This window comes from Peromyscus eremicus, chromosome 11 (assembly GCF_949786415.1).
Source record: "Peromyscus eremicus chromosome 11, PerEre_H2_v1, whole genome shotgun sequence".
NCBI classification, from domain to species: domain Eukaryota; kingdom Metazoa; phylum Chordata; class Mammalia; order Rodentia; family Cricetidae; genus Peromyscus; species Peromyscus eremicus.
Genome location: NC_081427.1, coordinates 209,995 through 333,219, shown reverse-complemented (window position 1 = coordinate 333,219; position 123,225 = coordinate 209,995). Strand labels below are relative to the sequence as shown.

General features: G+C 42.0%; 2 protein-coding genes and 1 non-coding gene across 3 annotated transcripts; 1 reads left to right on the top strand and 2 right to left on the bottom strand.

Moving 5' to 3' along the window:
* Positions 1-5,440: 5,440 nt before the first annotated feature.
* Exoc3 (exocyst complex component 3) lies at positions 5,441-38,089 on the bottom strand. Its single transcript, XM_059276182.1, has 13 exons — positions 37,985-38,089; positions 36,190-36,380; positions 23,718-23,937; positions 19,333-20,014; positions 17,240-17,357; positions 16,343-16,468; positions 13,313-13,413; positions 12,096-12,206; positions 11,863-12,013; positions 11,524-11,646; positions 9,449-9,610; positions 8,695-8,822; positions 5,441-7,501 (listed from the first exon to the last, which is right to left on the bottom strand). The coding sequence occupies exons 2-13, from the start codon at positions 36,361-36,363 to the stop codon at positions 7,330-7,332; spliced, it is 2,268 nt and encodes a 755-aa protein (XP_059132165.1). The 5' UTR covers positions 36,364-36,380; positions 37,985-38,089; the 3' UTR covers positions 5,441-7,329.
* A 2,460-nt stretch (positions 38,090-40,549) lies between these two features.
* On the bottom strand, positions 40,550-63,858 carry Ahrr (aryl hydrocarbon receptor repressor). Its single transcript, XM_059276359.1, has 7 exons — positions 63,770-63,858; positions 56,624-56,753; positions 54,824-54,957; positions 52,548-52,744; positions 45,141-45,202; positions 44,769-44,910; positions 40,550-44,033 (listed from the first exon to the last, which is right to left on the bottom strand). The coding sequence occupies exons 1-7, from the start codon at positions 63,818-63,820 to the stop codon at positions 43,025-43,027; spliced, it is 1,725 nt and encodes a 574-aa protein (XP_059132342.1). The 5' UTR covers positions 63,821-63,858; the 3' UTR covers positions 40,550-43,024.
* Positions 63,859-88,631: 24,773 nt separating this feature from the next.
* Positions 88,632-88,761, top strand: LOC131922090 (small nucleolar RNA SNORA31). The gene has a single exon (XR_009382201.1). It is a non-coding gene; the product is annotated as a small nucleolar RNA SNORA31 (small nucleolar RNA).
* The last annotated feature ends 34,464 nt before the right edge of the window (positions 88,762-123,225 follow it).

The window sequence follows — 123,225 nt, the reverse complement described above, 5'->3', positions numbered from 1 at the left end:
TTTGAGGCCTGGCAGGGTGGTGTATGCCTGTAACTCCAGCATTTACAAGGGATAGGTAAGGGTTTGAGGCCAGCCTAGGCAACACAGAAGTATCCTGTGGTCAGGTCTCATGCTCATTTCAGATGAAAATGAAAAATTTTTTTTCCGTCTGGTAGACATTTGTAGAAGCTTTTTATTAGTCTAGTGGGAAATGAAATGAAGCACACTCCTTCACAATTGGAGATTCTGGCCAGCACTGCTGGCCAGGCCTGATAGCACTTTACATGGGTGTATATATAAACAGTGGCTCTTTCCTAAGAAAATCCAATTTTGAAATGATGTAGCAGGGACAGGAAACCTGCATGGCCCCAGTGCTCTTCCACTTGCTCCTTGTTTCTATCTCTGAGCACCCTCCACCCCCCTTTGAGACAGGGTTTCCCTGTGTAGCCTTGGCTGTCCTGTAACTAGCTTTATAGATCAGGCAGGTCTGGCACTCAGAAATCTGCCTGCCTCTGCCTCCTGAGTGCTGGGATTAAAGCCCTGGCTTTTTTCATCATTCTTAAACCCTACTGTTTTGAAGAAGAGCCTTGTGTGCCTAGAAGCTTGTGATAGGTTTCTGGGGTAGAGCAGTAGTACCCAGGGGGTGGGTATGGCACTGATGCCCCTGTAGAGGGGGTTGCTATCAAGGGCAGGGTTTGAAAGTGTCAGAAAATCGGGAGTAATCCAGATCTGCTGGCTGCATGGTGCACAGGTGCACAGCTGCCTAGGAAGGTTCATTGACACTGGCTAGAACTTCCTGTAACTCTGCAGTAGTGTACAGCAGAAAATGCCCCATATGGTGTGGAAGGTCAGGGGTCCCTCCTCACACTTGAGCCAGCACCTAGTTTTGGGCATGCCACAGGGGAACAGCAAAATCAGGAGGAAGGGAATCCTGGGCTGAGTACAGGTTTCCGTAGGTCAGTATTCCTCTGGACTGGGGGCTACTCACACCCTGTCTTCCCGCAGGTGACACGGGCTCGGACACACCGCTTACTGGAAGCTTGTCCCCACGTTGGCCATCCGCTGCGGCCCAGCAGCTCGTCCTCCCCTCACGGCTCGCTAGCCCACGTGCCCCGAGCCCCGCCCCACCTGAGCGCATCTCACCTGCCAATTTTGCTTCTGGTGAACCCGGGACGGGTCCAGAACAGCGGGCCCTGCCCAGCGCGCATGCTCGGTCTGCGGCTGCGCGCCGTGTACACAGTCGGCGCTCCTTCCAGAGGCCTCGCCCACGCCGCCGCCCTGCTCTGCTTAAGCTCGCTTCTCTTCCGGGCTCTACAGAACTGCCGCCACACGCTCTGGAGCAAGAAGAGACGCCATTGTGATCGTTGCTTGGCCGGCGGCCAGCTCCGAGGGTCTCCTTAGTGGTCCCTCCCCAACCAGTTAAGGTTTCTTAAGGTTCACTGCTCTCTGGGAGTCTTATGACCTAGGAAGAACTTTTCATCCACCGGGCATCCCTAGGATACCACACTGCCTCCGACGTTTTCTTGCCCTGGTTCAGTCCCTACTGCTCCGAGGTGCTGTGCCCCCAACTACACACACACACACACACACACACACACACACACACACACACACACACACACCCTGGTTCAGTCCCTACTGCTCCGAGGTGCTGTGCCCCCAACTCCACACACACACACACACACACTGGGCCCAGGTGAGCACTTGTTAGTGTTTGTAATTCTTACTCAGAGAGGAGGAAGACCCCTGAGAGGCCTGTGGCGGACCTCTTATCATTGCTGGTACAAAGGTCTAAAAATTAAGACTTGTGGAAGTTGCACCGCCCAGATCATCCGCACCCTAAATGGACAGCAGGTTCTTGTGCATCCCCAGAGATACATGCTCCTGAGGCCCCCCCTCTCTGACTCCTTCCAAATTAGTTCTCCAGACTGCCCCACCACCTTGTGGCTTGTAGGATCAACTGCAGAAATATTTGTTCCAATTTTGGCTCCTCTAGCTCAAGACTTTCTCTGTTCAGCCCCTCCCAGCCTGAGCCTTGCCCGCACAAACAAGGTTTCTCGCCTGAGCTGTCCCTAAGTTGGGAACACTGCAGATGGCCCGGCTGGCTGAGCTACAGGACTACAGGGTGTCCACAGGAAACCTTGGTCAGAACTATAGCTAGCTCTCTGGCTTCATCTACTGATGGCAGGGGAGAGCTGGGGACATAGAAGGGCTCTACATCACCCAGGAGGGGGCATACAGGAACCCACTGTCTGGGCATTTTCCCCCTGCCTCCAGGACTTCAGGGCCTCAGTCTTAGAGCACTGTCCCTGTGGAGTGGTACGAGGGCGGGCCCTCATCCCTCATTACCTTTCCTCAGAAGTCCAATCTTGAAGAGTCACCTGAGTTTTGCTTCCAGGTCACTTGGCCTGCACCACAGGATCTCACTTGAGGGAGACTGAGATGGGGCTAAAGGTGGACTTAGGGACCTCCTGGAGACTTCTGAAACAAACCACACAGCTTTCTGCTCAGGAAACTAAATACTGTGTCTCAGGAACAAGGCTGACAGTTCCGTTCACAGGAGTCACAGGAAGGTCCGTCAATTTGTATTAATGCTGCAGTTGAATCATGGCTAGGAAGAGTGGACAATTTCCTGTTCACAAATTGAGAAGTGAATGAAAACAAAGCAAGTTTGCTCAACATACTGCATTCTGCTTCAGAGTGTCGTTCCCTAACTGAACCTGTCAGTACACTGTTGCCTGGCTAGCTCAGACTCAGCCATTAGATGCTCAGCATCTGATTTCCACAGCCCTTCTCCCTTGCAGCATGTTGACTACTTCTGAAATGAAGTCCAGCCATTGTAAAATGAATGCTGTGGCCAGTAATTCCACCAGACTGCTCTGGAGCTGCCACTTGAATACCTCCGAGGTAGGCTGTGCCTGGCTACTGTACCAGGGGTGTTCTGAGAGGCATCTGCCAGCCCCTGCTTTGAAGACAAGTTCCTCATGCCTGTCTGTGCCAGGACACTGCCTTAACACACCACCTGATCTGTTGGACCTGGGGTCTAATTCCTACTGCAGAATTAGAAGCCTGGTCTGACTAGACAGTACCTCAGTGGCTGTCACCTTGCAACAGATACCCACAGATACCAAAGCTAGCAGCCAGGTGGTGAATCTTTGGACACTCTGTCCCTTTGTTTGAGCTGTGCTCAGGCCATGTCCTTTGAGCTTGTGAACCACACCTGGGCATAGCCACATGGAATCAGTTTTGACAAGAAAGCCTCATTCACAAAAACCCGTTTCCTGTGCTTAGATGACACAGTGGCTCCATTTCATAGTTGAAGACCCCCCTGTTCCTGTCATTGTTGTACAATAGAATGTAAAATCCTATGAATGTATTTCCTTAGGAAAACTGTTGTAAAAGTTTTTTATTAGGAGAGAATATATATTTATTTAATACTGAACTTTCACCTACTTTGTGGTACTACAAAGTATACAAATTTAGGAAATTTGTATTTCCACATCTGTATTTTCTTGAAAATAATTTTATTACAGTGTTCAATATACTATGTATTACTGATCTTTTTGTGAAAGGAAATTTAAAGAATTTCATCAAAACTAGAAATATATTTTGAGTGGTTAAAAATGTGTATTAATGTTGTGAACATAACCATCGTTTAACTTTGTTTAATTCTGATCACGGAATAATGTGCCTTAAGATGCCCCTCCTGTGCACTGGCTACAGGGGGTCCTGTACAGGGAGTCCATCAGCAGAACTGCAGTGACTGCTTGTCTAAGTCTATTAAAAACATTTCAAGGCATTCTGGGTGCAAACTTTATTTATAAATGAAAATAATATCCAGGATAATTTAGGAACAGTTTGTTATGCATTATTAAGATCAACAGTTGGTGTTTCTGAGGCCACCCTATTAGGGGTGGGAAGCTGTTGAACACATCTATGGAAAGCCCCCAATTTAGCATCTTGCAGATATAAAATAGATCAGAGACTTCTGATATTTTGAATCCCCAGTAGTAGGTTTCTCTGCCAACACAATAAGCCAGATCAAGCTGAATTAAAAGTCTAGGTTTAATGAGCAAAGCACTCTCTGGTGACTCTCAAGTCCCCCAGAAGTGAGGTGAGGGAGGGAGGAGGAGAAATCCCATGGCAGTTCTATGGACTGGAGTTTAAATACCCTGCTTGGTGGGCTTTCTGAGGGGCAGGGTTTGGAGAGGAAGGAGGGGGACTGAGGTGGAGCTTCCAACGGAACAACTTCCTGTGGCCGAATGGGCAGTGGGTGGTGGAAACAGCACCTACTATGGCTAAGGTGGTGGCTGAGGTGCTAGAGACATCAAAGTGGGTGAGTGGGAAGGAATGGTGAGAAAGGGCACCAAGCCTGGTGGCCAAGGAGGGTCTCTGTGGGTTGAGACAAGACAGTACAAGGCAGAGATGAGTGGTGGAGCCTGTTAAACATTAGGTCTAGAGGTCCTGCAACACATTTTTATTTTAATTTAAAGATACTATTTAAAAAATTGCATATCAAAGCAGAATCCCAATATTGGCTATCTACAAGAGGAGTCTCAACTGTTAAGTTTACAGTTATCTAAAGTGGATATAATGGGTAAACTAGCAAAGAACACAGATTGGGCAACTCATAGAGTCTGTTTCATGCCATAGAGGCAGAAATCTGAAGTCCAGGGGTTGGAAAAAGACTTGTCTTGGTTTTAAGGGCTGCTGGCATCTCCACTTAAGTACATACACTATTCTCATGTGACTTTATAATACCTTGATATACATCACACTTGTAATGATTCTACTTTCAACCCAAGTCTGACTCAAGGTTCTAAGGTTAAGACCTAATTTTTTTCTTCTTAGGGATCATAATTCATTCCATTGAAGTAAGAAAGGAAGTGAGCCAAGGTGGCTCTGCTTGTTCAGCTTTTCCTGCACTCTAGATTAAAGGCCTGCTGAGGTGGCCTGGTTCTGGCAACTTGCACCCAACTACCCAGGATGCCCATCCTTTCTTTCTTTAGAGGAACCTCACCCACCAACCTGAACTGTACATCAACAGATATGAGGAAAGGAGGATGAAATAGCATCTGGTAGCTGTTTCTCCACCTCACTGGTTACCCAGCATGACCTGGGACATCTACTCATTCTGGAATCCACTAAATAAAATAAATGTGGTGGTTTGAATAAGAACGGCCTCCATGAGCTCATATATTTGAATGCTTAGTCACCAGGGAGTGAAACTATTTGAAAGAATTAGGTGTGGCCTTGTTGGAGGAAGTGTATCATGGGGTGAAGTTCCAAAAACCCATGTCAAGCTCAGAGTCTCTCTTTCTCTCTGCCTACAGACCAGGACATAGCTCTCAGTAACTCAGAGCACCTGACTGCATGCACCCACCATGATAACTGGATATAATGGGTAAACTAGCAAAGAACACAGACTGGGCAACTCATAAAGTCTGAAACTGTAAGCAAGTCCCCATTTAAGTGCTTTATTTTATAATAGTTGCCTTGGATCATGGTGTCTCTTCACAGCAAAGGAATCAGTGACTAAGACAGTCAACAATCAAGGGACTCTGCTAATTTGGAAGACATTCTTTCATGGGGTAACAGCTCATTTCATGGAGGATGAAACCAATACCTGGTGAGTGTTCTCAAAACACTTCCCTGTTAGCAGATGGCAGCCCTACATCCCTGTTCAGGAAGCAGACATCATAAACTTTGGTATATGTAGCCACAACCCACTCACTGGAATAGCCTATCCAATCCTGTACATCCGTGTCCTCTAAAAAGGTTCTCGGTCCCTGCCTTCCCCTGGTATCACAATGGACACTGTCTACCCACTGATACATAGCCTGGTACCACCCTTTGACTTCTAACAATCCCTATCCTGTCTCCATGATCCTACTACCCACTGTTCAGGAACATGATTTCCTCTGTCCTCTGTTGACCTCCAGGGCCAGACAGACAAATGGGCTTAACCACATGGGCATTCAATGGTCATCTTAATGTCTACCCTAGACAGCAGCATCAGCCTGCAGTGAGAAATCTGTCACTACAAGGGTCACTGCTATTGGTCAATACTTCTCAGTGCACAATTAATGAGCACTGCCCAGTTGTCATTCACATTGAGCAGATTGTTCAACAGGCCCTGGATCCACACAATACCAGCCAGACCCTCAGGAAATCCATGTTTCTTCTGAGTTCCAGAGGAATTTTTACTTATTTCCACTTAGAAAAAGGGTTATTTGTGAATTTTTCATACCTTGTAAGAATTAAATAAAAAAGAATATTAACATTGCCATCAAGAGTAGAAAGAAAATACAGCATTAGTCCACACATTCAAGGGTGGCCATGTAGTGCAAGGCCCGGGAGATAGACAGGCCCTTCCAGGCCTTCCACCAGTGTTTAATTTAGGTAGTCCCTGGAGCTCTGGAACAAGGAGGAAAGGACAACCATCTATGTACACGGAGAGCTGTGGACAAGGGAACTCAGGCATTACCTTTCCCAGGTAACAAGTAAGCAGACCACCCTCTGCAGACCATGTCCACAAAACATGGGGCCTAAATATAGAATTATATTTATTCTGAATATAATCCTATTAATTAGCTTAAAGTTAATGTGCAAAATAATGCCACCACTGAAGGCCAAAACTTGCTGGCTAAATTAGGGAGAGGACTGTAGTGACCTTGGCTCACTAAGCATGCTATATAGATCTTAACACATATTTTAAATACTCATTTTCATATATACCTTGACCAAAATTTTTACTTATGACAATTCTCATTCTCCTGGTATAACTGACCCAGATGGCACTCAACCCATATGAGGTTGTGCTTACCTGGGTAGGGATCACTGGTTCAGCATGTAAGGTTTTTGTTTTGTTTTCCTCCGCCAAGAGGACTGAGCAGCTGGTCTAGGGACAGCCAGAAAGGCAGAAAGGCCAGGGTAGATCTTGGCCCCAGAGACTGCTCAGGACTACTCACAAGTCAGCTGAGATCTGATGACCTGTAGCTTCTAGACATGGCAGCATCACAACCAGTCAGAACAACCTACAACTAGAAATGAGAAGCTCTCTGGCTTTCCTTTCCTTTAATTAAGTGGCAGAGGTTCAAAGTGTGTTGACTAAGCAGAGCAAGACCTCAGCAGGGAAGAGCAAGTGACTTCCATTACACATCTTTTCACAATGACAAGTCACCAAGAAGGTTTCATAGTAGAGAACAGTATGATGCCACAGAAGACAGGCACATGACACTGATGTTATACTGAGCACCCAGAGAAGGACTTTTGTTTTAATACATTTGCTTCTTAGGGTGGCAACAGGAAGACACACAGCGAAGACACATGAGGCAGTGGAGGACAGGGCTACTTAAGGAGTTTTGCCACATTCAGACTTGGCACAACGATCTCCTTGAAGATGGGCACATAGTTGGGGCTTGCTTGCATGGGGCCCTGTTCCAGTGTCTCCATGATAGTCTGTTTCATGTCCCGGCTGGCATCTCCTCGAACTGCCAACAGTGCACCAATGTGGTCATCTCTGTGGGAGAGAAATCAGCATGAGCCTCCATTTTCTCTCAGCTCCTTCAGTTTCCACAGGTGACACTCACAGAGTGGGAAACTGACAGCCACAAAAGGCCTCTCTTCTTTTACAGAAGAGAGAGATCCAAAATTTCATCTTACTTTCTCTCTGCAAAATGCAAAGGACATTTTAAATTCTGCTTTTCTAACTATTTGTGTCAAGAATGCCTAACCAGGGAAGGATGACTCTGGAGGGTTTAGGACTCTTGCTCTTCTAATAGTGTCAATGAGACAATTTAGCCATGCTCACCCTTAAAGGAAATGGCAGGTTCCTGGAATGGAGATCACAAAGGCATGGCCTGAAGCCAGCACAGCATGTAGAGGGACATGGAGCAGACACCTCTTCCCTCAGCCCGATACTGAGTACACATATATTTGAGGAAGTCCTGGCCACACACAACATGTCACCTTCTTTCTTTAGATCATAGGGTTTAAGATCACCTTTCAGACCACTCCAGTGATCACAACCTTCCCCACTCCACTCATCAAAGATGCAATACTCAATCCTTCCTGCTGTGGTTGGAAAGAAAATGGCCCCCATGGGGAGTGGCACTATTAGGAGGTGTGGCCTTGTTGGAGTAGTTGTGGCCTCATTGGAGGAAATGTGTCACTGTGGAGGTGGGCTTTGAGGTCTCCTATGCTCAAGCTACACCACCCAGTGACATAGTTGCTTCTGCTGCCTGTGGATCAAGATGCAGAACTCTTAGCTCCTTCTCCAGCACCATGTCTGCCTGCATGCCACCATGTTCCACCATGATAATGGACTAAACCTCTGAAACTGTAAGCTAGCCCCAATTAAATGTTTTCCTTTTAATAACGTGGTCCTGGTGTCTCTTCACAGCAATACAATCCTAACTAAGACACTTGCCAACAGTACCTAACTTATACCATTAGGCTTGCCTTCTGACCTCCACTCATTCAGACACAAAAGCTTGGCTACAAGGCTACAAACCTCAGCCAGATTCTGCTAACATTAGGTAGGGCTGGTGGAAGGCTGCACAGACCTCACCACCACAGCCCTGACAACCTTTCTCTTCATATCTAGTTGGCATGCATGTACTGTCTAACTCCTGATGCTCACAGCTTATCTCCCTGAGGGCAGTAGGAATAGCCTGTTGTGCTACTTGCTGATGGAAGATGCTCAGCCTTTACCTGATGTCTGGATATTTGCTGACCAGAGTCGAGACTTCTAGATAAAGCAGAGAAGGGTCTGTGAGCTTAATAACCTCTGCCACAGCAACTATTGTATCACAGTGTCCATCCGCATCTTCACCAAATCCCTGGAAAACAGCACCAGTGTGAGGGACAGCCCTAAACACAATCTTTTGCAGTAGTCCCAACTTGATCTTGACATCTCCAAACTCCTTTTCAGGCTGGGCACCTTGCTCTTCTATGTAAACACCCCAAGATTCATTCTGACCAAGGATCAGGGGCCAATCTCACAAGGTGATTTGGTCAGTCACTACTTGGTCTCTAGCCAGGAAAAAGGCCTGGTGGAGTAGTATCTAGTCATGGCCACTCGAGCCAAGGAGTTATGTTATTAGTTAGGTTACTGAGTTAGGAGTTAGGCAACCAGAATCTTAGAGAGCAAACAGGTGAGGGCAGACGGACAGGAAGAGATGAGTATGAAGTACATATGGGCTGCCACCAGAAAAGTCTTGAGAGTTGCCTTAAAGTGTCAGCTTCTGTAGAAATTTATTTATCAGTTGTGAAGCTGGGCAGGCTCTGGACAAGACTCTCCTCTTCACAGACACAACTAACTGTCCACTGGTTCTTGATGCTGCTAGATCCCATAAACTGGCCTAAACAGTCCAGGCATAGAAACCAAAAGCAAGCTATTGGACAACACAACTCTGTAACCTGACATCTACCAACCTGGAGCTTAGCCCATGGCTTCAATACTCACAGATGCCAGCTTCCGGAACAGGAAGCGGAGCTGTTCAGCCTCTCTGACCATCTTCTCAGCACCCTCCTTGCGCTCTTCAGCACTTCGAAAGGAGATACGCTTCTGCATGACAGCCCGAAGGTATTCCACCACCACACGCCTGTGTGCCTCAGCTGTCATCCTCTGTAGAGAAACGTGTAGTCAGTTGCAGATTCCACGGTGCTAAGACACACATATGTTCTCATCAAACCTAAGATGACCTGCAAACAGGCTGGTCCTGTTCAACAACTTACTTGGATTTTTTTTTTTTTTCTGTTGAGACATGGTTTAGCTATATAGTCCAGGCTAGCCTCAAACTCACAACAACCCTCCTGTCTTAGCCTCCAGAGTACCACACCTGGCCATATTTTTGGTGGGATTTTAAAGTAAGTATATTAAGCCAACTAAGCATACCTGAATTTCACCATAAAGTTTTGGACTCTCCTGGCTGCACATGGTGACAGGAGTTATGATAGGCCAACTGTCAGCACAGCATGTGCACAGGTGTTTTGGGATATTTGTACACTGTGTGAAGATATACTGATGTGGTTGGTTTAATAAAGAGCTGAATGGCCAATAGCTAGGCAGGAAGAGGTTAAGTGGGACTTCCAGGGTCAGAAGAGAGGCAGAGAAGCCAGCCAGACGCAGAATGAGTCAGACACACAGAATGAGACAGAGGTAAAAGCCACATGGTAGAAGATAGATTAATAAAAATATAGGTTAATTTAAGTTATAAGAGCTAGTTAGGAACAAGCCTAAGCTATAGGCTGAGATTTCATAATTAATAAGAAGTTTCTGTGCCATTATTTGGGAGCTGACTGGCAGGACAGAAAAAGACTCGTTACACACAGGAGCAAGAAAGGACTCACACATGGCCTGTGCATTCTTGATGCTTACATTCCATCTAAAAATCAGACGGATTTTGGAGAACTTGCCTCCAGCATCATTATTCTAGGGACATCCTATCATGGACAAAGTGACCCTCGTTAACAGACACCAGGCTAGTAGTTGCTTGATGTGTGCCCTAGCCTCAGGGCCAACTCCTTTGGAGGCTCCAACTCTGCCTGCCCCTGAGACACTCAACCCAATACAGAGTAGAGCTGGAATTGAGGAACTACCGGAGCCTAACAAACTTTGGATTCATGGGCTGACAGGCTGGCTTTAGCAGGAGGAGCTTAGCTCCTTAGTGGTACCTCATCCATAGGCAGCCTCATATTAGTAGAAAAACCAAAACAACATGTACCTCTGCTAAAACAAAACAAAACAACCACAGAATATCTTATGAATCTTTAGGAAAGACTCAAAGGAGAAAAGAAACCTCTGGAGCATTACAAAGCAAAGGAAAAGTCTAGAACCAACATGGGTAGAAGTACAGGAAAGCTGGCTTGTTGAAGAGATCAGACTCTCTACACGGAGGTGATGGAGCCTTACTGAAGGAGATACTTAAGTCAGTCAGATCCCTTAACTGTACAACCACTGATGTGATGGTTGGTGGCTGTAGCTTTTGTACTGGAGTCTGCTCTCCACGAATGGGGTGGGCTATTGTCCCTGATTCAAAATGGAGAATCACACATAACCATTAGACCCACAGGCTTGCTATCACACCGCGGAAGAGCCGCACAAGTCTCTAAAGAAGACAAAGGAACATACATCATCAACTAAATCAAACTGTAAGGAGGCCAAGACTGGAGCTAAGACATGCCTGGGAAGTGCATATAATTTCCCCAGATAATAGCCTTTTCCCTTAACACCCATCATCTACACATAAAATAAAAATCAGAGATCACAAACATACCAGGAGGTAAAGACGACTGGCAAAGACAACAAGCTCTAACATTTGTAGAAACAAACCAACATGCCCAAAGACTTTAGACCAAGACTGTCAGACACCACTATGTTCCTCAAAAGAACATTCCAGTCTTTACCCAAGCCCATCACCACACCTTCTTTAGATCACACGAACATTGGCGTGTTATCGTAAGCAGAGAGCTATTTTGACACTGAATTATAAACCAGATGGGAGGCAGGCTCCAGTGTGCTACAACCCATTTGTTTACCTTTTTATATGGCTTTTTAATTTTGGCAAAGTCATTGAAATAGTCTTCTACAGTGACACAGATGATGTCCACAGCATTTGACCCCAACAGCCACTTCTTTGTCATCAGCTCATTCAGATGTTGCTGAAAGGCACAAAGTGATCATATAAATCTTCATCCGGCACAATGCCCGGGATCATCCCTACCTGAGAGTGGCCCTCCCACTGTAGCTTAGTATAGATGCAAGGGAACATCTCAGCTCACACACGGCTTCTACATGAGGCAGGCTACAGTGTAGCCCGAAGAAGAGCATGAGACCACCCCATGCTCTAGCTCCAGGAGTGGAGGAGCCAAGCCCACCTCTAAATCCAGGAAGACTTCCTCTAGTAGACTGCTGCAGCCTTCCTTAGCAATAGCGTCTAGAATCCCATCCATGCTTGGCTGACTCAGACATGGGCCCTCCTCTGCCTCCATTTTTAGGTACTTCCTTTTCAGACTGACGATGGATTCTCTGCAAGGAAATATCAAGGGCTCAGGAAAGTAGCTACATGCTTACATGCTCTCTGTCCCACTCTGTTCCATACACCACTTACTTGAAGGTCTGGCAGTTGTTGATGATGGCAATCATGTACTGCACGTAACAGTGTGGGTGTTGCCGATTTCTCAGGTGTTCTTCTTTGTAAAGCTGGGCTTCATCTTTGTATCTGAAATCACATTGGGGAACCCCAAGCTGTCTCTAGTGACAGGTAGACATCATGTGTGTCAGGGAACTCATATCACCACTTTTGGACCAGAGGAGTCTTTAAACATCAACATACTTTTAGATGGTCCATATTAATGGTAGAGTAGAGAGTCAATCATGTTAAATGAATTTAAAAAATAATTTTGTAGCAGGCTTTGAAATAGGGTTTGGTATTCTGACATGAAGATATTCTGAAACATGTAACTAACTAGGAAAGTATCACCTTACTTTATCTCATGAACAATTCACTCCACAAGTTACGTAACAGGACTAGAGGATGACTCAGTAGGTAAAGGTCCCTGTCACAAAAGCCTGTCCATCTGGTAGATCCCTGGAACTCACATAAAGGTAGAAGGAGAGAACCAACCCACACAGGTGTCCTCTGACTTCCACATGTACACCATAGTACAATGCTCCCACTCCACTCCTCCACAAAACCCTCAATGGTGTGAGAAACACTATCACACACTTGATAAGATTTCCCTTTTCAAAACTCTATAAAGAAATGAAACAAAAAAAAATAATAACTGGATTCCTGGAATAGCTGGAAAACAAACACCTAGGATGCCACTCTTTCATTTTTTAAGGAAAGTCTTGAATACACAGTGGAACTCTAATACAAGATGTCAGATACCCACTGTATGATTGATGCTGTTGTGGTTATAGCAGAGAATTTGGGACATGGATGGCAACATCTGGGAATTGGAGTCGTAGAAGGGAGTCACAAAAAGGGGACAATAGGATAACAGAACAGGGTGGCTTAGAAGAACTTGGGCCAATAGGATGGGAGAACAGATTTCATGGTATTCTGTCTAGGCTTGAAAATCTTTATGTGAACAATTTACAGGGAAAGGCCCACTGGGACACAGTATGTCACATGTCCCATCTGTTTAGGATGTTTTCATTTTAGCATTCTTTTCTTTTTCCTCTTCTTTTTAATATTTTTTTTTATTTTTGGACAACAAAAGGGGGTTAATCTTTTAATAACAGCATACTAGAATTAACAAATTTTGCTCTCAATTTTAAAACACATAATTTGTAAGATAGATCAATGGCAAAAATACATACCTACTTAGGAAAGAATTCATTTGCTGAAGACACAAAACCAGTACCTTTGTTTTCAAATCTTCACTTATTTGAGCAGCAACCTGAAGATTCTGTTCAAACATCTAAAAATTGAAAAATTTAAGAATCTGAAATAGTCTTACAAGAGTACAGAAAAATGTTCACCATTAATAAAATTCTACCTGGGACATCCTTCTCCAAGGTCTACCTTGGTGAATCTGCCTGACTCTTCCTGCTCAACACACCCAACCTGCTGAATCTAGCCTGGATCCCTCATCCAGGGCCCTGGCCTAGTCTAGCCAACCCTACCTCACCTCAACCCACCTCTAGCCTTCTCCTATGACCCACCCGGCCTGTTCCTGACCCACTGGTCCCTACCATACCACATCCAACCTCTCCTCTCAGCCAGATCTACTCCTGCACTCCAGGCTTGGACCAAGACACACATCCTGCACACAGCCCAGTCTCCTTTGTCCGCCAGCTTTCATTCCTCCCTAGCAATTCCAACCTCCAGGCCTAACCCACCCGCATATTCTCTCTTCCTTCCCCCCCCAACCTGCTTTGTCACGTCAGACACAGAACTAACAAAGAAGTCCATACGTCACAAAAATACAAACAATATGAAAGACCAAGCCTTTATCTCTCCTCCAAAAATCTACCAAACCTTATAAAAATGTCTGCCACTGAGGATTACCTAGATGAACCTCAAGAAACAGAATTCAAAAGAACACATAAAATTCATCAAAGAATTCAAGGAATTTAAAGAAGACACAAAGAAGCAGCTGAATGAAATTAAGGAAAAAGAATTTAAGTCTGAATAATGCCCAGGAAAATACCAATATAAGGTTGATGGAAATACTGAAGATAACCCAGAACTTGAAAAACAGAATTCAATAAAAATTTTAAAAAAATAAAAGAAAGAGAAGATCCAAATGAACAGAATCAGAAATGAACAAGGAAACATTACAACAGACACTAAAGATATTTAGAATATTATAAAGGAGTACTTCAAAAATCTGTACCCCATTAGGTTGGTAAACTTAAAAGAAATGGATGAATTTCTAGATTTAGGAAACTACCAAAATTAAATCATAACAAATGAGGATATTGAAATAGTAATAAAAATTTTCCAGCTTAAAAAAAAAAGGCCAGGACCAGATGGAGTCACAGAAGAATTATACCAGACTTTCAATGAAGCTCTACAGCCAATCATTCTTAAATGGTGTGTGTGTGTGTGTGTGTGTGTGTGTGTGTGTGTGTGTGTGAGAGAGAGAGAGAGAGAGAGAGAGAGAGAGAGAGAGAGAGAGAGAGAGAGACCCCGAGACCCTTCAATCAAGCCAGTATCACTCTGAGACCAAAACCAGGAAATGACAACAACATAAAAAATAAAACTAAAGGCCAATATATCTGATGAACACAGATTCAAAATGCTCAATAAAATACTTACTTAAGAAACCACATAAATGGATTTAAAGACAAACATCATATGGTCATCTCAAAAGAAACAGAAAGAGCCTTTGATAAAATCCAACATGCCTTCACGATAAAAGTCCTAAAGAATGGGGGATAGAGGGAACATAACAACATAATAAAAGCTATATATAAGAAAACCACAGCCAACTTCATCCTAAATACAGAAAAAAATGAAGCAATCTCACTGAAGTTGGGAATGAGATAGGGCTGTCCATTATTCCCACTTTTTTCAATACTATGCTTGAAGCAGTAGCTGGAGTAACAAGGCGAGAGAAGAAATTAAAGATATACAAATAGGAAAAGGAGTTAAACCATCTCATTTGCAGATGACATGGTATTATATATTAGCGATCCAAAAATTCTACTAGAAAATGTCCAGAAACAATAAATTCATACAGAATCAACCTGAACAAACCAAGAGTTTTTCTATACACCAACAACAAATACACAAAGAAAGAGATCATGGACACATTCCCATTCACAATAGCCTCCAAAAAATAAAGTATCTAGGAATAAACCTAACCACAGAAATGAAGACCTCTACAGTGTGACAGGAGGGCTGACAAAGAGCTGGGGCCTATGAGGATGGTTATGTCTACTTATGTGTGAAGACTCTAGGCAGCCTGAGCATGGCAAACATGGCTCTGACAGGCCTTGCCCTTCTCCCCCATTCCCTCTGCCTTGCTAAAAACTGTTAGATTATATTTCTAAAGCTAGCCATCAAGGTCTGTTCCCTTATTTGGCCACTTCCTCCTGCTGAGGCTAACTCCCAAGGTCCAGCTATCCAAGTATTGAAGTCCAGCAATCAAAAGCCCCCTAGTGGCTGCCCAAATTAACCTGTCCAATCAAAATTAAACACCTCATTCTAATACTGGGTTTCCCCTTTCACCTTTATAAACTGCTATTTGTCCAGAGACCATGTCTGTCTCCTCTGTAAGCAGAGGCAGTCCTTTGTGCCCCTGGGACAAATACTCCTCCCCACCCCCTTATTCACATCCCCTCTTCCCTAGTCCTTTATCTCCTGCCCTTGTTTCTTATTCCCTACCCCTTGTATCTCTGGGGCAAATAAATCTTTGGGCCAAGAACTTGGTCTTAGGGTGTCTTGGGCCAATACAGGTCCCTTCAATACAAACATGGACCTAATATCCAGTACAGTCTAGTGATAAGAAAGTATCTTTAAAATGCTATACACTTCCCTGGGTTTCACCAGATTAAACTCAACTGTGGCATTCTGAAGACAAGACTTGACCTCTTACCAACACGGAATGTAAATAAGCACAGAAATGGGAGCACTGCGCACAACCAACACATAATTAGCTTCCAGTTCAGACCCAAAAAGATCTTCTGGAAAATCTCCAGTGATCCTGGGTAACACGACTTGGTGAGTACAATCCTGAGCCTCAGTTTCTTTAGCTCCAGAAAGCAGAGACAGAGACGTCAGGGAGAGGGTGTTCTTGACATCTTTGCTGCATTGTGAAGACTGAGGTATTCTCTGCCTATGAAACCAACAGATCCTATTAACCACATGGGAAACGGGACTTTCAAATTCAGGGCCTGTACCTGGAACACAATGGCAGGCAGTGTAGTCTGATAGTAGCCATCCTGGTCTGCTTCTGGCTCTGTCTCTTTGCTCCAGTCTTTCTTGTCTGTTTCCAGTGCCTTCCGAAGCCAGGCAATGATGTTGGACTAGGAGTTGGATATCATGGAAAAGGAAAGAACAGGCTCTGAGTTATATCTAACACTTTTCTACACAGCACTTACAGTTGTCCAGACCAGATGCAGCTTTTTACAGCAACCCTTGTTCCCAAGCATAGAGCCTGCTAGAGCAGGCTCCTCACATGCAATTCACTGGTGTGTGGTACTCATACTGGTCTCTGCATATGTGGACCACCAAAACCCTAACTGTAGATAAAGAGGGGAAAGGATCAAGAAGGCTATGGATGAACATTATGCTGGAGGACAAAACCAGATGTCCAGCATCTGATGGTTAGGCCCAAGCCATTAGAGAACAGACTTGGCAGCCCAGTCATATCAGGCCACAGCAAAACACAGGTCTCCAGACCCCAGGGACCCTCAGTAGTGGCTTAGATGCCATCTTGTTGCACCTTCCATCTTACTAAGACCATCTATTGGTTGTGAAACTGATGTCAGACTGGCCCCATGGTCCCCAAATTGCCACCCCTCATTGGAACACAGTGCTGAGGTGGCTCATGTTACCTTAGACATAAGCCTTGCCAGCCAAGTGGGTGGCACAGGTTGGCTCCTCCAGCAGAAGAGACTCGCACATTTGTGAAACGCATTCAAATGAGCTCCAGAACCAGAGTCGGGTGTCCCTTCTTTAACAGAAAATGGACATGACAAGACCCAGAGGAACAGCTAGTCTATTGAGGGGAGTTAGCTCAGATGTCTCACCACATTTCAGATAGACAACCACTAAGCACCTTCTGCTCTACTCACCGTGAGTGTTGACATGTATGTGTCAAGCAACTCAGAGACCACATTTGAAGAGAGTAGAGGCTCCAGGGCACTAACGTCCACTTCTGGGGCTAGTTCCACATTCCCCATCATCTCTGCACTGCAGTGAAAACCAGATGTAAAGGACAAACTACAACAGAACACTCTCAAGTAAGTCTACATGTCTGGCTTGACATATAAATGCACTATCCTAGAGATCTGGATGCTAACACTTCTACAACTCCACAAATCAGGAAGAGCAGAGGTCTCATGGAGAGCACAGAGTGAAATGCCAAGGATTTGGAGGTCCCTCCATGATGTCACCATGCAGGCTATATAGACACTTATATAATCTCAATATGGCCTCAGCATACTGTGCCAGATGCACAGGGAACTTTCACTCAAATGCAGGGAAGAGTCCACAAAGGTTTGTCTGTCTTAACTCACTGTCTCCAGAGCTGAGACCAGGACCAGACAAATAGGAATTGTCATTGTCACACTCATTAAGTAAGAAGATAATGGACAAGTACTGTTATTTGGAACACTAAGCATTGTCATAAAAATCACTAATCTCTATATGAAGGTGAGACTAAGGCAAAGAATAAATGTTACTGAAGGAAACATGTCTTCAAGGAAAGAAAGACAACATTCATTTTACTGTCCAGAAGGCAGGGAAACAAATACTAAGCTTCAGAGAAAATGTATTTGTTCATGCAACTGGGTTCAGAAAAGTCTAGGACACCTGACATACTATGGTCTAAGCTATGCAAGGTGAAAGACTACAGAATGGAATAATGGAGACTACTTGGACCTCCCAACAGTGGTTAAAAACTAAGGTCCAGGACTGTACATGTAAAAGTTATAAAATAATGGGGCCGGAGAGATGGCTCAGTGGTTAAGAGCACTTGCTATTCTTTCAGAGGATCTGAGTTCATTTCTCAGCACCCATGTCAGGCAGCTCACAACCATCTGTAAGTCCAGTTCCAGCAGATCCAACACCTCTGGCATCTAAAGGCACCTGCACTCACATGTACATAACCATATGCACACACATTCATAACTTCATATAATTAAAAGTATTAAAAAATAAATCTTTTAAAAAGGGTATCAAATAATGATCATCATCCATGCCTGACAATTTCATTCTGTTCACATTTTTCCATATTGAGGTAAAGAAACACACTACTCTAAGTAGTTAAAAACCACATACAAAACAAACCTCACTGTTAAAAGCATACTTTCTTTCTCCACAGTAACAAGATGGGCAAAAACAAAAAAATTTCAGTATATTACTCAATATTGTTTTCTACCCATAAAACCAAGCAAAGTTAAAATTAATAACCATTTTAATTACCTAATCTTAAAGCATCTCATAATAGCTTCCCAGTGACATTTTTTCAAAGTCCACCTTCAACTACTTCATGCATAAAGTGGCTCATGTTCTTTCACATAAAGTAATAGTCTCAAGCTGCAATACAAAAGGAATAACTGATTTTTTTATATATAGTTTACATATTTTTCTATATATTCTTGTTGCTATTTCTTTATTTTTGAGATAGGTCTTGCTATTCTGCCCGGGTTATGCTCAAACCATCTTTCCACTCAACTCTCTTGAGTTCAGGAACTACAGGTATGGACTACTAAGTTAGTGTACAACTGCTTATATTTGGATGATTAACTGTTGCAGTGGACTAGTAAGGAAAACTAAACTTGGTGATTTCTTCACCAGCCTGGTGACTCTGAACAAGTCACTGAATTTCCTAGGGCCACATGCTCCTAATCTATAAAATGTTCCAATACTATACCTGTGTCAGGGAATCACTGTGAAGAAGCAAGAATGCACACAGTGAGCACAGAAAATAATGCCATGGCACACAACAGAGTGCTCAAAGCAGACAGCAGAGACCATGTAGAAACAACTGTAACCACACGTGGTTCATCCTCAAGGGTAATCCCCAACAGGCAGAACAGAAAGACTTTCACAAACCAGAAAAAGGCACCAGTTCAAAATGCGTGAGACTGTTTGTAAACTGTTGGCCAGTGTGCTTTTAGAAGTTCTAGATAAAAGAATACATAAGGCATGAAATCAGTTCTACCTGGTATAGGTATTTAGGACCCATGTCAAGAGGCTCACGATCTCATTGGCCTCAAGGTCCTCTGACGCGAGGTCCTGCATCCGAGTGCTCAAGGCCTGGTGGTACATGCTCAGGAGGTTCTTAAAGATCTCATAGTGGGGAGGGAAGCACTGGACCATCAGGTTCTTAGCAATGATGAGATCATCCAGGACATACTTCCTGATGATCTCCAGGTGGCGCACAAGCCACATCTTGTCAGACTCTCTGGTGTCTGCCTGTGTACCTTCAATTCTAGTTGTCACAGTTCTGTCCAAGATGGCAAACATTTTTTCCTTCCAGTTTTTGGGCCTCCCAGGAGGAACAAACCCAGTTTGCTTTTTTCGATCAAGTATCCTCCTGTCAATTTTTTCTTCCCTTTCAATGATTCTGACAACAGAAACGAGCAAGGTGGGATCGCGGCGGACAGTGACCAGTGATCTTTGCAGCACCATCCATAGCTGCTTAGCCAGCTCATCAGAGAGCACCTGTGTGCTACCAAAGTAGCCATGAATGAGGGTCATGTCCCGTTTATTCCCACTGTCCATGCGGTACTGCTCACACATTAGCCCATCCCGTGAGCACTCCAAGTCCATTAGCTTCCGGTGGGCCTGCAGGAGAGCCCCTTGCTCGATGAGATCTTGGGTCTCCCTCACAATCTCAGGCACTAGAGAAAGGTACAAGTTGACTCAGTTAAAACGCATAAAAGCTGTGTGTACACATAGAGATGACAGCAGGTAAAGCAGGAGGCACCTGACATCCATCTCTCTACTTGTAGAGCTGCCCAACAGACCCTAATGGTTCTGAACTCTAGAGTCTATGAAAGGCTAGTAACTCCCAGAAGACCTAGATGAAAATTAAATAATTATGGTCAAGTCCAGCTACATGTGTTTTTTTCTAAGCCAGTGAATGTCATCTTTCCCAAGCTAAGGCGGGCTTCAGAAAAAAATCCCATGCTTTAAGTATGGTGATCCATGTTCTCATTATTGAAGGCTGCTTCTAACTATTTTATAGCTACTATTTCTGATGTGAATTCCAGAAAATAAAGAGGATGACTACCTTCCTTTATCTCTTTGGAAGTCTATCAGATAAGGGCATTCAAAAGCGCGCACACACAAACACACACACACACACTATATATACAGGACATGTCAGAAAAATCACTATGCATGCTCAGGCATAGGAAAAGGCTCAGAAAAGACATAATGGATCATGTGTAAAACAATCCAAAACCAGAATTCTGGCAGATCCCAATATCCAGGTTTATCATGTTAGAATCAAATGCCTGAAACAGAACACACAGCATACTACCAGCATGCCCCATTCAAAGGTTTAAAAAAAAAAAAAATCAATACACAGTGCTTCAAAAAAGACCAGATTGCAGGTCTACCAGACATAAAAATTAAAACAACTGTTTTATTAAAATAGGTGCAAGCTGAATTTGAGCAGGCAGGAGATGGGGTCAGAAAATGTTAAGAGAGGATAATGGAAATTATCAGGAACAGACAGAAAAAGGCTAAAGGAAGTAGACAGAGCCCAGATGAGCTCATGGACCCATAAGTCAGACCATCATATATATTGTAGTAACCTCAAAAGAAGAAGAGAGAAGAGGGGAGAGACCCTTTAGAGAAATAATGGCTAGGAGCTTCCAAAGTATGATAGAAGACATTAATGTAAATATTTTAGAAGCTCAATGACCTGTAAGAGGGGCAAACCAAGAGATCCATACTAAGATGCAATACAATCAATAAAATCAATCAACAAATGAGGGAACCATGAAAGCAGTAAGAGAAGAAACTTATCACATAAAAGGACTCCTAAAAAATATCATTAGCAAATTTCTCATCAGAAATTTTGGACACCAGATGTATTTGGGGATTACATACTGAAAGCACAAAAAAACCCAAAACCAACCAACCAAACAAACAAAAACAACCTAGCAATGGTTTTTCTTTTTCCTCTTTCTTTCTTTTTTTTTTTTTAAAGATAGGGTCTCAATCCATAGCCCATACTGACCTCAAACTTGCAACAATCTTCCTGCCTTAGCCTTCAAGTGCTAGGACTACAGTGGTGAGCCATCAAGCCCAGCTTTTACCAAGAATCTTTTATCTTTTATAGCAAAACAATCATTCAGAAGTGAGAGAGAAATTAGAATTCCAAAATTAAAAAAAGCTGAAAAACCTTTACAATTAGACCTGTCTGTAGGACATGCTAGAGGGAATCCTATGAGAGAAATAGAAAGACAGACAATAACTTGTAAAAAGACAATAACGGAGAGTCATGAAGACATTTCAGCTAGAAATGGTGACACACACCTGTAATTCCAGCACTTAGGGGATAGAGGCAGGAGGATCAAGAATTCAAGCTATATTTAGCTACATAGCAAGTTCAAGACCAGCCTAAGTTACGTGAGACCACCTAAAAATCAATAAAAAAAAATCAATATAAATACATAAAATAAAACCCAAACAAATAAAAAATGAAGTAGGGAAAATCTCAACAAAAGTAAAAACAAGAGCAAGCATTTAACACAATTTTTTTGTTTTCTATATGATCTGAAAAACAAATACAGTGTCAGTTTTGTTTTGGACATATTCAAGGTATAAAGAAGAAACCGAAGAAGGGTGGAATGAAGTTATGCAGAAATAAAGTTTTTAATGTTAGTGAACTTAAGATCTGAAGATGGAACAGCATGCATATTCTTCTTAACTGCACAGGAACAGACTCCAGGTAGACTGCATTTAGGTAACAAATTGAGTCTCAGTAGATTTTTAAACATATAGCTGTACAAAGTATCTTCTTCAAATAAAACAGATAAAGTTAGAAATCAGTAACAGAAGGAAAACTGAAAGATTTACAAATTCTGTCAAATTAAACAACGCTTTTAATCAACAGAGAAAAGAAGAAACCCTAAGGGAAACTGAAAGGTATGTAGAAAAGAATGAAAATGAAAATATAACAAAACTTAGAGGATGCAGCACAGCAGTAGATACAATGAAAAACGTATTTCTAGAGCAGCTTCCATTAAGAAGAAAGATCTCAAACCAACAGCCTAACTTTACAACTTAAGGAGCTGAAGAAGAAGATGAGTTAGAGAGATGGTTCAGTGGTTAAGAGTACTTGCTGTTGTTACAAAGAACCTGATTCAGTTCCCAGCACCCACACAGAGGCCCACAATCACCTACAACTCCAGTTACAGGAATATAATGCCTTTTTCTGACTTCTGTAGGCCCTAAGCATGCATGTGGTACACAAACATAAATGCAGGCAAACACTCATATACATAAAATAAGTAAATCTTATAAAAAGAATAACTAACCCCAAAGCTAAAAGGAAGGAAATAATAGAGATCAGAATAGATGAACAAAATAGAGAATACAAAAACAGAAAATAAAAATCAATAGAGACAACTTGGTCCTTTGAAAAGATCAAGGAAACTGGCAAACCTTTAGCTCAAATGGTCTAAGAAAAAGGATTCTAATTAAGATAAGAAAGTAGGAATATTTTTACTCATTTTTCAGAAATTGATAAAAAAGACTGTAAGAGAGAACAATGAAAAACTGAATACCAAAAAACTGGGCAACCCAGATCAAACAAATTCCTGGAAACAAAACCCTACCAGACTGAGAAACAAAACAGTAAAAAATCTGAACAGATCTCTCTACAAAGAAAAGCCCTAATCCAGTCATATCACTAGCGAACTGGCCAATGTTTCTCAAGATTTTCTAGATACTGAAAAGAGTTCATGACTGGAGACAGCTGACATGGATGAGCTGTGAAGCATTCTACATTCCCTAACACAGGTAGCAAAGAGATAACTCCGGCCAGTCAGTCAGTCAGTCTGCCTCTTTCTCGGGATTCTCCCAGTTCTGGCTGTTACACTGAGACTCCTACCCTGCTCTCTTCTACCCACCTGGCTCCCATCCCACCTGCTCGCTGGCCTGTGCACTTACTTGCCCTAGCTTAAGAACTGCTGTTCTCACAGGTCCTCTCTTTCAGGGCCTGTCTCTCATCCTACCCAGTCAGCTACCCCTCTACTCTTGTACAGACCACTCCTAGACACTCGTCCACAGCCAAAAGCACTGGCTGTGCACTGTACCACCACCTGACACAGAATAGTGTGCTCTCTACTGGTCCTTATTTACCTTTGCTCAACTGACCCTTTCCAATCATGTTCAGAAAAGTTATCTGAGCAGGCAGAATCGAGCTTAGTGTGCACTCGAGGATAGGCCTAAAAAGTACATTGCAAAGAAGTGCTGGTGTGCCTCTGCATGTCTCACAGAGCTCCCAGTGCGTGAAGGAAAAGCAGGTATGTGTTCTAGCAGCCACCCCAATCCTCCCCCAACTCCCCTCTACTATCTGCCACTCACCAGAGAATATATTCTTGAGGTTCTCCACAGCTGCGGCCAGCTGGCTGTGCTGCACCACTGCATCCTTTACGTCTCTGAGGCTCTCAATGGTGTTGATGCTCTGCCTCCAGTCCTTGCTGACATCCGCCAGTGATTGCTGGATATCCTTGACATCGTTCAGGGCACTGTGGAGCTGGCTCAGGCCTGTGCGTACCCCATCTAGCTGTGACTGGATTGCAGCCTAAGGGAGACACCATGCAGGTAAGCAGAGCCAATGACAGCCATATATGATTTCCTAAGGAATAAATTTTCCCAGGGAGACTCAAGTTCAGAAAGAATCATTTAAGGAGAACAAAAACCACCCAATTCAAAAAAAAAAAAAAAAAGAGTAATTTAATGGACTCACACAGGAACTTTTTTTTTCAATACTGCCTGGGAACAGAACAATGTTACATTTTAAATGATACTTTACACTTCAATGATACTTAAAAGAATCATGGGAGGAGGAATGTTTCATTCAGGAGAGTACAGTAAAGAATAAATTTTAAAAGTAATAGATTAACAAAGGAGAACAAAGATTCTATCATATCCAACTCAGTAAATCAGCAAAACTCTATCTGGCTAGGGAGAGAGCAAAGACCAAACATTAGTCCAACTGCTCTCAATAACTAAATATAAAATGGCCTTAATTTTCCAATTAAAAGATGCAAACTAGCTGACTGGATTGAGAAAAGAGAATCCAAGTATCTATTATCTACAAGAATCACGCCTTACTGGCAAGGATATGCACAACGAGAATGACAAGATAGAGGTTGATTTACCAAACAAATGAAAGCTGAAAAGGTGGCGTAGCTTTTCTGAAACAGGATAAAGTAGACTTCAAACAAAAATTAGATCACTATTCTGAGATTTGATAAAGTAGTCTTAAAAGCACAATTAGTCAGAAGATATAAATACAGATGCATATTAATTAAGGGAACAATCCACCAAGAAGGTATAACAAGGCCAGTCAGAGAAAAGAGGCCCGCCTGCCCTCGAGAACCCTCCTACACCCTTGGTTCCGAATCCTAACGACCCACCCCACTTACACCCATCCCACACCACCACCCACTGCTATGCTCCCACCTGCACAGGCATATATTAGCTGCTCAGGCACAGGCCACACCATTCAGAAGAACAGATAAGCTAACTCAAGCAGAGATTCACTACCGGACCAGAGACCATGTGGGCTGCCAAACCCCAGATAGGTGGGCCCACCCGCAGAACTACCACTCTCTCAGTGCCCCTGCCTACTACCCCCAATCCCCACTCTCCTTCTCATTACCATGTCTCATCCCCTAACTCAGGCAGAGACTTCCTGCTGAACCAAAGACCAAGCTAGCCACCAGAATTTCAGCCCCCAACTCAGATGGTGATTCCCTGATAGACCAGAGGTCATGCCAGTCATCAGAAATCTATGCCACAAAGACTAGAAGACCAAAGAAAACAGAAACCAAAGAACAAAACACCTATTCAACAAAGACAAACACAGAAATCAGCACCTAGATCTATAATCATCCCAAATCCAGATGCCTAGACAACAATGTAAGAACACAATCAACAACAGCCAGGGCACTATACCACCACCAAAGCCCAGCTGTCCTACGACAGCAAGGCTGGAATATTCCAACACAGTGGAAGCGCAAGAAAACTACCTTAAAACCAACTTTATCAAGATGGTAGAGGAAATGAATACCCTTAATCCCAACACTTGGGAGACAGAGACAGGTGGATCTCTGTGAGTTCAGAGCCAGCCTGGTCTACAAAGTGAGTTCCAGGACACCCAGGGCTGTTAAACAGAGAAACCCTGTCTCAAAAAATAAAAAAATAAACAAAACAACAACAAAAAAGAGGAAATTAATAAATCCCTTAAAGAAATCTATAATGAGTTCTGGTACTCTCTTTTGACGTGCAGGCATACATGTAGGCAGAACACTGTACACATAATAAATAAATACATCTTAAAAAAAAGAAATCCAGGAAAACACAAACAATTGGAAGAAATGAATAAATCAAAACAGGTGAAGGAAATGAATAAAACTGTTCAAGACCTGCAAACAGAAATAGAAGAAATAAAGAAAACGCAAACTGAATGAATTCTGGAAATGGAAAATCTAGATAAGCGAACAGGAACTACAGACACAAGCATCAGCAACAGAATATAAGAGATAGAAGAGATAATCTCAAGCACTGAAGATATGATAGAAGAGATAGATACATTGATCAAAGAAAATGTTAAATCTAAAAAATTCCTGACACAAAACATCCAGGAAATCTAGGACACTATGAAAAGACCAAACCTAAGAATAACAGGAACAGAAGAAGAAGAATCACAGCTCAAAGGCCCAGAAAATATTTTTAACAAAATCACAGAAGAAAATTTTCCTAACCTAAAGAAGGACATGCCTATAAAAGTACAAGAAGCTTACAGAACACCAAATAGATTGTACCAGAAAAGAAAGTTCCTTTGCCACATGATAATCAAAACATTAAACATAAAGAACAAAGAAAGAATATTAAAAGCTGCAAGGGAAAAAGGCCAAGTAACATATAAAGGTAGACCTATTAGAATTACATCTGACTTCTCAATGGAGACTCTAAAAGCTGGAAGGGCCTGGAGAGATGTCTTGGAGACTCTAAGAGACCACAGATGCCTGTCCAGATTACTATACCCACTAAAACTTTCAATCACCATAGATGGAGAAGACAAGACATTGCATGACAAAGTCAAATTTAAACAGTATCTACCCACAAATTCAGCCCTACAGTAGGTACTGGAAGGAAAACTCCAAATCAAGGAAGTTAACTACACCCATGAAAACATGGGAAATAAATAATCTCGCACCAGCAAAACAAAAAGAGGAACACACACACACACACACACACACACACACACACACACACGTACTACTACCACCACCACCAACAACAACAACAACAAAATAACAGGAATTAATAATCATTGGTCATTAATATCTCTCAATATCAATGGACTCAATTCCCCCAATAAAAAGACACAGACTAACAGAATGGATATGAAAACAGGATCCATCCTTTTGCTGTATACAAGAAACACACCTCAACATCAAAGATAGTATTACCTCAGAGTAAAGGGTTGGGAAAAAATTTTCCAAGCAAATGGACCTAAGCAGCAAGCTGGTTTAGCTATTCTAGTATCTAACAAATAGACATCAAATCAAAATTTATCAAAAGAGATGAGGAAGGACATTTCATACTCATCAAAGGAAAAATCCACTAAGATTATGTTTCAATTCTTAACATCTGTACCCCAAATGCAATGGTACCACGTTTGTAAAAGAAACATTACTAAAGCTTAAATCACACATCAAACCTCACACATTATTAGTAGGAGACTTCAATACCCCACTCTCACCAATGGACATGTCATCCAGACAAAAACTTAACAGAGAAATAAGGGAGCTAACAGACATTATGAACTAAATGGACCTAACATATCTACAGAATATTTCACCCAAACACAAAAGAATATACCTTCTTCTCAGCACCTCACAGAACTTTCTCCAAAACTGACCACATATTCTGTCACAAAGCAAGTCTCAACAGATACAAAAAACCTGAAATAACCCCCTATAGCCTATCAGACCACCATAGATTAAAGCTGGATTTCAACAACAACAGAAACCACAGAAAGCTTACAAACTCATAGAAACTGAACAACTCTCTACTGAATGACTACTGGGTCAAGGCAAAAAGAAAGAAAGAAAGACTTCCTAGAATTCAATGAAAATTAATGTACAACATACCCAAACTTATGGGACACAATGAAAATAGTGCTAAGAGGAAAGTTCACAGCACTAAGTGCCTTCATAAAGAAATTGGGAAGATCTCATACTAGCAACTTAACAGCACATCTAAAAGCTCTAGAACAAAAAGAAGCAAACCTACCCAAGAGGAGTAGATGGCAGTAAATAATTAAATTGAGGGCTAAAATCAATAAAATTGAAACAAAGAGAGCAATACAAAGAATCAATGAAACAAAGAGTTGGTTCTTTGAGAAAATCAACAAGATAGACAAACACTTATCCAAACTAACTAAAAGGCAGAGAGAGAATATCCAAATTAACAAAATCATAAATGAAAAGAGGGATATAACAACAGACACTGCGGAAATCCAGAGAATCATTAGGTCAAACTTCAAAACCTGTACTCCACAAAATTAGAAAACCTAAAAGAAATGGACAGATTTCTTGATTGATACCACATACCCAAATGAAATCAAGACCAGAAAAACAATTCAAATAGACCTATAACCCCTAAGGAAATAGAAGGAGTCACTAAAAGTCTCCCAATCAAAAAAGTCCAAGGCAAGATGGTTTCAGTGCAGAATTCTACCAGACTTTCAAAGAAGAGCAAATACCAATACTCCTCAAATTATTCCACACAATAGAAAGAGAAGGAACATGGTCAAACTCTTTCTATGAGGCTACAATTACCCTGATACCCAAACCACACAAAGATTCAACAAAAAAAAGATAATTATAGACCAATTTCCCTCATGAACATTGATGTAAAAAATACTCTCAAAATAAATCCAAGAACACATCAAAAAGATCATCTACCAGAGATGCAGGGATAGTTCAACATACAAAAATCTAACAATGTAATTCATCATATAAACAAACTGAAAGAAAAAAAAACCCCACATCTCATTAGATGCTGGAAAAAGTCTTTGACAAAATCCAACATTCCTTTATGATAAAAGTCTTGAAGAGATCAGGGACACAAGGGACATACCTAAACATAATAAAGGCAATTTACACCAAACCTATAGCCAACATCAAATTAAATGGAGAGAAACTCAAAGCAATTCCTCTAAAATCACAAACAAGACAAGGCTGTCCACTCCCTCCATATCTATTCAATGTAGTATTTGAAGTTCTAGCTAGAGCAATAAGACAACTAAAGAAGATCAAGGGGATATAAATTGGAAAGCAAGAAGTCAAAGTCTTGTTATTTACAGATAGTATGATAGTATACATAAGTGACCCCCAAAATTCTACCAAGGAACTCCTACAGTTGATAAATATCTTCAGTGAAATGGCTAGATACAAGATTAACTAAAAACAAAAAAAAACAAACAAACAAACAAAAAAAACCAACTCTCCTATATACAAATAGCAAACGGGCTGAGAGAGAAATCAGGAAAATAACACCCTTCACAATATCCACAAATGATATAAAATATCTTGGGGTAACCCTAATCAATCAAACTAGACCTGTATGACAATACTTCAAGTCTTTGAAGAAAGAAATTGAAGAAAATCAGAAGATGGAAAGATCACTGATGCTCATAAATTGGCAGGATTAACATAATAAAAATAACCATCTTACCAAAAGCTGTTGTGGAATATTAGTTTAAGACGTGTCAGGTGGTGCACGCTTTTAATCCCAGCACTCAGGAGGCAGAGTCAGGCAGATCTCTGTGAATTTGAGGCCAGCCTGGTCTACAGAGTGAGACCCAGGAAAGGCACAAAGCTACACAGAGAAACACTGTCTCGAAAAACAAAAAAATAATAAATAAATAAATAAATAAATAAATAAATAAATAAATAATAAAAATAAAAAAGATGTGTCACATTTGTGTATGCTGTGGAATATTTGTTTAATGATGCAAGGATATGTTGCATTTGTTTAACTCTGTGAAGCTGTGTTACTTTCCCTAATTAAAGCACCTGATTGGTCTAATAAAGAGCTGAACGGCCAATACCTAGTCAGGAGAGAGATAGACAGGGCTACCAGGCAGAGAGAATAAATAGGAGAAAAAGAGAAGAGGGAGGAGCGAAAAAAGGAGGAGGCCAGGGGCTAGCCACCCAGCCATACAACCAGTCACAAAGTAAGAAGGAAAGAAAGGTATATAGAATAGAAGAAGGTAAATGCTCAGGGGCAAAAGGTAGACAGGATAATTTAAGTGAAGAAAAATTGGCAAGAAATAAGCCAAGCTAAGGCCAGGAATTCATAAGTAAGAATAAGTCTCCATGTATTTATTTGGGAACTGGGTGGTAGGCCCCCAAAGAGTAAATAAAACCAACTACAAAAAGCAATCTACAGATTCAATGCAATCCCCATCAAAATTTCAACACAATCCGTTACAGACCTTGAAAGAATAATTTCTTTCTTTGAAATAATAATTCAATTTCATATGGAAAAACAAAAAACCCAGGATAGCTAAAATGATCCTATACAATAAGAGAACTTCTGGAGTTCCTTGATTTTAAGCTGTATCACCATCCCTTATTTTAAGCTGTCCTGCAGAGCTATAGTAATAAAAACTGTATGGTATTGGCATAAAAAACAGACAGGTTGATCAATGGAATCAAATCGAAGACCTAGACATCAATCCACACACCTATGGACACCTGATCTTTCACAAAGAAGCCAGAAATAAACAACAGAAAAAAATAAAGCATCTTCAACAAATGGTGCTGGTCTGACTGGATGTCTGCATGTAGAAGAATGCAAACAAATCCATATCTATCACCCTGCACAAAACTCAAGTCCAAGTGGATCAAAGACCTCAACATAAAACCAGATACATCGAACCTGATAGAAGAGAAAGTAGGGAATAGCCTTGAATGCACTGAACAGGAGACAACTTCCTGATTAGAACATCAATAGCGCAGGCACTAAGATTGACAATAAATGGGACCTCATAAACTGAAAAGCTTCTATAAAGCCAAGGACATCATCATTAGAACAAAATGGCAGCCTACAGAATGGGAAAGATTTTCACCAAACCCATATCTGACAAAGGGCTGATCTCTTTGAAAGAGTTAGAAGAGCCTTTTCCTTTAAGAATTAAACCCAAATTCTAACATAAATAGATCCAGAAAGAATTGTGAAGAGCAACATTCTACAAGTGTCTTTTTAGGACCCAATTAAAAAATAAAGTCAATGAAATGATTCCTAATGCTGTTCTGCTATACTCATAGACTAGAGCCTGGCACAATCGCCGTCAGTTCATCTAGCAACTGATAGGAGCAGATGCAGAGATCCACAGCCAAACATTAGGTGGAGCGTGGGGAATCCTGCAGAAGAGGGTGAGGAAGGATTGTAGAAGCCAGAGGAGTCAAGGACACAACAAGAAAACAGCCAACAGAATCAACTAACCAGGGCTCCTAGGGGCTCACAGAGACTGGAACAACAGTCCCGGAGCCTATATGGGTCTGACCTAGGTCCTCTGCATATATGCTGTGGTTGTGTAGCTTGATGTTCTTGTGAGACTCCTAACAGTGGGAGCAGGGAATGTCTCTGACTTTTTGCTTGCTTTTGGAACCCTTTCCTCTTGCTGAGTTGCCTTGTCCAGCTTTTATATGAAGATATATGCCTAGTCTTATTGTAACTTGATATGCTATGTTTGGTTGATATCCCTGGGAGGCCTGCTTTTTTCTGAAGGGAAATAGGAGGAGGAGGGGAGCTGTGGGAGAGGAGATGTGGTGGGGAAGGGGCTGGAAGGAGAAGAGGAAAGGGAAACTATGGTCAGGATATAATATATGAAGAAGAATAAAAAAGAAAAAATTTAAAGTGAGGCATAATAACAACATAATTCAAGATAAATGAATAAAAATGAATAAAAAAGATATGAAGATATAACAATTGTAAATATATACACACCAAATATGGGTCTCATAATTTCATAAAATACTACTGGACATAAAGAGGCAGACAGGTCCTAATACTTTAATAATGGTTTAATCAAAAATCCCACTATTATCAATAGATCATCTAGACTAAAAAACAATAAACAAACTTCAGTGTTAAACTATACTACAGATCAAATGGACTTAAGAGGTTTTCTATACACAAGCATGTCTAACCTATTGATACTGCAACATGATATTGTTACCTACAAAGTTTGTGGTCAACAACTGCACAATAGGATTTTTTTTAAATCTCATGTTTTAAGTAAGCTTATAATTTTATGTTGGGCTGCATTCATAACTACTCATTATAACAGTTCAGACACACCTGGTTCTATAGAGTATCCTATCCAACATTTGAATAATAAATATTTTTCTCATTAAGCAATGGAACTTTCTTCAACATAGATCACATTTTAGTCCATACAGTAAGTTTTAACAAAAACAAAAATTTCAAATAATTTCTTTGATCTTATCAGATCACAATGGAATAAAACTAAAAATCAACAGCAAGAGAAACCACAGAAACTATAAAAATAATTGGAAGACTGAAAAAATTCTCTTGAATGATCAGTAGGTCATTAAAAACATCTGGATAGAAATGTAAAAATTCTTAGTAAGTAAAAATGAAGGCACAATTTATCAGAACCTTTAGGATATAGTTAAGGCTATCTTGAGAAAAGCTTTGAAAGATTACCTGAAAAAAATCAGAGATCTCAAACCAATTAGCTAAGGACCTACCTCAAGGTCTTAGAAAAACAAGAAAAATTAAAGAACAGTAGACATCAAAAAATAATAAAGATTAGGACAGAAATTAATGAAATCAAAATTAAAAGGATAATACATAGAGTCAATTATTTAAAGAATTAGTTCTTTGAAAAAAAACAAAAAACAATAAAACAAACAAACAAACAAAACCAAGATGGGAAAAAAAGGCCCAAACTAATAAAACTAGAGATGACAAGGGGGACAATAAACACCAATGAAATCCAGAAGCTCTGAAAGCTTATGTCCCCAAACTGAGTAATCATCAATCATACTCAGCCGTAAACTCAGTGAGCTACAACAATGATTGGCCTGTGAAGACATGTCTACTGGTGCAGTCATTGCACAAACACCATGGAAGTAACCAACTACTTTCTGCTTGGATTTAAACCCAGCTCCACAAGATGAAACCTATACCTGGCATCATTACTGGGCCAAGAACCTATGGTTAAACAGTTCATAGGACTTAGAAGAGAACCTACTATTATTTTGCTAAAGGGACACAGTATTAAATTGATTCCTAATGATTTATCATTTTACAGATAGATCAATGCATCACTCAATCTTCATCTGAGAAGCTTCTATTTTCAGTAGATGGTCTTTAACACAGAAACTCATGACTGGCCAAGGTGCAGAGAATAAGAAACTGCTGAGCTGGGCGGTGGTGGTGCACACCTTTAATCCCAGCACTCGGAAGGCAGAGCCAGACCGATCTCTGTGAGTTTGAGGCCAGCCTGGGCTACAGAGTGAGTTCCAGGAAAGGCGCAAAGCTACACAGAGAAACCCTGTTTCGAAAAACCAATTTAAAAAAAAAAAAGAAAAGAAAAGAAAAAGAGAAAGAAAAAAGAGAATAAGAAACTGTAAAACGCTCAGCCCTAAAGGGAACATATCTACTATACACTGCTCCTTCTTCCCCACAATGTTCAATCAAGGACCATTGTGGAAGAGGTGACAAAAGTATGTAAGAGGCAGAGGGAGTGGATGACCACATGGAAACATCTTTTGGATATAGTAGGGCAGCTGCACATTTGAACTCATAGTGGTTTTGACAGCCTACACAAAACCTGTGCAAGCCCAAACCACACCAAATTCCAGCATAGTGAGGGAAGTTGGGCACACAATCCCACCCCTAGCAGTGGAACAGTTGGCAATTGGTAGCTGCTGGGAAAGGAAGGGTCAGTTTTCTCTAACAGCATTGCTCTTGGTAAGTTGACCACACTCCAGCGGAAGACCACACATCTAAGAATATCTGGGCAGCACAAATTGGTCTTGGAAAGTTGTTGCTTGTTTGTTTTTGTTTTTTTTTTTCTTTTTTCTTTTTCTTTTTTTTTTTTTTTTAGAAAGACACAAAGTTGGTTGGACAGAGAAATGAGGATGGATCTGGGAAGAATTGGAGGTATGAATATTATCAAAACACATTATGTGAAACTCAAAACTTTCAAAGAATTAAGAGATATGTAAAAACAAAACAACAATAATAAAAAGCAATCCTAAAATTGTTACAGAAGCACAAGACTTCAAAACAGTCAAAGCAATTCTAATCAGGAAGAACAAAGTTTGAGGCATTATAATCCTGGATTTCTTTTTTTTTTTTTTTTTTTGGTTTTTCGAGACAGGGTTTCTCTGTAGTTTTGCACCTTTCCTGGAACCCACCTTGTAGACCAGGCTGGCCTCGAATTCACAGAGATCCGCCTGCCTCTGCCTCCCGAGTGCTGGGATTAAAGGCGTGCGCTGGGATTAAAGGCGTGCGCCACCACCGCCCGGCTAATTCTGGATTTCAAATGATACTACAAAGTGAAAGAAATATAAACAGCATGGTGCTGACACAAAAACAGACCCACAAACCAATGGAATAAGCTAATAATGATACAGGAAAGAAAATAAATGCATTATAACTACAACCATTTAGTTTTTGATAAAGGTATCAAAATCACAATTGGAAAAGGCAGTCTCATTACAAACAGTGTGGGGAAAATGCAGTATTTACATGCAGAAGAATAAAACTAGATCCCTACCACTCACCTTGCACAAAAATCAATTCAAAATGGATCAAAGATGTATGTAAAATATAAGACCTGAAACTTTGAAAATGCTAGAGGAAAACAGAGAAACACTGTAAGATATAAGCGTAGGCAAACATACACTAAAAAGAACTCAAACAGGCTCAAGAAGTAATAATTAAGAATTGACAAATAGGACAGCCAGAAATTAAAAAGCTTCTAAACAACAAAGAAAACAATCAAAAAAGTCAAGGGACAGCCTACAGAACAGGAGATTTTTTGCCTTCTCTATATCTAACAGGGGATTAATACCGACCATCCATAAAGAACTCAAAAATTCAACACCAAAAACCCCAAATTATCCATTAACAAACAAATTAAACAGACAGCTCTCAAAAGAAGAAATACAAATGGCAAAAAACAAAAACAAAAACAAACAACAACAACAAAAAGTTCAACATCAGCCTTCAGGAAAATGCAATTAAAACTATACTCAATGTGGATGTGATGACTGACACACAACTGTAAAGTCAGCAGTCAAGGCCCAAAGCAAAAGAACTACTGTGACATTGAGGCCAGTCTAGTCTACATAGGGAGTACAAAGCCAGCCAGAAGTACATGTCCAAAAACATTACACACAAAAAAACAACAAACAAAAATAGCCAAATAAAAGATATAAGTGCACTAATATTCTATCTCATTCTGATCACAATGGCTATTATTTTTTTAAAAAATTGCTGGGAGCTGGAGAGATGATGGCTCAGTGATTAAGAGCACTTCTTGCCCCTGCAGTCCTGGTTTCAGTCCTTGGCACCCACATGGGGGCTCACAACCATTCATAACTCTAGTTCCTGAGGACCCAATGCCCTCTTATGACCTCTGCAGGCATCAGGCAAGCATATGGTACATATACATACTTGCAGAAAAAACACTCATACACATAAAATGAAATAAATGAATCTAAGAAGAAACGTTTTTCTTTTTTAAACTGAAACAAATGATAGCAATGGTAGGGGTGGGGAAGGAACCTTCTTTATACATTGCTGGTTGTTCTATAAACTGGTATAGTCACTGAAATCAGTATGGAGGTATCTTCAAAACATAAAACTACCATACAATCCAGCTGTATCACTCACAGGTATATATCCAAGAGTCTAAGTCACATACCAAAGAGATAACCATGAGCACATCAGTGTTTATTGCTGTACTATTCACAAGAGCCAAGACATGGAACTGTCTTAGATGTCCATAACAGATGAATGGATAAAGTACACAACAGAATTTTATTCAACTGCAAAGAAGGATGAAACTATGTCATTTGCAGGAAAATAGATGACAGAAACTAGAGATCATTTTACATTAAATAAGTCAGATTCAGAAAGACAAATATTGCATGTTTTCTTTCAGAAGTGCAGAAACTAGATATAAGTACACACACAAAGATAAACACACCATGAAATTTAAAGGAGATTAGGAGGTGTGAAGAAAGAGTCTGAAGCAGCAGTTTTCAACCTTCCTAACGCTTCAACCCTTTAATACAGTTCCTCATGTTGAGGTGACCCCAAACCACAAAATTATTTTTGTTGCTACTTCATAACTGTAACATTGCTACTGTCATGAATCGTAATGTAAATATCTGTGTTTTGCAATGGTCTTAGTTAACCCCTGTGAAAGGGTCATTCAACCCCCAAAGGGGTTGTGACCCCCAGTTTGAGAACTGTTGGTCTAAATGAAAGGAACTAGAGAAAACAGTGAGAAAGAAGAAAGACAAAAATATCATGTTTTCTCTCATATACATAATCTAGATTTAAATATATATACACATAATATATATTATATTGTGTTGACTAACTTTCATGTTAACTTGACACAAGATGGAGTCATCTGAGAGGAGGGAACCTCAACTGAGACAAATATCTCCATAAAATAGGGGGCTGTAGGCAAGCAGGATAGGGAAGAGCAGAAACCTAAGACAAATGACTCTGTCCCGTGATTTCTATGTTGCCCTACCTTTAGCCTAGCCTCCACAGAAGCCTTCTTCCGAGCCTCTCTTCTGCGATACTGCTCCACTTTGTCCAGCTGGTCTGGGCGCTGAAGCATCCCAGCTACCCTTTGGACTGCTGTTGCAACAGCCTCCAGGTCTGTCTCCTTCATGGTCAAAAAGCAGGCAGAGTCTTTGCACATATCATACCACAGGTACACTATGGACACAAAGGAGAGGGTATGTTAAAAAGCGTGAAGTGGTGGTACCAAACTGACCATGCAAAGGTCATGTGATCACAGTGCAACTAAAGGAGAATTTCTATGACATTTAAATCAATACACAGAAATAAAGGCTGAACTTGGGTCCTAAACTTAACAAAACCACAAATCTTTGGAATTCAAGTGCTGGGAAGATTTTACCTTAACAGAGAGAAGCAGGGATATCTCACAGGCATGAGAGAGGCACACACACAGGATACTTATACAGGGACTTAAGACTATGTCAAAGGCATCTCTATCACAATTATTCGTCCTATAAAAGACCAACTTTTCATTTCTGGAGCTGTCACCCCATTGCTGGCCATGCCCATTGAGTAGTCACTGGAAGACAACGACTATTACATACACCTCAGCAGCCCAGTGGGCAACATGAGTCCTATGACTCCCCCTTAGCACTGCTCTGGGTACCCAAGATTCCATTTCTTACTTTTTAACACCTTTAAAATAAAGTTAAGACAGCAAAAGGTACATACTCTCCTTACTCAAGTAGTTTGTTCCCCTAAGCACTGATGTTCAGCTAGTAGGTCAATCAGCCTTCAATCTGAGATCCAATCCTACCCTAGTCATGGATCAACACAGGCTATGTGCTGAGTATCTAGCAAATGAGGGAAATTAATAACATTGTTTCCTTTGATTTCAGCTACTCAATATTCACAGATGTGATTTTAAAAAAAACAAAACCCTCCTCCTGGAGCTTTTCACTCTCCATTCCCATGTAGTCTCAGAAAACCACTAAAATCCATTGTAGATTTTCAGTCATGTAACTTCTCCCTGTGTATCTCTTTGCATTTCTCATTCAAGTGGAACAGCATTGCAAATACTATCTTCATCTTCTGATTATAAAATTATATATACTCAAATAGAAAATCTGAGCAGGCAATAGACATAGGATTCTAGAGGCAACCACTTCTAACAAGACTATTTTAATTGTTTCTTCTCTATTTCTTTAAAAGTTGAGGTTCCATTGTAAACATAATTGCAATTGCAGGTTTTGCTTCTTGCTTTGACATGTTATTCTCAGCATTCCCAACGACATTAAAGCCTATATTCTACTTTAAATAATTTTATTTACAGGGCTAGGTGTTAAACTCAACATCCAACCACTCCTGCTGGCACAGTGTTACCCACTCAAGCTGACAGGTGAAAGGCAGTCCAGTGGCAGTGGTACAGGATGCTTAGGGAAAGCTGACAAAACCTTTGCAAGAAAGAATACACTTATAACCCTGAACACAGAGAATCAGACGGTAAGAAATTACACGGGATCTCCATCAAACCTGGTTCCAATGGCAGCCTGAGAACGGTCAGATTTGGGGTCACAGGGGCAAAAGGGAACTAACTCAAGGGTTGAAACAGCTCCGCCCAAGGGGGGACGCTCATCGAGGACAGACCCAAACCCGCCCAGGGCGCCTCACCAAAGGCCGCCAGAATCGTCGGACAGTGGGGCCCCCGCCGAAGTACAAACCCGCGAAGGGACCCACTGTGCCAGCCCAGAGCCCCGCCCACAGCTCAACGACCCGAGGCCGTCAGAACTGAGGTTCCTCACCGTCCGCGAAGTTGCTTCCACCTCCCGGAGCCCGACCGGAAGTGTGCAGCGAGGTCACTTCCGTTTCCGAGGTTGGGTCGGAAGGACGGGACCAGGGTAGCTTTGAAGGCTGTTGCTGTGCGGGCAGTTCTTCAGGAGTCTCCTTGGAGGCATGTCCTGCCCCTTGTGACAGACTCAAAATGACCAGGGATTGCGGATCCTGGCCTGGCTCAGCCTTCTGACGTTTGGCCCTTTCCCGGCCCTCTCTACTGATGTAGCACCTGCTGTACCCATCCCTTTTCTCTGGATTCACCTCTCACGTCTGCCCTTGCTGGGTTCCTCTCCTTAGCCACCTCGGTCTCTCCACACCTCTCTATCTCTTTACTGTGTCATGTGTTCAAAGTTGCACTACTTACACTTCGTATATTTGTTTTTTCTTGCTGACCTTGCCTTCACTTGTCCTCCAGAGGTTTCTGACAGCTGGTAGATTCAGGCGTTCAAAACGATGGAGGCACAGAGAGTAGAGTGCTGCGGAGTTAACATAGCCCATAGCAGCTACAAAGAAAGCAAAAACACAGCTGGTGGAATTCCTCCAGCTGAAGGAAGCAAGGAAGCATCAGGTTGCTTTGGTAACTAGGAACAGCCAGAAACTTTTTACGAGTTTCCCTACCTCTGCAGCCACAGAGACTTTCATGGGAAAGTCTGAACTGGTATGAACTTTTAGTAAATTTTGGCGGGTTTAAGTTCTTCCACTAACGCATCAGGTCTGACAACTATGCCCTGACAGGTCTTATTTTTTCACCTTTTCTGCATACATTCTTATTGAGTAGCACACCTACCCATAGCACCACTACAAAGTCTGGATCTCCTAAACCAATGGATGTCAGGGCAGATCTTCAGTAAAGGAAGGACCAATGTGGGTAACCTGTCATAACTACAATGCTAATGATATGATGAAGTCAGTCTTTTGAAGATGCAGACCCTCCTTTAGTGCATAAGTTGAGATTGGGAAAGTGCTCTGGCCTCTTAGTTTATGATATATCAGGAAGAACTTCAGCTTCATGGATGTTTAATGCAAAGTCAGAAGGCACAGCTACCAAGACAAAGCTGTAGTTTTTCTTGGCTACCTTATATCTAACTCCTAATCCACTGCTGCCTATTATGTGGTGGAGAGTTTAGTCATGGTGCTCCCTAACAAATTCAATTAACTAGCCTAATTAGAAGCGAACTGTTTCAGTAAAGGATTCAACTCCTGTTTCCTTACAACTAAAAAAAAAAATTAAGAATCTTTCTTGATTTCTGTTTTTGGCCAGCCACACAGTGACAGAGCTCAGGAAACACTTGGGGTCACTGGATGAATGTACTAAGCATACTTTCTAATGTAGAGGTGGATTCATAGGCAAGCATAGGAGTAACCAGGGCCAAGGTAGGGAAAGAAACAATGAAGCGGTGACTGAAGGTCTGCTTCCCTGAAGCAGGAAGATGAGTGCCCCAAACGCACTTTACACCCACCCAGAGCAAGGGAGGAGGCACAGATTCCAAGTAGGTGGAGAGCAGATGGAGATTCCTTCTGGAAACCCAGATAATCAGTTCAGAGATTCCTTGGTGAAAGAGTGGGGATTGCTAGAAGGCTGCATAGCTGCGTAGGGCAGGCTGCTAAAGACACTTCACTTGGAACAAATTCCTCCTTCTCAGCCTGAAGAGTAGTACTGAGGCTCAGTCACTGGCAAAGAAAATCCAGAGGGGTTCTTCGGGCCCCCTCAGTCTCAACAGAAACAATTTCTGATATGGCCAAGATCTGTTCGTGTTCTCAGAGAACAGAGCTTTTACTTAGTTGCAGATTAGGTGTTATCAAATATGCAACAAGGATATAGAATTATAACTTCCAGACAAATAGAAAGGAGAAAAGGAAGAGAGAGTACAGAGTATCCCAGCAAGCAGAGAAAGTGGGGAAAGGGAGGCTTGATCATACATAATTGAAAACAGAATGGAAAGTAGAAATGTGCTCAAATGAGCACAAATAGATAGATTAAACATGGTGAAACTGTAATAAGAGAAAATTTAAAACATAAGAAAACAAAAGGGTTAGTAGTGGAGGAAGTTTCTCACAATGGCCAGTTAAGCCTGAGAAAATGTGTGGGTGGTGACATCAGCATCAAATTGCCTAGGTTTTGTCAAAAGCCACAGACAGAGACTGTTGTGAACATACAAAATGCATAAGATGTAAAGAAAAAGGGTTAAAATGTGGTAACTATTGTAGGATAAAAATATCTCTGGATGAAAAGATCCCTCTGCCATGACTTCCTCACTCTTCACAGGCAGTGTGAGTGTGGTGTGACCTGAGGGCACGTGAGGGTACCAACCTTCAGTGAGAGCAGAGGAGGGCCCAACCCCAGCCCTCAACTCCAACTTTTCTACTTTTACATTTATTCCCTTCTGTTGTCCTAAAATGTAAATCCAAAACACACTCTGAAGAAAAAGGCACACAATCTTACACTAAATACATGGAACCATGAGGTTTATTTTACACAAGTTTTGCAAATTTAGTACAAACCACAGTATGAGAAATGAATTTGGATTCGCTGTTAAAACAGAGCACCGAGCAAACAGCACAGAAAGCTTCACTGTAGTATGTCTGTTTAAAGCTCATTGGGCCAGTCTAAATCTTGAGGACTTTCTTCTAGTAGAAACTGCAAATATAAAGGACACTTTGTATGTATTCCTTCTTAGCCCATCTCTCATTATATTTGATTATGATTTTTTAGCCGTATGGGCAAAAGCTAAATATCACCAAAAGTGTGAGCCTATAGTTAGTGTGGATGGTGAAATCCTAAAGCAGGAGTAACCTCTGTGCACCTCCCATGCAAGTTGACTGGGGATTTGTGATGAATGAGCAACAAAGGTGCAGTGTAGGAGATTTGAGCTTCCTTGGACAGTGTTGGCACCAGGTATCCAAGCTTGGATACAATGTGATGTGGCATCCCTCCAACACACAAAATCTGCAGAACTGACATCCAAGTGCAGAACTCAGTGTCCACAAAGCCTGACCTGCACGGAAGCCTAGGTACCAGTTGAGCTGACCACACTCCACATTTGGTAACTCATCCCAGCAGCAGTCCAGCAGGTACATCTGAAAGTTCAGAGTACGTGAACAGAGACAACTGGGCTTTGGGGGAAGGGGGGCACAGCTCTTCTTTGGTTATGTAGCAAGGGGATGGGGATTTAGCGAAAATTAGTAAATATGTAATAATGCATTTTATTTTATTTTATTTGAGAGGGATCTCGTGTAGGCTTAAACTGCTGACCTCTTGAGTGCTGGAATATACATCACCATGCCTAAATATGTCTCTGAATTCCCTCTTCTTGGCCTCTTTTCCCAGGTTTCTTCCACTGGCTCCAAAATGCTTGAGAAATGTTGTATACATTGGAGCATAACAGTCTACTGTGTTCTCTGCTCCTTGTTTAAGAAGCATATTGGATCCTGAGTCTGTATGAGGATAGGAACACAGCTAATCATGTTCAGAGAGAAATACTAGAATTTCAGACACTTGAGTGGTTTGAGCATGTCCTGTCCTTGGGAACTGGGCATTGGTTAGAACAAGAAGTGATGAGGAAGACTCAAACTCTACCTGTTGTTATTCATTAATAACCACAGGGTAAGCTATGCTTGGCAGAAATGTGTAAAGTGGGACTAAGACAGTTTAAGTAAAGGAGGGAGACAGGTGGCTGGGCACAGGGTGCAGAGCTGGGACACCATCCTGACTTCAGGCTTCAGGTAATGGAGAAGCTGGAGTGAAGGTATGAGCATGCCTCATATGTCCTGTCTTGCCCTTTGAAAAGCCTCTGTGGACTGAGGGACAAAGAGAACACAAGTCCCTAGGCTCTATAGTGGGTATTCTCAGTTCTAGATCTTCAGTCATATCCCTGTCCCACAGTGAGTCCTCTTGAGAGCCAGACAGGTCAAAAGCTGGGCAGAGGACCTGGTCCTGCCCACCCAACTTGCTTCTAACAAGGTGATAGGCATTTTCCAGACAGCTTCTTCACAAAGCCAATAGCTGAGCAATGGTATTCTGGAGCCATAGGTAAAGGAGAGGAAGTCTGTATTGAAGAGAATACCTAGTAGAATTAGCCATGAGCTCCAGCAAGCATTCTAAGACCTCAGGGGAAGTAACGTCAGAGGTGGATGATCATCACCGAGGAAGACTATCTGTACCATACAGGCGAGCAGAGCACAGCAGGTTTTTTTTTTCCTGTTCAGTGGACCCTGTGCTAATAGAGCAGGACTTCTGGTCTGAGCCCTTTCCTAGAACACTCACCTTCACCATCAGCCATAAGTCAATTGCCAATGGTTTGTGGCAACCCATCCTTTCTGTTTTTTATTTGATATCCACATTTCCTACAATCAGAGTGCATTGCCTTTACAATTCAAAACAAATACTAGCTACCTTCCTTTTCCCTAAGTCTCCCTGGGCTAGGAACTGTTGCCCTTACTTGAAAGCCCTATAGACAACAGTCAGGGACAATGCCTCCTCATCAGTGTGGCTCACCCTTTTCTGTATGTTGTGCTTCTCTGGTTCCTGGCCTGGACACTATGACCTCTACCATGTGATATGCGCAGGGACACAGGTACATAAACCATACTCAGAAATCCACAGAAAACACCAAATGGGATGGGATGTTTCCCCGACCACCACTATGCAAAATGTGGCTTCAGATTTGACTCAGAGCCTCAGAACTTCTGCTACATACAGGCAGGAGATGTAGCAAGATTGGGCACCAGGGGCACATCACTTTGACACATCAGTTAGGGGTTGCCCAGCATAAAATACTATTGGCTACTTTCTTAAACACTTTAATTTCTCAAAGAGAAATGCTTTCCACTTGAACAGACAGGTTTATGCATGAGAATCCTCTAATGCTCTATATGATTCAGGTGCTTTACTTCTCAACTACACATAGGGAATCAGCCTCACTCGTTGAGTTCTGTAAAGAGCATCACTAGAAGAATCTCTGATCATATTGTATCATCCATTGACTGAGATTTCCACCAGAGCAGCAGCTCTAGGGTAGGAAAATCCCATCAGAGCATTTGGGTGGGATCACAGTTATAGAGGCACTCTTAGGAAATATCCTGGGCATAGCCACTTGGCCAGGAGCAGCCAATGATTGTGAGTCCAGGGGCTCACGCTTAACAATAGGAGCTCTGCAGTCTTGGCCCAAAGAGGGGTGCTGGCTTTCACTGTGGCCCCGCATGAAGAGGTGGTGAGGAGGCTCTGGATCCAGGCATGTGCAATGTGCAGGAAGGAAAGGAGCCTGCTCCCTGCAGGATCCAAAAGTATCTCTGCTGTGGGGATTAGTTTCCAGCATACCATGACCAAGGTGTGGGGTACAGACCTGCTGCCTATAGTCAGGCTCTGTTTTTAGGTGCATCCTGGCAGGGAAACTGACCAGATGTCTCCTGGCCATGTCGCTAGCTCCCAGCCACACCCGGCTAGTTGTGCTGGCATCAACTATATCCTGGGACCCAGATTCATTTTCCATCTTGATCGGTACTTCCAGTGACAATACTGGATTATATGGAGTGTCTATGGTCACTGGCAGACTGGGCAACTTTGCATCCTCTGTAGAAAAGCCCCTGGCTGTGAAGCGCTGCATTCCAGGCAGAGGGATCCTGGATCCCAGGCTTCCCTGGGGGATATGACAGGTGGAAGGATGTACCTGGCCCTGGTGGATATCTTGCAAGGGTCTGTTCATTTGGCTGCAGTAGGCACCAGTAGGATGGTCTGGTGAATTTTTGAAAGAAGCCACATTGCTGGCACTGAACATGCCCTGACTTCCAGGGTAAGGCAAACAGGAACCATGGGGCACTGGACATGTGGATGGCTCATTCTTACTAGGCTGCCGAGTCAGCTTGGTAGTGACCTCCTGACTTCTCTGTTCTGTGTTCCAGTTCAGGTGCCTCAAGTGTACTGGTGTTTCCAAGCCATAATTGTACTTGTGCATCTCCCTCTGCCCCCGGACACCAGTGGACCTTCTTGGTGCATGCTTCTGGTTCTCTTCTTCTCTGTCCCTTCAGAGAAAAGATAGCCATTTAACATAACAACAGAAGTGATGTTCTTACCTCCTTAGGGGCCTCGGCCTTTCTATGAGAGGGTAGCAATGTAGTATGTACCCAATTAAATCCCAAGGGCAGCTTCAAGTCTTCCCAGACCACATTGGCTTTTACAACTACCTATTGTCAATCCAAGGGAACAGTGAAGAGCCTTCCTTGTTCTACCTTGCCTGCCTTGGCCCCTAAGTTCCCAGGCAGCATGCTGCTTTCCTTGCTCCAGGGAAGCAGCATGCTGCTTTCCTTGCTCCAGGGAAGCACTACTGTGGCACAGGTGAGTATCCTCCATCAGCTGTATGATCATGACTAATAAAATACTGTAGGGACCATCAAATTAAAAGAACAGTCCTGTGGCTGACTCCAGGACACTTTGTGGCTTCAGGACTAGCACCTATGTGATGAGAGATAAGGAGGGTTCTACCTAGTAGCCAATTTGATAGAGACCCCTGGTTAGGATGGGGTGAGAGGGTGGGCAGTGGCAGGTGGCAAGTGAGAGAAGGGCTGTGACCTGAAAGGATTTCTGAGCCAAACACCTCCTCCCTGACGCCTTGCTGCGCAGGCTGAGAGGATGTCTACAGGCATATAGGTGTCAGGGCTACAGCCACTATTTCTTACCCATGCCTATCCCATCCTTTCACTCTGATAACCACAGTGACTTAACCAGGGGCTGGGACTGTGAAGCCTGGTACCACTTACCCTGAAGCCCCCTTGGGGTCTGGGAGGAGATCAGGACCACCCCTGAGGCACAGACATGAAGGCCTGGCTAAAGCCCGGGCCCAGTGGCTCCTATCTGTTTGTCCCCTGAATAGTGAAATGCCATTTTCTCCATTACTCCTTCCTGTTAGAATTTAGAGAGAAAGATGTCACAATGAGGGCTAATGGGAAAGTTTTTTTCTCAGCAGTGACCAGGACCTGAGTGACAGCAGCAGGCAATTATCTCAGTGGTACTCCCTGCTGGCCCTGGCATCTCCAGGGAACACACAGAGTTCTGCAGGCATGGGGAACTCTCTCAGGGACAAAAGCATCTTGCCATAGAGAAAAGATGAAAACATGAAGTTTTAGAAGTACCTGCTAAGTAATTGTGTTTGGGATGCAATTCTGATTCACACAGACTTGTAACAGCTTTTGCCCTGTGAAGACCAGATAACAGCATTAATGTATGTTAACAATATGACAATGAAAGGGATTAGCAACACAGATATTACTGCTTTCTCAAGAGATGATAGAAATAACTTACACCTTTTAATCTTTATATTGCAGAGACTAATATAAATGTTAATTATATAAATATAATATAATTAATTACTTTAGGATGGCACATAGGTGGCTTTAGAGATTGCACCTTCCTCCCCTCCAGAAGGCAAATACAATTGACTCCTGTGATTCAAGGAAATTATGTTCTATACCATCATTTTAACAATGAACTAGTGATCACAAAGCCACTATCCTCAGGGTAAATATGGGGTGTAGAGTTGGGGTGAGAGTTATAACAGGCACTTGGAAGCTGTTTTTATTAAAAACCAAATTCCTCACTTGGGCTCAAAAATTATCTAAAAGCAGGATGAAAGTCTGGCATCTCTACCTTCACTTTGCATCTGTGTCCTTCACTTTAGGTCACCTGCTTACCTATGTATATAGGTACACTAATCATTTACGGAGCATCTAAGTTCAGGTTATTATTGCTGTGATGAAGTATCATGACCAAAAGCAACTTGGGGAGGGAAGGGTTTATTTCACTCACAGTTCCATTTAATAGTTCATCATCAAAAGCAGTGAGGGCAGGAACTCAAGCAGGGCAGGAACTTCTAGGCAGGAGCTGATGCAGAGGCCATAAAGGAGTTTTGTTTACTGGCTTGCTCATCCTGTTTTCTTATAGAACCCAAAGATCGACCACCAGCCCAGGGATGGGGAGGACCCACAATAGGCTGGGCCCTCCCCTATCAATCACTAATTAAGAAAAGGCCCTACAGTTGGATCTTATGGAGGTATTTTCTCCATTGAGGTTCCCTCCTTTTCAGATAACTTTAGCTTGTGGTTGACATAAAACCATCCAATACACTATCTCATTTGTCTTCAAGGATTAAGACACAAAGATAAAAATAATGGAGGCATCTTATTGTCAGCTTTTTACTGCATCCTGTTTCATATTCTCAAAGGGTGACTAAAGGTCTTAGTCATTTCCCCAAACCTGAAGACACCTTAGATTTCAGCAACAGGAGGGCCTCATAAGACAGACTGTCCATGGTGGTAGGGCTGTAGTTTGAAGAAACACTAACCATCTCCTGAGACCCAGTTTATCTCCTCAAGCAATAAAGACTTCTTCAGACCACTTTGCAAAACCAGAAATGAAACAATGATTAACAAGATTACCATGCCTTGACCGGAACTGCTTAATTAAGCATACTTCTTACTCTTACCCCAATTCTGCCTCTATTCTAGCCAGATGCTCATGTAAATGCTCCAAAGATGGGGCCCTTTCATATGTTCCTGTCTCCAAAGTACTACCATCAGTGTCTCCCTTCTCCACTTTCAGCACTACTGGTCTCTTTAGTGGACATATTTGGATGGGTGGCCAAGCTGACCTGCTAGGGCTACTGGAGTCATGAATTTTTCCCTTAAATTCTATTTAGAATAATTTTGAGTCATCCTGATAGAGAGCCATTTTGCTCTTGGGAGGAGAAATTTAGGTGGTTTGCCTGATGATGCCTCTTTGCTGAGTGCCAGTGCTGGACTTCAAACTCTATCTATTGAACTCACCCCAGAGTGCTCTGTGCTCTTTGTACCTGGGGTCTGTAAGGAGCTGAGACTGAGAGAGAAGGAAACCTGGCCTGCTGGGGCACTGCTGGGAATGTGTACTCTCTGAGAATCCTATTTTTCCCACTGTGTATCTATGGACAATGACAAAACTGTGGCAAGGGTTGATTTGGGGATTTGAAATAAATTTTAGGAGGTAGGTAAAAGAACATAGCAAGTTGAAGAAACAAAGAGGAACAGCCAACACAACCCTTGTTAAGAAAGCTGTGAGGGACAGCAGCTGCTGTCAGAGCCAGCTCTCGGGGCCTGGTACCACCATCTCTGGCCCCACAGAGAATGAATTGTGATGTGCTTGCTGAAAGCAGTTCTGATTTTAGGTCAAAGCAGAGGGGACAAGAGTCCTCAACACCAGGTTCTCCCTAAGAGTCTGAATAGTTTACATGGTATGGCACCTACTTAAAGGGCTACTGTCTTCAGAAATCCTACAAATCCACCTAGGTATCTCCCTGAAGGGGGGTGGCCTATGTACCCAATCTTGTGCCCATCATACCTAGAAAACAGAGTGAAATGGCACCAGAAATTGCATTTTCCTACTTGGGTTCAAGGGTGCACTAGAGGTCTCTCTCCAGGCCTAGCTTTGAGCACAGCATTAGTGTTCCCAGAGCTTTGTTTGGGGGCTAGAAAAGCATTCAGGAAAGAGAAAGCTTGTGGGAATCTCTGATGAAAACAAGCCAAATTACCCTTTAAAAACAGGAAACTCAAACAGTGAACAAAGGCAGCGTACTCCTTTAGACTGATAGACACTGATCTTCCCTGACCCTGCACAGGTGGGTCTACCCCTGCAAACCAGTGGGCCCTGCAGACCACTGGGCTCTGGCTGGCCAGGTCATGGCATTTAAGTATTTTCCCCAATGGCCTTGCTTTTCTGCCCTTATATTTTATACATTATTTCTTTAATTTAAAAAAATGAGGAAGGCTGGGCAGTGGTGGCGCACACCTTTAATCCCAGCACTCGGGAGGCAGAGGCAGGCGGATCTTTGTGAGTTCGAGGCCAGCCTGGTCTACGGAGTGAGTTCCAGGAAAGGCACAAAGCTACACAGAGAAACCCTGTCTTGAAAAAAAAAAAAATGAGGAAGTACACAAACTTATTTTTAGAATGTTCTAGAAGTCTGATGTTATCATCAGTTTGCCGGCTCAGGTTGGGAACCTTCTAGGCTAACTCAGTTTCATCCCTGGAGGCTAGTTCCATATGCCCTGCACCCAGGAGACAATGGGGGTGCAACTCTGGCTTCAGTGCTAGGTAGGCACTGGACAGAAGTAAGAATAACAAATCTAGGAAATCAAAGCACAGAAAGGAAAACTTTATGTGACTGTTGTTGTGCACATATCATTTACAGAAGGTGGAGATGAGTTACAGATGTGGTGGCAGGGTGAAGCCAAACCCAACAGGAGAGAGGCAGGCTTCAGGTGCTTGCCTTAAATGCAACCACTGGCATTGTCTGGTAAACAAGCCAGGCTCTTCACACTGGCTCTCACAAGAGTATAGACACTCAGTAGCTGGACATCAGGGAATGTCTAGGCACTACACCCCACCATCTGGGATATAGCAGGTAACTAAGGGCTAAGCTGCAAGACTCTGGTGACTTTGAAGTTGCCACAATGACAAGGCAAGTAGGTCAAACAAGCTGATAGTGAAGGTGCAAATGGCGGTATGCAATGTGGAGTCCTTGAGCCTTCCAGGATGGGTACTCAGGGCCATTCCAGGTTCAAATCTGAAGAACAAGATTTAATGCTGATGAAAGAAGAAAAGCACGTCGGACCAAAAGACAAACTTGAAAGCAGAGAGTGCTTCACATATCTATATAAGCAAGCAACAGAGACCACCACTGAAAATAGCAGGACAAGCTTGCCACTGGTGATAGTATTCCTAAAGGCAGATGGCTCAGCTAAGGTATGTGACTACCTGCATTCCACTTGTATTTCTGAGTCTGTTGTGAATGTCCTTTATTACTGTATACATCCATAGGAAAGTTGTCATGGTTGGGAAATATACAGAAAGCGTGATCCAGGAGTGTGGTGGTCTGAGTGTAATTGGCTCATAATCTTACGGGGAGTGGTACTATCAGGAGGTGTGGCTTTGTTGAATGGGTATGGCCTTGTTGGATGAAGTGTGTTACTGTGGGGGTGGACTTTGAGGTTTCTTATGCTCAGGATACCACCCACTGAGTCAGTTGATTTCCTATTGCCTGCAAGATGTAGGATTCTCAGCTCCAGCACCACATCTGCCTACATGCAGTCATGCTCCCCATCATGATGATAATGGACTGAACCTCTGAAACTGTAATGAGCCACCCCAATTAAATGTTTTCTTTATAAGAGTTGTTGTGGTCATGGTGTCTCTTCACGGCAATAGAAACCTAACTAAGACAAGGAGCAAGATGAACAGACAAAGGCACCCAGCTAAGGAAGAAAGGCAGAAACAACGGGGGCCAGATTTCCACCATTGGCTGAAACATTTGCTAACTGCATCTTCTAAGTGTACATACTGTATATGGTGGTGAGCGCTGTGTCTGTGGGTTTGTGCAGACTTGACAAATTACTCCTGAGGGTCAGTTAACAGACCTGTATTCATGTGCTGAATTGGTAACCTGCTGAGGTTTTCTTCCCACCTGGTGTTTATTGTCCTGCAAAATGGGAAGGCAACAGACACTTAGGTCAAACAAACGGCTTCTCCAAGAGCAATTACAGGGGACCAAGGCCATGGGCTAGGACTAAGCCACAGAGTGGTCACTCAGCCTTGGCTGCAGCAGAGAGGCCAGGAAGGGTGAGAGAAGGGATCTGGTGCAGCAGAGCAAACAGGATCCCTTCCTTTTCAGCCAGTATCCCAAGAGAGATCACAGAGTAGCTCATGGATGAGGAAGGGCTCATTAGTGGCACTGTCCCAGGATGCTTGCTTGGGGCATAACATCCTCAGGTCAGGATGGGGAGGCCAGTAGAATGGGCAGTGCCTCCAGAAGTGGCCTGATAAGGCATTTAACTGCCCTCATGGAGGCTGTACTGTGGAGGGAACAAGATTGATGAGGAAATGGTGGTCCCAGAGGCCCCCTCCCCAGCACTCTTCCAACAACCAAGGCCATAGAAGAGCTCACAACTGCCTCTGTGAGAAGAACACCATGGCTCAGGTTAGGGCCAGGGTCAGGGTTACAGCTGAAACTCCTAGTTCAATTTTAAATAAATGGAGAGCCCATCTCAGCTTTCACTATTTATTCCAAGCCTTGCTGTCTTGGCTAATGCAACCATAGCCTGAGACCTAACTATGCTCTGGAGAGGGTGATGGGCAGCTTGGTTCTGCTTTAGTCACCAAAGGACATACAAGTGTCTGGGAATTAGGGTTGTTTTGACTACTAATATTATAATAGAATAAGAGAAAGTGTTGCCTACAATCTAGTGGAAAATTGTTGTGTAGCAGCTTCCTCCTAGATTAGAACTTTTCATTTCAGAGGAAAATGCCTTAAGACATAGGATGCAAAAGAAATAGTTAATGTCAGGATGTTTACAGGGAAGTAAAACAAAACAACAGGATGTCCTAAGGAAGGCAAAGCATTCAATCATGCATGGAAGATCATTAAGACAGGAAGTAAATAACTCAAAATAGCTTCAGGAAGTCCCTGAAACTGAATAGATTCACTAGGTATCTCCCAAAAGTGTATAAGCAGCAAAAACTGCTGAGAGTCTCGTCAAACTGCCTAGAAGACCCTCAGAGGGGCTGAGGTGCCTAGAAAAGGCTCAGACCAACAGAGCCACCAGAAAAGGCCACTCTCCAACCTATTGAGCGGCCTGAAGGATAGGCAGTATGCTCCAAATTTCCAGCTTTTGTGATCTGTCACTCATGCTGGAGTGGGTTTTAGATGTAGCTGTCTTTGAGTCATTTCTGTTCCTGTAAGTAACCCCTCATCCACATTCCTATAAGTAACCCTAATAAAAGTCATTAGTTTATCAAGTTGGACTTTGTGATATCCATGCTTTGATCTGTCTTTGAAAGGACCAAGCAGATGCCATAACAGGCTGCTCAGTCTTCTCTTAGAGATCAGGCCTCAATTTCAGTTTCCTGAGACTTGAACAAGCAGTTTCTGGGAAGGCCATGAACAAAAGACTTAGTCCTTGCAGTAGCTTCCTTTCTGCATGTGTTCTGACAGACCAAGGTTCAGCCAATTGTTTACTGTCTGGGACCTCTCACCAACTTAGAGCTACCGCGCATGGGTCAATGTGAGAGTCCAGGCAACTGAGCCAGTCCCCACAGTCAGTACGCGCTAGGCCAGCCAGCCTTCATGGCAGCTCAAGGACAAAGCCTGGGACTTTTCCAGGCCTGCCCCAAAATGATAACTGTAACCACCAACTAACCCTAGTGCTGTGGAATGTTCTGTATGGCAAATGTGTTGCTGATTGGTCAATAAAACACTGATTGGCCATTGGCTAGGCAGGAAGTATAAGCGGGACAAGGAGGAGAATAAAGCTGGGAAGTGGAAGGCTGAGTCAGAGAGACACTGCCACCCTCCACGATGACAAACAGCATGTGAAGATGCCGGTAAGCCATGAGCCACGTGGCAAGGTATAGATTTATAGAAATGGATTAATTTAAGCTGTAAGAACAGTTAGTAAGAAGCCTGCCACGGCCATATAGTTTGTAACCAATATAAGTCTCTGTGTTTACTTGGTCGGGTCTGAGCGACTATGGGACTGGCAGGTGAGAGAGATTTGTCCTGACTGTGGGCCAGGCAGGAAAACTAGCTACACCCTAGCCAATTAAAAATTACTAACATGATTGCCACTCACATAAACCAATCCTGAGTCTGTTCCTATGAAGTCTGTAGACCCCAAGCCCCCTTTGCTTTAAAATCCTGCCCCATTGCTACTTGGGGTCTCTTCTGCTCTGGTGCTGCATCAGACCGATGGAGAGTCCCAAGTTAACTCGCAATACAAAGATTCTTTGCTTTTGCATCAGATTCAGTCTCTTGGTGGTCTTTGGGGGGTCTCTGGGTACAACATCTTCAGTTCAGTATCTCGGGTGAGTAGACATTGGTTTATGTCTCTCCAGGAATAGTGTCACACAACAGAAACCAATTCAGAACTGAGGCATCCCTGTCTCCCAACTCCCTCTGACCTCATACTCCCATGTCACTATACCAGGTAGAAAATAGCTTTATATGCATAGCATTTTAAATCTCTCCTGGAAATGGATCCATGAATCAATCATAGACATGGCCCAGAAAACTAGGAGTGTTCTCTACTCTTGAAAGTTGAGAAAATGTCATAGGACTGGCCAGATGAGGGCCTAGAGAGCTGGCACAGTCCTGACACTAACCTTTGATATGCCTGTGTTTGCTAAATATCTATCTGTGTTGTACCCAACACCAACAAACTGAGGAGGAGGCAGGGCCCGTAGAGTGACAGGCCCACTTTGGCCTCTCTCTGGGGGCTTGCTTACTCTGAGCCTAGAGGTTAAGGGCAGCTTTAGTGTAGCTGCAATGAAAGTGTGTGATGCTACAGTTTGCACCAATTTTGAAAAGATGCTTTTCCCTAAGAGTAGTCAGGTGCATTGTGTAAGGGTTTTAAAATGTCAGACTTCATGTTTATTATTTGCTAGGAAAAATTAAATAGAAATTACATGTAGGACATTTTGCTATCATAGTTTAATGTTGTGATATGATAATTCACGCTCACCTTGAGTCCACTGTAACTACAAAGTCTGTCCTGTGCTTCGCCCTCAAGAATGCACTTTTCATTTTCATCTCAGCCATGGAAGGCAGGACTGGTACCACAATGCAAAACAACGAGAGTCGAGGGGGAAGGGCTGTTCCTGATGGTGCCTTCTTCTTCTGTCCAAACAGGAATTTTAATTTTCCTTGGAACTGCATAGTCTGGTGTTTTTAAGACAGAAGAACAGTTGTTCACAGAGTTGTGAAGGTAACTTTGTAGCAATACCATCATTCTCACACTTTATGAAACCCCTGCTTCCCCTACCCTAGTGACTCTCAGCCTCCTGGATAACAGCTCTGCCCTAGGGCTACAGTTCCTTCACTGGCAGTCTGGAGACCATTTATGGATAGCATAATCTCACCCGTGCACATGTTGACACCTCCCCCGCCCCCATGTGTGTATACAGAGAAAGATATAAGTACACATCTACCCGAGTTGTCACAGACCTATACCCAACTATCAGCCATCTTTTGCAGGAGTTCCCTGAGAGCTGACCTACCTAGCTTTAACTTTCCATTTCCAAATTAGTATTTCTCACTTTTAATGATTAGACAGGGACAGCTTAATTTTATTAATCTAGAATATACAGGGGCCAGGCATTGGTGGTATATGCCTTTAATCCCAGCACTCAGGAGGCAGAGGCAGGCGGATCTCTGTGAGTTCAAGGCCAGCCTGGACTACAGAGTTCCAGGAAAGGCGCAAAGCTACACAGAGAAACCCTGTCTCGAAAAACCAATATATATATTCATATAGGGAAAGCTGCTATATCACTGAATTAGTTCCCAAGTTCCTTCAGGGTTCTCCTGCCTTCAGATGTCCTAGCAGCATGGACCCATACCCTCTCTATCCCTTTATGCATCCATCTTCTCTTCTTCCATCACTCTTCCCTTCTTCCCAGCTCATCCATGTCTGAGTACATCCATGGGTTGTGGAATGAACAAATACTTGGAAGGATTCACTTAGTGTCAATCACATACATGGTGTGGGCAATTTTAGGCAGTGGTGTACTGGGAAACATTCAATGCCCAGCTCCAAGGAAAACAATTCTAGATTTTCAGTGTTTGCCAGTTTCTTTGATATAAATATTCCCACTATGGCTGATTTAGAATTATTGACACAAAGTCAATCAGATCTCAATGTTCTAACAATTGATCCTGGGCAGGCAGCACCCTCTCCACCCCTGCCTAGACTTTAGGATGAAGTGGAAAGGGCTTGTGAAGTGCCTATGGATTAACCCAATGTCAGTGGTTCTTTGTGAATTGGTATGAGATAATAGATTTGAATGGAGGCATAAATAACACCTTTTTCTTTTTTAGTTATGGGCAGGCCCACATGCAGGGAGATTCAGGGCACAGGAGATTCAGTATCATCAAAATACGTTTTATATATGTTTTAAATTCTCAAATAATAAGCTAAAAATATAGCTAAAAAAGTACATGGTGGGTGGAGGGAGGGAAAGTTCCTAAGTAACATAAGCTGTGATCTTCTATCCTGTGTCCTTTTCCAACTTACCACAGCTTGTGGGTAGCTCACAGAACCATGGATGCAGAGCTGGGTAAAGCTGGTGTGAATTGGAAAAATCTTCACAAATTATGATAGAACAAGAGGGTTTACTGAGGCTCTAGGCAGAACCCATACAGATTTCCTTAGGGCTCTTGCCCAGGTGTGCAGTAAGCCTGCTAGGAATTGTCAGCTCAGCCTTTGGTGGATGCTCTGTAAGGATCTGCAGCCCCCAGGCTTGACTTCTGGGGCTCCATAGTCCAGGTGAGGGAGATAACTCCTTCTCCTGGAAACTCAGTCCAGTTGGAGGAGATGGGACCTTCCCATGATCCTTAGTCCAGGTTGTGGAGATGGGAATCCCTTGAGAACCTTTGTCCAGGTTAGATATATGGGGCATATATGCCAGGTTTGTTCTAGGTGGACCAGAAAGACAACATGCAGTGGTCACAGGATCTTATGGCCCTGAGTCCACAAATCAATCTAGGAAGCTGAGCTCATTAGGAAGCTGGCCAGTGGAAGCTGAGGTCAGTCAGAGGACTCAGAGATGAATACTTGCTAAGACAAGGTAGGGTGTCCAGGGACTCTCAGACAGCTGTGACTGACTGGAGAGGGAGGGTACAGGGACCAGGGGCTCTGCCAGCTTACTTACTTAGAGCCTCCATACAGTGTCCACTCTGTCCCCACCTTTTCTTCAGCAGGGTAGAATGTATCCCACATGTACCTGGCATCCACCCACTCACCAGAAAGCCAGAGGTGCTGTCCAGCAAGCAGCGAACACGACAGATGAAACAACGTGTCAAGAAGGCTGAGTACTCTGACGGCAAGCCCTTGCCCCGTTCCTGGGCCCTGAGCAACTTCCCGAGGATGGTACTGTCTGATAAGATAATTCAAATAACGCAAAATAAAATATGATGATTAGGCTGGGAAACAACAGACTAGACCTATGAAGACAGTGGGTAAACACACAGGAGAAATGTAAGTAGCTGCCATGAAGCTTGTAACAAACATGCCACTCTGTTTAAAATGCACATCTCTCCACAATTCCCCAAGCCTTTGTCACCCCAAGAGACAGTGCTTTGATGGTTTTTGCTTTCATTGGCGCTACCCTTAATGACGTTGATTTTTAGCACTGATGCATGTGTGACTAAGGTCACTTGCTTAGTGTCATTGGAGCTGCATAAATGATATGACATGAAGGCACCTTAAGTCTAAGGTGAATTATTCTGTTGGATGTTAAGGTTGGGTGGAAATTTTTCTTTGAATTATTTAAAGTTTCTGTAGGAAACCATCATCTGAATGAACTCCTGGATGAAGTCCAGGACCCACATGCATCTGTCTCCTTCAACCTCATGGTTACCTACTACTTATGGAAATATTCTATGCACAGCTCATCTTTATCAATTGTGTACAATTAATTTGTTGGGGAATGATTTACAGGGTTCTAGTGCACAAAGCATAACTACTACTGTGGAAGGTTTTGTTTTTGTTTTTCAGTTAAATGTAAATAGATCCAAAGAAGCTGCCTAGAAGGTAAGGGGCTTGAGAGAGTTTATGAAACAAGTGACAAGTTCTTAGGTTCTTAGGTAGTGTTGAAAATACCAAATATGGCAGAGCCTGGAGTTTGGATCTTGGGTATCCTCCAAAGGCCCATGAACCCCAGCCTATGGTGGTGGAACTTATGAGGCAGTGAGAGGTGTTTAGGGCTTTAGGGCATGTTCTTGAGAGGTATTATGGGACCCAGTTACAATTTAAAGTGATATGTTTGGGTGTTAACATGACAAGGGGTAGATCTGTGATTATTAATCTTGATTATCAACTTGATAGGCTCTAGAATAGCTCAATAAACAAACCTTTGGACATGTTTGAGGGAGTTTCTAGATTGGATTAATTGTAGTGGGAAGATCCACCTGAAACGTGGTGACACCATTCCATGACCTGGAGTCCTAGGCTGAATGAAAAGGAGAGCTGAGTACTAGCATCCATCTCCGTTTCCTGACCGTGGGTGCAATGTGACCAGCTGCCTCATGCCCTGCAGCCATGGCTTTTCTGTTATGGTGGGCTCTATCTTCCAACAATGTACAGAAATAAACCTTCCTTCCTTAAGCTGCTTTTGTCAAGTTTTTGTTGCAGCAACAGCTAAAGTAACTAATATGGACCCAATTCCCTTCTTTCTCCTCTTTGAGTTGGATGGCAGATAAGGATTTTGCCTCAACAGACACTCATACTATAATATGCTGCCCCTCACTAAATGCCTAAAAGCAAAGGATCCACAGTTAATGCATTGAAGCCTTCCAAACTATGAAACAAAATAACCTTTTTCTCTCTATGAGCTGAGTATCTCAAGTATCTACCGAAATGAAAAGCAGAAGAGACTGGAGCAAGTGCCATGATGCAAAGGTCCCCAGTAGCCACACAGAGCCTAGGATGGACCAACTGCTGGCTGGAGGAGTATGGAGAGGAGGGCTCAAGAGAAAGTAGAACCTGAAGGAAAATCCATGTAGATATAGAGGAAAATGTGGACGTCATTGAAATTGGCCTACCTGTGTCGGCATGTGGGGACTGTCCAAACACCACCTGTGGAGGGTCCATGGCCCAGTGCAGCTGTCTGCAGAAGTCCTGTCGGTCATCCACATGGATGTAGTCATAAATGTTTTGGTGCATTACATCAGTCTGAAATACAGAAGCAGTTGCTTTAGCCTCATCCTGAATTTATGTGTTCTGGTGGTTAAGAATCACATGATCCCCACATCAATCATTCAAAGGCAAGTCACATGTGAAAAAAACAAACAAACAAACAAACAAACAAAGCTTTGAGAAAAAGACAGACCTTTAATCTTGAGGCTCCAATAACACTTCCTGGAAGGATGTGCCTCCATGGTCTTGTCACCCCAGGGCATCTTCACTCTGTGACCCCTAGGATCTGGCCTGCATGGTGGTATCATTATGCTTTCAAGCAATGGGCACTCAGTTGTCCCCTTTCCTAATTCAACTCTGGTCCTTCAGGCCAATTGTGTCATATACTTCCACCTACCCAGGCCCATGAAATGCCTAGGACCCACCAGATCATGACCCTCTCTCTGGTTCTCTTTCCTCTAACCTCCTTAAAGAAAATCAGACTTTAGAGGAAGCCAGTTTTTCAGTTATTGGAATTCTCTGGTATCTGCAGAAACTTTGACCTATAAAGCTGACATTAAGGTTTTGACTATGCCAATGTATAGATAACCCATGAACTTGGAGAGGTTTTCTATGACCCTTACCATCCTCATAATGAAGAATTTGGCTTATTCTTTGCACTGGGAACCCAGCCTATTAATGCCATCGGGTCCTGCAGCATCTCTATAGGGCCTCTTGGGACACCCCTAAATTATGGTTTACGTTACACACACAGGTTGAATTCCATACCAAAGGAACACTGAATTCTTTGGAATCTATCTTTCTGCCCAGTATCACAACTGTAAGACTGGTCTTTGTGTGACAGCATCATCTTCATATGGTGGCATTTTATTATGTACCCAATCTTTCCTCCTATCTTTGTCTTGCTTTCTCTAAAAATGTCTGTGATACAAAACAGGAGATAAGAGTTTTCTCTGGCTTGGATGACTGCAGGAGTGGATGTTTTCATTGGTCCAGGCCATTTGTCTCTGAGCAGTGCTGTGGGATGGTCTTTCTGTACGCTGAGAATATGTGTTGCTCTCATTGGTCAGGAAAAGGCTGTTTTGACCAATGGACAGGAAGAATAAGGTTAGGTGGTACATTCAAACTAAAGACAGGGAGAAGAAGGGTGGACAGACACTGCAAGACGCCCAAGAAGCAAGATGTGAAAGAACTGGTAAGCCACGGGTCACATAAGGATACATAGATTAATAGAAATGAGTTTATTTAAATGTAAGAGCTAGGTAGTAATAAGCCTGAGCCATTGGCCAAACATTTATAATTAATATAAGCCTCTGGGTGGTTATTTAGGAAACGGCAGGTGGGAGAGAACCGTCAGATTACAGAGCAGTGCTGTTTGTGGGCCTGCCTGACTTTCACTATCCCACTTAGCCCTCTATGCCTAGTCTCTGAGAAACCTATTCCTTGCCATCTGGTAATCCCCTCCTCTCCTAAGAATGTTATTATATTGACACATGCATGTCAATGAAGATTCTAGAATTAGAGTGCCAATGTTCACTCAAAGTGTCTCTGCTTACACTGTAATCCCACAAATTATATAGTTTTATGTGGAAAAGGCTGACATCTCCATGATAGTAATGAGTCTTCTGGGTATGGTATATCTCACCATGTATTTAGACCAACCTTAGTTTAATTGAAAACACTGTTTTTTCATTTTCTGTGTGGGTGTTCTGTAAGTCATTGAGTGCATTCATCCTTAGTATTTGATGTTTTTGTTGTTGTTTTTACCATATTGCAGGCAGTGCTATTTCCTTATGTGGTTTTAACTAGAGAAACTTGTGGTGGTACTGTGTCCCCCAATATATTGTGCACCCTAATAAACTTATCTGGGGTCAGAGAACAAACAGCCACTAGATAGACATAGAGGCCAGAAAACAGTGTCACATCTGTGAGTTCAAGGACATTGGAAACAGCCAGGCATGGTGACACACACCTTTAATCCTAGGAAGTGATGGCAGGAAGCAGAAAGGTATATAAGGCATGAGGACCAGGAACTAGAGGCTTTTAAGCTTTTAGGCTTTTAGCAGTGGTTCAACTGAGATCCATTTGGATGAGGACTCAGAGGCTTCCAGTCTGAGGAAACAGGATTGGCTGAGAAGTTGGCAAGGTGAGGTTAGCTGTGGCTTGTTCTGCTTCTCTGATCTTTCAGAATTCACCCCAACACCTGGCTCCATGTTTTTTATTTAATAAGATCTTTTAAGATTCACGTTACAGAAACTGCTGATCTGGGCACAGTGGGCTCCCATGATTCTCAGAGTGAGGGTACAAGTAGGTGCTGTAGGATGGATTCTTTTTACCTGTTTTTGGGGTGACCCTGAGCTTTATAGATCCATCAGAGAGCATGGTTTCCAATGTCCACTGGCCTCCCAAGACTCTCATCTATCATCTCTACATGCCTTAGTTAGTGAAGGGGTATATCTAGGTTGATGTGAGCTGTGGGCCTGCAGGTAACCAGGGCAAAGGGCAGACAAGACAGTGGAAGAGACAGCAAAGCCAGAAGGGAGAACAAAATAAAGCCATATATTTCTATGACAAATTTGAAGAAAGCATGAAATAGTTTTAGATTTAAGAAACAAATTCCTGTTTTAATAACTAATGCCACAGGTTTAATTCTTGTTTTAATAACTAATGCCTTTAAGATTTCCTAGAGCAGATGCCACAAAGGAAAATCAAGAGAAGTAATGAGAAGAAATGTAAGAAGGGGTGAAGAGGACACAAAAACTAGACACTGCTACCACCAGGGAAGTAGTCTTTACTTCAGCTCCAAGCCACTATCCATGCAATGAGACACAAAGGCAAGCCTGTCTTTTACAAGCTACGTGTCTGGCAACTGTCATTTTTAATTCTTGGGCAAAGAGTATATGCATCTACTAACTGGACATAGATAGGTGTCCTTGCTCAGACCATAGAGCTGTGATGTTCTGGTTCACTTGGTAACAGCTGCCACAAGTCACTGTGAGGGACGATACAGTTTCCTGAATGAATAAGCTTCATAGGCCTAAATTTTACAGCTGTGCTGATCTGAAGAAGCTGAACGGTATACTCAGGCAGCCTCAGGAAGGAATTGGCTCTTGACCTTTGTGAAACATTTGATACAAGATGCTAATGAGATCACAAAGCTATTGTAATACTTTGTGAAATATTTTGAATAAAGTAAAGACAATGGAAACATTTTCTATGACGAAGGAAAAACTGACTTATACTCCTAACAGTTAAGGAGAAATAGCAGAGCTCTAATAAGTAAAATCCCAGCAAGGAAATTCTACCTTGAATATAAGCCATTCTGTACTTCAGAGCCTCTGTCCTTAACACTCAGCTATGTAGTGAGACCATCAGTTGTGGATAAAGGGAGAAGATCTAGGTGTAGCTAAGGAGTTTATAGTCTACTCACAGAAAAGGATTAAATTAAAGTAATTCTGAACATGTAGAAGGTGGCAGGTGTCTCTTTCTAGCTTTGAATCCTACATATACAAGCAAGAGAGACTACTGGGGACTATTTTAATATAAGAATCATACCAGCGTGCCATGTCCTTATCTGCCTCCATGCCCAAATTCTGCACTATCAAGGGCACTGGGAACCGACACAGAGGAACATGAATTCTGGCAAATGGACAATATCTCTATGCTGCACACAAAGTCAAAGTTGATAGAGTCTGCTTTAGGAAATGTAATAGCTCAAGCAGACTTCAGTCTTCTCTGGGGGCTGTTGACATTTCAGAGAGGAGAGACTGACTCAGTGCTCTAATGTGAGGTCCCCTCAAGACCAGGCTGTCCTGAGCACTGAGATTTAAAACATGCACTGTTACACTTGGTCCCTTGCTATTTTAAATATGTTTATTTCCTGTCTTTTCTCAGGTGGGGTTGTTTTTCTTATGTTCTTCTAGTAAGGACTATATTCATTTATTGTCTACTGGCTCATGCTTGCCATCATGGCTTGGCTTCCTGTGTGCTTAGGACTTTGTTGTGAACTCATCTTCAGAGGTGTTGTATGGTATTTTGTTTGTGTTCTGACAAATAAAGCTTGCCTGGATATCAAAGGGCAGAGCTAGCCACTAGTTAACCATAGGGGCCAGGCAGTGGTGGCACACACCTTTAATCCCAGCACTTGGGAAGAGGAAGTAGGAGGAACAAAAGTTCAAGGCTGCCCTGGGCTATATGAGATTGAACCATTTTAAAAGAGAAACAGAGCCAGGTGGTGGTAGTGCAGGCCTTTAATCCTAGGACTAGGGAGGTAGAAACAGGAATGTGAAGACAGAATCTTGGCCTCCCATTCGGTCTGAGGATTCATAGAGGTAAGAAGTAGCTGCTGCTCTGCTTCTCTGATCTTTCAGCTTTTACCCTTGATATCTGACTCTGGGTTTTTAATTGTTAAGACTAATTAGGTTCACACATAACAGAGGGGATGTTTTTGTGGCATGGCCTGTTGAATGAAGCTGATGTACACACCAACCACACCCTGCCACTGCCAATTTTGATTTACTGGTGAGCCCATGTTAGTTTCCAGATTGGAAGCCCTACTGTGCAGTAGTTGTTATGAATGTGCCATGCAGGAAACATAAACATGCATGTTTGTGTCTTTTCACATGTCAGAATTGATTGAATAATAAATTTATGAGCTGTATTGGCTTTGTTGGCTGCTATTTTCCAAATTGTTCCAATTTCTCTTGAAAATTGGCAAATGGAAAACATAGGCTCTTTTATTTCTATCTTAATTACTAACACTAATTCTCAGGTCAAACATTATGCATTACTCAGTAAATGTTTCTATCATCTATCATCTGTCTGTTCAATTGTCTGTCACCTATTACTAATACTAACTCTTAAATCAATATTATACATCATACAGTAAATCTGCTTATCATCTATCTATATGTCTATCATCTATCTATCTATCTATCTATCTATCTATCTGTATGTATGTATGTATATAGGCTACAGAGTAGATACAAAAGTGTAAGAGAGGCCACAGAAAAATTCAAGGAATTTAATAAGGCCTTACTAGAGGCAGAGGCAAACAACTGATACAGATAGAAAGAAAATTTCTTCAGTGCATAGATAAAATATTAATAACCCAACTGGAGAGCTGTTGAAGGTGTGTAGAACCAGGCAGGGTGACAAGACTGAGCTGGACCTAAAAGTTGAGTTGAATTGCACAGGCAAAGCAGAGGACCCTGGAGAACTTAGAGATGAGGTACAAGACCAGGTCCATGTGGATAGATGGATGGATGGACAAATAGAAAGGGATGGGCAGATAGTCAATTTGAGTCAGCAGTGAGGGCCAAGTTGAAATGAAGCTCTGAGGATAACTAGGAGTCTTTGTTAGTCCCTAGATGCACACACCAGGTAAATGAAGGGTCATCACCTTTATAACATTAGATGTCCTTTTTATGGAGACCAGGTGTATCATTTACTTTTCTGTTGCCATGATAAAACAGCATGACCAAAAGTGACTGAATTATGGAAGAAATAATTTATTTTGGCTTATAGTTCAGAGGGATAAGAGTCCTTCATGGCAAGAAGGCATGGCAGCATGTAGTAGGCATAACAGGAAGCTGATAGATCACATCCTCAACCAAAAATATGAGGCAGAGAAAATCAAACTAGAAGAGTGGTGTGGTGGTTTGAGAGAAAATGGCCCCCAAAGGGAGTGGCACTATTAGGGGGTGTGGCCTTGTTGAAGTAGGTGTGGCCTTCTTAGAGGAAGTATGTCACTGTAGGGGCAGGTTTTGAGGTCTCTTTTGCTCAAGCTTCACTCATTGTGACACTCAGCCCACTTCCTTTTACCTTCTGATCAAGATGTAGCCAGCACTATGTCTGCCTGCACGCTGCCATGTTCCTCACCACGATGATAATGGACTGAGCCTCTAAACTGTAAGCTGCCACGACAATTAAATGTTTTACTTTATAAAAGTTGCTGTGGTCATGGTGTCTCTTCACAGCAACAGAAACCCTAACTAAGACATGAGGTGAAGCTTATGAACTCTCAAACTCCCAGTGACACACTTCCTCTAGCAAGGTTATGTCTCCCATAACCTTCTCTAACAGCACTGCCAAATAGGGACCAGATGTTCAAACATATGAGCCTATAGATGATATTTCTCATTTAAACCACTTCATCAGGTGAGGGAATTGCACCCTTCTTTCGTCTGATGTGTTAAGTTCTTGAGCCTAGGTTTTCTGATAATGGCTTTTATATACCCATATGTTCATATGCTCCTAGTCTATTTTGATGTTTATAGGTAGTACATTTTTACATTTAATATTAAGTTATTTACCAGTTCATGCCTTGTGGGTAGGGCTGGCTAAATGGTGATGTCTACATGCACAGTGAGGAGCACAGATATCCCGCCTTTGCATTTGCCCCCAAATCGGAGCCAAACACTGCTTGTAAAATGGAGTCATCCAGGGAGAGGCACAGCCTGAAAGCTAATATAAATTTTTTTAAATAATTTTTTTACATAATATAAAGTAATTTAAAGCAGAACACAGCCTTATTCCCACAGTAATGCAGATCTGGATTCTCGTTTGACCTGGTTTCCTCTTGAGGCTTCTTTCTTCCTGAGGTCAAACAGGAAACACTTCCTTATTCCTTTCTGTGCCTTGAGTAAAATGTCTTCTTGTACCTGTTTGTTGATAAGTCAGTTTCCAGGGTCTGGTATTTGAGGCATCTGGGCCCCAATCCTTTGCCTCATGGGCTAGAATCACATAGCCTGGGGGACTAAGTCATTGTTCCGAAATTATGTCTGGAACACACTAACTATCTTGAGTCTAAGATATGGAATTATCACATGAGATGGTGCTCTGAATATGAGAAGCTAAAGAGTAGAGTCTCAGCCCCTCAGGGTCTCCAAGCACCACAATGCTCCACTGAAGCTGACATGTTGCCCTAGACAAAGCTGGGTCATATGATATAAAGATCTTGATCTTAGATAGTCTGAAGCTTTGAAGACAATTGACAAAGGTAATAGAACCCAACATTTAATATATCAAAAGGCTGTTTTCACTTCATTTACCTGATGGAAGCCCAGATAGTCCACAATTGTTGCCGATGCATAAAAGATCATTCCTTCTGCACTCACCACCAGAGCAAAGCCATTGAGAGACTAAGAAGAAAAAACAATGAAATTGAGTTGGCTCACCCAAAATGAAAAGAACAAGAGGTGGTTAGGTCTGCATAAATTTCTCAACATTTCTCCTGTTTTGTATAACCTCTAGCAATGCCCATATCAACTTTCTATCACCTTTTTGTGACAGCTCCCGTTAACAGGAGACCAAGGAAGTTGGCCATGGTTTGTGAGTTTGAAGATTTGGATCTCTCTCCAGGGGATACAATATGCATGTTTAATGAAATAAAAGCAGCATCAGACTGACATAATGAGGCATCATCGCAGGAGGAAGCAAAATGGGGACATTTCACTTTATTGTTGAACCTTCTGTACACTATTTGGGAATTTTTTTCAGCTTTTCTAAGAATTTGTGTACATATTCTCTCCTAATTTTGGTTGTCTATTTAAAAAAAACAATCTGGGCCCTTCCCCATCATCTTGACTTACTTATTTATGACAAGAGCAATATATTCCTTGAAAGTCTGGTTTACCTTAGAAATTATCCAACTTGGGCACATTTTGGGAGATGATAGGCACAAAGAGCTAGATTTTAATGTTTATCAATGCAACTGTTATTATTATATTCAAGTTTTAAACATTTTCTTAAACATTCATGGATGCATAATTCTCTCTTGTTTATAATCATGGAATTTCAGTTATATCCACAATTGTAGGTTCTTCGAAGCATATGGCTATGTTGTGTTTGACTCAGTCTCCTTTTGTTTGAAAAGCAAATCTTCTATGTTCTACCACAGTAGCTCTCAGAATTATCACCAACAAAGGTGTGCAACATATCCAGTCACTTACTGTCACAATCAGTGAGTATTCTGTGTGTCTGCCATCTATCATTTATTTATCCACCCATCAATCATCTATCTATCCACCTGTCATCCGTTCAATATAACATCTTCCATCTGTTACCTCTCTGCCTATTATGTATCTATCAATCAGTTGTCTGTATCTATCTACCTATCTACCTCTGTCATCATGAAAAAAGATAGCAGGAAAGAGGTTCTCATGAGCATCAAGCACGCTAAGTAAAATATCATATTCAATCTCACTGTACCTTGTGAAATCAAGAGTCTATTTCACCTGGGAGGTACAGAATCTGGAGACTGGGGATCAGTCTCCTAGATGGTGTTATTCATAAATGTAACTTTGAAACATAGATACTTAGAGATCATCTCATTGTAACACTTATTTCCCTTAATTCTTAATATTATAGGTACTCCCCACTCTTTTCAAGTCATTGTCAGTTTGTTAGGTGATAAATTATTTTGCCTTTGTAGTTTTCATTTATTTGATTACTAATAAAATTGAAAACATTTCATGCATTCATTGATAACATGTTTTCTCCTTGACAAATGGCTTTTGCATGTCATGTACCAATTTCTCTGTTAGTGTTTATACATGTTAGTAGATGTGATAAGTTTCACAACATGTAATTGCAGAAAGATCAGCAAAATGGTTGTTACAAAAGAAAGAAGGATAATCACACTTCAGGAAACTGATGAAAAGCCAGCTGTGCTTCATGGAAGCAGAAGAAGAAACAAATAAAAATGAGTGAAATGTCAAGTAACCAAGGCTACCCACAACATCAAAATTTCATTTTTTTTCACAATTTTTATGTAGAGTGAAAATGCCCAACAAGAGTCTTCAAGTAAAATGCAAATTTCTTACATCAGAAATTTACAGACCCTACAACTTTTTTGTTGATATGTTTCATATTTCATTCATTTTCGCATATGAATTTCTTTTTTTCTTTTCTTTTTTTTATTTAAAAGTTTTTGTTTTTCATTTTTCATACCAACCACAGTTCTCCCTCCCTCTCCTCCTCCCACTCACCCCCACCTTCCTCCTCCTCCCCCAATCCACTCCTCAGAGAGAGGAAGGCCTCCCATGGGGAGTCAACACAGTCTGGCAGATCAAGTTGAGGCAAGACCAAGCCCCGAGCCCCTGTATCAAGACTGAGCAAGGTGTCCCTCCACAGGGAATGGGCTCCAAAAAGCCAGTTCATGTACTAGGGATAAATCCTGGTTCCACTGTCAGGCGCCCCACAAACTGCCCAAGCCACACAACTGTCACCCACATTCAGAGGACCCTACAATTTTTAAAAAGATTATATAGGGAGATATTAAGTGTGACACTTAGAAAATTAAAAATTTAAATAAAACAGGTGGTTTTTTTTGAAACATATAACTTAACAAAAGTGATAAAAGAACTAAAAAAATCTAACTACCACAGTATGTACTTTTTGTTTGATTTTGGGTGCTAGGGATGGAACACGGCAGGCAAGTATCACTACTGAGTTTCATTTCCACTGCTAAATATCAATTAAACAAATTAACTTTCTAATCAAAAATTTCCCACAAAAATATTCACAGCACACTGACAAAGAACTTTCCTGAATATATAAATAGCTTTTCCAAAGCAACAATAAAAAGATAAAAAATAAATTAAAAAATATGAGCCCAGGGTTCCCTTGCCCAGCCTTAACACAAAGGGAGGAGCTTAGTCCTACCTTAATTTGTGCCATGCTTTGTTGACACCCATGGGAGGCCTGCCTCTTTCTGAATAGAAACAGAGGAGGAGTGGATTGGGGTTGGGAAGGGAGGGAAAGGGAATGAGAGAAGAGGAGAGAGGGGAAACTGCAGTCAGGATGTAAAATAAATGAATAAATTTAATTAATAATAATAATAAATAGGAGCCCAAACCCAATTTTTTTAAATGGGAATAATATTTAAGCTAATGCTTTACTGAAGAGAAAGAGTAAGGTCCACAATACACAGTAAAATATGTTCAGGATTACTATCCATCAGAGAAATACAAACCAGAATCACATGAAGATGCCTTTCACACTGGGAGGATAGTTTCAAAGAGACTGAGCACAAAGACACAGGAACATGTAGGAGACAATTCAGTGAGAATGGAGCCACACACACACTGCAGCAAACACTTTCTGTTCTGTGGAGTCATTCACTCTTGGTACTTTTCACACTTAATAATTTTCTGTTTTATTAAAATGAACATTTAAAATGGTGTGACTAGCTTTCTTTTTGTTTTAAAATATCTGTTTACTTTCTTTAGGAAGGGGAAGTTTTCTTGTAATGGCAGAATGGTCCAGACATTATTGTAGACTTTTTGATCAGACCTCAGAAGCACAGGCAAAATGAAAATTTTAAAAAAGGTGGAATTCTATCAAACCAAGAAGCTTCTGCTCAGCAAAAGAAATAATCAACAGAAGCAGAAGACACAATGGAAAAGTCATGCAGACTACATTTGACAAAGGATTAGTATCTACAATATATAAAGAACTCATACAACTCAATAATGGAAAAATAATCTGATTTAAACATGTACAAAGGATCTAATAGACAAGAAGATATACAAATGGCCAACAGGTATACATAAAGTGTTTGGCATCACTGATCATTGGGGAAGACAAATCAAACTACAGTGTGGTTTTATTTCATCTTAGCTGGAACAGCTATGATTAAAAAGATTAAATATTCCAGGTATGGTAGCCTACACCTTGAATCCCATCGCTTGGGAGGGAGGCAGAGACTGGTAAAGTCCAAGGTTAAATCTTGTCTGTATAGTGAGTTCCAGACCACATAGTGGGACCCTGTCTCAAAAAAGACTAAAGATAACAAGTACTGGCAAGATGCACCACAGTTGACGAACTTCCTCTTCCACCAAGCCTGATAATCTGAATCCGACCCCTGAGACTCACATGGTGGAAGTATTTGGGGGTCTTAACTGAGGGATAATCATCTAGGAGTACAGTCAAGTACTGTCCATGGAATGGACAAAGAATTGTATGTCCTGGAAAGAAGATCCACTCAGACAGGAAAATGGAGTGAAGGGAGTGTGTTACTAAAGAGTTGAGCAGGAATGTGAAAGCAGAGATCCTGAGGGTGTGGACATAAAGTAATGGTTTCAGATGGGAAGGTAGCAGACAGAGCATAAGCAACAGTTACAGATTAAGGTGGAACTGAGAAGCCCCAACTACAGAGAGCAAATAAAAGAACAAAAACGACAAAGTGTATTAGAACAGGCAGGAGTCTGCCTGGAGGCTCTCGGTCCTATTTTTATAGACTTCAGTCCCAGACACCCCCCTCCCTGATTTCTCCTGCCCAGGGGGTCCTCCCTCTGATAGGCTCTTTCCTCACCGCTGCCATTAACAGTTTTTAATATCTCAAGAATGGGAGTGGGGTGGAGGCCTCAGTATAAAGAAACAACTCTTCTTAAAGGGACCCATCCCTATTACTCAGGTCAGCCCAAGCTGCATTGATACCACTTCAGGAGGAGAGAATTGATTCCTGAATGTTGTCTTCTGACCTCCATGTGTGCACTACAGGAACATAAATGCCCACACATGCATGTACATACACAAAATAAATGAATAATGCATCTAAAGTAGAGTTTATTAAGAAAGACTGGCGATAAGAGGTGCTGTCACTCTTGGTAGGAATGTAAATTAGTGTAGTCATTATGGAAAACATTATGGCGTTTCTTCAAAAAATAGAACGATCAAATCTATAGCAACCACTCAATAATCTAAAAGAAGCAAAATCAATGTGTCAAAAGACACCTGCATTCCTATGTTCATTGCAGCACTATTTACAGTAGCTTCAAGATGGAAACAGTGACCACCAGCAGACTAAATGGATGAATGTGACACACAGATATGGTGGAATACCACTGACTTACAAAAAGCAATGAAATACTGTCCCTAATTGGGTATCAGCTTGACTAGATCTGGAATCAATTAAGACATAAGCCTCTGGAATACCCTGAGAGGGATTATCTAGATCAAAGTTAGCCTCTGAGAATGTTTGTGAGGGATTTGGTTGATTGCATTAATTAAAGTAGGAAGATATTTCCTAAATGTGAGCTGTAACTTCCAGCTGCAGCCCAGATATAAGGAGGTTGGAAAGAAAGGGGCTTTTACTTCTTGCCTGCTTGCTTTCATATCATACAATGACATTTGCAGCAACCTAGAAGAAACTGGAGATGTTATGTCAAGTAAAGTAAGCTGACTTTACTTGAACACTGTATGTTTTTGCTAGTGTGGAAAATTTTAAAAGTTAACTTTATTCAAGTAGAGAGTGAAATAGAGGTCACTACAAATCAGGAAGGGAAGGGGATAGAGTAAGGATGGATCTAACTAGATACAACTGTATACTTTATAAGGAACTAGCAGAGAAGGCTTGGAAGATTCTCAACACAGAGAAATGATAAATATTTAAATGGTGAAAAAGGTGTTACTCCAACTTCATCGTTACATACTGTTTACGTGTATCAAATGATCACACTGTATCCCATAAATATGTGTGTAACTGTTAGGTATCAACAAAACACATGATTTTGTTTTTAGTATTTACCCCAGTGAAATGGGTACAGACATTCACAAACATATCTGAATAAGGATGTTTATAGCAGCCCTATTCATATTCAAAAGATGGAAACAACTCAATGTCTATGAATTGGAGAATGGGAAACACATTTATGAATAAACATAGACTGGGATATTTTTACACATAAAAAAATCAATAAAAAATCTTATTGATCACATAAAAACATGGTGAAACTTAAAAGCATTTCAAATAAAAGCAATCTAACTCAAAAGAATATGCACTTTATTCATGTAACATCTATGAATAGACCAAACATCTACAGTGATAGATAGCAGAAAGTAATTCCCTGGGGGCAGCAGAAAGTAACTGAATTAAAGTGGGAGCAGACCTCTACATAAACAAATTTGATAGACTAATAATGTAAACACTTTTCTAGAGAAAGGTAACTTATAAAAACTGAACCCATTAGTAATAAAAAGCTTAAAATAAGAACTTATGTAGAAAGAATACAGGAAATGATCAAGAACTACTTCCCTAGGTCTGGAGAGATGGCTCAGTGATTAAGAGCACTGGCTGATCTTTCAGAGGTCTTGAGTTCAATTCTCAGCACCCACATGGCAGCTCATAACCATCTATAACTTTGTCCCATGTGATCTGATGCCCTCTTCTGGTGTGCAGACATACTTGAAAACAAAACTAACTAACTAAATATTTAAAAAATAAAATAAAAAAAGAAATACTTCCCCCAAATGCACCAGAGTACAGATAGTTTTAAGATGGAATTCCACCCAAATATTCAAAGATCAGAAAATAACAATGCTCATGAATTTATCTGGAAATAGAACATAAAGAAAAATTTTAATCCTTTTAAACAAGTATGACTTCAACAACTTAACTTTGATATGAAAGTACCACAAAAAAAGAAAGTTACAAATCAATATTATTTTTGAGGGCTGGTGTAAATGTGCTAAACAAGATAGTGAATTTCACATTAGGAAACAATGACCAATTTGATCAATGATCAACAGTGATCCCAAGTATATTTGCTTCAGTAATGTAAGGTTGATAAATCCATTAATATACATTATAGATCTAAGGAGAAATACCTGAGTATCCTCTATAGAAGTAAAGAAGTCTTCAATAAAATTCAACACTCATTTCTAAATTTAAAAAAAAAAGGAATTTCTTAACATGGAGGCAGTTATGGAGGTATTACTCTTAAGGCTGCAACTTACTTAAAGGGGGAAATTCCAAGTGTCTTTAGTAAGACCAAGAAACAAAGCAAGGATGACTGCTACCACCCATATCAGGGCAGAGACTGGCTCAAGTGTGTCTGCCTCTTGGTTTCATATATAAAGTTTCAAAGACACCATGAAGCTTACTCTGTCTACAGCCTTCTTTGCACTGTGACAGTGGAACTTGGTAATCAATCCACAAATTGGGGGGATGGAGAGAGGGAGGGAGGGAGAGAGGAAGGGAAGGAGGGAGGGAGGGAGGGAGGGAGAGAGGGAGAGAGAGAGAGAAAAACACTAACTGGGAATGGCCTAGGCTTTTGAAACCTCAAGGCTGGCTCCCAGTGACACACCTCATCTAACAAGGTCACACTTCCTAATCTTTCCCCAAACAGTTCAACCAAGTAGGAAACTAGCATTCAAATATATGAGCCTCTGGGGGCCATTCTCACTCAAACTACCACAGTATCTGATAAAATGGAAAGGTATCCATCCATGACTCTAAAGAAGACTCAGCTTTCTAAGTGACAAGTTTTAGGCTTCCTGAAGACCTCTCCAACGTCATAACCAAATTGACAGAATCAGGAAAAGCCCGGGTTTAATGGGTAAAGCGCTCCCAGGCGATCCCCCTCCCCGCCTCAAGCAGAGAGGAGAAGGGGAGGAGTCCAGAAGTCTGTTTTCCTAGATGGTGCTTATATATCCCCTGTGGGAGTCCTCCTGAGCCTCTCTGGGGGAGGAGCTGTGTTTGGTGGGCTTTGAAGAGGCAGGTTTAGGGAGAGGAGCTGTGTTTGGCGGGCTCTGAAGGGGCAGGTTTGGGGAGGAGCCCTGTGAGGTGGAGCTCCCACCCAAACATTCCAGACTCTTTGGGTATAGGGATCCAGGATGCCAGGGTGCCAGGGGTTGAGGTGGAGCTCCCATCCAAACACTAAGGATACCCTTTCCATAGGGGAACTCAAACATGCCACAGTACTGATAGCTTCCATGTAATGAGCACTTAACACCATAAAAACAGAACCAAAAGAAGGGGTTGCATCACTCAGTATGAAAACATACCACACAGGCTCTTTCAGGTTGGTTTTGTAGCTTGAACAGACAACAAATCAATGAACCAGACAGGAAATCCTGACACACACCCAAGTTCACAATAGACAACAAATGCCTAAAGAAGATGCCATCCCAAGCCATAGGACAAAGCCAGGCTTAATAAACAGTGCTTTGAGAGGATTAAATTTATGTATTAAATAATTTAAAAGGACAAATGATCAGAGTTGGATAATTTCCCAGTGTTTCCTCCTTATGTGTACTCACTAGCTGAGTTAAGGAGAAACAGACTTCTCTTTAGATGGCCTGCCATCTTCTCCTGAGACTGTACATTACTTGCTCACTGAATAGGTGGCTTGATTTACATTAGTTTATTTGGAATGTTTTGCTATTTGTCACAAGGGAGGGTGAGCTAAATTTTTCCTTGAAGTTGTATATATCAGCTTTGGCTTTCAGGGCTCTCTATACCTTATGGAACTAGCTGGCTGGCTTCACATACTTTTCCCTGCTTGGGATGGCTGAACTGTGTCTCAAAAGTTTCCCAAAATTTTAAAAAAAAAAAAAAAAAAAAAAAAGCGGGGCCTGGAGAAATGGCTCAGAGGTTAAGAACACTGGTTGTTCTTCCAGAGGTCCTGAGTTCAGTTCCCAGCACCCACATGGTGGCTCACAATCATCTGTAATGAGACCTGGCTCCCTCTTCTGTCCTGCAGGGATACGTGCAAACAGAACACTATATACATAATAAATAAATAAATCTTAAAAAAAAAAAAAAAAGCAGGCAAAGCCTGGTCTACAGAGAGAGATCCAGAACAGGCACCAAAACTACACAGAGAAACCCTGTTTCGAAAAACAAACAAACAAACAAAAACAAAAACAAAAAAAGCAGGCAAGATACCTGCATTTCCCCAATTAGATGCACTACTTCCTTACCAATGCCATAGTCACTTTATTCAGACAATATCAAATGTCATAAGTCTTAAAAAAATTTCACTTCTAGACTCCCACACAGAACTATTTGGCCACTCAGGTAGAGGTGGAGGCAGAGCTTCCTGGGAAACCTTGCATCCTAATACAGGAGCCAACCTGTGTTGCATTCTTCTACCTTCATGCAAGAAATGCAGAAAGAGGATGCTCACGGAGAAACTGAGTCCAAGGATGAGCCATGGAGCCAACAGGGGAAGGAGTCTGAGACCCTGACCCTAGCAAGTACCCCTGGTATCTCCCTAAGCTACCATCCCTACACTGTAGCCTGTTTCTGTCCCTAAGAGCCAGGAAGAGCTGGTCCACACTGCAGAGGCTTTCTTCCATCCTGGCTTTATCTTTGTTGTTTTCTCTCTTTATTTTTCAGCTAACTTTGCAGTAGACTGTCTGTCTCCAGTTGAATGGCAGAGGAAACACTCAGATCTGTATTTCCATTGCAATCATAGTTGTGGGAGCTACAATACAACAGGGTCCAGTTCAACCCACAGTTTTTGTGTTCTATCTAGAGAGGGAATGACTTTGCACCAAAATCAGGAGAGAAAACCACACATGCCGACACAGACTTTGAGCTCAAATTTAGTCTTGTTCTCCTGCAAAGGTGTACTTTGAAAAGTTACAATTCAAGCTGGCAAGATGGCTTAGCTGGTAAAAGTGCTTGGCATACCTGACAACCCAAGTTCACTTCCTAAACCTATGTAAAGATGGAAATAGCAGATTCCACAAAGTTGTCTTCTAACACACATCACCATGGCATGTGTATACCCACACATCATATACACACAATAAATACATTTCTTAACATTAGAACTCTCATGGACATATAAACACTTGCCAATTATAAATAAATTTATTTTAAAACAATTATTTGGTATATATGTAATTTTACTATTTAAATAAGACTAAAGGGAATTTTCATACTAATGAGACAGATGTATTTATTTATTTTTATATAAAGAACTGACTTAGGTTGACATGTCATATTTTTGTTGATATTCCTGGAAGACCTGCCTTTTCTATACAGAAACAGAGGGGAAGTGGATTGGAAGGTGGAAACAGAGAGGTAGAGTTGGGGAGGGAGGGACTGGAAGGAGAGGAGAGAGGAAAAACAGCTGCCAGGATGTAAAATAATTAATAAATAATTAATAAAAATACATTAATTAATTAAAAAAAGAATTGACTTGGGTGAAGATTTGAAACTGCAGAACATAAGAGTATCTTCACTGTTTTTCAGAGTTGATTAACATTGTGATGTTATAATTATAGATAGATACTGAGAACACTGCTTCACATATACATGTTTTATAAAATGGCAGAATTGTGTTTAGAGTCATTTTAGAAATTCTGTCCTGATCTGATCCCAAATCAAAATGCATCTAACTTAAACATTTTTCTTATCTTACACACACACACACACAGAGAGAGAGAGAGAGAGAGAGAGAGAGAGAGAGAGAGAGAGAGAGAGAGAGAAACATGTGCAGAGGCCAGAGAAGAATGTTGGATGTCTTCTTGATAACTCTCCATTTATTTATTTATTTATTTATTTATTTATTTATTTATTTATTTATTTATTTATTTATTTATTTTTGAGGCAGGTTCTCTCACTGAGATTTGCAGCTGAAGCTCACTTTACTGGCAGGTTTTGTGTAAACTCGACACAAAATCATTAAAGAGGAAGGAGCCTCAATTGAGGAAATGCCACCATGATATCCAGCTGTAAGGCATTTTCCTAATTAGTGATCAATGGGAGTGAGCCCAGCCCATGTGGGTGGTGTCATCTTTGGGTTGGTGGTCTTGGGTTCTATAAGAAAGCAGGTTGAGCAAGCCAGGGGAAGCAAGCCTGCTGTGGGATGGTCTGTATGTCAAATGCTCTGATTGGTCAATAAATAAAACACTGATTGGCCAGTGGCCAGGCAGGAAGTATAGGCGGGACTAACAGAGAGGAGAATTGAGAGAACAGGAAGGTGGGAGGAGACACTGCCAGCCGCCACAATGATAAGCATCATGTGAAGATGCCGGTAAGCCACGAGCCACGTGGCAAGGTATAGATTTATAGAAATGGATTAATTTAAGATAGAAGAACAGCTAGCAAGAAGCCTGCCACGGTCATACAGTTTGTAACCAATATAAGTCTCTATGTTTACTTAGTTGGGTCTGAGCAGCTGCGGGACTGGTGGGTGAGAGAGATTTGTCCTGACTGTGGGCCAGGCAGGAAAACTCTAGCTACACAAGCCAATAAGCAGTACCCCTCCATGTCCTCTGCATCAGCTCCTGCCTCTAGGTTTCTGCCCTGTTTGAGTTCCTCCCTGATTTCCTTCAATGATGAACAGCAATATGGAAGTGTAAGCCAACTAAACCCCTTTCTCCCCAACTTGCTTTTTGGTCATGGTGTTTCATTGCAGCAATAGAAACCCTAACACTCACCATTTTGACTAGGCTAATTGGCCAGCAAGCTCCCAGGACCTGACTATCTCCACATTCTTAATATTGGGATTAGAGGCACACACATGTTAATATGTAATGGCTTTTACATGGGTGATAGAGATTTGAAGTCAGGATCTCTTGCTTTCACAGCAAGAACTCTTACCCACTGAAGCATCTTTTAAAACTCTCATTTAATGACTTTTTGTGCAAGTTAAGTCAGCAACTAAACAGCAATTTTAAAAATCAAACATTATAACACAATACAATCCACAATACTAATTTTATACTTATATGCTGAGAAATGACGTAGGAAAATACTAAAAGATTTTGTTTTCTGTAAATAAACATCACATTCTGTAAGGCAGAAAACTCTATGTATAATAAAAACACTGCAATTCATAACATACAATAGTCTGAATAGGAGCAGAGGTGTTTGAGGCAGTTTGTTGGTGTTGTGCAGCATAACAGCATGTGCAATGAAAAGTGTAAATATGTGTATTCAGAATTAAGGCTGCAGTGGAGTTGTGAGATTCAGGAGAAGACAGTGCTATCAGAAATAGCTCAAATTCATTACATGTCTGCTTTTGAATTAATTTTTGGTCACTGAGCAAACATTTTATTCAGAAACTTCTTACTGTAAAATTTTCAAGACTTCTACATCCAGTTACATGATTCCAATGTGGAGTTACAACCCATAGTAAAATTCTGGATATTTCCACTTGTATGTATTTATTTTATATGTACACCATGGTACTTACGTGGAAGTCAGAGGACAAATTTCAAGAGTCAATTCTCTCCTTCTACCCTGTGGTTCTGGGTATTGAATTCAGGTCATCAGGCTTGCTGGCAAGTGCCTTTACCGACTGAGCCATTTCACTGGCCTCATAAACCAGATTCTTTAAGAGGACAGTCTATTGTTTTTAACTGTATCTTTCTGTGTGTTTGATGCTGGTAAATAACCCAGAGCCTCACATGAGCTGGATAAATTGTCCACTACTAAGCTGTATTGCCAAGCCTATATTTTTAAATTTCAAAAATGTCTTTTAATGTTATGACAAAATACACAAAACTCAACATTTTAACCATTTTTATTTTTTTCATCTGTTGTGTTTTGTTTTTTGAGACAGGGTTTTTCTGTGTAGCCTTGGCCATCCTGGAACTCACTCTGTAGACCAGGCTGGTCTCCAACTCAGAGATCCCCCTGCTTCTGCCTCCCGAGTGCTGGGATTAAAGTCATGCACCACCACCACCCAGCCATTTTAGCCATTTTTAAGAACACAGCACAGCACAGCACAATGGCATTCATCACAATTCACATTGTTGTGTGATCACCATCATTCATCTGAAGTACTTTCTGCCCCCAGCCTTAGCACCCCCACCTAATCTGCCTGTACTGATTTAATCCTTCTAGAGACACGTAAGTGAACCCACATGGCATTTGCCCTTCTGTGACTGGGTTATTTCCCATGGCATAACAATCTCAACATTCATCTACCTTGCAGTATATGTCATACATTCCTTTCTTGCTCCCTGGCATTCTACTCTCTCCTTCTATTGATTCCACTTTTTCAGATTCCACAGAAAAATGAATTCATGAAATGATTTTCTTTTTTTTTAAGTGTGGATTATTTTACTGGGAAGTGTTTCAGTTTCACTCATATTATTGAAAATGGCAAAAATATCTTTTTTAAAGCTGAATTAATATTCTATTGCATATATGCGCCACATTTTAGAGTCTGCTCATCTGTTGATGGAAATGTGGGTTGTTTCCATTACTTGGCTATTGTGAATAGTGCTGTAGCAAACACAGGAGTAGAGTATTTCCTCAACATAATGATTTCATTTCCTTTGGATACACACTCTTTAGGAGGATTGCTGGGTCATATGGTAGCTCCATTTTTAGTTTTTGGAGGAACATTCATACTCCCCCCACTCCCCCCCCCCCCCGCCCCGCAATGGCTGAACTCACATTTTCATCACTTGGGTGAAGTAACATCTCAGAAGTGGATTTGATCCGCACCTCCCTGATGACTAGTGACTAAGCTCTCATGTCTGTTAACTTTTGTATATCTTCTTCTGAGAAATGTCTATCTAGGTCGTTTACATATTTTAATTTTTTTATTTTTTGATTTTTCAAGACAAGGTTTCTTTGTGTAGCCCTGGCTGTGTAGACCATGCTGGCCTCAAACTCAAAGATCTGCCTCCCTTTGCCTCCTGAGTGCTGTGATTAAAAGTGTGCCCCACCACTGCCCAGCTTCCTTTGCATGTTTTAATCATTTTTTGATAGTTGAATCTCATATATTTTAAACATTAACCCCTCACTGAATGTATGTTTTGCAGATGCTTTCTTTCATTCTGTGATCTGTCTCTGTTTTCTTCACTGTGCAGAGGATTTTACATTGATACAGTCCTGTTTCTCCATTTTTCCATTCATTTGTTGATAGACACTTGGTGGCTCCTCTTTCTGACTTGGTGAAGAGGGAGTCTGTGAATGTGGGTGTGAGTTGTGCAGGCCTGTTGGAGAAGGAAGGTATGGAGGGTGAGGGTCCATTTGACACTTTGCTCTTCCTGCAACCCAGTGGGATGAAAGAAGGTTTAGAAACTTGCAGTGAGGCTTGAATGTCACTCTACTGTCTTCACAGCTGGCAGGCTCTTCACAAAGGGGCATCTAGTACTTTTGATCCACATCTCTTGTGTGCTGGCTTCAAGTTTTTGCCCAGAGTTTTTGCTCTGCCTACATCTGATCTCGGTGGGGAATATGTCCAAGTTTGGAAGCCCCTATATCCCTCTGGCTACTGCCTTGCAGGGTCTGGGCACAGCTTGGGTGGGTGAGACCAGAGCTGAGGCTATGGAAGGGTAGAAAGCTGATGCCAGCATAGTTAGGGCTTGGTAACCTCAGCCTAGCCTAGTGCTCAGGCCCTAGAGCTATTATCTCCACCCAGCCCATGCCTTAGGAACAGTCAGTTCTGTCCAGAACGGAGAGACCCAAATCACTACAACTTTCACTGTTGGCTATTGTCCATCACCCAACTAACAGGCCACTGCAGGCCCCTATCCAAACAGAGATGAGAGTAATACTGGGTTGCACTTAGGAGTGGTTAGTGAATAAGGTATCACCACTGCATGAGAACTTAGGCTATTATGTGAGAACAAAACCAATAGGGCAGTAAGTAGTTAAAATGTGGAAGGGAATGACCTCAACTCTGATATAATGGCCATTTCAGGTAGCAATTGTGGTGTTCGGGGCATCTCTTCTCTCTCAGGTGAGTGGCAGATGTGCAGCAGGCTAAGCCAGAGCATATGTCCTTAGTATTGAGCTCACTGGGCAGACATAGCTCAGTTGTGCTTTCCAGATCCTGCAACAGCTTTTCCCAGCTCAGTGCTTGCCACGTACTCATGATGTCCTACTAATAATAGTTCAAAGACCAAAGAAATTTTCAAGACTTGAGTATATAAAATGTCTTCTTAAAAAAGATTTTATGAGATTAGTCACAAGCAAAAACAATCTTAATTTTAACTCACAAGGCAGAATTTTTTTTAAAGACCATAAAATGCTTTTGTGGGATCATATGGATTCAATATCAGATTGACTTTCTAGTCCAGAATTGTCATGCCAAATTCTTTTACACATGTGGAACCATCTTTCAAATATGCATCATGAATTTTTTTCTTTTCTCTTTTTATTCCTACAAGTTTTTTTCTTAAAAAAACAAAACAAAACAAAAAACCCATGGTACATGGAAAATGAGATCACTTTTCCAAGTGGAAAAAGGATTTAGCCCTAAGGTTAAAGACTACATTTTTTAAGGAAAAAACTACATCTATGTTTAATTAGTAAAAGTCACAGTATGAAGCACCTGCCACTGAGGATGGTGATCAGTACAGCAAGGGTCAGTGGCCTGATGGCCCCTCAGCTCTGCCCTGGCATTCCTCCCCACCCTCTGCACACAGGGAGGCCAGCACTTTGAGAAGTCGTACTTCCTTTGGCGAACCCTGACTATCTTGATTTCTTCCAGTCCCATGGCAGGAAAATAGCCAGCATGTACTTCAAAGATTATTTTTGTCAAGGTCACAGCAGAGGGAAAAAGAAAAAAAAAGAGAGAGAAAAGGGAACAATTCTCAACAACTCCTCTCATCTCTCCCCCTTGGCATTAGGGGAAGTTGGAGCAAGTCGCTCCCCCTGGGAGTTGCTGCCATGGTTACTGCACAGCAACAGGCTCCTAGTCACGCGAGCAGCGCTGGGCAGGCATTGGGGCAGCTGGCTGGGCTTCCTGGAGCCAGATCACTCGCAGGGGCTGTGGCATGGAACTTGCGTGCGTGCAAGCACTGTTCTAGCCGGGGGAGTGGAATAAATGGCTGTTTATAGATGCCACAAATAGTAAACTCAGCCTTGAATTTCTTCCATGAAGCAGCTAGAGCACTCAAAGCAGTTCCTGAGAGACCATGCTAACCATGGCTGCAGAGACAGCAGGTGTGGACAGCCCTGGGAACATCACACCCACTCCACTAACTCTGTCAGAAATCCCTTGCTGTGTTCTGTCCTACTGGTGAAAGAGTCTACAGCTAACCTACAGAAAGTTAGAAACTGAGTGGGCAGTGTGCCCATCTCAGACTGTGTATGGTTAGAGGAATATGCTGGACAGTGCGGGTGAATGGTATAGAATCCTGAGCATCAGAAAAGCAACTGAAAAGAGGTGAAGCCTAGCCCTAGATATCTGAACCACCCTCTGGGTTAGGGACGAAAGCCACATATCTCAATCAACAGGGATGCTGCTGGATGACATAATGTAATGCCTGACTGGCATGTGGAAGATATCCCAACTGGGAAGGTGAGTTTTTGAAGTCTTTCTTTGGAAGAACAACTCCCAAATATTTTGTCTCCAACTTACTGCAGCTAGAGTGCTGGAGGTACTTGAATTTTATGAACTTTCTTCCAGGACTCTGAGGGGTCTGTATAAGTTTTCCAAAAGTTACAAAACATAGTAAAAGACATGGCCCCAGCCGAAGGGAACTACTCTGAAGTGGGCATCCCTGGGATCATCTGTTTCCATGGCACAGCGTTCCCATCCATATCTATGTACAGGCTAGCCACAGAGGCAGGTTGCTCCTTCTTAGTGAAAACACTACCTTCACATTCATAATGCTATGTATATGTTGAATTCCTAAGAGAAAAAGTACTTCAAAGGCATTGGGGACCAATAGACCCAACAGTTATAAATCTTGGTAATGAAATGTAGGCTTCTCTGTCAGAAAGGCCTAAAAGGAGGCAAGAAGCTCTGGACCATGAGATGAAATTAGCACATTCTGTAACCTGTTTGTTGAGGGTCCCATGAATCAAGGAGGGGCATCAGGGGAGTCCAGAAACCCCCAAAATTCAGACCCCAGTCACATTCAGAGATCTGCCCTGGATTCCTGAACTATCTACTTCATTGCCCACCATTTTAAAAGCCACAGACAGAAAAGGATAGATCTTCTCTATCCAGTGGTTACCAAAGGTAGGTAGCACAGACCATCACCTTCATCTACCAGGCCCTCACACTCAAGCATGGCTCCTCCAGACCTGGCAGGTCTGCTCCGCTCTCCTGGTGCATTTCCCAGTGTGTTCCCTTTTTCTGTACCTTGGGAGTTCCTGAGGGTTGGTTGTGAGTCTCTGGGATTTTTATACCTTTTCTTTTTAGTCATGGCCTCCTGAGTACAAAGAAGAAGTGGGTAGGAGAAAGGGGAGTCTTATCCTTTCGGCTCCATCTCCTATCCCTAACCCTCAGTCTTCTTCCCAGTGACCAGTACATGGTCACACACACAGAACGCAAGTCGAGTGTCAGTCCAGCACATGGGGCCCCAGGAAGATATCCCAGCTGGGAAGGTGAGTTTTTGAAGTATTTGGAGGAACAACTTGAAAGTATTTTGTCTCAAACTTACTACACTTGTAGTATTGGAGGGACTTGAATTCTATAAACCTCCTTCCAGGAGTCTGAAGGGTCTGTGGTAGCTTTTCCAAAATTTACAAAACATAGCAGTGAAGCTCAGAGAACTGCCTGGCACATGGCTGTGGCTTCCTGACATATAAGGTTATCCCACAGCTGTTTCTGTAAAGCATTGCAAGGCAGACTGGACAGAGGGCAGCTAAAAACTGGCAGGCAGCCCTGTGTTCTGCAGGAGTTGCACTGTCCTCCAGAGCTGGGTGTGCTCCTTTCAGGAACTTATGAGATTCCCTTCATCTGAGCACATGATTCAGTGAATCTTTTGTTTGCAAGCCACTTATAACCAGAGGACTTTTGCTATCTCAGTTTGAGGACCCACAGCAGCTTTAGGCTCAACATACAAAGTTATCTACCCAGAAAGTCTCCCAGACTGCTGTTTATTACCTTCATTCATGGCAATCTCCTTTGTTCCATTAAACACAAAAATATAACACACACCTTCAGTTCAGTCACACCAGGGGAAGCTGGATACCCATAAAGGCCAAGGGAGCCCGGGCACCTAAGGTTGTCTGGAGTTGGGGTGTGGGGGGCAATCGCCTAAGCTGGGAATTTGACAGTGAACAGCCTGGGAATGGTTATGTTCCTGCCCCTTGCCAGGGTCTTTAGGACCATCCCTGACTGGCGGGGCCTGCCCACAGAAGCAAAATTCAAAGATGGGAAAGTTCATACCACAGAGCTGCTACCCTGGTACATACTATACAAATAGTTCACAGAGTGGCCCTCTGCAGTGAAGGGCTATCTTATAAGCCCCTTTCTACAGGTAATACCCTCACTCAGGAAGCTGGCTGCCCTGACCATACTTTCTTCTACCTCTCCAGTGGACCAGGGGTGACCAGTGTCCCCAGGCCTAAATCCCTTGTCTGGTATTCCAGGAGCACAAGCGAAGAAACCTATGAGACATCTATGGATCAAGCTAAGGAGTTGATGTAAGTGTGACTATCAGTAGCACCTAAAGAGACAAGGAAGATATTAGCAAAGGAAACAAATGATACAATTATTGAGAATGAAAATACTAGGTATGAAATGTGATAATGTACAGTGTGCATGAACATGGTGTGAAGATGAGCAGCAAGTTCTTGTGCCTGTGGGCACAGGGAAGGGCAGCTGTACAAAAAATAGAAATGGTAGGTGACTAGCATAGGGACAGTCTTTGAGTAATGCCAACTCCTAAAAATAAAACATGGAACAGGGAATGAAGGAATAAAACTTCCAGAACTGAAGATGATAGAGGGCACAGTCAGGGGAAGTAAGGCAAAAGGTGCATCATAGTGAAACTTAAGGATGCCACAGGCAAAGGAAAATGTTACAAAACTTTCAAAGAGCAAGTGCACCAGGGTGGAGCAATCAGGCCACCAGGCACTACACTCCTGGAAGATTTCATATCAAGACTTACAGTAGCAACACCCTGAAGAAGCCCTCTGGAGAGAGGCAGATCTGGGCAAGAAGATGACCAAAGGCTCTGGTTAGTTTCACAGTGGTCCTGTCAACACAGAAAAAGAAGACAGCAACAAAGACAAGAACCTGTGGTCTACATGAAATCAACACGAGGCCTGGGACACAGTAAGTCTGGGAGCTCTCGAAGGGTACCTGAGAGGGCTCCTGTAGAAGGCCTGGTAGGAGGCTAGTAAGAACAATAGCACATGGAAGACATGTGAAGGCTCCGTAGTCAACTGGAGTGTTAGAGGAGACACCAAAAAAGTGCAGAGAGAAGCAAATACAAATATAACGGCAGAAACCAGCCCAACAAGTAAGAACAAACTAGAGTATAGTCACCCCTAAAAGTAAAGCTCACTTAGGGAAGAGAGTCCATTGGTATACTGTCTGTAAGAAGCTAACATAGAAAATGATATACAGGAGGGACAGAAAGATACCCTGTGAAGTGAGGAGTCAAAATAAACCTGGAGCACAATTTTATCATCTGAAAAACTGAACCAAATGTCAAATGCACAAGCCCTTAAAAGATATGTGGAACCGGGTGGTGGTGGCTCACATCTTTAATCCCAGCACTCGGGAGGCAGAGGCAGGTGGATCTCTGAGTTCAAGGCCAGCCTAGTCTACAAAGCAAGTTCCAGGACAGCCAGGGCAATTGCACAGAGAAACCTTGTCTCAAAAAAAAAAAAAAAAGAAAGAAAGAAAGAAAGAAAGAAAGAAAGAAAGAAAGAAAGAAAGAAAGAAAGAAAGAAAGAAAGAAAGAAAAAGAAAAGAAAAGATAAGTGGAGCCCAAAGATTTCAACGAAGATGAGTAATCACCATGGAGATGGACCTCATAGTTTCCTGCCCTACAGAGAATGGTTTTGTGCTCTTCTCATGTCCTTGTTCTAATTCATTATGTGCTCACATAGCAGGCAGCTGCTGGCTCCTTCAGTTCAGTCGGTCACTGCATCACTGAGATCCCAGGCTTGCCTGACACCACAACACGCTTCCTTCTGAGCCTCTCAATGTCCTCAGTATACTTGTAGAACAGCACAGACTTCTCAGAAGAGCCAGGCCCAGCAGACTCAGAACCCTTCAGTGCCCTGGGCAACCTCTCTGCATAGAGTTAACGAATGTCCCTGTCTACTTCATTTTCTTTTCACTTATCCTTTCACTAATTGTGCCAAGTTTGGGTGTGCCCCCATATCAAGTTAAACCTAATCCTACTTTGTGCTGTTGAAGTGGGACCAGGTGAGGCTAATAGGAGGTGATGATGGACCCCAAAGCCTTTTATCTCAGTGGTGGATCAATCGCCCACCACATAATAATACTTTGAACCTCCTCAAATATCTGCATGGTTCCCACTAGCAAGAAGGCTCTTGCCAGATGTGATTTTTTGACCTATGACCCCCCCAGCCTACAGAACCATGAGCTATATAAGTATCATTCATAAACCACTTGGTCTATGAGGTTTGGTTACAACAAGAGAGAACAGAAAGAGACATCTCCTTACCTTTTGAGTTGAATCAACCTTGTGGTTGCATCCTTAGACAAGCATCCTGTCTATTCCAACCTTTCTTGGTGCCTCTATCTCCTGAGTCAGTTGCCTACTGGCAGCCCCAATGTCTCTGCCTCTGGTGAGACATTATGATCTAGGTCCCATACCTGCCTCTGGTGAATTTCTGAACAACATCATAGACAAAGTAACATAGAACTCCAGAATGTTTGGAAATGCCTTTCTTCCCTGGGGAAGAAGGTAATATCATGGTTTCCCCCCATATTCCGTGGTACCTTGCCTAAATTGTAAGACCCTTGCACTAAACCATATGACAATGATGAAGGAAAAAAAGTCTAAAAGAAACATCATCTTTCTAGTCAGGACCAGGAAAACAAGAAGGCAGCAGGTAGAAGGATCTTGAAGAGGAGGCTGTAGGTGACGGCAAACTTCACCTTCTGTGTATGAACTATACTAACTCAGGTCAAGCTATGTGTGAAGCATATGGAAGAAGGAGAGGGATGACTGAGAGATGGATGTGGCAGGAACCATGTTAGGACCCACGCAGTGCTGTGGGAGGTAGATCCATGTAACACAAATCCAAACAGCTGATCAAGCCTGGATCCGGTCCTCACAGAGGACCTGGATGTGCTGATTGTTGCTAATTCTAACTAAATAAAAAATACTCAGCATTCCCTTGAGGGTCTCACGGACCTAGAGTCTCATAGCACATAACAAAACAAATCCAGGATACAGCCTGATTTGGTTGCATCAAAACACTTTCCGCCTACTCAGTATATTACTGAATATACTAAGAACTAGAATTTAGTATTTAAGGACAATAAAATAATAATTCTCAAATTATGCAAATGGTATGATTGTCAGATAAGATTCTGAAACAGAAACTATCACTACACTACACATGATAAAGATTAACACTGGGGAGCAGAATTTTTTTTCATCATGCCAGGGCTTTATTATATAAAATATTTGTCTATTATTAATAGACTGTTTGCAAGTACAACATAGACTTCTCAAGAGTGTCTCAAATGGATAGCTTTTAGAACACTCTGTTAACATTGTCAGTACATATATTTAGATTTTAGGCTAAAAGAGAAATTGTCTTGGTTTACCACTTTCTTTTTTTTAATTAAGAAATTTTCTATTCACTTTACATACCAACCACAAATCCCCCTCCTCCCTCTTCCACCCCCCAGCCCTCCCCCTCAACTCACCCCATCCCCACATTTTCAAATCAAGTTCTCCCATGGGGAGTCAGCAGAGCCTGGCACACTTGGCAGCACCAAGGTGTCACACCCTAGGCACTGGGCTCCAAAACTCCCACCCATGCACCAGGGATGGATCCTGGGGAGAGGAATTTAAAGTCAACAGAGAAATACATCTTATAAAATGGAACTTGAGATTTTGGAACTGAGAAATATAGAACATAAATATATCACTGAATGAGCTTAACAGCATATGTAGGTGACAGAGAAAAGAATTAATAAATTTAAAGACAATTCAACATAAATTATCTAATCTGAGAGAGGAAAATATCAGGAAAAACAAATGTGCAGATCCTCAGGGACCCATGGGACAATATAAAAAAGGTTAGTACCTGTATAGCTGTTTCAACTGAATCTCAGAAATAGAAGTCATAGAAATAATCTCATACAAATTTTTTCAAGAAAAAAGAATGGTTAAAAATACCCAAATTCAGTGAAACAAATAAATGTACAGGTTCAAGATCAGTGAAATAAAAACTGACAGTCCCTAGGATCCAAGCCCAGAAACATCATTACTAAGGATCAAAATGAAGAAATCCGTCCTAAATGTAAAGCATTCAGGAACTATTAGAAAGTAAAAAAAGATTGGGGAGAAGCATAATAGGGGCTGTCCAGGTTACTCAAAAGCAAATATGACAAGATTTTTGTTAAGCCAGAGGTGTGTGCATATGGGGGTGGGGTGGGGAGATTAAAAGTCATTTGCTGTGCTGTGAATCTCTGGAAAGCTTTAAAGTCCATCAAATGGGTGAAAAGAAGGAATGAAAGACAGGGTAGAACAGATTTTAAAAAAATATTGAAATAGTCCTAGGAGTGGGAAGTTATCTTCCCAAAGTATGCTGTATAAATTTATTCCTTGCAAGATCTATGACTTCACCTAACCTAAGGCACTCCCATCAGCTTCTGGAGAGGCAGGTATGGCTAATGAGAAAGCAGTGGCTGCAGCACTGACCCAGAGGTTGTCGGATTTGAGAAGCCTGATCCAACATAGCAGGCAAGAGTGGGTCCTGCTTCTGTTTGTTAGGCTTAGCAGTCAGAACCAGCCCACATGAGTAAGTACATCAGGAGCAGGGCATGAGATATGTGTCTGTCCACAATAGTGCACCAAGATGAGGAAGTAGGGTGTTTCATAAGGAATGAATTATAGAGATACATAGTTATGAATTATAGAGAGCTAAATACAGTAGTGCCTCCTGTCCATGCTAGTGCACACCACATTGCTCTGTTTTGTTGAGACAGGGTTTCATGCAACACAGCCTCAAACTCACAGTGTAGCTGAGACTGGGCCTTGAACTCTGTGTTCTCCAGCCTCAGCCTCCTAAATGCTAAGATTAAAATCATGAATCACCATATCCAGCTTACATTGTTCTTTTTTAATAAAAGAGTTATGAACTTTATTATAAAAAGTGCAAATTTTAAAATACTGAAATTAACCCATCCAAAGTCTATAAATCTCAATAAACTTCTATACAGTTAAAATAGCCACTTTATGGAACAATTAATGTTAAGTGATAAAATCTTTTTATGTTGTTTTAAGACTTTCTATTCCCCTGCTGCTGCCGCCCCCGCCACCGCCTCTTCCTTTCTTTCTTTAGCTGTGGAATCCCAACATCACTTGGTACTTGATTGTAATGGATGACAGTGGACCCCCAAAGATACTGTCCAACCTTGGTTCAATTAGTTCCCAATTCAAAACCTCCAGGCCCCTTGAACAAAATATTCTAATCTCTCCACTCAGCCAGATTCTGCACCTACTTCACCAGGGTGTACTGGAAGAGTCTAATCCTCCCCTTCATCAATTTTCATGAAACTCCCAGATCAGCTCAGGTTCCACATTCAGTGTCTCAGCCTAGTCTAGCCACACCTGCTTGTGCAGTCCCTAACCTCCAGGCACTGGTCAGAACAAGCCTCACTTCTCCTTAACCTCTAAGCCCTTCAAGTGTCATAGTCCAACATATTTTCCCAACCAGAGAGAATCCAACTGATCCTTCTCTCCATGAACCTTCCCCAACCCTGAATCAATCCCCAGACTCTAGGCTTAGACCAAGATGTACATCCTGCATGCTAGCCAAGTACCCTGTGTTTACAGGATTTTATTCCACCTAATCCATATCCAACCTCTAGGTCCAACCTATCCCACAAATCCTGTGTTCTGCCACAGCCTGCTCTGTCCATATCAGACTCAGAGCAAACAAAAGAAGTCCACATGCCCAGATCTCATCACAAAAATACAAACCATATGAAAGATCAAGCCAGTATCTTCACCCCTAAACCCAATGAGAATTACCTGGATAAACCCCAGAGCATAGTTTAAAAGAACAATAATAATCTTTATTAAAGAATTCAAGAAGTTTAAGGAAGACACAAAGAAATGGCTCAATGAACTTAAATGTAATAAATGGCTGATTGATGTTCAAGAAAACACAAACATAGGCTGATGATAACAACTAAAACAATCCAGGATTTGAAAATGGAATTCAACAAGGAGATAGAAACACTGGGTAGAACTCAAACTGGGATGAAGAAGGAACTGAAAAGCCAAAACCAAAAAGCATAACTAGAAAACCTGAAGGAAAGCCTTACAAGTAGAATTAATCAAGAAAAAGTTAGAAATCAGGACTTGAAGATAAAATAGAGGATCTACACAAAATAATCAAAGAATATGAATATTTTTAAATACAGGAAATGAACATGTAGGAAATATGGGACAGCATGAAAAGATCAAGCCACTGAATTATAGAAATAGATGAGGCAGAACAGTCCTAGGTCCATAGCAGAGAGCAGATTTTCAACAAAATCACAGAAGAAAACTTCCACAAATTAAGACATACACATAGAGATGATAAAAAAAAAAAAAGCACACAGAACACCAAATAGAAAAGACCAGAAAAGAAGCTCCCCACTGCATATCATAGTTAAAACACAAAGCGTACAAAACATAGAAGAAGCACTGAAAGTTGCAATAGAAAAAGACAAGTCACATATAAAAGGAAAACCCACCAGTATAACAGCTGATTTCTCAAGGGAAATGTTGAAAGCTAGAAGGGTCTGAAGCAATGCATTCCAAGGCCTAAAGTATTATGACTGCCAACCTACCCTAATGTACCTAGCAAAACTATCTGACATAGGTGAAGGAGAAAGAAAATTTTTCCATGATATAAAAAGACTTAAAACATTATATTCAGCCGGGCAGTGGTGGCGCACACCTTTAATCCCTGCACTCGGGAGGCAGAGGCAGGCGGATCTCTGTGAGTTCGAGGCCAGCCTGGTCTACAGAGCGAGATCCAGGAAAGGCGCAAAGCTACACAGAGAAACTCTGTCTCAAAAAAACCAAAAAACAAAAAAACCAAAAAACAAAAAAAACCCCATTATATTCAACAGACCAAACGTAAAGAAATTAGAGGACACAGGGCAGTAGTGGTGCACACCTTTAATCCCAGCACTTGGGAGGCAGAGACAGGCAGATCTCTGTGAGTTCGAAGCCAGCCTGGTCTACAGAGCGAGATCCAGGACAGGCTCCAAAGCTACACAGAAAAACCCTGTCTTGAAAAAAAAATGTATTCTGCATCCACTGATAGACCTAGAACAGTTTGTGGTTGTTCTTCTGGTTTGCACTAGGATGCAAAAGAAAATGCTCCCTGCACTTCCTGCCTGTCTTTGTGGCAGTCCATATTGAATTGGGGAGTACATGTATATGGGGGGAAAAAAGAAAATAGAGGACACACTATTTCAGGCTGAAGAGAGGAATGAGCAGCCAAGAGACTGTAGAAAGAAAACAAACAAAGCTATAGCTACTGAAACATAAAGACTACTGAGAACACAACACCAAAAATCAACACTATTACTGCAATTAACACACCTTTCAATAATAAGTTTAAATATTAATGGCCTCAATCTTCCAATGAAAAGATACAGACTGGCTGAATCCATTTGTCTGTTGTTTGCAAGAAACACATCTTGAAAGACAGGCACTGGTTTAGAGTGAAATAATGGACAAAAGTATTCTAATTAAATGGAAACAGAAAGCCAGCAGACATCACTATTCTAATATCTGACTAAATAGATTTCAAACTAAAATTAATCAGAAGAGATAAAGGACACTTCGTTCTAATCATGGGAACAATTAACCAAGAAAACATTACTATCCTAAACATATATGGACCAAACTCTGGTGCACCAAATTTCATAAAATTATCCTCTTGGATTATAGACAAAGATTAATATTGACCCAGTAATAATAACCCAGTAGGTTATTTCAATACCAGATTTTCTCCAATAGACAAATTCATCTGGACAAAAAATAGGCAGAGAAACATCAGAATTAAATTACATCATACATTAATTGGACTTAACAAGTGTCTACAGAATATTCCACCTAAAGACCAAAAAATACACATTTCTTACTCAGCAGTATATGAAACCTTCCATGAAACAGACCACATCCTGGGACACAAAACGAATCTTTACTAATTCAGAAAGACTGAAATAACTCCATGTATACTATCTGACCACAATGCAACAAAACTTAAAATAGACACAAACAAATCTCCAGTAAATATACAAACTGTTGGAGATCAAACAACTCATTACTGAATGGTAAATGGGTCAAAGAAGAAATAAAAAAATTTAAAATGTCCTGAAACTAAATGAAAATGAAACATAACAAAACCTTTGGGAAACATTGAAAGCAGTCCTTCATGGGAAATTCATAGCTCTCATGCCTACATTAAAAATGATTAAAAATTAGAAAAGACATAAATGATTTAATGATGCAACCAAAAATTTGTAAAACCAAGAGCAAACCAAATCCAAATTCACTAGATGGCAAGAAATAATAAAAATCAGAGCTTAAATTAATGAAACAGAAACAAAGAAAACAATACAGAGAATCAACAACTCTAAGAGCTGAGTTTTTTGAGAAGATAAATGGGATTGATAGACCCTTGGACAAACTAACCAAAAGAAAGAAAGAGCAGACCCAAATTAACAGCATCTGAAATGAATAAAGAAACATTATAAAGTACCCCAAAGAAATCCATAATACTATAGGGGAATACTTAAAAAACCTGTGCTCTACTAAGTTGAAAAATCTAAAAGAAATGGATGAACTTCTAGACTCAGCCAAACCACCAAAATTAAACCGAGATCAGGATCTAAACAGACCCATAATAAACAAGATAATTGAAATAGCAATTTAAAAAACTTCCAGCTAAAAGGAGTGCAGAGCCGAATGGATCACAGAATTCTGCAAATTTTAAAGAAGACCTACAACCAATAATTCTTAAACTAGTCAAAAGACAGAAACAGAAGGAACACTCCCAAATTTCTAGGAAGCCAATATCACTGTAATATCAAAGTCAGGTAAAGACACAACAAAAAATGGGAAACTACCGACCAATATCCTTGATGAACACAGATTTAAAATTTTTCAATAAAATACTTACAGACTGAACACATCAAAAAGACTATCCACCATGACCAAGTTGGATTTATCTTGGACATGCAGAGATGGTCCAACATATGCAAGTCAATAAATACAGTAAATCAGATAAGCGTTCTTGAAGACAAAAATCACATGATCATCTCAATAGATGCAGAAAAGCCTTTGAAAAAAGCCAATTTGCATTCATGATAAAAAAAATAAAAATAGACCCATCTATATCTTTTACCTTGTACAACTTCAAATGAATCAAATGCCTCAGTGTAAAACCTGAAATCCTGAAACTGCTAGAAGAAAACATAGACAATACCCTACAGGATATTGGTATAAGAAAGAACTTTCTGAATAGGAACCCATTTGCCAGGAATTGAGACCAACAATTTACAAGTAGGACTTTATAAAACTAAAAAGCTTCTGCACAGCTGAAGAAATATTCAATTGAGTGAACAGGGAATTCACAGAATAAGAGAGAATTTTTCTAGCTATACATCTGATAAAGGATTAATATCCAGAATATATAAAGAATGAAAATAAAGCAAAAAGTAAATATATATATATATATCCCATTAAAAATGAGCTGGAATATGAACAGGGAGTTCTCAAAAGAAAAAACATGGCTAAGAAATGGCTAAAAAAAGTCTCATTGTCCATAAAAATTAAGAAAATGCAAATCAAAACAAAATTTGATACTTCATCTTACTCCAGTCAGAACGGCAAACATCCACAAAACAACGGGCAGTAAGTGCTGGAGAGGATGTGGGAAAAAGAAAGTCCCCATTCACTGTTGGTGGGATTGCAATCTAGTACAACCACTTTGGAAATCAGTGTGGAGAACTCTCAAAAACCTAAAAGTGTATCTGCCATACAACCCAGATGTATCATTCTTTGGCATATGCCCAAAGAACTAGACATCCTACTCCACAGATACTTGCTCAGCCATGTTCCTTGCTGCTCTATTCACAATAACTAGGAAATAGAAACAACCTAAATGTCCTTCAACTGAAGAATGGATAATGAAAATGTGGCATATATACATTATATAATACTATTCAGCTTTAAAGAAAAGTGAACTCATGAAATTTGCAGGTAAATGGATGTAACTAAAAAAGATCCTAATGAGTAAGGTAATCTAGACTCAGAGGGACAAACGTTAAATGTTCTCTCTCATCTGTGGCTCCTAGCTCCAAATCTTCAGATACGAATACATAACCTTGAGTAATTTCAAAACCCATGAAATTAAAAAAGGACCATAGTGGTGGGGAGCAATAGAGAGGGGAATAGCAGGGTACAAGTGATTTGAAAGGGAAAATGAGAAAAACAGGGAGGGGACTTTTAAGTAGGGAAGCAAAAGGGAGGTAAATACAGAAGGATGGAGTAGCTAAAATAATAGTAAGAATGTCTGAAAAAGTCATAAGGAATCATATTATCTATCTAAAATTGTGTATTATATATAAGGCTGTGTATAAATATAAACATAGTTTAAATGAAATTTTCCCATCTAGGCTGACAATGCTCCCCTAGGAGCCATAGACTAACAAAAACCCTAACACAAGGTCTCTTAGTTAGGGTTGTTATTATTGTGATGAAACACTATGACAAATGCAACTTGGGGCGGAAAGGATAACAGTTCCTTATCAAAGGGAGTGAAGGCAGGAACTCAAGCAGGTCAGGAACCTGCAGGCAAGAGCTGATGCAGAAGCCATGGAGGAGTTCTTACTGGGTTATCATGGTTTTCTCAGCCTGCTTTCTTATAGAACCCAGGACCACAAACACAGGGATGGCACCAGACATGAACTGGGTCTTTCCCTATCAGTCACTAATTAAGAAAATGTCTTACAGGCCTGCCTACAACCAAATCTTATGGAGGCATTTTCTTAATTAAGGTTCCCACCTCTCAGATGACTTTAGCTTGTGTCAGGTTGACATAAAACTATCCAGCATACCAGGCATGTGAAGCCTTCTTTTGAATTGTTTTTCCAGGTTGTTCAAGATACTCCCAAAACATTATACACTACTGTTATTATCCTTAGTCACTTCCCAGAGGTTAAAGTTGAGTCCCTATTCCTGAAGATACCGTGTACTTTGGACATAGGGCCTAGAGGCTCAGTCTGGTTCTGACCTGAAAACTTCCTCCATGCAGACTAGCATTCATGGTTCCAGAAGGTGCCATACAAGTTTTGAAGGAAAGAAACCAATCAATAGTCCTACCTAACTGTGTTGTCTATGAACTAAATCAATGACCAGCATGGCACAATATCCCTAAGAGTGTACTAGTGGCATGGATACCCTAGTGGTAACCAACAGTTCCCTAATTGGATTTAAGGCCTGTTCAACAAGAGGAAAATCTTGCCTGGTACTGGCAACTACCTGGGATTAGTGAAGTCCTGGGTCTTAGAGGAGAATATATGTAGCATGAATTGTTAGAAGGTCTTATCAATAAAAACAAACCCAGAGCCAAGTATTGGGGTGAATGCTGGAAGATCAGAGAAACAGAACAAGCCACAGCCACCTCATCTCCCCAATTCCTCAGCTTATCCTTTTCCCGCAGACTGGATGCCTCTGTGTCCTCATCCGAATGAGTCTCAGCTGAACTGCTGCTCAAAAGCCTAAAAGCTTAACCAGGCTAGTTCCTGGTCCTCACGCCTTATATACCTTTCTGCTTGCTGCCATCACTTCCTGGGATTAAAGGCTCACTTCCTGGAATTAAAGACGTGAGTCACCATGTCTAGCTATTTCCAGTGTGGCCTTGAACTCACAGAGATCCAGGCGGATCTCTGCCTCTGGAATGCTAGAATTAAAGGAGTGTGTGCCACTATTTTCTGGCCTCTATATCTAGTGGCTGTTCTGTTCTCTGACCCCAGATAAGTTTATTAGAGTGCACAATATTTTGGGGAACACAATACCACCACAAACATACACTTGCCACTTTACTAAACCAACATAATTCTTAACTACATTCTAAATATTTATCCTTACACCCAGAGATAAGTGTAGCTCTTACCCCTCCCTCATCAAGAAACCTCTCCTTGCAGCCTGAACCAGCCATCTTCTGTAACCAGGCAAGGCTTTCCAGTGGAGGGACTGGGATACCAACTCAGCCACAAAACCTTCAACCTACAATTTATCCTGCCTGCAAGATGTGCTGGGGTAAAGGTGGTGCATTACTTGTGGGAGTGGCCAACCAATGACTAGTCCAACTTGAGACCCATGCCATGAGAAGGAGCCCATGTCTGATGCTGTCTGGAGGGCCAGGAACCAGAGTAGGGATAGCCCAGAGACCTAGGATAGAATCAAACACAACTGGCAAAAAAAAAAAGTCAATGAAATGATTCCTAATGCTACTCTGCTATACTCATAGACTGGAACCTGGTTCAATCGTCATCAGAGAAGTTTCATCCAGCAACTGAAGGGGGCAAATGCAGAGATCCACACATTAGGCGGAGCTTGGGGAATCCTGCAGAAGAGGGTGAGGAAGGATTGTAGAGGCCAGAGGAGTCAAGGATACAACAAGAAAACAGCCCACAGAATCAACTAACCAGGGCTCCTAGGGGCTCACAGAGACTAGAACAACAGTCCTGGAGCCTATATGGTTCTGACCTAGGTCCTCTGCATATATGTTGTGGTTGTGTAGCTTGATGTTTTTGTGGGACTACTGGCAGTGGGAGTCGGGGGTGTCTCTGACTCTTTTGCCTGCTTTTGGATCTTTTCCTCCTGCTGGGTTACCTTGTCCAGCCTTAATATGAGGGTTTGTGCATAGTCTTATTACAACTTGATATGCCATGTTTGGTTCATATCCCTGGGAAGCCTGTTCTTTTCTGAAGGGAAAGGAGGAGGAGGGGAGCTGGGTGAGACAGGAGGTAAGGGGGCATACTGGGAGGAGAGGATGGAGGAGAAACTGCAGTCAGTATGAATATATGAGAGAAGAATAAAGAAGAAAAGAAACAGATGGAGATGATTCCAGAAACCCACAACCAATCAAAATGCAGAGAAAAGTGATCATGTGCTGACTGGCTCCAAGTAATGCATCTACAACACAACTCTTGCACCTAACGTTCAGTGAATAGAGGAGGGGGCAGAAAGACTGTAAAAGCCAAGGAACAGGAAGTTGGCTGTGAGGTTGCATCACTTAGAATGTCACAGAAGCTGCACCCATGAAGTCTCATCAACATGGCTATCTAAACAAGACCTGAACAAGGACAACACCAACTGACATGCTAACATGGAAGGGGGCCTCAACCCTAGACAAAGAACTATAGGCAACTATAGTCTGAGAGTGGGAGAAATAGTCTTCCCTAAGCAAGAGCCCTCAAATTGATATCATGTGACCAGCCCTAAAATCATATTCATACAAGTAAAATATGTACTAGGCAGGTTGCATTTATCTATTTAGGAGAGTGTGTGTCTGTCTATCTATCTATCTATCTATCTATCTATCTATCTATCTATCTATCTATCGAATAGCAAAGAAACAGAGGCCATAAATTTGAGAGAGAGTCAGGGGACAGATACATAGGAAAGATTGGAGGAGAAAAATATAATTTTTTAAGAGGGAAATAATATAATTATATTTTAATTTTAAAAAAATATTTGAAATATTTTAAAGGTTTAATGCTAACCCTTTGTAAACTAGACAGCAACATATAGGTGTGATTTATGCTGGTAATGCAAAGTTGTTTCAGCAGTTGAAAAACCAAGTACATTGATATTGTTGATACCAATTCATAGTATCAACAGACTAAAGACAAGAAAAACATGATCAGCTTAATAATACAGAAAAATCACTTTAATTTTAACATTTATTCATAAGAACTCACCAAAAAAAAAGCATGGGAGAGAATTTCTTAATTTAATGTAAACCATATACAAAACTCAAGGTTTCAAACAGAAAAACTAAGCTGGTCTCATGCTTGATTTGGGATGACTGAAATTTCCCCTAATATAAGGAACAAGGCAAAGATTTCCCTTTTACCTGCTGTGGGATGTTCTGTATGCTGTGAATCTATGTTGCTCTGATTGGTTGATAAATAAAAAGCTGATTGGCCAGTAGCCAGGCTGGAAGTATAGGTGGGATAAGCAGACAAGGAGAATTCTGGGAAGAGGAAGGCTGAGTCAGGAGATGCCAGCCCACAGTCCAAGGAGCAGCATGTAATGGCACACAGGTAAAGCCATGGAACATATGGCAACATATAGATTAAGAGAAATGGGCTGAATTCAAGTGTAAGAGCTAGTCAGTAGAAAGCCTGAGCTAATGGCCGAGCAGTTTTAATTAATATAAGCTTCTGTGTGTTTACTTGGGTCTGAGTGGCTGAGGACTGGGTGGGACACAGAAAAACTTCAGCTACATTTTCCAGTCTCATTCCACACAGTGCTGGGAGCCTAAAAATGCACCATGGCAGAAAAAAAGTAGGTAGCTTGAAAAAGTAAATATAGATTTGGGGCTGGGGAAATAAGAATGCTTATTGCTCTTGTGGAGGATGGGACTTCAGTTCCCAGAACCCATTCAGGACAGCTCACAACTGTCTATAATTCTAGCTCTAGGAGATCCAACACCCTTGTCTGGCCCCCATGGGCACCTGTACTTATGTGCACATACCCTGCTCACACACATATACATAATTAAAAATTAAAAATAAATCTTTGTAGTGTAGATTATCTCTGTCCTCATACAATACAATCAACATAAAACAGAATTCCACAAAATCTATGAAAAAGCTTCCAGAACTACTTAATTAATGTATTAGTCATATGACACAAAGTAAACCTAGAAACCAGACTGCATTTCTATATTTTATCAACAAAAACAAAAAAGTATAGTTTAAAAAGGTCCATATACAGAAACAACAGAAAACAATGAATACCTAAATATGAATCTAATACAGACAGGATCTCTGAGATGAAAATGATAAAACTCTCTTGAAAGTGATTAAAGACCTAAATAAACAGACATACATCCTGCTCAGGGGCTCACTCAAATTGACTTCAGTTTTAATAATTGCAATCACTATCCTAGCAGAAAATTTTTTGAAGATTTATTTATTTATATTTTATGTGTACAATGTTTGCCTGAATATGTGTGTATCAAGTGCAGGAAGTACCCATGGAGGCCCAGAACATGGCACTGACCCCCTGGAACTTCAGCTGCCAATGGTTTCGAGCTGCCATGTGGGTCCTGGGAACTGAAGCCACATCCTCTGCAATAGCAGCAAGTGCTCTTAATCCCTGAGCCATCTTTCAACCTCCCAGTCGAATTTTTATAGATGTCAATATGATCATTCTAAAATGCATGTTAAAAGACAAAGAAAGCCGGGCGGTGGTGGCACATGCCTTTAATCCCAGCACTCAGGAGGCAGAGGCAGGCGGGTCTCTGTGAGTTCAAGGCCAGCCTGGGCTACAGAGTGAGTTCCAGGACAGGCTCCAAAGCTACACAGAGAAACCCTGTCTCCATAAACAAAAAAACACACAAAAAAGATAAAGAAACTAAAATAGGCAAGACAATTTTCTAAAAGTTTTTTATGCATTTTATGTATATGGGTGTTTTGTCTGCATGTACATCTACACACCAGAAGAGGGCATTGGATCCCATAAGACTACAGACTATAGATGGTTATAAGCTGCCATGTGGGTGCTGGGAATTGAACTCTGAAAGAACAGTCAGTGCTCCTAACTGCTGAGTCATCTTTCCAGCCCTGGCAATACAATTTTGAAAGAAAACACAATTGGAAGATTCAGATCATCTGGTGTCCAGAACAATTTTACTTACTTCTGCTGGAGTTAGGAAGTGTGGTAGTGTTGATATGCCAGACAAAATTCAGAGAATACAAAATGTGAAACTTATAAAACTTTGAAGAATGGATCGGTAAGGTGGCTTAGTAGGTATAGGCACTTGCCACCAAGCTTGGCAACATGAGTTTGATACCCAGGATTCACATGGTAGAAGAAGAGAATGGACTCCCTCTAGTTGTCCTCTCACCTCCCAAGCATACCCTAACACATATGCACAGATACACACACACACACACACACACACACACACACACACACACACACCATAAATAAATAAATAAATAAATAAATAAATAAATAAATAAATAAATAAATAAATAAATAAATAAATGTAAAAATAATTTAAAACTTTGGAGAAAACATAAAAAAAACAAGTCCTTGTGACCTTGGGATAAAGAGTTCCTACACGGGACACCAAAATCATGATCAACAAAAAGAAAAATTGATAAATGACTTCATAAAAATTAAACACTTTTACCCTGTATGTCACCCCATCAAGAGAATGAAAAACAAGCCATAGATTAGGAGAGAACTTTCACAAATTTCACATGTGACAAATGACCGATGTTCAGAATATACAATGAGCTCTCTAGACTCAATAGTAAGAAGGCAAAAATTGTGGTTTTTATATGTACAAAGGATTCAAACAGTTTAGTAAATATGATACGTGAGCACAGAGAAGAGATGCTTAACCTCCTTAGTCATGAGGAAATACTAGTTTAAATGAGATTCCAGCACTCACCCACCAAAATGACTTTGGGTGAGGGAGATAAAGCCAAGGCAACCCCAAGGACATGGAGCAGTGGGAACCTTCTGAAAGGTCTTTAGCCTTGTAGTTAATTCCCTGCCCTGGAAATGAAAGAAAGATCCCTAAACATAACCTACTTGGTTCCAGACAAAGCATGGTTGGAAATGTGGATGTATGGAGGTATGGGAAGAGGAGTAGAGGAAGGTGGTGAGGTGTCAGGGTATGGAGTAGGGTGTGGGTGGAGGTGTGGAGCCTAAAAGAGGGGTATGAAGGGAAGTGAGGATATGAGGAGGGAGGCAGGACAGGAGGTGTAGAAGAACATGTACCTGGTTAGGACTTGGTTCAGACTACTTGAGTATCCTGGGTGCTGTGTGCATACTCTGTGTTTTATAATTTAGTACAAAAGTTTTAGGAGGATTTTTATGAGTCTTAAATTTTTTTAATAAATACTAATTTTGAAAAGATTTAAGGGGAGATGCCAATTCAAACCAGGACACACTTTTAAAGCTCTGTTTTTACTAGCAGTGAGAGAAAGAGCAATACTAGAGAAAAAGTAATAGTAGTAAGAATATGCTTTTCTAGCACATAATGGTAAGTGATAAAGTTGCATGTATTTCTTCCACTAAAGGACAATGTTCCCCAAAGAGAGATGGCAGTGTCATCGGGGTTCATCCACACTGAGCCACAAAGAGCTGAAACCAGATCACAGCTATTCCGAGGAAGCATAACTGCTTCTATGTGTGTGCTCCTTTGAGCATGCAACTCCTCTGTATTTTTAAAGGATGGGGTTTATAAATTAATCAAAACACAGACTTTTCATCAGAGGTAATAGAACTTAGAGATGCTTTCTCACCCTAACCCTCTCTCCTTTAGGCACTCCTGGTGTTCCCAGAACCTCCTGGATGTTGTGTGAAATGCAAAGCATGTAATGTCTCAAAGTTGCTCATGGCCAAGGGAGACCCAGAACACTATGCTTCAACTATAGTTCACACAGACTGACTAAAAAGGGCAGAGTTAGGAGAGCATAAGAGGCAAGAAAACCCAATACAAAGGAAATCTGAGCTATTAAGCAGGATGCAGAAACCTGCAGGGAAGGCAGGTAAGTCCAAGCCAGCTTTCTGGAATGGAGCGTGGTACCTGGCTTCATTATCCACTTCTTCCTGTATATGTGTACGAAATTTTCTAATGTAAAAAAAAGTAAAAGAAGTGAGAAGGTGTGGCTTCTCACTGAAAGGTGCTATCCCCTCTATGGGCTCTTAATATTTCCATTCCCCTTTTTAAAGCAGGCGTAGTCAGAGATGGTGCCTTAAATCTGAATGGTGATGAACAGAGAGCCAACCCTTTCCCACAGTGATTGAGAAGAGAAAATGGGGAACTACCAGCTCCTGCTATCTATTCTACCAACAGAGGCTCACCCAGGGCCTGGCCCAGTGAGGATGGGGGATAAAGGAACACAACTCTGCCCTACCTGACATTCCTACCAATTCCTGATCTTTTCATGCCAGGCCTCAACCCTCAGAGACTGTTCTGTTGTGATCATCTTCTGAGATATCAGAGACCAAGCTTGAACAGTTCAGAGGAATCCCAGCACCAAAGAATCTTGGGGTTCATCTCACATGGGAAAAGCTCCACCTAATGGAAGTTTCCATTAGGCCCAAATGCCAGTGTGAAATGCAAGAATTGTCAGGCCCTATTTTTGTAAGGCTCTGGATGAACCACGTAGAAACTCAACACTGACTATTTTTAGTCTTTAATTTGGAAAATAAATGCCCTAATATTTAGGTTCTTTCATCAATGGGTAAAACCAGAGAATATGGGATGACAAATGTTTCTCAGATTTAGCATGAGGATGATGAAATCCTTAACTCCATCCTTGAAGTTGATCTCTGCCTAGCTTAAGCAGTCTTGGACCAATCTGGCAAACAGCTCATGAAGGCGTTTCCATGAGCTTTCATGAAACCTTTTCAAGAACCCTTCAGCTTCTCAGGAAACACACACACACACACACACACACACACACACACACACACACACAAATCATTATGGCTGTGTGGGGTTGCAGTGAAATGTGCACTTACCTCCAGCAGCAGCTGTCCCTCCTGCACAGGGAATCCTCTGTGTGAGTGGTCCTCAGGTGGCAGGGGTGCAGCTGGCCATACACATGTCTCCTGCAAGGCTGTCAAGGAAGAAGGAACAGATGAGTCTTTTGCAGAGCCCAGGTCTGCTAGTGGCTTTTAAGTCACATTTTTCTTGTGTTTCCCTGATTTTTATCTTATGGTTCCTGCTAGATATCCAACCTAGGCTGTGCTGTTGTCCTATTCAGGACATGCAGGATCTCCATGAAGTCCTTAAAAGTTGTATGATTGGCAGGAGCAAGTTGAGGCCCCAGGCCAGCATGAAAGGGTGACCTAATGTAAAAGTGTAACCAAACTTATGTACCACCCACCCTCATCTTGGAAACTGCTCTTGATTCTCCCATCTACTCAGCCTTTAAACAAAGTATGGCTTTCTGCCAGGTCCCCTTCATAACCACAGATCCTAGGGTCCCTACAGAAACCTCCTGAGACCCAAATACCAGTGGATCCCAACAGCACTGTTGGTTACCCTTTGAAAGGGAGCCTGTCTGTCATCTGCTTCCAGGCTAGGCCAAGGTCCCCTGAGTTCACCCATATCCCTTACTCTTCATCTCTCCTGGAAGGGAGCAGGCCCTCACCTGGAGGTAAATGAAGTCTACTGAGAATGCCCATCCTTCCCAAAAATGGTTCTGGGCCTATGAAGATGCCAACCTCCTTGATAACCCTATCCAAGTTTGGTCTGATGGCTTTGGGGTAGAAAATTCATGGTTCTCTTACTAAGCTGGGTTCTAGTCTTCAGTGGGCTCACTCCATCCCCCACCATCCAGGAAACCTAAGTCCAGACAGAAAGTCCCATTGTTGAGAGCCACAGCATTCTTAAAAGTACTCTCATTGCCTGTTAGCAGCCCACCTCATGCTTAAAAGGATGGGTTTGATGGGCTGGGCATATTATTCAGAAATAAAAGTAATATTTGAATCAAAGTTCTATCATTCATGTGTTACATGACTTGGCCTTAGCAATCCCTGATGCCCAGGAGTGGTGGTATTTAGCAATCCTTATCTAGAATTTGAGTCTCATTGTGACTTCATACCTCCCTTCCTGAGTGGTTCCTACCAGTCTACTGACAGCTGGTCCTATGAAACTGAACTCCCCTTTTTCTGGAGCTCTCAGTATCTCCAGAGGTTTGCAGAATCTGGGCTCCCAGGCAGCTCTACTACTCTGGAATCGAGATACTGTTTAACACCCTGCCTCGTCCCCAACAGACCTACACTTGGTCCTCAGAGTTAGCCTTTCTAGCTTCACCCAAAACTGCTGTTCTGGCTGGCGGCCTCCAATGTCCCAGAAGTCCATGGCATCCTCAGACAGTTCTGCCCACATGCAAGGGTTTTGGCAGGGACAAAGGACCCTGTGTAACAGGCCACCCTCCCCAGGGGAGTCCAGGAGACGATGACCTTTGGGACTTGGTATCTTTCTCTTCCTTTCTTTGAAGGTACATTTCTCACCCTTGTCTCCCCCAAGTACTGAGGCTGGGTTTTCTGTTCACTACGCTAAGTAAAGAATACCATTTTCTTTGTCAGAACTCGGATCCCTCCTGGGAGACCTCAGCCCCTGATGCCTCTAGGGCAGTGGTTCTTAACATTCCTAGTGCTGTGACCCTTTAATACAGTTCCTCATGTTGTGGTGATCCCCAACCATAAAATTATTTTCATTTGCTACTTCATAACTGTAATTTTGCTCTTATGGTCATAATGTAAATGTTTTTGGAGATAGAGGTTTGCCAAAAGAGTCAGAACCACAGGTTGAGAAACACTGCTCTAGGGGAAAGAAAGGGGTGGAGCTGGATTCCTTGAAGCCTACCCACCAGTCCTCCTTCATCACTAATCTCCCCAGTTTGGGCATCAGAAGGCACTGATACATTGAGTTTCAGGAGGCCTCGAAGAGGTCCACTTTAGTGTTCTGCTCTGCTTCCCCTCTGGCGACAGGGAACTGAGAGACTAGCTTCCACGCGGAGTCGCGAAAGCCCTTGGAGAGCACCCCATACCCCTGGACTATGTGCCGTGGAAACTGCAAGACTGAAATGAGCTGCTGGTCCCTTGTGCTGGGGGGTGAGGAGAACAGGACAGGACATTTTGACCCATGTGGGTCCCATGTAAACCAAGGCATCAGCCGGGAGGATACCCAGCGGGCAGCTTTCTAATGACCTCCCTGAAGACCAGCAACGTGCCCAGCACCGCTGAGTTTGCACAAGGCTTCCAGAGAACTTAAGCCAGGGTGGCTGAGGGGCTAGTACGCTTGTTGTGCTGGGAAGAGAGTAGGGGTGGGGCTGCTGGACCACTTGAGAACAACCCAGAAATTGGCCAAATCTACAGGATCTCCCCACCCCAACCCCTGGAGCCAGCTCCGCCTCTAAGAGCAGCTAGGTCCAGCAAAGGCTGAGCTCCAGGGACTCCGCCACCCCCATCGCGTGCTTGGCGCCTCCGGCTTCCTCCTGCGGCCACAGGAGTCACGCGATGGCTGCGATCGCGTGCGAGTGAATGGGGCCCCGCCCGGCAGGCGTGGGGGAGATTGGTTAGGGGCCCAGACCCGAGGGAAAGGGATAGAGGTGTGGCCGGGGCCTGGGGTGGGACCGTGATGGGAGGGGTTTGGATTGTCGCACCTCTGGGTCCAGTAACTCCCGCCTGCAGTTGCTGATCAGCTGGAGCAGGGTGTCTTTGCTAGGAGTTAAGAGTAGTGGAGGTCACTGGGGCCCCCACAAAGCTTAGCTAGAGGATAGGTGTCTAAGAACTAACAGAAGGTTATGGTGATCCACAATCCTCTGAGAATCTGCCCACTACTTCCCTCTGCGTTCTTCATGGCTTTCCACCCACCCCCAGCCCCCCACCCCCTGGCCTATAGGCCTTCCCCTCCCCAGCCGGCTTCTAGGACAGTGAGCAGGAAACTCCAAGGCACCAACCACTACAAGTTTCGACCAGCTCTGCTGGAGCCACTGGCAAGAAGAGGGACCTACTGGGGCGGCTCGCTCAGAAATGAACTGGATTCCTGTGCTCTGTGCCCAGCTCGACCTAAATCCCTGGTTCTGACCCCACACCCGTAAATGCAGGCAGATCAGTAGATCCCTACCCCAGGAAACACAGTCACTTTTGAGATTCGGAGGAACACTTCAAGGAGTCCCCAATTGGTCACAATCAACTGGAACCAACGAATCTTTCACTTCTCTTATTTCCTGAAACGAAGTAGTTTGTTTTGAACAGCAAGAATTTGGAGAGTTACCATGGAGACAGTTGAAATTGCTACACACAGCAATGCAGGGAGTGCAGGCTATCCTAGACACTCAACTTCCTAGCAACATATTTCCCTTTCTCCACACTTAGCAGGCAAGCATTTGTGGATGCTAGACACACACAAATCCAGTGACTGCTGGGAGTCATGTGTGTCAGGTCAGCCAAGTGTTCTCTGTGGAGAAGCAGTAAGACTGAAGCATCTCTGTTCCTGGGTGGTGCTGTAATGCCTGAAAATGGCTCCCTCTTTTTTCTTAGCTCGGTGATGTCAGTTTCTACACCTGAGTGACATGTCTGATCAATGGGCCAGCCATTCCTGTAGTTACACATTGGACTTGTTATGGTCCGAGACAAAGCTGAGTTAGCCAGCTGGAGCAGAGATGTTCCAGAATTTTGGCTAAAGTTTCCTGAGTGTTTACAAGGCTGAGTAAAGTTTATTTTAGATTGTCAATAGCTAGAAATGTGGGTCCCAGGCAGAGCAGGAAGAAAGGGTATGAAAAGGATAGGAAAGAGAAACAAAGGGGGAGAAAGAAAGAAGAGGAGATGTAGTGGGTAGCCATTCCAGCTTTGATCTGCAAGTTCCAAGCCCCATTGAGGCTTTGGTAACTGTCACGCCTACACTCAGGATTGATTCACCCAGAATCTCCTGGCAACAAGCTGGACTGTCCTCTTGGACAGTTGAAATCTCTGATGCATCCCCTGGGTAAAAAGGAGGCCTGGCTGGAATTTCAGTAAGCCAATCTACTTTATAGTCCCAGCACTACAGCTGGGAAGAACAGGCCTCCATCAAGATTCAGCCTACAGCACCACAGTCTATTGTGAACAGAAGGCCCAAGTGTGCAGCAGGGCAGAAACAGTGTGGACCGACAGAATGACACATTGTCCAGGCCTTGTATTAAGGTCATGCTACGCTTCAAGGTTCTTCCAGCCAAAACCTGTCCCACATACGACTTCCCATGAAGAAGATGTAAGGACCAACAGACCTACAGGTACATCATGGCTGTCCCAAGGTACAGCTGCCAGGTCTGCTGGCAGAATACTCAGAGTTCCCAGAAGGCTGAGAGAAACCCCTGGATTCCTGGCTATCCTGTCTTGAGAAAGCTCTCTAAGTAAAGTTGCTTAGATGTGGACAGGTTCCCTGAGAGTGTCTTAGAACTGAAGGGGCTACCCTGGTGACAGCAGGAGCTGGTTCCACAGTCTTGTAATACTCACAGTTCTTTTGTGCATCTGGGACGTTTGGTCTTGCTAAATGCAAGGACCCGTCTATGCATTAGGCAGTCTGGTGATTCCCTGATGGTGATGCACCTGCCAGGAATCAGGACACAGGGTTCCTATCACATGCATGGAATCTCATTAACTTGGAGAAAATCCAAGAGTGCTTGGAAAGGACAAGTTTGAACCTCCTTACTGACTGGCTTCAGATGTTGAAGTGAACAGATCCACAACCAAGGACTGGCCTCTGCTTTAACAAGGACAGTGCCTGGGGCCATGACCAACATTGCTTTGGCTATGTGTGAGCTACCCAGTCACACAGTTTCCGATGTCTGAGGGTATTTCAGGTAGGGTAGCATCTGAATCAGTGTCTATTGAGCCAGGTACAGCTTTCCAACTGTGGATGGTGTCACCCAACTGCTGAGGCCTGAAGAGCACAGGAGTTGATGAGAGAGAAATTTATCCTTTCCTTCTGCCTCTGGGTGAGCTGGAACACAGCCTCTTATTTACATCTGTTCCTGACTCTCAGTTTTGACTTGGGCTGAATCACAACATTCATTTCCCTGGGTTTTCTATGACTACATGAACTAATTCCTCACAATTCCTGCCCTTGTTGATCTGTTTCTCTAGTGAACCATGATAAATATACATCCAAGGCATGGCTTGGGGTAAAATGCCAACATTTCAGCATCAGATAGGAGCCCAGGCTCTATTCTGTGTCTGACCTCCAGGCTCCAAGCTGCACATTGGGCCAGTATCCTTTATGTTGTTTCCTCCTCCAGCCATCTAAAGAGGTTAGACAAGAAGAATGGGACTATGCCCCTGTCACCCCAGCTGATGGCCGTGCCTTACCTGACACTTTACCAAATACTAGCCTTTGGGATCTCTGCAATGACCACTTATCATTCAAAAATATCCTTTCACTGCTCAGTCCTTCAGATAAGAAAAGACATCAGAATATGAATAAAGACTCACCCAAATGTAATATTAAAAATTGGAGCATAGTTCAAGTTGTATATCACAGCAAGTTGCTGCCTTTGATATATAACTTCTAGATTTTTCAAAATACATTCATTATATATTTCACACTTCCAAACAGCTTACAAAGAAACACACACAGAGATACACAGACACAGACACACACAGACACACACACACACAGACACACACACACACACACACAAATGCATTTCCTCAGTGCAAATAAAAATGACTCTGAGATTCCATCTTACACCTGTCAGAATGGCTACAAAACACAAATGACAGTTTATGGTGGAGAGGATGTGGAGGAGGACACTCCTCCATTGCTGGTGGGAGTGCAATCTTGTACAGCCACTTTGGAAATTAATATGGCGTTTCTGAGAATATTGAGGCCATCATTGTAGACTTATGGGAGTTTCCCTTGCATCAGGCTTCTACTTGGTTATCCATGAGTTCAATTCTCAGCAACACACACACACACACACACACACACACACACACACACACACACAAACACACACACACAAACACTCATAAATAAATCTATATGTTGTCAGAAAACTTGTAACTGACAACAGCATGGAGTTGGCTTGCTTGCCTGGCAATCGTCTGAGTCTTCACAAACAAATTATACATCATTATAGGTCACTAGCTTCTATCTACTGGACTCCATAAAGCTCCCATTTCCAGCTGAGACCCCTGGCAGCAGTGGATGCATAGCCTGAACTGGCCATACCCTGTGACTGGATTGGTGACTACCTAGTTGTCAGTGGAGAGCCTTTCATCTAGTGACTGATGGAGGGAGATTCAGAGACCCACGGCCAAACACTGGGCAGAGCTCAGGGAGTCCTGCTGAGGAGAGGGAAGAGGGATCATAGGAGGTCAGGGACATTGCAGGAAAACCCACAAAAAATGGCTAGCCTGGCTCATGGGAACTCAGTCTGAACTGACAACCAGGGAGCCTGCATGGGACCAACCTAGGCTCTCTGCATATATCAGACAGTTGTGTAGCTTCGTCTATTTGTGGGACTTCTGGCAATGGGAGCAGGGGCAGTCCCTGATGCTTTGACTGGCTCTTGGGAACCTATCCCTCATGCTCCATTGCCTTGTCCAGACTGAATTCAGGAAGAGGTGCTTGACCTTAAGGAAGCTTGATAAACCACACTTTGCTGATGCCCATGGGAGGCTGCCCCTTTCTGATTGAATATGGAGGAGGGGCAGATTGAGAAGGGGTGGAAGGAAGGTGAGGAGAGTGAATGGGGGAGAGGAGGGAGGGGAGGCTGCCATTGGGATGTAAAATAAATAAATTAAATTTTAAAAATGCATTTCCTCTGAGCCAGTGAGGACTAGTCAAAAGGCAGCCATGTCTCCATCTCTTCTTAACTCCTTGCTAAAGGCATTTACTTCTTCCCACAGTCTCTGCATAGCTCCAGTAACACATGTGTCCTTCAAATACCTGTCATTGTGAAAGATGAAAACCAAACTAGCTCTTTGTGGGAGGGAAGAACATGATTTGGGCACAATGCAGATCCATATTCTTTTCATGATATGAAGTATCTGGTTTAACAAAAACTGGGTGTTCTAATGGAGTTTTATCAAGAAATGTTTCAGCAAACAATAGCAAGAGAAAGTTCTCCAGTATCAGTGAGGGCTCAAGAAGTGTTTTGTAAAACAAAATTCAAAAGTGTGTTTTAAATTAAAATACTTTAAAGTCAAAGATGTACTAAACTAATAATTTCATGATGCTCAGGTGTGAATATCAGCACGAATAGGGTGAATCTATAAGATTGACCAAACTCCCACAGCCCATAACCAGATACTGTCCTGACAGCTCAGACTGGGTGCCCTAGAGGTCTACTTGTAAACATGAGCTGATAATGAAAGATGAAAGCTCAGTAGAGCACTTGGTTATCTACGAGTTCAATTCTCAGCAACACACACACACACACACACACACACACACACACACACCACAAACACTCATAAATAAATAAATCTTGTCAGAAAACTCGCATCTGAGTCTTCAGCTCCTTTACACAAAGAAATTATACATCATCATAGGGGTTTTTATAATGGGTTTTTGCTGTAATTGTGATCAACATATACAGACTGAACTTAGTAAAACATCCTGGTAACTTAATGCCAGATACACAGGTCCTTGTAAAGATATACCCACTTGTTCCCTGAAGTTGCTTCCCCTTCAAGATCTGTCATTACCTATCCCTGACTTTATACAGCAGAGAAAGAGATACCACATGCAAGCCAAACATAAGAAGAAACGCTGAGGAGGGAGCCAGAGACGTTCTACTGTGGCTTGGGGATGAGGAGTGATGTCAAAAGTGTGGTCAGACAAACCATCTGAGGGGATGACCTTTGAGAAAAGATCTGGATGAAGCAATCCCAAGAAAGAGGAGCCCAAGTGTGCACCTTAACCCTAAGAAAGAACCAGTACCCCGAATAGACATCCGCATTTCCAGGCTAGTGGCTGGAAGGTGTCAGCCTTTCAGAGACAGGAAACTAGTAGGTGGCAGTGAGAGTAGAATGAAACACATGGTCATGATCCCATTTCCTGGGAAGGAAAGGGTGAACAGAGTCCCTGCTAACTGAAGCACCCTAGACACCAGCAGCCCTGGCTGCAGAGAGCTCACAATTGCTATAGATGACAGACCAGACATATGCTATAACCTGGCTTCATGAACTAGCCATGTCTTCCCAGCCTTGGAACTTGGACTGCTTTAGTGACATGCCATCTTGAGAACAGAGACTCTTTCAGAATCTCCCTGCTCCAGAGACAGAGCCCCTGTATATCACCATTTCAAGGGAACCACACTAGCACAGAAATCTGCAGCTTCATCAGCCCAACCAGGTCAACTGTGCAATGCATTGTGGGGCAACAATTATCCTGCATAAGGGACAGGTACTCAAGCACAGCCAGGGACTTCCCTCAAGATGGAGGAGTTATGGTATTTCCCTTAGGCTATGACACCTCCTCATTCCCCTTGAGAATGTCCCTTCTGTGGGTTATAGGAATACAGAATCCATAGTCTACATCCCTGAGCACCACCTCTTTCAGGAACAAAAGCTGACATGATCAGAATTGGCACTTGCCTCTTGGGTCCTGAGTTTATATCCTTCAGCATCTCTTGTGTACTGCCAAAGAAAACTCCTTCTATAATACCTGGGGTCTAATTCAGGAAAAACTTCTAGACACTGCTGACTGATACAACTGAAGGATTCACAGGGGTCAGATCTGAGTTCATGAGGAATTACCCATATTCACAAGATCAAAACTTGACTCCTATTCTTCATCATTTGCAAACATCAACTCAGAACTGATCTAAAACCAGATGTTAAGTCCCCAAATTATGAAACTAGAAAAAGAAAACATAAGAGAAATACTTCAAGATTATCATAGGAAAAAAATGGCAAGTGTCAAGATGGTTCAGTGGGTAACAGTGAGTGCTACCAATCCTGACAACCTGAGTTGCTTCAGGGCCTTCATGTTGCACATAGTAGAAAAATGCCTCCCACACCCCACAAGGAAGAAGAATAAATAAATTTAAAATGTAATTTTAAAAACTAAAATAAGAAATGTGATGTAATCCTACAACTTGCTTCTGAGTAAACAGCCAAAGAAAATGAACTCATCAAAGAGACACCTGTATTAACTCTAGCACCATTCATAATAATCAAGATATGTAGTCAGCCTAGATGTTCACTGATGAATGAATGGATATGGAAAATGTGATGAATAAACATTATAAAATGCTATTTATCCATAAAAGGATGAAATGCTATTATTTACCAGACAAATGATGGAACTGGGTGTCATTGTGCTAAATGAAAGAAGTCAAGCATTGAATCTACCACATGTTCTCATTTATTTGTGGAGGCTAAAAATGTTGGTCAGACAGAAGTAGAGAGAACAGCGGTCATTCATAGGATGGGAAGGATAGTGTGTAGAGAAACAGAGAAGGTGGGTAATGGCTACAAAAATAGAGTTGGAAGCAGGAAGTAGCTCTGAAGAACCAACTGTAACTCAAGTTCCAGAGGATCCAACAAACTCTTGTGACCTTTTCAGGCACCACATGCATGTAGTACACAGACAAAAACATACATGTATTTAGGAAAAAACACTCATATAAGTAAAATAAATCTCAAAAAGAAAGAAAATAACCAAATAGTTTTTACTTCAGAAATGTAATAATGGTTCAAAGCTATTAGTATACATAATGTGTTAACTCTAATAACAAAAAAAGAGAAATGCTAATTATTCTGACTTAATCATTATATATATATGTATGTATAATACATATTTTGCTCCACTAATGAGTACAAATACTATATTCCAATTAAAAGTTCAAATTAAAAGTAAAAATAACTGAAGGAAATAAAGGTATGTAGGTAATAATTTCCAGGTATGCAAGCTGCAGAGGTAACATTTCCACAAGCCAGAAAATCTCTCCTTATGCCTGCTCCCTGCCCATATCATGTTCAAGCCCTGCTGAGAGATGTTTTATCCTTTCCACAGCCACTACTGTCAACTCCTCTGCCTTGAATTCCTGTAATTGTCCAGGCCTCTGCTAATGACGAGGACAGTCATGATAGTGGTGGTGAGGAAAATGCTCTTCGCAGATACATGTACATATCCACTTTGGGAAACACAGCCTCTTTATAGGCTCTACCATCCCATGCCCCTTTCCTTTCCTCCTGTTCCCTAGGACTTAAAATTCTACAACCCAGGAGCACCCAGGACCTCACTGAATGCACACTGCAGACTCAGGCCTCACAGAACACTTCTCTACAATTTTTAAGTGCTGTTTTCTTGATGCCTCCTGTTGACTTATTTTGAGATGTCAAACTTACACAAAACTTTTAAGAACAGCACAACACACCCAATTTTTGCCCATGGACTCCACTGAAGCTTACCAATGAGTTCAGTAAGACCTCTGCCAAGTCACTGGCTGGAAAGCTGTGGTTCTCACCACAGTCCAGTTTCTTCTGTCAGACCTCTTTGAAGACCACAACCCAGCCAGTGGCAGACTGATGAGTGCTTGTGATCAGAGGAGAACACGCATCACAATCAGGAAGACCATCAAGTTACGCTGGACTCAACCCAAGTTGCTTTTTGGTGTGATACACAGTGTTAACAGGTATTCTCAGCAGATCAAATAGAACCACTGAGGACAATGAATACTGTTTCTCTCCTTTATGTTTTTCTCCCTTGACACAAAAAGATATTTTGTTTGAGACTATAAAAATCCCATTTCTCATCACACTTTCACTATTATTCTTTGCGTTTATTGATATTATTTGCCTGAATTAATTATAGCTCAATGGCCACTGGATGATGACTTATAAGCTCACCTCTTTTATGCTTGTCTCAACTACCTTTATTATCTGATAGTATATTAAAGAGAGATCTTCCCACTGTTTATTTCATTCATCCATCTATACTAGTGTACACTGATAGAACCCTGTTTTATTCTTATAGCTATCAGCTATTACTACCATAAATCATTTTAATGCTGAAATCTTCCTGGCTTGGCCAGTAGAGCCTCCTTTCTGGCCATCCTATGTTGCATGATATTCTTCCATTATTTATTTTCTGGCACAAACAGTTATAGCTTATCTTGTACCTCCCCTGTTCCCAAATCCCTGGCTCCTTCCAGTGGTAAATGGAGTTCGGAGCTGGGCTCTGAATGCAAAGTATGTGTGTTGTTACTGGGCAACAGACCTTTCTGTGTGTAAATTGTGCCCACTTGGCATATATCACCATGCTTTGGCCTATCTGTATACATTGAAAGCCACCAGTTCACACTGACATCTCCATTTCCAATTCAGCACCACCGATTTAGTACAGGATAGAATAAATTTTTCCATTTGCATTTTGCTTAAAAATTGTTTTTGAGCAACCTAGGCTTAGACTTCCTCTGTGGGGAGATTTTAAACTACTGATTTAATTTCTTTTTTAAAAAAGATTTATTTTTAATTTAGTGTGTGTGTGTGTACAAGTGCCCACAGAGGTCAGAGGCCTTGGATCCCTTGGAGCTGGAGTTATAGTTATATCTGACATGGGTGCTGAGAATCAAATTTAGGTCTTCTGAAAGAACAGCATGTTCTCTTAACCACTCAGCCATCTCTTTAGCCTCTGATTCAATTTCTTCACTAGTCATATGACTATGTGAGCTTTTCACTTCTTCTGGTTCAGTTTTAATAAGAATTTATTACTTTGCTTTCAAATCTCAAATGTATTAGCACTAATTTGTTCATAATATCCTCAAATTATCTTTTAAATCTCTACAGAATCTATAATTTTCTTCTTTTTGTATTACTAACATACCTTACACTTTTTTCTTGGTCATTCACCAGAATTTGTAAAGTTGATTATTTAAAAGAACTCTGCTAATGATTTTCTATTCTACCAATATCTTCTCTTTTGTCATTTCCCTAATTTGATTATTTGCTTTATTGTTCTTTATCAAAACAATTTAATTCACTGTTTAGCTCATTAATTTTCAGCCTTAATTTATATGTAAGCAAGACTACTTATTTCTGAATAGTGATTTGGCTACATCTTACATATTCTGATTTGTAAATATTTCTAAATTCTGTCATATTTTCTTCATTGTCCTAAGAGTTATTCCAAATAAAGGGGTTTCAGGTTATTTTTTTTTTTGAGACAGGGTTTCTATGTGTAGCCATGGCTGTCCTGGGACTCACTCTGTAGATCATGCTGGCCTCGAACTCACAGAGATCCACCTGCCTCTACCTCCTGAGTACTGAAATTAAAAGAGTGCACCAGCACCTCCCATCTAGGTTACCTTTTTATTAGTGATTTCCAGCTAATTTTTACTGGGGTCTCATTATAAGTTTTTTATGATTCTTTGGACTTTTGTTAAGATTTGCTTTATTGATTATCTGATTTTAACATTTTACAATCTACATGCAGGCTGGAAAAGACTGGGACTCTGTAGTTTGAGAGTCCAGTGCTTTATGTTTGTCCATTAGATTAACCTTATTTTTGTCTTGTTTAATCTTTTATAACTTTTGCTCTTCCACTTGCTTATTTCATAAATTATTTTAATATGTTTCTGATGATGAATTTATGTATTTTTCTTATAATTCTGTCAATGTTTGTTTTATAGATTTTGAAGTTATTTTAGAAAAACACAAATTTTAAATTATTTTATTCATTTTGATGAAATGAATCATTAAATAATTGTGTAGTGACTCATCCCCTTCCTCTCCCCAGTGCTTTTTAACTTCAAAGAAAATTTTGGACATTAACTCAAAGACATAAGTCTTCTCTCTATTAGAGTTTCCTCAGTGTGTCTTTCCATATTTTTGCTCTTTCTTTCTAAATCCTTGGACCTTAAATGTGCTCTTTGTAGATATCAAAATTCATGTATCTTTTATTTATTTGTATTTTATGTGTGTTGGTGTTTTGCCTGCATGTATGTCTGTGTGAGGGTGTCAGATCCCCTGAAATAGGAGTTACAGACAGTTGCGAGCTGCCATGTGGGTGCTGGGAATTGAACCTGGGTCCTCTGGAAGAGCAACCAGTGCTCTTAACTGCTGAGCCATCTCTCTAGCCCCTCATGTATCATTTAATTGACATTGTTATTCCATTCATATTTCTTACAATTAGTGATATATTTGACTTTTATGCTTTCTACTTATTATACCCATTTGAGTTTTTACTTTCTTGTCTTTTCCTTTGATTATATTTTCTCATTCTGGTTTTTATTTTGAAAATTAAACCACATTTCTGTCTTAAAACAAGATAACCTCCAAAGATATACAAGAATCTTAGAACTAATCCAAATCATCCTCTTTAATTCTGTGCTGTTATATTTTACTCACTCATTTCTCCTTTTTGTTTTTACTGTATGTCATTGTTTCAGTCAATGATTGATTTACTTTATAGTCACCATTTTCTTGCTTCTCATTCCTCTTACGTCTTAAAATACTCCATCTGGAATTTCTTCTCTTCTGTATGAAGTATAACTGTTCAGATTTTCATTTAATACTGTTATCTCTTGGTTCTTAATTTTTGGTCTCTAGGTGCTACTTAATTTTCTGTTAGCTCATTGATTCATTTTTATAATTCTAAATCTTGCTGAGTGTGGTAGTGCATACCTTTAATGTGAGCACTTGGGAGACAGAAGCAGGTAGTACAAGGAAAGACATACGGTACCAGTTCTAGGGGAAGGATCACCGTACTCAGTTCCAGAGTATGGTGGTCTCTCTAGACACCCAGTGACATCCCAAGAGTCCCCTGGGATCTCACACCTGCTCTCTGTGCCAGCTCATAGCCATGCCAAATACATGGGACAGTTCTTGACCTCCTTTCTTCTCCCCTTCTACTCCTACTATGGGGATCAGGAACCCCAGCATCATTGTAGAGGAGTGGAATTGGGGTTCAGCCTCCACCTGAGGCTTTTTCATTAGAGAGTTGTATTATGTTTTAACTGTGTCACTAGACTTGTACAAATAGCTAGCCTGCTTCAACAACAGGATAGAAATATTAATATATCCTGCCTAGAAGTGACCAGCAAGGCCCTAGGCTGTTCCAGATCCTCCCAGAAGCAGAAGGAGGACCATATACAGAGGAGGTCTACTAAGAAAGCAAGAAGGGAAACCAAACCTCAGTTCCTTATGTTCTGAGAAGGAATTTAGAGACAGGAAAGAGGGAAGAAGAGAGGAATTGATCAAGGCTGTCTCTAATTGGTCAGGTTGATTTTTTTAAATCAATGAAAAGAGGTAGGAGAATAGAATCAATCCATAAAACAATCAGAGTGACCTTTTAATACACTAGCAATGTAATTGTGAAAGCTATTTGATCCCGTGTTAAGTCTTATCAACATGGGCTGGAGAGATGGCTCAGCTGTTAAAGGCTTGGCTCAAAACCAAAAATAGAAGTCCTATCAACATTTACTCTAACATCTAAAACTAAAGTCTCATCTCAGCATCATCTACTCACGTGAGGAGATACCTAGATATGACAGACCCCCTCAGCAGATTCCCCCAGCTGTGAGTCTGTCACTCAAACAAGGTGTATTCATCTGAGACACAGTGGCAGAGTGCCTAGAGGAGGGATTCTGGTTTCAGAATGGAGACATCAAGAAAAGAAAGAAAGGTGTTGATGCCATGAAAGGCTAAAACCCACTAAGGCAAATCCAATTCGATCTTGGAGTTGAGAAATACTTGAGTTCAAAGATCTAGGTGGGCATCCTCAGTCCATAGCAACTTTGGACTATCTCTTCAGGTCACACTCCCCTTTATTGATGGTGAATGCATGTTGTTAGTAGAATAACAACATGTTGTACAGCCCTATCTCCTTTTGCTGAGATGGAAGTATCTGCTGGTATACCCCTTCTCTCTTCCTCCTTCTGTGGTGGCTGATTAAATTCATGGTTCATACCACAGTTTCTTTAATAAGTAGTTGTTCAGCTGCATCCTCTCTCATTCGTTACAACATGAGTAGGCTAAGGATTTTTCAATTTTTTTAGTTGGTTCCTTTTCTCTTAATTTCTTCAATTTATCCCTCCACATATTTTATTATAAGCAGTAAAGGAAGCATCAAAGAGCACCTTCAGTGGTTTTCTGAGAAATCTCTTCCATTGTATGTCTGGCCTCATCTTTTTGCAGGCTCTATTCTAGACATAAAACTAGGGGCAAAGTCAGGCTGCATTTTTGCCAACTTACAAATAAGAATCCCATTTCCACTGGTTTCCAATATCAGCTCTTTGTTCCTGTTGAGTCCTTAACAGAATAACTTATTAATGCTCACATTCCTACTAAATTCTGTTCAATGTAACACATATTTTCTGAGACATCAAGAGCCTGATCTACACCACTCCTCTTTTCTTTCTTAACATTCTAGGATCACCATGAACAGCCATATTACAGCAAATAGATGCCCCAGCCAGTTGGCTCTTCTCAGCACACATCTTAGAGATCCTGCATCCCCCATCACCCAATTCCAAAGCTTCTCTCACACATCTCAGTGCTTGTCTCAATGGCATCCCACTTCTCAGTATTTAGTCAGCTAAGGCTTCGTATAGCAAAATACTACTGGCTGGGCAGGTTGGACCACAGATATTCATCTTCTCACAGTTCTAGAGGCTGGAAGTCATGGTCAAGATGATAGCAGATTTGGGTTCTTTTTTTTTTTTTTCTCCCGAGACAGTGTTTCTCTGTGTAGTTTTGGTGCCTGTCCTGGATCTTGCTCTGTAGACCAGGCTGGCCTGGAACTCACAAAGATCTGCCTGGCTCTACCTCCCAAGTGCTGGGATTAAAGGCGTACGCCACTACCGCCAGCTAAATTTGGGTTCTTTAAGGGACCTTTCTGGTTTATAAACACATATCTTGCTGTGTTATCAAATGGGTGGCTATTCTGGGTATGTGTCCTGAGAAGGCTCTTGTGTTCCTCTCATAAAGGCAATAATCTTGAAAGATCACAGCCACACCTTGGGACCTTCTTTAACTTTGATTACTTTACTTAGAGGCCATCTTCAAAAGCCGTCACACAGCAGATTTGGGCTTCAAGATATGAATTTTGGGAGGACACAAATATTTAACCCATAACAAAGACCAGGAAAAAGGTAATCTTTCAGTGAGAACAGAAAAAATGGCACATCTTAGTTTAATAATTGTACACATCAGTCCTGAGTATCCAAATCATTAGCAGTCTCAAGGTACATTAGATTTTTATATGTTAATGGATGTTTTATTCCTAAATTCTGGGTCCCAGGTCACATCTAGTGATGTCAAAGTGTGTCTATATTTGTCCATAGGGGATTAGCATGGAACAGAGGAGCCTGTTCAGCTCAAGTGAGCATGATGGCCAGGATTGATTTTGGGCAGGAACTCTAGGACAGCCAGAAGCATGTGGGGAGGTGTAGCAGGCTGAGAATAAAACAAATGAGCAAAAGGTTCCAGATACCATCCCAGGTGGGTATGGGCCATAGGCAGGAAGCAGCAGCAGCAGCAGCAGCAGAACCATAACCATGAAAAATCTCTATGTTTTCATGAGAGATGAAACTAAGCCTCTCTACCTCTTTTTTTTTTATTTGTTTTGGTTTTTAGGACCATCTCCTCTCCCTTGAGTGGCTCTCCACAAAAAAAACAAACAAACAAAAAAACACAAACAAACAACAACGAAAACACATTTGCTTGCCTGATGGATGTTGTCATCCTAATGACTCATTGGGTAAATGTTGTCCATGGGCCAGGCCTGGGCAAGATCTTTAATATTAATACCTGAGACTCTCTACTCCTGGTAGATCTTCTTGGGCCTTGTCCTAGTGACAAGGAGTCCCTGGAGAGGCCTGAGACAAGTCAGCCTATAATGCTTCTAGACTGTAATAATGGGGCCAGGGTTTCTTGGATTTTCCTAGTTGATGCTCAGTGCTACATATCCAGGGATCCAGCCTAGTGTAAGCATGGGAGGACCCAACTCAGCTCCCTGCCCTGTAACAGGACATAACTATCTCTTCTAAACACTCCCCAACTTTTTTCTTCACCCAAATTTCCCCTTTTGTGGATAGCAAAATTTATAAAAGTGGAAAATCCCAGCCCTAACCATTACCCACAGAAGATGGTGGAAGTAAAGAGCTGTGAAAACGTGAGGTCTTGTTACACACAGAGACCAGATGAGTAAAACTAAAATAGTCCACTGCCTTTTAACCATCCATTAAAGGCAACCCTAAATGTTCCAAACAGATTCTCATGCCACTGTCACCCTCTGAGTTTGGAGTTTCCAGTTCATGTCCTTTTCAGGGGTGATGTTTTATGGCAATTTTAATGAAATTAGCTCATTCATTTGGGTCAACAAGCATAAACTAGAATTCAATTTTTATAGCTTCACTTTTTTTTTCTAATCACACAGTTGGAAGTGAGTTCAGGAAAATTTTTAGAATTTTTTCTCTATCTTCAGCTTAAAGGGATCACAAAATTCAGAATCCTTGGTGAAAATTTAAAAGGTTGTTATCTTACTCCCAGAAGTCACAACACTATCAAGAAAACTGTGGACCCCAAGGATTCACTTCATTTCAGCACAGTGGGATCCTCATGCTCCAGTGATGTGGGCAGCCCAGTCACAAGTAGTGTGCATTCATGTCACAAAACTTTGAAAGGAGTGGCAAGACGGCAAACCATTTCACTTGTAAGTTAACAACTGGGCGTTTATACAGACTCTTGGACAGTCATTGGAATTGGCCAGAAACATCAGGAGCAGATCTCCTCTGTGGGTCAACAAGTCCTGGCCTGGCTGGGTACCTGTAGGCCTGTGCAGAGAAGAAGGGAACTGGCCTTGTTCACTGATCTAGTTAGCTTTACCTATCAATTTTACACAGCCTAGAGTCATCTGAAAGGAAAGCTTCAATTGTCAGATTGGCCAGTGGGCATATCTGTGAGGGACTGTCATAATTGTTGACTATATAAAAAAGGTCAGCCCACTGTGGATGGTACCATGACCAGCTTATGATCCTGAAGTGTATACTAGCTGAGAATAGGCCAGTCTTCAAGCAGCCATGAGCCAGCATCCTCCATGATTTCTAACATGCTTCTTTGGCTGTGAAATGAGTTCCTTGGCTGAAGGTAATGTTATGTGGAAGAGTGAGTGGGCCTGTCTTCAAATTCCTGCCTTAAGTTCCTGCCTGGGCTTCCTCAGTGATGGACTGTGACCTGGAATTATAAGCAGAATATACCCTTTCCTGTCCTAAGTTACTTTTGTCAGCATATTATAGCACACAACAGAGAAACTAGACCACTCCTAATCTCTGTCCCAAGGTCAAGTGTGTGTATATGTGTGACCATGTCAGTGCAAGGACAGAAAAAAAAAGTCATTTTTAGTTCTGGACAGAGTCTCTCTACCCAGGGCAGCCCCAGTCTGACCTGAGTGATCTAGACATGGGGGCTGCCCTTGAGGCTTGCTAGCAGTGCCCATGGGAGCTGGGAGTTGACTTAGTTACACTTCTCACTTTTAGGCACTTTGTAGAAAACAAATTCAGAGGCTTTGATTCCCTCCTAGCTTCCCACACCCATACAAGATCAGGATGACACAGCATGTTTTGAAAGATTTTCTCAATTTCTTCCCACCCTAATGCCCTGGAAAAGCACTCAGACCTCAGAGGCAAACTGAATGCAGCAGCATTAGAACTAAGAGTTGCCCACCAGGCAGCTCTAGTCTGGAGCCCCAAAGTAGGTAGGGGTTCTATGGGAGGGATTCCTAGGGAGAGAAAAATTCATAAAAGCAATATATTTGTGTGTAAAATTAGAAACCATGGAGAGTGAAATGAAAATGTGTTGTCACAGCTCCACTGTGATATGGTATTCAAGGAAGCTGGGACTAGCCAGGACTTAGGGGTGCCTGTGGAAGACCTTAGGCAAGAGTATCAAGATGGTCAGACATCAGGCACTATGCAAAATTTCCACTTGGCATCCTCCTGATACTGGAATTCAAAACTTCACCAGGGCTCTGGGGATGTGCTGAGGCTATCAGGGCCCTATGCTGAGAACACCCCACATGCCAAGAAAGGCCCCTCTTGCTAACAGGACACTGAGGGGGACTATCATAGCCTAGCAGTACTCCTACTCCATCAGAACATGTAACCATGCTGTACCCAGAAACTAACCTGAGAAGCCAGCAACTAGAAACCATACCATTTGGATTCCAACCCTCTTTAAGCCTATCACCTTCTGCGGCTACACAAAGCAGAAGCTGGGAGAGCATCACCCCCACCTTCCAACAAAGGAAGCTGCCCAGTCCTATCTATGTCTTCAAGCCCTATGTGTTCTTCAGCCCTTCAGATACCCAAGATTCCAAGGAAACCAAAACCTGGACATCTAAAGAAACATGATGATATGGCAGAAGATGGGTATAGTTCTCAATGCAGACCAATGGAAGAAGCCATGGTGAACACAAAGAAGGGCTCTGTCTCTGACCACCCTCCCCAATCCCTCACAGGCACCTTTTCCAATCCTCCCACAGAACAAAGCCACAGTGTGCCAGGACAGCCAGAGCCCTGCTACCCTCAAGGGTTCAGTACAGCTAATAAAAAGATGCAAAATATCCCCAGACTGTGGTGGATTGGAGCTTCAGGATGCAGGGAACCTCTGGATTCCCAGAAGAGAGGGCTTCACAAGTTGTAGAGGGCAGAAAGACTTTGCTAGAGCATGGTGGTGGGAGATCAGCCTGGTTGCCACAGCACACAAAGTTATTCCTCAGCCACCCTGTGGTACTCAAGGTAGCAATATATAGAAAACAAGGTTAACTGTGGACACTAGGCCTCCTGCCTGTGGCAGTCCTACTCTCTCTCTCTCAGAGTAGATCCCCTTATTCCCTGGATTTCCTCCCCAGAGCTGTCCTGTCTTACTCCCTGAAGCCCCCCATCCCCAGAGCTATCCTGGATCTGGGCACTTAGAGAACCCAGGACCATCCTAATAAAGTGAATAGAGACCCTGAAGCAAGTGTGTTACTGTTGACCTGGAGAGGAACCCCACAGATTGGTCAGCCCACAACCAAGGATCTTTCTATCTAGATGAGGTTAGCATGGACAGAGAAGGTTGCATGACGGTCTAACACACTATGCACATGTCTCATCACAGCTGGGTCCAAGTCAGACCTATTTGGATTCAGATGGACCCAGGTAAGACCCAACAGAGCACAGGGGAAACCTGGCTAGACCAGGAGGACCCAGATCAGACCTAGCAATGCACAAATGAAACCTTACTGGACTCAAGTGGACCCAGATGGCACAAGTGAGATTTAGTCGAGCTTAGATGGATACAATGTCCACAAGTGAGAGTCCTACCTTGGAAGAAGCTCTTCACCCTGAGGTAACTAACACTGAGGCGTAGGACGGAAAGCTTGTCCAGCTTGGAGATGATATCAGGTGGGAATGGCAGCAGGCTGGCCAGGTGGTCCAGTTCTGTATTGAGGCGGTCCCGGTGCCGTTTGGAAGGATTTGATTTCTCAGCCCCCATGGTAAGTCTCCTGTGGAAAGAAGGCCTTAGTCATATAGGTTCCCACCAGGAGCCACTGACCCCACAGGCAAGAAACCATTCTCTGTGGTGACCTTACTGGGAACATCAAAGTTGCTACCCAGACAGACAAAAGATCACTCCTTTGTTGTGGTACAATCTTTTTGCACACTGTGAAGATGTTTTGCTCTCTTTGGTTTAATAAAGAGCTAAATGGCCAATAGCTAGGCAGGAAGAGGTTGTGGACAGGGAGAGAGCTCTCTGAGATGAAGAAAGGTAGAGTTGCCAGCCAGACACAGAGGAAGCAGGACATGTACAAGATGAGGTAACAAGGTGAGAGCCATGTGGCAGCAAGTAAATTAATAGAAATGGGTTAATTTAAGTTATAAGAGTTAGTTAGAAACAAGCCTAAGCTATCAGCCAAGCATTTATAATTAACAATAAGTGGTTGTTTGGGAGCTGGCTGGCAGGACAGAATATTCAGCCTACACTTCTTCTTGAAGATGCATATCAAGGAACTGAAAAGACACTAGTTAGCTACAACCTGATATTTGGAGGAATATGTGAAAAGTCTCAGACAAGGATGAAAGGCATGGCCACTGGCTGTGTGATTCTGGTGCATTTCTCAACACTTCTGTGCCAGGTTTACTGAGAAGGGAAGATACCTGGCTAGGGCTGTTTGGGCAAAAATGTGCATGGAAAAAATAAGACTTTTATTTAACTTCCTTCAAAGTCTCACAGCACCTTAGCCCAAACCTAATATACAATAGGGAAAATACAAGTTCCCATGCTAGAATGGTGACAGCTTCCTGACCCTATTGGCAATCCAAACAATTCTTGGTCTTTTTGGTTCCCAGGACAATGAATTTCAGTTCAAAATTCAGGCCCGAGAGTCCAAATACCTAGAAGAGGACTTCAGGACCTGCCAGACATCACAGACAAGTTCTCAAAGTCAAGGCCTCCAGAGTCCCAGCATCTGGAGGGTCAAGAGGTCCTTTACACCACTTCACATAGCTCAGGAAACCTGCTCATTCATAGATAGTTTCACCTGGCCTCAACTACCTGCCTGGAGAGGGGGCCTTCAACATTCCTTCGTCTAACTTCTTAGGTCTCCCTCTTCTGGCCCTCTTAATTGTGGCACAGAATAAACCTTCCTGATTCTTCATTATCAGTATCACCCACACTATGCCTCTAGAAGAGACAACAGCAGCCAGAGTAGACCCAATGTTGGAAAGGCAGTAGAGCAAAAAGGCTCATTATTGGCAGAACTGCGAAAAGCAGCCATCTGATTCAGTAGCCCAACACTTTCCAGAGCCTTAGGGAATCTCAGATTAGAGGCCCCTCTGGTTTTGAGGAGTTGTCCAATGGCCCAAATTCCCCAGTTTTCTAATAGTGTCTGGCAGCAACAAACCCAGGAGCTGTTGCTTTTTAAAAGTCAGATCTATCTAACACAACATAGTCAGTCGTTTAAAAGTGAGTAGCCTCCTTCATTTGCCAGTCATGATGCTGCACATCTCTTCTCAGCCTAACGGTTTTTATTGTCCAAAGGGAAGTTCTTCCCTCATGTGCATTTTTCTCCTAAACTCCTTACTTTGGCATTGGAAACTGCTGGCCTGTTTACTACCCATATGGAATGACCTGTTATGAGTATTTCATCTAAATATACAGAAACATGAATAATGGTGCACCTAACTGCCTTCACAAAACAGGATGCTTCCACGATTCATTCATATTGTAATGTGTATATTTGCTTCTTCATTCTTTTTTATGGCTGAATAATATTCAAGCATATAAATGGACCACATTTTATTGATCTTTCACCAACTAACAAATCTGGTAGTTTTTCATTTATGGTCATTGTGAATATAGCTGCTCTGAGCATTCACTCAGAAGACTTTGCTTGAACACATGGGACCAGAATTGCTGGATCTGTGTAATTCTGTGCTTACTATTTTGAGGAACCACCAGGCTGCATTCTACATATCTGCACCATTTCACAGACTCACCAATTTCTCCACATGCTTGTTTACACTTGTTCAGTTCCATTTTTATTATAGTCAGTGGATATGTAGTATTTCCTTGTGGCTCTGATTTGCACTTCCCTGGTGATTTATCACACCGTGAATCTTCTCCTGTGATTATTCACTTATATATCTTCTTTGAGAAATGGTTACCCAGTCCTTTGACATTTTTAATTAGGCTGCCTTTTGGTTTTGAGTTATAAGAGTTATATATATTAGGCCTTCATCTGATACATGATTTGTAAACATTTTTTCTTCCCTATGGTTATCCTTAGTTATCTGTCTACCTCCAGTGTTATTTTAAATTGCCAGCCAAAACTGAAATAGACTGGCACAGAAGGCCTAGCACAAGCTGGCAAGGACTCCACACTATGAATGACAGATATCTGAGGACTCCCCACAAAACAAAGGGGCCATCTAATGAGCAGATGGGGTGGGGTTAGAGAGTGGAAGAGAACCATGGAGGTGTTGAGTAGTGAGAGGGAGACAGAAAAATCAGGGTGGACTGGGACATATATAGGCACTTGGAAGTGATATTTAGGGTCCAAAGCAGTATCTCTACCTGGGTGATGGGTCCACATGGGGTTGTGTGCTCAGAGATAAGATCTGTCATCTTTATCATAGCC

What these genes read in the sequence shown, in the direction of transcription:
- Ahrr (XM_059276359.1), bottom strand. Translation starts at nt 63,820, where the DNA reads ATGATCTTTTATGCATCGGCAACAATTGTGGACTATCTGGGCTTCCAT. An exon ending in ACTATCTGGGCTTCCATCAG is followed by an intron (nt 56,754 to 63,769) that starts GTAAATGAAGTG and finishes TCTGTATTTCAG; the next exon opens with ACTGATGTAATGCACCAAAA. An exon ending in GACCCCAAGGGGGCTTCAGG is followed by an intron (nt 44,034 to 44,768) that starts GTAAGTGGTACC and finishes TTTTCTCTGAAG; the next exon opens with GGACAGAGAAGAAGAGAACC.
- Exoc3 (XM_059276182.1), bottom strand. Translation starts at nt 36,363, where the DNA reads ATGTGCAAAGACTCTGCCTGCTTTTTGACCATGAAGGAGACAGACCTG. An exon ending in TGCCTGCCATTGTGTTCCAG is followed by an intron (nt 13,414 to 16,342) that starts GTACAGGCCCTG and finishes TTCAATTTTTAG; the next exon opens with ATGTTTGAACAGAATCTTCA. An exon ending in AGCAAATATCCAGACATCAG is followed by an intron (nt 7,502 to 8,694) that starts GTAAAGGCTGAG and finishes TCTCTCCCACAG; the next exon opens with AGATGACCACATTGGTGCAC.